The following is a 144,179-nucleotide window of genomic DNA, read 5'->3' as shown; positions in this document are numbered from 1 at the left end:
AACTAGTCTAGATGAGGCGATATGAAATGCCTCCTGTATATAAAGGCAGAGGAGTTGTATGAACACCAGAGAAGGCTAATTACAGCAAAGAGCTCAGACAAGTCCATCATGCTTAGCTAAAGTTACAGGGACTGAAATCCGATTTGTCGCCCCAAAATCTCTAACCTGCAGGATGACAGAACTTACCAAAACTCTGTCCAATAAACAAGCTACTTGTGAGTCATGTGACTTTTGTTTACAAGCATGTTTGCTTGTAATCAGGCAGTGTGAACCTAAATCAACCAAATGCAAAAGTGCAACAAGGTAAACTTTCCCACTGTGGTTTAGACCAAAGAAAAGGAACTAGAGGTGTGATCGCAGCCTTATCTCAGTGATTCTCAACCTTTTTCATATCATGGACCCATAATTTAGTGCACATTAGGGTCACATAACCCCATTTTGTCTCTCGGAGCCAAATCTGAGAATATTTTTATTGTTAGATATGATTTTATCCAGAACTCCATGACTATCTGTATTGTAGGTAGAGAGATAACAGCGAAGCTATGATCAGAACAGTCATTCTTCTACATTCTCCGATTGTGTTAACGTCTTGTAAATTAAATAATGGTGAAGTTTAACAATTCATTTATTTGCTGGGGACCCCCTGGAACCCCCTCAAGGACCCCTGGTGGTCCCCCGGACCCCACGTTGAGAACCACTGCCTGTTAGAGTGACACTTACTTCAAATAATAAGTTTCTCTCTGTTGTGTATTTTCTTAAATCAAAATTGAGTTAAACACATATTCATGATCTTCAAATGTTACTTTATGTTTGTGTGGTGGTGTTTTTTTTTTTTTAAAGAGCCTTTTGGGGGTTAAATATTAAACAAGACTAGGTCAAAACCTAGTATATGGCTGGACCATGTATGAGTGTGCCACGTGCCACGGCCGACCAATGGTGTAACTAACTCCGCTGTAGACTGCTAATACAGAATAATAGTCCATACATCCATACTGATCCATATTGTTTGTGTCTCTCTCTCCGCCGACAGAACAGAGGGCTTCAGGTGGACTGAACTCACGCACATGCATCGAAATAAACGGCGATATGATATAATTGTATAGATTCTACTTTAGCTTCAGCTTACATGCATGATATTGGTCAGCCTGCTTACTGTGTGGGAGAAACGGGCTCCTGATCTCAGCGGAGAAACAAGATGGCGGAGAAAACGAAACAAATATTTCTGGCTCTGTGATCCTATGATGTGCCACGTGCCACGGCCGACCAATGGTGTAACTTCATCACTCAGTCAGTCAGTCACTCAGTGAGTGACAGACATTCGCGTTTATAGGGCTGGCCCCGCTGTTGCGGTCCAGCCAAAAAAAAGATAGAAAGTACATAACGGTTTTGCCAGATGGTATGTCTTTGATGAAATCTTGGCTGCTCAGTATCCACCCAGATAGAACCTTATAATTCCAAGCTCACGATTTACAGCCCACTATCTACAGCATGTGTGGGAGCTCCAGCTGTCCTTGTGCCATGTGTGTGTTAAGTATATACTGTGATACTCTTCAAGGTATCACTATGTCTCCGCTCCAAAGTCAGCAACACAAGTACCTGTACACCTGATCATAAGAGGCGATTACAGAGATTCATGCTCTTGTTGAAGAAAGATAGGTCCATTGAAAGGCAGCTGCATTCAACATCCGTCATAGATGCCACTAGCTCTTTTATTGGACTCACTCCTTCTTGTCCTTAGTCGTCCCCTGCCCTACCAGGTGGCTATAGATTGATTGTATATATGTGTATGTATGTGGGACGGCTGGTAGGTGATGCATGGACACCATTTTGGAGATAAAAGAGGTATCTGTTGTCAAGGGCGTTAAAGTCAAGCATCTGTTATTCCTAAGGGCATCTTTGGGTTAGCTTGATGAATAATGAACGACAGAGAGCTCCCATAGCATGGATGGATGCTGGACCCTCACTCACACACACACACACACGCACACACACACACACACACACACACCAGCCGCACCTACTTGTTATCATTGCTGAAGCGACTTGTTAAAACCGCTTTACTGAACTGAACAGAAGCAGACAGTAACTTATGACTATTCTAGCTTCAGCACTCAAATCTAGTTTTATACTGACACTGTTTTTCAGCGTATTTTATAAACTCTGCGCTTTTATTTCCATTTTTTAACTCGTGCTTTTTTACTTGAGTAATTTAAATTTTTATTGAAATATAATACAGCAGCGGCGAGTAGATCTGGCTTCCACCGTAAAACTCTTGCAGAGGGTTTTAAGAAGTAAACAATTTATTCAGTTTGTAGATAAGGTGACAAGAATATGCACACTGTCTGTTTGGGTGAAAATTAGAATGTATCCAAATAGAGTCGTATCTCAGGAGAACTCCTCTGTGTATTTTAAAATGCTGAGAAAAGTGTTTGATCCTCTGACATGGGCAGGAAGCTAGCTGCAAACACTGATATATATATATAAAGTACAAAAGATTCAGCTTCTGTTGTTTGTTCCTACAGCAACGCCCGAAGCCAATTTTAGTTACCATTTCCCTGTTCCCGCTGCCATTTTGTTGGAGCTTTGCGGGTATGTGAATTCCAGAGAGCTTGTCGTCGGCTCCACCGCAATCAGAAGTAATGTGACACACCGGCATCAAGCTTTGTGGTCAGCTTTGGCAATCAGAGGGAATGCACCGAGGGTCAATCCCGGCTCAGCTGGCCGGGTCCAAGATGGCCGCACGCCAGCAAAAATCAGCGAATTATGGTCCACTGCTCCATTTTGAACCATTGCATTATTAAACTGAGACAATGAAACAAAACCCCAAACTGGGTCAAATCTATATAATACAGGCAAATTATTAGTGTGTATTAGAGGTGACCGATATATCGTATAATATCGATATCGTGATATGACACTAGATATCGTCTGGGATTTTGGTATTGTGAAATAAAATGTCACTTCTTCCTGGTCTTAAAAGCTGCGTTACAGTAAAGTGACACAATTTTCTGAACTTATTAGCATTTTTTTGGCTGTGTAAAATGATCAATGATTGGCTTTACCTGCTCATCATATCCACATTACTTATTACAGTCTACACATTACTGATTACTAATGATCATTACTAATTTTCTAAATGTTCTTGAGTGTAAATATCTTATAAAAGCATGAATACTCAACCCAAATACCCAAAACATCGACACATTATCGAGGTATTCGGTGTAAAATATTGTGATATTTGATTTTGTCACCACCTCCCAGCCCTAGTGTGTATGTCTGTTCGCTACTGCAACACTCCCCCGCTGTCTGGCTTTTTATTTTTATACTTTGCTTCAGAAACATGCCCTTGGTTGCAAAGTGGGGGAGGCTGCAAGAGAAGGCTCAGTCCCCAGCTGGTTCCTCATGAGTCCTACATGTTGTACTGCAGGTGGGTGCAGAGTGGCTGCCTGTCTCCTCTCTGCTCCCTGGCAGCTCTTACCTGTACTGAGCTGTCTCTCTGCCATAGGTTCACTCACGGGGCTCGGCCCGCTAATCACGGCCTCCACGTCTTTCACTCCCACACCAACAGAAACAGACAACCTGCAGAGCACAGGGTGACAGCACACTGTCAGGTCAGACACGCAGTAACGCACAAAAACAAACTCAGACACTGGAGCGTGCAGGAGCGTGAATACACCCAGTGTGTATTCAGCAGGGGGGGACAGTGAGCAGGGAGACACACTTGCAAACATACACCACACACACGCAGTGCATGAAGGGTGTAATGGCATATGTTAGGAAAAAAACAAACCATGGATTGGAGCAAATGTTTGTTGGCATTGTCACAATGACCGAAATTTCAATACTTGACTACTATTATCTACTAATAGTAGTTAATATTAGTCATACTTGACTACTAGTTTGGTTGGCAACTGTGTGGCTACAAAATGTGTACCTATCAAATGTCATGCTGTGTTGAATTGTCTGTATTTGTTATTGTTTTGTTAATGTTATATGTTTTTTATGTAATGCTGCTGGGTGACACCCAAATCCCACCCCCCCATGGAGATTAATAAAGTTAACAAACATATGTATCTGTATCTGTATCATGAAAGATTGAATTCAATATTTATTTTTTAGAAACGTTTAATATTTTATACCAAATGTGTTCTGAAAGCTGAAATTCCATTCCAGAGGCATATATGTGGAATACAGTTAAAATAAGAAGAAGAAGCTGGATTGTAATAGTCTGAGCCTCAGTCTGGCTCGTGACAGTAGACTGCAGCAGTCAGCACAAAATCAAACAGCAGAAAGCATGTGTCAAACCGTCCGCCACGTCTTGCACTGAATCCCAGTCCACATAAAACTGGAGCTAGGAGCCAAACAAGGAAGAATTTCACCTAACCAACAGCAAACCCCCGTGCAAAAGTTCAATTTTCTAAATATTAAACTTGGTATCAAAGGCAAAATTCTGGTATCCTGACAATACTAACATCTCCTTATTTTTTTAATTTTATTTAATGTAATTTGAAGAACTAAAACAATGTGTGGTTTGTGTGTTATTATGTCACAACAGGTGTTTAAATTTGCTATAACACACCTACAGTAGCTACTAACACACATTCACACTCATACACTCATGCACACAAGCAAGCACAGACACACACACACACACACACACACACACGCACTTGTACAAGAACACTGCACTGCAAAAAATCTACATCTTAACAAGTCATTTAGTCTATTATTGAGCCCTAAAATCTTAATTTTCATAAAATAAGTGAAAACATCTGCCAATAGGGTTAGATTATTTCACTTGTTTCCAATACAAATCAACTTGTTTCAAGAGTTTTGTAGAACCAAGGGACATTTTCTTGATAGTAGTGCAGTGATCTGCCTTATTCTGACTTGTTTCAACATACTGGCACTCATTTCTAGAAAATCCCTGGAAGTGGAAGTGAAACTGCATTGGAAAGAAGAGGAGTTATCTCACCTCACTGGCATTGTTCTCTTGTCAACCATATACTGTATATAGTTCACAGAATATATACTGTATATATATATATATATATTTTAAAGTTGAATTAGATGTTCGGTTCAAACAGGTTCCTGTCCAGTTGAGATTAATTGCGTAACGACCAACACCTCCAAGGCGAAATCCTCCTGAGATCAATTCCTGTAACACCAACATCACCATAACTAGTCTCCATGGAAGCTCTGGTAGGAAGGAGATGAATCGTAATGACCTTAGGCTCTCGCTGACATCTACAACTAATTTACACATTTTATATTCTAGCTATTTAGCTCACACTCTTGTCCACAGTGACTAACAATTAGTGCAACAGTAGAACAAGCTTTAGTTCCCAGATCGCAAGCAACCCATAGTAAGGAGTGTAAGCTGCCGATAACAGATGTAACAAATATTCCTTTAGTACTATAAGGTAAAGAAGCAAGAGACAAGGGAGAAATGTTTTTTTTTGCTGTTGTTGCTGTTGGTGGATTTTATGTCGAATCTGTGTTTCCAGCTGCCCGATCCCCCCTGCCCCACCTGCGGGTCACGGAATCTGGATCTGACCGCCGGATGCCCTCGGAGGGGATTTGCTACTCATCATTTTTCCCCTGGCACTGCTCTACCTCGGGAAAACGGATGGGAAGGGAGACACGGGGAGCGGCGCGGTGCGTCGGGGTGGATTTCTAACAGCTTTGAGTCGGTGAATTCACACAGTGCAGAACAGTACCTCAGGCAGACCTCATGTCAATATCTGCAAATCCCGTCTGGGAGAATAAGCCGATGAGATGCACTGACACGGCAGCCTGATCTCAGAATCATTTACAGAATGTAAATAGGATGCGGGCGTCTAGCGTCGGCCCGTCAAAACCGACATTATGACACCCGTACCTGCATATCCAGCCGGCTGGCAACAGCTGAGTGATCGTATCCCATCATACTGTGCGCAGAATTAGTTTTTGTCATTTCAAAAATAGATATATCAGAATCCCCGATCACATGCGAGTCCCCGGGATATAATGGAAAAATCTGGGCAGGGAAATCAACAACCTCCATTGACGTGGCTACGAGCAAAAAGGACATATTCAGAAAAGCCTTTAACTCAGTAACAGTAGAAAAAAACAGGAGCAGTCCATACTTAATTCAATGAACACTGCCATCAGGAAACAGTGTGTACGGGCCTAATGTTGGTATTACACAACCAAACCTGTGTTCCACATGCATGAGAGCAACTGAGCACAAAATGAGATCAAATCCTGTGTGGGATATGATCCAAGTCTAATGTGTGTCTAATATTGTCTACAGCAAGCTACTGCAGGCATGAACATAGTACACTTAAAGCTATAATCCTGCATTTATCTGACCAGATAACATATTGCCCTCGTCATGTGAAAACCTTGTAACTCCAGCCTTGTTGATTTTCATGTTTTAACTCCAGGATTTTATGCTCCTCTACGGGTTGAGAACATTTTCACCATCCTTCGTCTTATGAAACTCATCGAAAACCCGTTGGATAAACTCAAAAATGCATGATGGCCAAGCTAAAAACAAGGCTGTTTTTCTTAATTCCAATACAAGGTTTTCACCAGACAGTGGTGTTATGCTACTGAGGAATTTGACTTGATGGAAAACTTCTTATCCCACCGTAACTCACAATACTGGTCTGGTCTGGTTTGCCTTGATGTTTACGAAGGATGCCAACATACATGTTTTTCATGTCAAACGACATGTTTAGTTGTCACATACTGTCAGTCTTGGTACGAAAGCTCAGACAGAAAATTGCAGAATATAAAAAAAAAAGCCTATAATCCCACAAATCACTATGTAATGTCACAGCGCAGAGACGGTGTTTCGACAGAAGGGAAACATACTGCAGTAATGAACTTGGCCTTTAAAGCTATGCCGGTTCATCAAACACAGAAGCAAGGAGAACTGAAATTTCCGATATAGCAGAGTATGGTTAGAAAGCAAGACCCATGTGCTAATACATATGGCGCAGTGGGAGGCCACTGTGCGAGAGGGCTTCTCACAGAAATGAAGGTAATCCGTTCTGACAGAAAATCGCTGCTGCATGAAAATGTTTAATAACCTACTTTCAATAATTACACCGCGGTACACCTGCAAAGCTCATTAGCTTTAGGTTATCAAGATGAAGGATTCAGAGCCTTTTTATAAGTCAATTAAAAGAGATGAAAGATAATGAATTTGATAGAAAGGTTTAATAGCTTTTGTGTTACACGCCATGTTGAATAGAGAAAACCATTTTCAAAGGGTTCGGTTCCCCCTTAAAAAAAAAGAGGGGGGCAGTTGAATGTGCAGCTATTTTCTTCACCAGTATGCAAAGTCTGCAGGTGATAATAGCAGCAGTGACACCGACTTGTTAAACTCAGGCAGGACAATGTCAATCACCCTCTTTACTTTTGTCACCCCACTTTTCATCCCGCTCGCCTGGCTGTGAGGGAAAGAGACGAATGTTCTGCTCCGTCTAGAATAAAACCTTCCTCCGTGTCAGTCTTGCTCTCTGATGACCGAGCTCCCCACATTCGGTACTTAAATGCACCATATAAGAATGAAAAATTCAACAGTAGGTAAGAGGCTCTTGTTTTTCTCACCACTTGAATTATTGCCTGCTCTAATACACATTCCACATTCGCTGTCTCATATTTATACATTGTCTGGATATATATTCCCATTTCCCATCGCATAATATTTCAACTAATGGGAAACTAATGGAAGCATCCTTCTAGAGGGCATCTCTTAAAACAGGATCATGCTTCCCATTAAACGGGCGATGCCCCTCGTGTACCGCCGAGTCACATTCCTCCTGCGGTGGCCGGCATAAATAGGAGCAAACAAGACCTGACAAGCGCTTATTTTCTACATGATAATCATGCGGTCTTAATTTTTCTCAGTTCACCCTGTGCATAAATATTATGTCTCCATTTCACAGTGTGAGAGAGAGAGAGAGAGAGAGAGAGAGAGAGGGACTCATTTGGTCAACAACATACAAGGATAAAAACGTGTAGTCACCATTTTCTGTGGTTTTCATGTTTGTCTTTACTGACTTTTACTTATTTACTTGTAAGTTTCATGATCATAGGAATCTCATTCAAAACCCATCGTATAATTTCAAAAAGCAATGATCAACAGATTGACTTTTTGGGTTCCATCCAAGATATAATAGAGAGATAGAGTCGGGATGGGAGGAGGTGGGATCAAGATCTGTTCCAAACTCAGATAATTAAAGATAAATAAAAAGGAAAACCCTTCCCTATTCTCACTATTGATCTTATTCTTAATGCCACTAGCCTTGCCAACATGAATTCTGACATACACAACATGAAAAAAGATTTCAGAGATTTACACAACTCTGGCACCAGTGTGCTCTAGATGTCAGAAGCAGTTATTTGACACTATCCTTGAAACAAGCGGTTTCTCTTTGATTTTGTTGCTGTCCCAAGAGTGTCACCTTGGGCAGACAATTCCACACTGCAAACAATGTCTATCTTGACAAGATATTTAATATAGTAAGGGCGCCTTAAAAGAGTCGAGTCTTAAAAGACAGGTGAAGAATTGTCCTGCCGATAGATGTGAGAAAATTGCACTTGTTTCATTTCCTTGAAACAGGCGATAAAATCTTGAAATAAGACAGATGACACTGTGAGAATGAAGATAATGTCACTCCATTCAAGAAATTCTTGAAATCAGTTGGTTTGCATTGGGAGCAAGGGAAACTATCTCACTCCACTGGCAGAATGTTTCACTTGTTTTAAGAAAAATGACACGTTTATGACACAATACTACATTAAATGACTTGTTAAGATGGGCATTTTTGCAGTCTAGACATTATTGTTGCAGCAAGACATTCCTCCTTTGTTTTGTTACTGCTTGTCCCCAGCATGTCAGCTTGGGGAGACAATTCGAGGCTGACATTTTGGGGTCACTGTGCACACATCCCAAGAAAAGCGCCCTCACAAGTAGATTTTCAAGGGACATAGTGTGCCTGCTGCCCACCGCTGAAATATTAATCTCAAATAAAAGCCAATCCCTGGTGATTTGCTCTGAAGCAGCCAGATTATACAGACACCTCATGGAAAGCCATCTTAAATGGCGAGAATAGAAGCTAAATTAAAAAAAGGACATTACTCCCGGTGTCAACATCCAGAAGTGAGGATCCGTTCGTCGCAGGTGCTATTTATACCAGTCCCCCTGCTCTGTGTTGTCCCAGCTCTTACTAACCTTATCGGATAAGCTGTGCGCTTCATTATAACAACACTGCCAGCTATTCTCAGCCATGAGCCTCGAAAACATTGTAATTTGATTTAAAACAGTATAATCCGCTGCATATTAGGGACAGTGGTAGGTAGCCTACATGAAAGAAAAGCATGCTCGTGACTGGAAGATAATTGGTTCCTGTGAAATGCCTCCTGTGAAAATCTGTAATCTGGACAAGTAAAGTGGATAAGTAACCCTTCCTCTCCCTCAGCAACTACTGTCAAGCTTCAGTGTTCAACAGCAGAAGAAGACTGTGGTTGTACTGGGCAGCACTAGAGCTGAACAATGAAAACTGCAATATGAACTTCTACAATTTCCAAATCGCAGAGGCTGCAATTAATTGCTTAAGAGAGAGAGAAGCGTCCAAAATGGATTGCTAATCAAGGTGTTTTAGAGCTGCAGGCAATCTTTGGTCCATGAGTCAAGTACAATATTGGTGAAAACCTTTCATCATACTCAAACTCAGTAAATCCTGCACACTACTTTTTTTTTAACAGAATCACTTTTCTTTAAGCAAATTTGAAGTTCTAAAAAATGTATGACAAGAAAAACTTAAGATGATATCAATCGCAACCCTAGGCAGCACCTAGGATTATGAATGCGTCTTACTGTATGAATATGAAGGAAAGTGTTATGTTACATGTGTGCTCAGCAAACCTTCCCTGGATAAAGGTTAATGATGAGCAGGCATGGACATGGCCACACCTGAGAGTTATTTCAAGGCATTTCTCTAAGTTGACATTTCCAATAACATGAACTTTTTGGTCCAGAGGTATAATCTATATCTGCTATAGCGGCCGCTTGTTTTGAAATCATACCAGCCTGCCATAAGCTTTCACTTTGAACAGTGGCATTTGTGAATTTCTTCATGGCCCTCTGTGGTCTTTTCAATCGCATTGATGTCTTTGTGGCGACCACATAGACGGCTGGATGTAATACTCACAGTGAATTGGCAAGGATTATAAGGTGGAAGAGCCACCTGAGGTCAGGACTCCATCTTCACACCACTGCAAAGCCCTGGGCTCAGAACTCATCCTTACCATCACAACCTCCTGTGGGAAGGAAGAGAGAGAGCGAGAGAAAGAACACTTTAGCAATCAATCACTGTCTAGGCACTAGCCGGGCAGACCACATTGAAGCCGCGGCCGCATCGGTTTTCAGGGCATTCTATGAACTTCTGTCTGCGCACGACGAGGTGAAAAGTTCATGACACTGTTCATCGATCTAGGAGCAGATCTCTACGCTCTGCTTTCAGCAAGAGCCATCGGGCATCGACTGTTCCACTCCAGAGCATTCTAGCTACAAAATGCTTTTGAAATCACAAGCTATAAAAAGCATTCGAGGCAGACTGTGTAGCCTTGGAAAATTTCACGTTCGCTAATCTAGATACATCCGACTTGATCGGAGGTTTTGTTTATCTGCTGAAGGGCAAAACCTTCTACTTCTCCTGATTCCTAGACTTCTACAGATGGCAGTACTCACATCTGTCCTCCCCGATAATCTCCCTGATCATGAAATTTTCACTGCTAATACAGGCCAAATTTGCCAAATACCGCTGGCAAAAAGAGAAAAGCGAAGGGCTGTTGTCATCGCTGACTGTTGGACCTACACTACCGTAATGCCAATGATGTACTTGCTGCAGCTGATGCTACGCCAGCAGAATCTGTAATGTGCAAGTCAAATATATGTGTGGAATCAAATCTACTTCATCAGATTATTCACTTTTAATACCTGTGTGGGCTATGGCTGTGCAATAACTTATTCTGACTTCTAAATGAAAATGATTGCCTTGATTAATCCCTGGTGTGGACAGTTACTTCCCTAATAGGATCATTACAGCAACAAATTTACTTGGTAAAGTAGCTAGCATTGTAACTAAGCGAATGATGTAAACTTGTTCTACCCAGGCAGAAAAACAAAGCAGAAGTGTTGTTTTCGGATGCTTGTGGGAGAATCCTATTTAAAGCTACCATTTAAAAACTACTACCAGTGCTGCCTTTGGCTCAGCAAGGTCTTGTTATCCCATGTTTTTCACGACGGGAATTTCTCCAGACCTGCGTCGCTGGAGCGGAGGTGTGGCTGCGTGAGATTAACCTATTCTCCAATGGACCTCCATGATGACGGCAGCCGTGGTTGCAGATTTGTTAGACACAACTGCAAAGCCTTACTGTGTAATATGCTTTGCTCTTTATTGATATCTTAAATTTTAACTGCAATGCCCGTGGATTTCAGCCTAGCCTCAACTGCAGCATGGGTACAAATAAAACTAGAAGTTGAACTACTCCTTCTCAAGAGGCTGCGGCATGCTTGCTGTGCCAGCAGGCTCACACTGGGACTGTTAGCGGACAGTGGGTCTTAGCAGGAGGCAGTGCTATCTGTCAAAGGACAGGGAAGGCTGTGATTCACTGTGGCCACAGACAACAGCTCTACCAGCAGCAGCAAACTCTATGACAGGATTTACCAGCAGGAGAAACGCAGGCACAAGAATATTCCTCTCTAAAATGGCCATGCACAGCGGCAACCAGGAGGCCATCAGTCACACTGAAGTAAGCCCCACTCATTAGGTCCCACAAGCTACTTACTTCACAGTAGTTTATTGCCCACTGCACCCCTTGCTGAATATGGATTATGATTTCTGATCACATTACTCTCTCCTTTCCAGCAAGTCGTTGAGTCTCTAATTACTGCACTGAGCGCGGAGGTCATGTTCATCCTCACCCACAAAGATGGTACACTTTCAGACAAACTGAATACAATTAATTGGTTCCCGGGACATTCAGTCAGCTTTAATTTCACCCCACTTAATGCTGACAATCAGAATCAAGTCTCTCCCCAGAACTGTTAAACTGACTTGTTTTTTGGCAGGCGCCACGCCTCTGTCGCAGGACTGCAGAAAAACACTGTGCCTCTCCTGATGTCTAATGGGAGCTTTACTGATGGTTTTCCTTCTCTCTATATTTTTCTGTCTCTCGATTCCTCTCTCGCTCTATTTCTCTCTCTCATTTATTCTCTCTCTCTGTCACTTTCTTGTGCTATTTCTCTCTCTATTAATATTATATCTCTCTCCCTCTCTCCCTCAATTTCTTTCTCTCTCACGCCCAACCACACTCACACACACACACACACACACACCCAACCATCCACTCATACACACCTGACCACACACACACACCTACATGCACATACACACTTAGACCTATATGATACATACACAACCTGACACAAAGACATAGACACACTGTATAGCTGCAACACTCTGCCTTAGGGTCCACACATCAATCTCGTCCAAGTCCATCCACAAACGCTCACAATTACTGTGAGTGAGGATTCCGGGTTATCTGTAAATGGTGAACGACTGGGTTCCTAATCAAAGTGACATGGCCATCCTGTGAGACGCCAGCAGAAAGGCTACAACAGCTAGCAGCTGCTCCGCCAAGGAGCTGAGTGATTAAATCACCTGTGTGCCACGCTGCCAGCTCACCAATGAATCACTGGGCCAGACCAGTAGTTTTATTCGAGTTAAGTTGTCTGTCAATCACGCCAGCAACCTGTAATGTTCTATGCAGGCTTTGCAGGAGCACTCTCGAACCCTCTAGCGGCCATGTTGGGAGGCGTAACTTCCAGCCCAACTGCCTAGTCCGACTTGCTGGTGTCAACTCTGCAAACAACATGGTCAACTTTTGTTGTGCGGCTGCCTGGTCCAATAAGGCAGGAAAAAACAGTGGAGAAGAAATCATTTTATAGACTTCCAAACATTAAGAAGAAAAAATAAAACAATCAGAAAAAAGTAGACAACTATGGATAGCCTCAATCATTTGGAAAGACGTAAAGGCAGACAGAAATCAGTATAGGCTCTGACAAGATCATTTCATATCTGCTGAGTAATTATAACTAGCTTTCCACATACAAGGCTTACTATCCAAGTCTATCCAAGAGAATAGTCTAAATGATTGCTAGCATACACAACGTCATATACTGCTTTCATTGCTTAGCAATGCAAAAGAAGCATTACCAATTTGTTTACACAGCTGTTGATTTAGCTGGCGCATACCTGTCAACATTGGGCTTTGAAAATAAGGGAGATTTTCCGGGACCCCCACTCAACCATAATTTTTACATTATGAAAGGGGTTTCATCTCTCGGTTCCAGAGATCTAATGACCAGGTGCCTTTACTGCCTGCCCTGCTGTAATCTCAGAGCAAAAAGGAACAAATGGATGTTTCCCAACATACTTCTGGTCAGGAATGGGAAAATAGTCTCCCAAGTTAAATAGTCTATGGATCTAACCGAAACAACTTGATCGGGCCAATTAGGATTTTGTATAACTGTACAAATAAAGAAGGAAAATACAGGAGATTTACGGGGAAAACGAGTTGACAGGTCTGAGCTGGCGTTACCTAGCCTAGCTAGCTGACTAGCAAGCTTGGTAACTAAGTCAAAGACATTAGCATGATACAAATGTGAGAGCTCTAAACCTGGAATACAACACTTTATTATTTTAAAGAGCAAGCAAACTGAAATGTGTGTCATAAAATCCCTAATAGTGAGTCTTACAGAGTTATGTTTTGCATATGTTCATGTAGGTTATAACAACGTTCTTCAACTAACTAAGCGTATAGAGGCTTTGCAGTTGCGTCACAAATCTCCAGTCCTAGCAACATGGCCGACACGATTCTGAAGGTGTAAATGGAGAATTAGCGGTTCACAAATAATATATAATTATATACCAGTGAGAACCTGGTGTTACAACTTATTAAAACATACTTACCTGGCAGGTTTCCACATAATTCACAGATTAATTACCTGGTATTTTTTAAGAACTCGACAAAAATAATTGTTAGCAATTACTTTTTTCGCACCAGTGGTAAAAAGTGGTAAGACTAAGTTAATTAGGCTGCACATGCTAAAGGTTACATTTCTTCACTGTTTATTGCAATGAACTTTGTTGTGGGTTTAACCATATCTATTCAAAACGCCTGTCCTGGTAAAGTTCATGCAATTAATCGTTAGTGTTAAATTGTTTTGCATTTGTCATTGGGAATATAAATGGAAATTTTCTCAGGAACACAGCCAACAGTGCTACTAAATGTAATTTTCCCCCTACTGCTGCTGCCTTTTACATCATACATGTGCCACACTGCCATCTCACCCATGAATCATCGTGCTCCATGGGCAATTTTATTGATGAAGTTATCTGTCAGTCACCCCCAGCATAATGCAATTGTCTAATCTCCAATGCCACCCTTCATTTGGTTTAGAACCAATCAGTTTTGACATGTCTAGCATTTAGTATTGCTCTATTTTGCTAGGAGTAGCATATGGGTGGAATTTACTGCACAAAGGCATCAGATAGTGTCAGCGAAGTTGTCAGTCACAGAAAAGGATACTAAATGGACTTCCACATACCTTCTAGTTAAACTTTCTAGGGTTTAATATATTGTCTGCATGGCAAACCCCACCCTTCTGGCACAAAATAAGCCTTTAAATAAGTATTATATGGCACAGGTCTGCTAAGGACACCATGCTAAGGGAACGGTTGTGCACCCAGCAAACAATATATTCCTGTGTTATGTAATGATCCTTTGTGTTAAATATGAGAAAATCTGCTGGCACAGGCACTTGTGTACAAACAACACAGCATAGTAAACAATATCTGGGTTCCTTGCATCATGCATAACTGAGCGGTTTGCTGTTTTGTTATTTCTTTATTAAAAGAATGCCATTTCACCCCAAGCTTTTTCCGTTCATGACCCAGTTGAAAGCTGCAGTGATGGAGCTAGTCTCAGCTGGCTGCGTCGAGCTGACGGTGCACTCACACCCTGGTGACTATATTCGTTACAGTTACCACTTTAAAATAGGAAGGCACCCAGCGGTGGGGTGTGATGTACTCTGTAATTACATGCAAACATTGGCAGTGTGAGACAGAGTGATAGGGCCGCTGCTACAGCCAAAGTCTGAATTCAGAAATCTATTAGAAAGTGGTGCAGAGCAAGCAAAAAGCCAGAACACCTTCAGGAAAAGAATTTTTTGGGGGGGGAATTGGATCTCATTAGGCCCATGTTCCACAAATCTTACATCAAATCAGAAACACACCAAGTACGATAAATGTTCAAGGATTTGTCTTGATGACATTCTTGCAGGGAAACAGTGACACTTTCACAGTTTCACGGTAGATCCTGGTATGAATGGTACAAGGACAAGAGGATCTCAAGGGACAGTACAAGATAAGCTATGGACAGTGGACTATCCGTATCACTCTACAAATTTACATTCAACATCGTATAGCTGTGTACTCAGTGCTCAGAGTGCAATACATTAATCTCTCTGCGGACATGTCCTTGCTGCACATTTTTCTTCACCCAGATTAATCTGGAATTATTTAGGCAAGGCGCCGTGCTTCACAATGAGCAATGCTACAAACAGGAAGAGTGTGTTTCCCATTCAGTTTAGAGGAGACCTGGAGAACTTCACGCAGTCCACTTTGTCAACACTGTTCAATAAAACCTCATCCTATTAGCATTTGACCTTCTCTGTGAGGAGTCGGTTCAAGTCGGGTGCAGCTTGCAAATTAAGTGAAATGAGCCACATTTGAATTGGATGCACTGAATGAAATAAATGGTTTACAACTGCAGTCCTGCAGAACACAATTTGGGATCCTGCCTTCCAATAACAAACTCAAGGCTATTTTAGGACTGAAAGAAAATAGGATGTGGAGCAACTATTTCCGTGCGCAGACAAAAACCGTATCAGCTGACATTAATTAGCCGACAACATCCACTCATTAATTTGTTTGAAGCTCGTACTCGTATGTAAAAAGAACACAGTAACTTTGATGTAATCCAAGGCCTCTCTGGGCAACCGCATGAGTGAGAGAATGATCTGATTGAACCATGGGAGAAAATGGGATAACGTGTGAGGAGATCATGCAGACGATAATAAATAGGTTAAGCTGGGTGTTTGATATCAACACAGAGAGCAGGCTCTGACACCCGAACGAGCAAAGCTCCCACGGGTCTCTCTCATGCCTCCTATTGATTCACATCAGCCACAGGGGCCTGGCATCCGCGAGGCAATGTCAGCCACTCGGCTAATTGGGAGAAAAACACACAGGCAAAGAGGCACAGACCTCATTGTGTCTTTGATCCATAAAACATGACGAGTTCAATCCCCATCTCTCCTTTCATTAACTTAATAAACATGCCAGGAAATGAATAAAACATTCCGTGAGAAAATGCAGAGTAACAACAACAACAACAGAAATGACTTCCGGTGTAAGCATATATATGGCGGTGGGGGAGAAAGCCGCCTGACATTGATGGGGTCTTTCATTTTGGTTAACTACACCAGTGATTCTCAATGTTTTTCATATCAAGGACCCCGTAATTTAGTCCATATTAGGGCCACTGACCCCCCTTTAATGAGATTTTGTCTCTTGGACCCGAATCTGAGAATATTTTTATTGTTAGATATGATTATGTCCAGAATTCCTTGACTATCTGTATTGTAAGTAGAGAGATAGCAGTGATCAAAATAGTCACTCTCCTACATTCTCTAATTGTGTTAATTTCTTGTGAATGAAATAATGGCGAAGTTTAACAATTCATCAATTTGCTGGGGACCCCCTAGATCCCCCTCAAGGACCCCTGGCGGTCCCCGGACCCCACGTTGAGAACCGCTGACCTACACCACCTAGGCAGAAGGACTTTTTCAATTACTTTTTTTTTTTTTTTTTCTCTTCAACCCAGAGAGAAGGAAGCTGAGGTGGCAGCCCAAAGGGTCAGAGGTCGGCTAATAACTGGAAGGCTGCCGGTCTGGCTGGGGAAAGTGAACGAGTTACGCCCCCCCCCCCCCTTCCCTTCCCTCTTCCCTCTCCAACAACCATCAACATGCTCTTGAGCAATGCACTTAACCCCCAACTGCTCCAGTGGGAGATTGTGGTTGGGCAGTAACTGTATCAATATGAAGCATGGGGCTCCTGTAGAAGAGAATGGGTGCTTGGTAAACCATCACTAGACAAATACAGGTTAAAACAGGACAATGAAGCAGTGAAGGCAGGGACGGGCAACCATGTGCCATGTAGGTTTTCATTCCAATCAAACACTACAGCAGCTGATTCCACTAATTAGTTTCCCCCCTCTCTCGTTAATGATATGGTAATCAGTGGAATTAGTTTCTGTAGTGTCTGGCTGAAATGAAAACCTGCACACTCAAAACACAGAAGAGGAACAAGACACAGAGGCAGTCGTTTGTTGGGATGTAATCCTAAACCAGTAGGGGGGAGTGTGGTTACTGAGTCAGGGGGGGGATTTAACTTTTACATAATCTCCGAGCGCACAAAGTAACTCCTTGAATCCATACAGCTGCAGAATGTTAAAAGTATGTAGAATGATGGGTAAAGCTCTCTGTCCATAATATGTATAATATATACCTTTACACTGTGTGAGGTAATGCTGTCCTTGCACTGTACCTTGAGTCAGTATGTAGTGTGACACTCCACAAATTGCCAAGACAAATTTCTGTGTATTGAATAGTATAAATGTGATTCTGATTTTAGCAGAACTAACACTCCCAAAAAATAAAGATCTGAGTATACTGTCAACAAAGTCTAACAGTGTGCGGTTAGATAATTCCTTTATATGGACTATCTTATATTCCTGCGACCAACCAGCACCTTATTGTAAGTGGCTGTGCACAGGCGTCTCTACTACTTTCAAATAATCATGGTCTCCATATACATTTATGACCTGCTGGACTCCTTACTGCATTTCCTACACTCCAACTGTAAAACACCAACTAATTTGAAAGCACCGGCTCCTAATATTTACTCATATATTAACTTTTATGTGGCCATAAAACAGGCTGAGTAAGCAGAAGACAGGAAAGTTTTAGAGACTACGGCATCACACTACTTTCACCCCCATCTACCCACTGTACCTAGAGCAAAGCTCATTTATTAGAATGAGTCTCATTTCCCCAGATAAAAATGTAAAACACTATAAGTCCAGACTATGCTCTAAATTCCAGTGAACTTGAAGGACACGCCGAGCGATGCAACTCAAGTAGGCGCTGCATGCCTGTTCCATCAGCCTAACCGTTATTATTATAATAATAACAACACAAAACCGGATCCCTGTAGGGGAATTCTCTGTTTTGCTTTCCCTCCTCCACATGGAGGTCAGAGGTCAGGACAGGGGCGGACTTAGTGATTTGGGGGCCCTAGGCAAAGACAAGCACGGGGCCCCCTGAATCCCAGCCCTCTCCCTTTTCAATCCATCCTTTCTGTGTATTACCTTCAAGTTGGGGCTGAGAAAAGCAATGCATGCAAGGGCACTTTTGTTTTGTTTTTCTGCTCCACTTGTGAAGCTTTGCTTTTTTCTTTTCATGTTACTTCTCCCTCAGCTACTGATGCAGCGGCAAGGAAAATGAGTTTAAAGTCAAGTGGCAAAATCGCACTAGAAGCGGATTAGCTCACTATAGCCTGCTGACCATGACTCAAGATTGAAATAATTTATTGTAACAAAAAGAGGGGTGCTTTTCAATTAGTGCTGAAACAATTAGTGAATTAATTGATTAGTCGATCGACAGAAAATTGATTGATTGATTCATTGATTAATTGATTGAATCAATCGTTTTAGTTATTTATCAAGTAAAAATACCAAACATTTGCTGGTTACAGATTTTCTCTGTTTCATATCATTATAAAATGAATACTGGCTGCTGGTCAGACTAAGTAAGAAATTTTAAGAATCACTTTGGGCTCTGGTAACTTGTGATGTGTGACATTTTATAGACTAAGGATTCATCGATAAGTTTTCATTAGTTTTATTCTTATTCTACTCTTTCCTTTGCCTCATGGTAAGACCGCCCCTGGGTCACAGCAGGTTTTTTTGGTAGGGATTCAGTGTCTTGATCAGAGACACTACAGCAGGGCGGATGTTTGCTGACATGGGTTGCTTGAACCCAGGTCCTCCGATTGAAAACCAGCCTCCCTCCCCACGCCGCTGCCCCCGCTGACCTTCAGCAACGTTAAGAGGAACCCCGCTCCCATCCTGCATGCAAGACGACACACGAGGACAGGTTAAAATAGATAGAAAACAAACAATTAAGGCCTTGGCAGGAGAAGTGGGCATGCTCTGCTGCATGCAAAGCAGCTTATGGGATTTGGAAACAGATCGAGAATGTTTTATAGATAAATGAATGAGAGAAATACAATGAGACTGTGCTCCAGTGGAAAACGGTCACTCTAATCCTCACACAAATATGTGTGTGTCACGAAGCAGAACAGAGGAGAGGTCACTGCTTGCAGATCATGTGCATCATCGCTATTACTTTACAACATTAGGACGCTATAACATAACAACCAGGCAACCATCTGGAGCCCCGGACCTTTAGCCCTGAACCGCAGCAACACTCGAGTTCTCACTCAAGCATACACATCTGCATACACTGTACATTCCCCTAGCGTCAAATCCGTTACATAAGCCCCCCGCAACAAAGCTCCTATCACAGAGTAACAATGTCTTGCCCTTGCTAGTACAGCATGACACCTTGTTTCTCCTACATGTTGGAGGGAAAGCTCTGCTCTGCCAAGTGGGAATAGAGATAAAGCTTTAATTTAATTCAGCAATACTTTGACAACTACAGCATATGCAGCCTTCTTAGAACAAGAGCCATGTCAAGTCAAGTCAAATTTATTTATGAAGCACTTTTAAACCAAACAAGTTCATCATAAAGGGCTTTACAGAGCAATGAACAATGTGACAAAGACAATTACAGCGGAAGAGAGGAACAAACAAATGACAAGATAGGAGGCTTAATTTGTGTGTGTGTGTGTGTGTGTGTGTGTGCGCATGTGAGGACACGAGTTGCCATGTGTGTCGAAGAATCCCCCCCCCTGAGACTTGAGGAGCAATTACGTCTTCCTGTTCATGCCTCTGCTGCAAAATGTGTCACAGAGCAGGTGGGACATTTCAGCACTTTATTTAACGTGTTAATATTATGCACCGACCCGAAAAAGGGTGTGGTTTTTTTTCGTCTCCCAACAATGAAAAGGGATTTTAGTTTTGGAGCCTTTTCAAGTGAACGCCTCACAAAAAAAACGATACATCATTTACTAATCACAGATCCTGCACTAGGAGTTTGTGTATTGTTAGATATTTCCAGAATCCCAATATGTTATTGGCGAATTCCACTTATAAGGTGACATGTCTGTTCTGACACATTTGGCTGCTATGTGATATATAAAGCATGCAAAAATCTGTGTGTTTTCCCCCCTAACATTTGGCTCAGTACAACAGGATCCAAGCCAAGATATCATGTGCCGCTCGGTAATAACAATGCAGGTCTTGTGGCTGCTCAAACACCACCAACATACAGAGACAACACAGTGTGCAGTTGTGAGGGTCAAAGTCTGACAGAGTCTAAATCCCGAGCTTTGCGGGTTTCCAAGCTTTGGACCGGCTCCATATGCGGTGGCAGATGGCCGCACGCATTCAGCAGCAGAGCGATATCCACACCTAGGCACGCTGCAGGTTCTTGGCCAAAATGTGTCATGTTGTCTGTGGGCGGGTGACAGTCGCTTGGCCAGCCAATGACAGAGTGAATCAGCTGGGTCATCAGTGGATCAGACCAATGAACCACAGGCTTTGTGTAAAGCTACGATACCTTTAGTTATTTGCCTCCACTCTGTGTGTTTTGCAGGACTAAACGGAGCCTTTGTAGAGGCTTAAGTTGGTCTCAAATTCATCAACAGGACAGAGAACTGAGAGAATGTAATTTAACAAGTAATTTGTTCTATACCTTAGAAGATCTAGGGACCTTTGCACTGAGCTCCAAACTACTCCGAATGAGAGCAGATTAATTCCTACAGAAAAGAAAAACAACTATCTATCTAAAATGGCGATCTGCTACACAGTATGTAAACTCTACAGAATGAATGGCTTCGGCTTGGGCTGTTAACAGAGCAAATTAATGATTTGAAAAGATGGCCACATCTGGTGCTGTACAGTGGCTTCATAAAGGGAAAATCCACTCTGAAACACTTTAACACTTTTAAAACAACAGCTATTGGTGATGTACCTTACATTTCTGGGCCCATTTTGTCATTTGATAGTGTATTTTTCTTATTCCTGCGCGTAACTGGCCAAACATGACATCACATTGAGATATTTCCATCGCAGCCACAATGGATTTTAATTGTATAAAACATGAATCTATGTAAAACATTAACAGTAAACGTCAGGTTTTGGTGTCAGTCCCTCAGAATCAAAGAGGGAGGGCTTCTTTCTAGAGCTGCCATTTTCAGAGACTTTCAACAATCATACAGGGAGAAATCCATTGCAGAAGAGGAGAGAGACCAATTTCTCCACTGACAGAAGCCTCAACAGACCAGAATGCAATGCAGCAACAACACATTTTGAGTAAGGGATATAGACACACCGCAATGTTCACTAACTAGTTGGCTACTTAGCTATATTTATATGCCCATATGTCCACCTTTGATTGAAAGCAACAAGTGCACGCCTGTTCTCTGGTGGTTGTCGAAAGGCATTCTGGGAAATCCAGAAAATCACTATCTGAAGTAGAAGTAGACAAGGCAGGTTGAGGATACATGGGTACACCAGAAAACTAAATTACAACATAACTTCATAACAAAAATAACTCCAACAGAGAGAGTAAGAGTATCCAGGGGTGGATTTTTCCTTTTATCTTCCACCTTTAGTCTAGTTTGAGCAAGACAAAACAAAGCAGCCAGAGTATTGAGACTGCAGAAGCGCTGAGCAGGACAAATCACTTTTTCAAACACCAGCTATTGTGTGTCGGTGAGATGCAGTGCATTGTAGCCAGCGACAACAGCAACAACAGCCACAAATGGAGGGATAATGATTTTAAGAGTGATATCCTCTTTGATAAAGCGCAGTACAGACTATCAGCGGGCCTTAATTTCCCCAGCCACCAACTGCCTGTCTAGATTGTGGTCAAATTTGTAATTTACCCTGGTGTGGTCCTTCCTCCTTTATTTTCCAAATGGGAGAAGAAGACGGAGTCAAGGTTAAAAGCAGATAAGGCATTGGTCCATGGCAGGTCCCCAAGGGTTGAAGCCACAGGCAGCGGCGAGCCAGATTACTGGGGTATAGCTCCGGCACAGAGGTTTCTAAGTTTCAAGGGAGGATATCTTTGCTTTGTAAACATCCCCACCCCTCCGTCTCTGGGAGGCTGAGTACAGCCATAAAGCAGCTGCGGTCCGTACAGGAGCTAACCCCCCCCAGCACTATCTGACAAACACATTACCCAGCACTACCGCACAGACACATGGGTGGCGTGGAGCATCTGCAATCGACCATTTGTTATTCTGTGCAGATGGCAATAACAACACCTTAGCCGCTTTACTAAATAAATCTGCATGTCCTGCGAGACGGCAGATCAAACTACAGGGATTCATCAACCTTGGGAGAAGAAATAAAGCAGGGAGAGAGGCAACTAGCCAGTTTGCTTTTACGCTAACACAAACCAGTGGCTGGCTGGCTGGCTGGCTGGCTGGCCGCACCCAATCCGTATGGTGGACACGTCTTCCCGCCCGAAAAGCAATCAAGTTCACAGAGACTCTGTCCAATGATTAAAACAAAGATGAGACTATGTCTTTACCTGACCCCATCCACTTTCTGCCCCTGCTAATGGGATTCTCCCAGCCACGGGACAGGTGTCTAGCTGTAATGAGTGACACACTGCAGGGGAAGTATTTGGCCAACACTGTTCCCCTTTAATCCTCAGAACCTTGGGAACAGATGAGACTTTGCATGCGCCGTACCCTTCCCACTTCTTCCTGAGCTAATGGGTTTCTCTGAGGGGTTTGCTACATGGGATAACTTTCTGGACGACTCTAATGGGAAACACCTCTGCATTGTTGCATTAATCATATGGGAACACCTTGCTGCCGGGAAACGTGTGAGTTTCACTCTGTGCTTCACTTTGCTGTCTGTCACTAGGAGCATTTCCCATCTATACGTCCCTCCCAAAAATTCATATCACAAACCTTCCCTGCACGATGAGGTTTCTATCAGATTTTCAGCCAACACTGAATCCCTTTGTATTCTCAGAATTTCGGTTCAGTGTTACCAACTCTATTCAAAGGAAAATAGCTATTGGCTGCTTGAAAAAAAGTAAAGAAAAAGTTATTTTTTTGTACATGCAAAGCGTGAATTTGAGAAAGAGAAAACTAGCTGGAGACAAACAAAATGCATATTAAAGACTGACGAATTGTGACAAATTATACAATGGAATAATGCCTGTGTCTATATTTTTCCAAACATCAGTGTTGCTGTAGTTAGGCTCATTTGTTGGTACTGATGCTACACCGATCCAGAGGAAAGAGGCAGAGCTCGCTTCTCTTCTGCCTCCCATCGACACACCCCAGGCCCAGCTGAATGGACCGCAGCTGGAAGCCAATATGTTCGCTATAGAGAGACTGAGGATCCGCTGACAGGCCCCTCTGCTCTCAGCTGTGTGTGGGAAGTGCTGCGATCAGACCTTCTTGGATTAGAAAGCAAGAAGCGCAATTGTACATCCATCAGCATCATCCCTGCCGATTTGTCTCCAAATGCTTTTGGAGTCAACATATTAACATTTTTCCTGATGTTGTGGAAAAAGTAGCTGGATTTGTCACTAGTTGCTATTTGAGAAATAAAGTTGTGAGGGCGGGAGTCTGAAAAGTTGCTAAATCTACAGGCAAAGCCGGCAAGTTGGCAACAGTGTCTTGAGTACACAATTCTCAGTGAAGAGGATCTTTTATTGTTAAACTACATTGACTGTGTTTACATGGACTTGAGTATCCCTGTTATGAAGCTTATCCCGGTTTTGATCATATTCGGGATATGGCGTTTACATGGAACACAGAGAAATCTGGTTATTCATATCCCCGTATACATGATAAATACTAGTATCCCGGTTACTGATTACTGCAGGCTATTTGCGCAGGCGCTTGTGATGTTTACAACACAAACCGACAATTTTGAAATCGTTAATCTGATATTCCTCTGTGTCTGTTAAGCTTAAATGAATTTGACTGTTTGTTTTGATGTTTGGCCACGTAGTAATGTTTCTTTAGTATTTTCCACCGTGACCTGACCTCCACTGTACGTGTTGGGAAACCGGCGTCCTGTAGTCTGTATACTACAGACTTGAATAGGTCAGTATTTCGATGCTTTCTCCCATCTAAACTGCCAAGTATATTTAACTCTTTCATCACCGAAAGACAAAACTCTGGGATAAGGATAAGGTCTTATCCAGGTTTCTGAAATCGGGATATGATGTTTACATGCGCAAATACAAAAACGGGATACTTCAAGTCCATGTAAACGCAGTCATTGTCCATGAATTTCTGCAACATTGTTTCAACAATAAAGAGAAAACAGACTCCTTGACTATGCTTACCAATGAACTTGTTTTATATATTGAAGTATTTCCTTTTTGTTACTTTTACAGTGACATCTATCACTTCAAAATAATAGTATCAGTAAATTGGTGAGTAAGGTGATTCCTGGCTGTAGTACCTGTGGTCTTTGTAAAGACTTTTTAAAATGTAATGTTAAAAATAAATTCTGAATGTGTGTGTGTCAATTTCAAGTCAAACTCCTCCAATCCAACACCAAAATGTGTAAGGTTAGTGAAGGTGCTGTATATATCTAGTTGTAGGTTAATCCAGGGCAGCTGCAGGTCACACAGTGAGTGAGATTAACTTTATCCTCCTCAAACTGCTGTTACCTCTTGGTTTTGGCACCAGAAGGCATTCATATAAGCTACAAAAAAACACCTTGCAGATCTTGTGTGACAGTTTCCACTACACTGTTGGTAAAAGTAATATCCAAGGAAAGATAACTGAGCTCGTTTCCAGCAACACCCTGCTTCACATTACTTAATATTTTCCTTAAAAGTGACCAAGTACATTACTTATTACTCCCTGAGAAAAGTAATTACACTACTTGTTATATTACTTTTGCGCAGTGGTGGAAAGTAACTAAGTACATTTACTCAAGTACTGTACTTAAGTACAATTTTGAGGTACTTGTACTTTACTTTCCATATTTCCATTTTATGCTACTTTGTACTTCACCACATTTTAGAGGGAAATATTGTAGGGAAATATTGTATTTTTACTCCATTACATTTATTTCACAGCTATAGTTACTAGTTACTTTTCAGAGCAATATTTTATATTTACAACATTTGATCATCTATATAAAATAACTATAAAATAGCATTGTTATAGAAAAGTATAGCTAAATTGTTAAGATTAGCTTCACGTTGACAACTTTAAAATGCTGCTTACATGTATGTCAATAAATCAGTATTAATATTCCAATAATTTATGAAAAATATAACTCTCTAAATGGGGACAGTTTGCATAATGAGTACGTTTACTTTGATACTCTACGTACATATTGCTCCCAATACTTATGTACTTTTACTTAAGTAAGATTTTGAATGCAGGACTTTTACTTGTAATGGAGTATCTTTACATTGCTGTATTGTATTGTATTGTATTGTATCTCAGTACTTCTTAGACCACTGCTTTTGCGTTACACCCTAAAATAAGCTAAACCCACATTACCAGCAGAAGCTTCTAAACAGACACAAAATCTTTCTTTTAAGGTTTTAAATAAAGATAGAGCCTACAGCATTAATTTCAGACTTTCTGAGTCATATTTATATTATATTTTCGTTCATGTGCTGACATGACTTGAAGGCAGGATAAGAAGAGGGGAATCTTTTTATAGATATTACATTAATAAAGAGGTCAAAAAGGCTAAAGAATGTAACGCAAGTAACGACCAATCTGCTAGATCAGTAACTGTAATGTGAGTATTGACATTGGAACAGCCTTTCTTTACTCTGTTACAGGGAGAATTAATGCGATCATAGTAATGCATTACTTTGTGGCGTGTTACCCGCATTCCCAGTCCTGGGATTCCAACCTGCTTCCCTAACCTCTGAGTTACCTCTGCTACTGTTTTGTTCTATTTCTTATTCTGTATCTGTTTGGATTAGTTTTGTGGCATGGTGCTAACACTGCAAAGTTTATAGATTTGTTTCTCACCGGCGCCACCCCTGCTAAAACTGTATGCACTCATGGTACTATAAGGCACTTTGGTTAAAAGCCTCTACCAAATTGCAAATGTGTGTTCCATTGTGGGTTATGATAGTTATTACTTTAACCTCTTTGCTTGCTTTCTTTATTGTTCTCAATGTCGCTGTAAAGTGTACTGTGGTGTGTCTTTATAAAATGCGCTATTAAATTTGATTTGATTTGAAGAGCCCGCATTGACTGAGGGGTTTGTCACAGCTGTGTCTTGTCCTCAGAATGTGCTTTTACAGCAATTTGTTTTAATGTGTATGGACACCATGATGCCACACACTACAGAAACTTAACACACGAGTTCCTTGTACTTTAAAGGCCCATTCTACTGAAAAACGCAATTTTCCAGCTCCCTGCGCGGTTATGAGGCATTTGGGCTATAAACTGGCGTGAATGTATATTGAAAATCAGGGTGTGTGGTATTTTAAATTAACATTTTATGACCAAATCTCAATGTGCTCCTCCTGGTTTCAAAATCGGCTCAGAATTGGGTGAAATTCTTAATTGATTTTATCTCATGAAATACATTAAATATAATTGGATGCATTTTTTTGTCCCACCTTTCCAAGTCCTGGGAAACGCACCACCCTCTTTTTCACCATGGGAGTGTAATTGTATATTGTGACTGCAAGTTAGTTAGTTACTTTTGAGAAGCTAATTATTTTGCGTACTGCCAAAATTACTAATCAAACATAATTTATAGTGTTCTTGGCTATTTCATTGGCAAGAATCAGACAGCTCTGTTTAGATTCAGCTTCCCTGTGCAGTAGACTGCAATCTGAATTTGACTCAACACTTTTGCTAGGTTGAAACATGATGTCATTCCTTCCAACAACTCAACAACAACTCAACTCGAACCTAGCTTGTTGTATTTGGTTCGTTTAGGTTCACACTGCACAATTACAAAAGTCACGTGGACTCACAAGTAGCTTTTTTTATTGGACAGAGTTTTAGTAACCTGTCATGCTGCAAGGTGAGATTTTGGGGAGACAAAACAAATCTGATTCCAATCACTGTAACATTAGCTAAGCATGATGGACTTGTCTGTCTTTTCTTCTCTGGTGTTCATACCAGTTAACAACACATGATGAAATAGCTGAATGAATGAGCATCAGTCCAGACTGCGGTTTGCCCTCAGTTCATTTTGTTATGCTATAGGCTTTCCAACCATGAGTAACTTCTAACTGCTGCCTATCAGATGTCAATATCCGTCTCTTTATGCCAATAAAACCTTGGGGTCATTTCCTGTATTTGGTTTGGATTACATGCTCACTCCTAATGAACAGCAGCATCGCAGTTTGCTTGGAAGAGGAGACTCGCATTTTCAGGCGTCTCAGTGCGGTTAATTGATGCCACCTGAGTTCCAACGCCATTCTTCTTCTCACCTGCCCAAACAAACCGAAATAAAGGAGTAAACACTCCAGAGAGCGGAAAAAACACTCCAAAGATGCTTGGTGTGAATGTGCTCTAAATCACATAAATGGCTGAATATGTGAATCTCTTCAAAGATTGGAAACACGCTGGATTTAATGTACCTCTCCCTTGTGCTATTTGGGGTGAGCACCTATGCAGAAACCTGGCTGTTGTCGGGGTATAAGAGGGTTCGGTGAGATGAATCTGTCTCACCTTGGCAGCTGAGGTAGGTTCCTTGTTATCTTCTCCCAGCCTGGGTAAAACTTTGGAACTTTTCTTTCTTTTACATAAGGATATCATACTTCAGCGGGTCATGCTGTCCCCCTGTAAGGAAAACAAATAAAGACAATGAACAGATGTGACACTGGAATAACAGTTAAAGACAAAAAAAAAGTGGCCGGAAGGAGCCAGACTTCAAGAGCGTTCTGTTTTGGATCGGAGAACAGTGTGCATTTTTGTTTGCCGGGTTTTGAGATGAAGAACTTGAAATTAGCCATCCATCTGCCAATTAGCCAGTGCAAGTGCCTAAAGGAAACGCAATATATATCCATTATGGTGCGCTCACATGGGGCAGCAGACCCCCCGGGGTTGTCTGCCTTGCAATTCATTACTCCGATACGCAATCCTTCCCCTGGGCAAGAGCCAACACTATTACCCTGCACACACCATATCTTCTTTCGGCTGCTGATATCACAATCTGTGAAACTCAAGGAGAGCTCGCGGTCTTTCACACGCGCCCTCCTCCCTCACAGACAGATAAGGTCCCATTACACCAATGTCATGCTTGCACATCTCATCCTAACCCCCCTCCGTCCTACAGTACCTACATCTGTACATATGCCCTTCAACCAAATAACTCACACTGCGTAATCGTCACCGGAGTCCCTTTCAGGCTGGCTTAATTTCAGCTTAATTTCTGTTTTAGCTTATTTATTGCACTGTATTGTAAAGGTTTTTGTTTCTTTTTGCCAAAATACAGCTGTTGATTCATGCCAAAACAACCAATATCAAAGGGAAAAAGAGCAACCACATTTTTTGTCATCTGATTTTGTAATTAGGGTCATTTTGCATAAATCCATACTCAATAGCCACACAGGATATTGAGTACTGACCTGTGCATTAAGCTATGGAAGTATTATAATTACACAATAATAAAGCGTTAGTCCTTAGTAGAAATCTTGCCACTAGATAATGCCCTGTATTTAGAAGGGTTAGTGCTTATTTTAATGGACTGTTTTTTGTTTATGTAGTGTTTAAGGGATATTTTCATTAATAACTGACAGTATAATTGTGCATTTAAGTTAATAGGCTGGCATAAGGACATTGTAAAGCGTTACCGGAAACTGTAGCTATACAGTCGCAGAGCTGCTGCTGTGCTCCCAAGTACCATAGAAGAAGACATGCTGACATATACCCATCAGCCACCTTGTGAGACTCCACTTACTTCCTGATTATGTAATTTAATGGACAACATTGTAACTGTGATAATGGAGAGGCCAACATTGTACATGCTGTGTTCTTAGATGGCTGTGTTTGGATGTAGCTCTCTGGAGAAATAACAATTCCTCAGCTTTCAGGTGATGAAACACATCCTCTGGCGGCCATATTGGAGGTCCTCAGCTTTTGGGCAGACAGTGGCTCTGAACAGCTGATTGCGTTTTCGAAAATGTAGGCCTACAACTTGGCTGTCTCAACAAAATTCAAGACACAGTAAATTTTTGTGCTGTTTTGGTGGAAACTAATTTAACCACTGATCCATCTGATCAATTTTGTGTTTAGATCATGTCAGCTTAAACAAACACATCTTATTGGTGCACTAGCTAACATATTTAGTAGATGCTAGTCTTAGTAGTGGCTAGCATGTTAACATTGACATCAGTTGCTAAATTAGCCTGCTGGCTGACTCTTTTCAAGCTACAACTCATAGTGTTTGGGAGTACAACTAGGATCAAGTGGCCTAGGATTAAAGACAAGATAGTTTCTTCTGCAACCTAATCTATTCACTTTTAGAGCCACACCACAACAATCATTTTTCTCCTGCTTTTTCTAGCCCAGGTTTTATATATTTAGACATTATTTGCGCACACACAACTCATCAGTTGACCTCCATGATGGCGCCAGATGTGGTTGCTAGTAGATTTGTGCCGCAAATGCGAAGCCTCTGCAGGGCAGAAAAAGTCAGGCCACGGTCTGCGATGAATAACTCTTGGACAGCGTTGTTTATTCAGTTAAATTTGCAGCAGCACATGGAGATTGGAGGCCACAGTGCACTGATGCTTATGAAGATGTATGGGTAACTATCCCATGGGACACACCTGCCCAGGCAGCACAATCTCTTCTAAGCAATGACTCTTGCAATGGCATTTTTTTTTCTACATCTGCTGCTGAATCTTAATCACTGTCACTGAAATAGAGGCCAAGTGCTAAAACATTCTGATGGCCTTGCAAGAAAATAATGTACACCACATACATTTTGCATAGTGTATGTCTGTTTTTGATTACCTCGCACTGCATTGGGTACAGCATACCTTAAATAACAGATGGGGCCATGGGAGCTACTGCCGGGCAAGTTTTAATGTCTGTTGACCATCTGATTTAACTATTCTTTGCAGCCCGTTGAAATGTAAAACATACTCATTCATATTCATCACTGGACAATTTTGTGGCATCATTACGGATACATGATGTCATTATAAGAATATGGGCTGGCACACCCAGAGGGAGCGAGCATGGGATAAAATAAGTAAGAAGAAAGAAGTAAGAAGAAAGAAGAAGAAGAACAATGATAAATGTGAAGTAGATGAATGGAAATAAAATAGCAAGAATCAACTCAAGTCAGATATATATTTTTAAATGACACATACATTTTCCATATACTGAATACATCAACAAATATGTCTAAATTTAGAGCTGTAGAATGCCTTTACCTTTATTCAGTTTGTAACAATTCACATTAAGGCTGAAACAAAGCCAGAATTAAACTACAGACGCAACCACTGTAGAAGTTCCACATTTTAATTCATGGTTGCTGCATTACTGTTGCATTGCTGCTCCAACTCTGAGAGAAATTCAAATTATGCGATGTTTTCCACTATCAGAGGACAGAAGGAACAATGTGGCAACCAGTCAACAAACAGAGAGGGGAGACTTTTCTGTTCCCAGATACTCCCATTATTTTTTACATACATTCATGCAGGAATTGTCTACAGCAGCCACTTAAGCACTAATGCAGGATGGGGGTCTTCTACCATGCCGACTATTATTGAGTGCATGCAAATAACGTGTAAATTATTAATAAGTCCTTGTGTGGGGAAAGAGTGCCTTCGTAATCAGAAACGTCTGCGGTCAACAGGGAATAGGACTTGGGGTTTTCAAGTCCACCACAGTGCTTTGATCACAAACCTAGTGGAAAGGTGCTGACCTAGTACAGTGTTTATACTTTCCCCATTCTCTTTTATTTGAGAGCTGCGACTTGAGGCGCCTGGCAGATATGCAGCACAGGCAAACTTGGTCACGCATCAACACACAGCTGCACTCCGACGAGGAGACACTCCCATACCAGCCCGGAGAACCACGCTGTCTGCCTCAGAGGTCGTCAGATCTCTCTCTGCCATCATTAGGCTGGCCGCTTTGTGCCGCAGTAGCCGATAACAAGCCTGTATGTTCCCCGTTGCGTTCTTATGCTAAACGCATTACTTGCCCACTCTGGAATATGTATGGCAAACAAATGCATTAGTAGCCGTTGAATGAGTGCCCCCCTTTCACAGCCAGTGAACGCGAGGAACTGTAGCACTGCCAGTCCTAATCAGCGCGGTGCAGTCAGAATGTGAGTGCATTATCTGCATGGGAACAGAGACAAGAGAGAGAAGGGGGTTGTGTGCAGCACAAAGCTCCTCGCCTCGTTTTCCTGCTTCCACCTTCCAGCAGAGTTTGCTGTTGAACCTACCAAGATGGCTGTACTGCTGGAAAAATCCACTCTTTAATGCCTACATAAAAGAAACTGTTAGGGGGGGGCGTTAAAAGATAGGGTAGATGAAAGAATTTATCTCCTCCAATACAAGTCTTCCCTCACCTTTTCTGCCCCCTTGAATTATGGTGGCCTGTGATTGACAAAATAAAGTCACATTTTCACAATAGAGGCCAGTAAGCTAATTAGAGCAGAGATCCAACAGCCTCATCTAGTGAAGAGGTAATACATCACAATGCAAAGTGCTGTAAAAATAATAGTGCTTTGTCATTTTTTGCTTGACGATGAGGCTCGCTGTCTTGTCCGTTGTTGAGCAGTTGAATAGTAGATGATAGTAGATACGAGTAGATGCATGTCTTGAAACACCAGCTTTTGTTTCAGAACGGGCTGGAAAGTGAGTTCTGAAAGCCAGAAATCTCACCATTCTCATCTCATCGCTCGATCTCTAATCGCTGAGTCGTTAGTATCGATCAATACCCCCCCCCCCACCCCAACTGCAGACATATTATAGTCATTTTACGAGGCAGTAAAAATCTTACTCATTGCCCCTTTAATAGTGGGGGTGTTTTGGTGTTTTGCCTGTTTGTCTCTATGCACCACCCTGCACACCATGATTGGAAGCAGTCAGCATGGCACGCTCTGGGATAATGGGTTGGCTGCAATAGAGATTGATTCGGCTTAAAGACACAGTAGCCGGGTGTCAGTTCTCACACCATGAGGGATACTGGTCTACAGGGAACATCCTTATAATGAGGCCCTCCGTCAGCATGACACCAGTTCCTCTGCCACGGGCTGTAGGCACTAGTCATGGTACTAGTGGCTTGGTCTGAGTGTAACCGACCTTCAGCAGAGCAGCCGGAGACCCGGAGATGTCAGTGACAATCAGAGGAGGCGGACCGAGGAGGCACCGTAAAGTGCACATTAAATATTGACCAAAGTTGGATTCTGATCAGAGCGTAGCCTTTCTGTGTCTGATGCCTTTTCGTTCATCCTGTTAAAGTAATAATCTGCAACTTTTTCACATAAGTAAATGTCCGCTTTGCCTTTATTGCCGATTGATACCATACAATAGTGATTTGACCTATAGTCAGTTGTTGAGAGCTTTTATATTTGCTGTCCTAAACACCTATGAGGCGGCCCATCTTTCCCGGGAAAAATCCTCTTCTGCACAGTAAGTGATGTGTTTTATCTTTATGGATCCAACAGTTACTGTGGAATAAATACAAAAAGGTAGAAGAAACATAAGAAATGGCAGTCTACATTGACTGTTTTTATTATTACAGTATGTTGGGTGAGTGCCTACATTGAGTACAAAACACCAAAACAATGACTGGTTATCGCCAAATGTGTCGCCAACATAATCAAAGAAAACAAGAATCTTCCGGATTATCACTCTAAGATAGCTGCTTCCTACAGTTTTAATTGCTTGAAAGCAACTGCTAGCAGAGGTAGAAAGAGTACTGAATTATTTCACTTCATAAACAATGACTGCGTTTACATGGACTTGAGTATCCTGGTTATGATCGGGTTTTTGAAGTATCCCATTTTTGTGTTTGCGCATGTAAACATCATATCCCGATTTCAGAAACCTGGATAAGCCCTTATCCCAGTTTTGAGAAACCCGATTATGCTAGCTGGAGTACTCCGAAAGAAACCGGGATACTGTTGCATGTATACATCTTATCCCGGTTTCTGACCGCTGCCGACTACCTGCACAGGCGTGGCTTCAGCCAAGAGACGTAACAGAAAAACACAAACAATGGTGGCAACGAGAGCGTCTCACTTCCTGAGCGATGAGGAAATGGAGTTTTGTCGTTCGGTGATGAAAGAGTTAAATATGCTTGGCAGTTGGCAGAAAGCATGGAAATGCTGACCTATTCAAGTCTGTAGTATACAGACTACAGGACGCTGGTTTCCCAACATGTACAGTGGAGCAAGTCAGGTCATGGTGGAAAATACTAAAGAAACATTACTACCTGACCAAACATCAAAACAAACAGTCAAATTAATTTAAGGTTAACAGTTACAGAGGAATATCAGATTAACATTCAAAATTATTCAAAATTGCCGGTTTGTGTTATAAACATCACAGGCACCTGCGCAAACAGCATGCAGTAATCAGTAACCGGGATACTAGTATTTATCATGTATACGGGGATATGAATAACCAGATTTCTCTGTGTTCCATGTAAACGCCATATCCCGAATATGATCAAAACCGGGACAAGCCTCATAACCGGGATACTCAAGTCCATGTAAACGCAGTCAATGTGACTTTACAGAGATTTTAGAGATTTAAGAGTTCTCATCTATGAAACAACTCAAATAAATATACAGACCCAGTGCTCAAAAAAGTCATGTTACTCAAAAAATGTATTTAGAACAAGAAAAAGCTACTTCTGCACACCTGTAGAGTAGGAAGATTAGAGTAGGAAGATGGCAGGTGCGTAGGAGGAAAACATACAAACAAATATCTTCTAGACTCACAAAATCTATACATATAGCTGTCAGAATGAGTTAATTTCCACCTCTGCCTGCAAGACAGCCACTGTTGTATCACAAATCATTACTCCACTAGGCGGGGAGGAGCTGTACAGGGTCAAGGGGGGGGCAAGACCCCCCGGGACCGCATGCACCACTGGTTATGAAGCATCCCATCTCATTGCGCTCATGAATACAATCACCAAGCCATGACACATGGCGGAGAAAACCTTTTTGATGTTTCTAGAGGGTATAAATAATGGATTCATGACTTGTGGTGTGTCGCAGGATGAGTTCTTGGGAGCTCTGCAGCACACATGCAGTAATCTCACCAGAGCTGCCTCCTCTTGTCTCTGAAACCTGTCAGATGATCAGTGAGCCTGCACAGCGTGTCTCTGGCAGCAAAAAACAAAAACACAAAGCAGCTAAATGAGTCCTGATGGGCGCTTGGCTGTCAACCAAAACAGCAAATTCAATATCATGGTCGCAAATTCAAATGTCCTATTCCTCTTGTGCTATCTGCATTTGCAGTTCCTACATGGCATACAAACAATACTCACATAACCATAAAAGGCAAATCTATCTTTTCCATAAATATTGGGAACATCCTACAATGCTTTCAATTCATCACATCCCTTAAACAGGAATTAAGCTGAGAATGCAAAATCGAACCGCGACAAAATAAATGTTTCACCACATAAATATTCTCAGCGGATGCAACAAAGGCTGCAACTGTCAAGGGAGTATAAATAGCTGGCTTTTTCCTCTGTACTTCCACCCACAAGCATGACATAAACCAAAAAACGTCCAGTCACCGCAAGTCCAAAAAAGAGCCAAGCTGGCCGCATTAAGTTTTGTTGGCTCTGGATTGGCTGACGTGACCTCAATCCCCTGCCTTGCCGCTGGCTGCCTACTTAGATCATGGTCGTCTAGCGCTGTAAGACCTTCTCCTTCATCAGGTCCGGCTAAAACCTCACACACACTGCCCATCATCGGCGTGGATTAGCGGGCTATTGCTAGCGCACGTCTGAAGCTGTCTCCTTTAGTCATTAGAGGGTGCAGCCGCTCTGCCCATCCCCAAAAACATCACCTGAAAACCCTTTAAGCCAAGACTCTTGGATAGTTTTGGTAGAACTTATCCTCCTTTGAATATAAGCCCTAAAATCCAGCGCTGTGTTGAGCATTATTGAGTCAGGGTGTCGTGTTTAATTCCTAGATGAACAAACTTAAGTCTCACGGTGTTAACAGAATTATTAGCGAGATCCCAAGACTGCTTTGAGGTTCTGTATGAAGTGGTGCAACCCAAATCTCATTTTTGGTTGGGAATAATCCAGCATCCAGTGTTAAAAACCTGATAGCTCTTTTGGTCAGTGATAACAAGGTAACTGTTGAGAGAGGGCTTGTGCATTGTTCCAGTGACTGCAAATAATCTCCATTTTAACAAGTCATTTAGTCTATTATCGGGTCCTGAAATGGTAATTTTCTTAAAATAAGTGAAAAAATCTGCCAGTGGAGTTAGTTTCACTTGTTTCCAATGCAAATCAACTTTTGACAGAAATTTCCTGATATCTGCATTGGAAACAAGTGGAGGTATCTCACCCCACTGACAGATTGTTTCTCTTGTTTTAAGAAAAATAAGATTTGAAGGCTAAATATGAGAGTAAATGACTTGTTGAGATGGATGTTTTTTGCAGTGCAGTAGAAGTGTAAAGGTTAGAGAAGTGGGCTTGTGACAGGTCGGTGGTTCGAATCCCTGGACAGGCTGGGAAAATCCAGTGAAAGTGAACGAGGAATGAGGAGTAAGGGGTTAATGTTACTGTATGAATGTGAAGCAAAGCAGTACTGAGAAAAACTGTGCTCGTCAAATCTTTCCTAGAATGAATAAAGGTTCAAAAGCTCAAAAAATATCGTAATAATTTCTGCTCCTCTTCTTTCTCTTTTTATAAATTATCCTAAAACCTGAAGAGTCGAACGGTGCTGCACGTCTAAATCCTTGGCATTTTGTTGTAAAAAAAAAAAAAAAAAAAATTAAGTATGCACATCCACACAGCACAAAAGCAGCAGTGCACTCTTCCAACCAAGAGCATACAGACATCAAAATAGGAAAGGTACACAAGCGACAGCCGATCCTGAGAATGTTTTCCCTTTCGCCTTGAAATGCCATTGTGTCTCTGTCACATCTCTCCGTCAGGACCTATATATAGGCCTTTTCCCCGGGAAATGAATAAACATCAGTGTGAGCCGTGCGACTGGCTGTTGACGGGGCCGTCCTCAGTCACTCAGGTGGGCTGACACCGCTGCCACAGCGAAGACGCCTCAACTCCGCCTGTCACCCCCTCAAGCTGCTTCAAAGAGTCGCGAGTCTTGCTCAGCCGTGTTTATATGGGCAGAAATGAAAGTAAACATCTTTTTAAAATGTGTGTCACACTCAGAGAGGGAAAAAGGAGTTTTTTTGGGGGGGGGATTTTGCAGTTTACAGGCTAATTATTAGATACGTTTATATGCACATTAACAATTTAATCTTACTCTGATTAAGGCAATACTCCAGACTATAGCAGCTGCCATGTCTTCATAACTGTAAGGTCATAATTAGCGTATACATCTAGATTTATGCTGAATCTTTGTTTCTTTAGCCTTGTAAACACCTCAAATTTTATTCCATTTTTTTTAAAGCTGCACGAGGCAACTTCACATGTCGGCAGGCAAGAAGAGATAACTGAGAGAGAAATTTGAACTTCTTCTACCCATAAATCCTGCTGCAACGTGACGTCAGTGAACTGCACACAGCATGATCGTGTTTACCAACCCGGCCGGTCTGTGATGCTTTACCAAAAGGGATGAGACAAGAAAAGATCTAATGTCTAAACTCGCTTCTGTTTAGGAGAGTAGTTTGTATTTCACTTTTAAGTTTCCATGCGTCACTTTCTGTGGGCGGAGTCGTGGAGAAGTGTTCATACCCAACACCAGGTCCTGCCTGGGTTTGAGTCTGACCCGGGACCTTTGTCGCATGTGTTGCACCCTTGAAATAAACTTGACAATACTTTTTTTCTCTTTGGGCAACTTTATTCTCCCCAGGCACTATTCGTTTTTTGTCTTTCTTTCATGAAGCAACCGGACATGGACGCGCAAGGCAAGAACAGAAAACCGAAAACACAACAGAAAACTTCCCAGAGACTCCATTCTCACGTAGTAACGCGATTACACAATATCACGTTCCTCGTCTCTTAAAGCAACAGTGGACTTTCTCTACAGATCACCAAGAGTTCAATAAAATAATAAAATAATGCATCATGATGAAATAAATTAATTACTTCTACTCTTGTGGTCTGTTATTTCTTTCATACTGGTATTTACAATGTGCATATAAATTCTAGGCTGCAACACATGTCATCCTGCTCTCTCTCTCCCAATCTTTCCTGTCTATCTCTACTTTCAACTGGTGAATAAAGGTGAAAATGCCCAAAAATTTGTTTTTAAGAAAAAAAATATCTTGCCTAATTGCCTTAAATACGCTTGTGTCAAAAAAGGTCACAGAGAAAGTTGATCTGGATGCAGTATTAGTCTGATCGGTCCGAACCCACATCCAACATGTGAAAATATCTCTCCAATTATGATGGGAAAGGGATGCATGCTGCACTACACTGTTTTCTGCTTTCACTAACACTGAGAATAACACTGAGAATAACACCGCTTGCACCAAGGTGATCTGTAAGCACATGAACGCAAACAACAGAGTACAAAAGAAAAACAAAACAAAACAAAACATATGTAATGGAAATATGTTCTGTTTTCATCTGATCACATCCTTCTAGTAAACTACAAAATAAACTCATGTAAACTGACATTATAGGCATAAATTGCACTTTCATCTGATTATTCACAGTAAACAGTGTTTGTGTGTATGTACAGTAAATTAACCCACTGATTCATGAGTTAATAAACATAGAACAACTGGATATAATAGGCTAAAATCTTAAGCAAAAAAAAACAAGCATCTGTTGAGAATTTGCGTAACAAGCAGCAGAGCCCATTAAGAAAGATGATGAAGTAACCGCTCGACTTTCTCTGCGGAAATGTCACCAAGACAAATACCTGTATGTTTACTTTACTTGGCGATTCTACCTTTCTGAAAGTGACTGATAGAGTGTGTGGCTCACACTGGTGTATGATTAATGGATCCATTTACAAATAAGAATTAGATGTGAGGAAATCTGCATCTGAAAAGAACTTGTGCGGCAGGGAACAGAACCAGAACCCGTGAAGAAGAACGATGATTTGGTAACCAGTTAAAGTGCCTGATAGGTTGTTCACAGTATGATGTATTGCTGGCTACGTGCTAGGGCTGGGTGGTATATCATATAATATCGATATCGTAATATGAGACTAGATATCGTCTGGGATTTTGGTAATATTGTGAAATAACTTAAATGTCACTTCTTCCTGGTCTTAAAGGCTGCGTTACAGTAAAGTGACATAAGTTTCTGAATTTATTTGCCTGTTCTGGCTGAGTAAAATGAACAATGATTGGCTTTACCTGCTCATCATATCCACATTACTTACTACTGATTACACATTACTGATTACAAATGATCATTACTGATTTTCATAATTTTCTTTTGTGTAAATATCTTATGAAAGCATGAATACTCATCCCCAAAATATCGTCACAATATCGATATCGAGGTATTCGGTCTAAAATATTGCGATATTTGATTTTAGGGCTGCAACTAACGATTATTTTCATTGTCGATGAATCTGTCGATTATTTTCTCGATTAATCAATTAGTTGTTTGGTCTATAAAATATCGATCAGTGTTTCCCAAAGCCCAAGATGACGTCCTCAAATGTCTTGTTTTGTCCACAACCCAAAGATATTCAGTTTACTGTCATAGAGGAGTAAAGAAACCAGAAAATATTCACATTTAAGAAGCTGGAATCAGATAATTTTGACTTATTTTTCTTAAAAAATTACTCAAACCGATTAATCGATTATCAAAATAGTTGTCGATTAATTTAATAGTTGACAACTAATCGATTAATCGATTAATTGTTGCAGCTCTATTTGATTTTGTCAATATCGCCCAGCCTTAAGCAGAACACAAGATCCATTTTGGTTTCCACTGCTTTGCTTCCCATCGCTTCGGCTTTCCAGACGGCAAGCAGCCGGCCGGCAAAGGCGACATTAAGTTTTAATCTGGGCGTGAGGCGCGCTTATCATTCCTGACGGGCCGAAATGAACTCTTGTCATTGGCGGCCACAGAGTGAAACAAAGCAAAAGCAAAAGAGCAACGGTGCAGTTTGTGTGTGTGTGTGTGTGTGTGTCTGTGTGTGTGTGGGCTCTGCCACAACGTACAGCGTGATCTTACACGTCTTGGCTCTCATTTATATCCTCAGATCAGAGGACATGTACGGGGGAATGTAATGACTTGCTGGGCTGTGTGATTGGATATACACACTGAGAGGGAAATGGGAAGTGATTAACAACTTGTGCATGTGTGCCGAAGCTGTCAACTTCTATTGGCCATGGTGCGCCCGGATGAAGACCTAATGGGCATAATTACATTAGAATGGAGGGAAAGGAGGATTGCTCTCTGGCACATAAACAAAATCTAATGATCTCCCAACATAAAAGCATGTAAAATACCCAATTCTCCAGGGAATGACTCTCTGAAATAATAATGGTGAGGACAATCAAATGAAAATTACTGATTCGTATGGAATCAACATGCACTGTTGAACACTACAATTTAGCCATAAATGCATTGACAATGTGAAAACTGAGCAATTCATTTCAATGGCAAAAATCAGCAGTCATTACCGTTATTGAAGCTGTAAGGCCATGATGCTGTGTATGGGAAACAATGTGGATGTGTTGTTCCAGTTGCCAATTCTCATTACAAGTAATATTTGTTTTTTACCCAGCAAACATTTGCTGAGAGCTTTATCTTTTAAGATAAAATAAAATGAAGCTTGTCTCATCCCCATGTGGAAATCGGGTCATTGCAGCAGCAAATAGTGATAGGATACAGCAAATACATATACTGTGGAATATAAATAAGGATACAGCAAATAAGGGCTATTTAAACAGAACACATCTGACAGTTTCAACACTATAAAATGTGTTAAGTAGGAATGCATGAATGAGAATGAATGATAAATATAAAAGAATTAGTACGATAGTGTGGAAGAAAATTCAACATATGTATTAACAGCTGAACTGGGGTCACCCTCAGGGAATGTAAGGTTTCATGATGTATGGTCACCTCACTGTAACCCTTGTGCCATAACTTACTATGCCAGAGGTCTTGTTGTCAGAGTGGCTCCTGGATGTCTCTGACATGTCTATGGAAGCTCTAACTTAAGAGATAACATGTCTTGCTTAAACTCTACTTTGGTGACCTGTTCTAATGTCAGCACATTATGTACGTCCTTGGAAGATACATAAAGGACTGGTTCAATCTCTTTCTCTTCGAAGAAGTGTATGTAGCCTCCTGCTGTGTGCATCTCTTCCTCTCATGAGACTTCTTTTAATAAATATGTTCAAGTAAGACGAATCTCTGACTCCAGAACATTTCTTCAGCAGATAGTACGCTATGAAAATATACATGAAATATTCAATATGTGAAAAATTATAAAAAAAAATATAATATGCATTATAGAACATGAACATATGAGAATATGAATATAATAAATGTATATATTTTTTTGAATATTTTTTTACAGACGGCCTGATTCACACTGCCAAGAAACCACCGTCTTCTCCTTTGGGCGACTGAGCAGCTTCAGTGGAGCGGCTGGAGGTCAAGTGCCTTGCTCAAGGGCGGTTAGCAGCGGCTGCTGAAGGAGGGAGACCTTCGCCTTCTTGGCTTCACCAGTCAGAATCACCCAAGTCAGAGTTTCCACTGCGACCCTCTGGGCACAAGCTCCCTTCTCTCACCAGGAGGCAGCTGCTGCCTGTGCACACTGAATAACATGGTGCCGGTGTATCTCGACCTTTAGGGTAGAGCGACGCGGTCAGCGGAGCGTAACTGTAACGCTAATGATAATGTTTTGCATGAAAAAGGTTTGGAAAAAACGGATTTGAACTTCAATAAATGTAATAAACCCACATCTCAATGCCACTGCCTACGCATTTTAACTTTAACCAGGGCATTAAAGCTACAATATGCAACTATTCATCTTGAGGCAGCAAAGTGTACTGTTAGTCCCGTCCTCCTCCCACTCAGTTGGTCAAGTTCAAGCCCGAACACATGTCACTCATCTTGATGAGCTGTCTACTTTGAAACCTCATCTAGCCCGAGGCTGAGGTGAAGCCTCCACAGGCACTGAAGACGCAGACAACCTGAAATCAAAAACAGGAACGCCGATGTTCACCGTGTTTTTCAACGGGTCTCATCTGCTGAACGTTTAGCCTCTCTGTTCTTTTGTTTTTCACTGTTGTTGTTGTTGCTGTGACTTCCTGCTCTGTCACCACGAGCCTCACCTCGGTAGCCACAACCAGCTCACTGCTGGCCACGCCCACACGACACACACACACACACACACCGCAAAACCTCCTGAACATCACTGAAAAGTGGGAGGATTCAGACACATACACACAGGGTCCCCGACCTCACAGACACAGACTGACAATGCATAAAACATCCTGTTTATTTATTGTTATTTTAATGTAAACAAAAGTTGCTTATTGTGGTTTTAAGTTCAAGTTCACTTTAAGATTAAGATCATTTTTTGGCATTTTTGCCTTAATTAGACAGTTATAAGTGGAGAGAGACAGGAAAGACTGGGAGAGAGAGAGAGAGGAATGACATGTGACAAATGTTGTGGGCCGGATTCAAACCCAGACCTTAGACCACTGATCCACCAGGATGCCCCCAGAAAGACTAACTTTTAACTAGAAGATTCACACTTCCCAACATCCATCTCCACTACGGTTTCCCTGCAGAAGACACTGACTCCCGGTCCAGGTGGGCCACACCTATCTGCCCCTGCAGCCTGACCCTGCTCCTGCAGTGTTACTGTGAGGGAAACTAGGTGCAAAGAGGCAATTTCTTACTGTGCGATCCAACTATGCTGATGAAATGGAACTTTTGTGGTAACCAAGGAGCTAGTTGGCAATCTCACTTGCTTTCTCATGCATTTTATTCCCATGTATGCTCACTACTCTGAGGAACACACACATTTGTAACTGTTGTACGAAAGCCATAATGCTGTTGAGGGCGTTTGATTACAGGCACTTCAGTGATGCCAGTGGTACTTGGCAGCCACAATGCTGTCATAACCATAACAAGAGTGAAGAACTCCCTCTCTGGTATTAGTGCTGTAATGCCATGTGTGCTATGTGGCAAATGATGAATACTCTCAAAAAAAATCCTACAAAAAACAGAAAATAACAAGATGCAATGAAGTTTTATGGCTCATCATGGAGCGATAAGATCTCCACCCAAACGTGTGTTGTCACCAATTGAAGTAGTTTGGAGAGGAGTGATGTACCTGTTACCAATCTACCGTGTGTCCTAATAGCTTCCTATAGTGTGCACAGTTCCTTCACTAAGCAGTGACCTGTTAGAGTGAGAATGCTGCAATTAAGTAGGTTAAGCACAGTAATGCCTGAGGCCTATTTGTCTTTCATGCCAAGTTGATCTGATTAGCTGGGCTAAATCCAGGGACCTCCCTACACTCCCACTGCACCGCATCCTCACAGGCAGCCTGGGAGCGACACCCTGCTACAAAGAACTAAACGTGTTGTTCATATCCGCTGACAAGTCTATATGTAGGAGGCCCATGGGAAAATACAGCTGCATAATTTCATGCATTGCTACTTTAGTGATATCTGCACAGGCACAATGGGAGAAACACCCCTGCAACAAGGAGCTGAATATGTGGAGGGTTTGATTCCAAAATGCTGCATATCTACATTTACCTTACTTAAAAAAATACTTGAAATTCATCATTTTAGAGTCAAAAATCTATGTTAATGTTACTGGTTAGAATCCCTTTTCCAGTAAGGAAAGGCAATGGGGTTTTAATTCAAAAATGTGAGGTTTGTTTTACATATTTGGCTTTGGAAAGCTCGCTAACAAGGTGAAGAAGTTATTGTTAGGGCTTTAGGAAAATCAAACAAGCAAAGATTTGATTAACCTACTTTTCAACCAATCACCACCTGATTAATTGGCCCTGCACCTGGGTCGCACACGGTGGTGATTGGTTGAAAAGGAGGTCGATCAAATCTTTGCTCATTTGCTTTTCCTAAGTCCCCAGATGTGTGTCTCAGAGATTTGAAATTGAACTGTAAGAACTGAATTTTGAAGTGACGAACTTGTACCTCAAACTAGTTTGAAATAAAAGTTGACAGTTGCAAGCAACAATGACCAAATTTCAGACTATTACGTTCAGTTTAAAATTTGACAATACAAATTCAAATTCCGCAACTCTGTCTCAATTTTTGCCCACAATGATTAAATTCAAGATGTCAAATTCAGTTTCTGCTGGCACTAACAATAATAATAATAATAATAAACTTTATTTGTATAGCACCTTTCATACAAGAAATGCAGCTCAAAGTGCTTTACAACAAAGAAATTACATGCACCAAGTGCTTCACATAAAACTTGATAATAATAGTGAAAATAAGATAAAGATGAGAATAGAATACATAGAATGCATCTTCACATGAAAATAGACAGAATGAGCATAAAAACAGGGATAGAATGCCATAATTAATGTAAAATAAAATGGAGAACTAATCTCTGCCCATACGCACCAACTTCTGTGCAAACCATATCTCCAATGTCTCAAGGCTTAAAAATCCTTTTTTAACTTTAATGTCTTCCCCTTGTGAAGGATCTCATTTAATAGGTGAAAAAATAACGGCTCTTAGCTTTTACCAAGATTCACCTGGTCCTATTTCATGGGAAGAACAGGTACTATTTCTTTTTTTTCTGACAGTAGATAGTGGACAGTGACAGGAAAGAGAGACAGGGGATGACAAGGAACATGTCAGAAGAAGAGCCAGGCTAAAAACCTGCAAAATCAAAAGCGAGTCTTATGCGTTTTAGTCCCCTGAGTCACAGAGAACCCAAGCTGTGTATTTATTTTTTAATCGTTTCCGCCAGCTATGCGAATGAGTCATCAGTCTTCTTTCTTGCAAAAGCTGGATGGTTAACACATATGGGTTGAAGTTGAACTATGGGAAAGAGGCTGAACTATAGCTACATTGTACGGTGATGATGCATTTATGAGTTGCGCACACACTTAACAGACACAAACATACAGGGAACATGCATGTAAACAAGTGCACACTCGCAAACAGACGCACACACACACACACACACGCACACACTCCTAATTAGTGATTTTACAGCAGCCACCGAGTTCTTTCTCTCAGCATCTATCCTCTCTTGTCTCCCAAATCCACCAGGAGAAGCACTCAGTGATGGCACGTCTGTGCTTTCACACCAAATTGGGTTACATTCTCACCCGGCGCAGGTTGCTGCCACTCCAGAGTGCTCTCATTTTTCAGAGCAAGGCTTGTGTGGCCCTATTAAGGTGAAAAGTACATCAAAAAATGGGGGGGGGGATAAAACATATGTTGTCACATGTTTTTTAGATCATGCTGCAAGATGGAGGAAATTTTGCTTTCTGTTTGAAGGGCTTCATACCAAAAAACACTCTATATCCTTTCTGAAAAACTGCCAGAAATGCTTTTGTCAATATTTCCTAAATGAGAGTATTTTCATCTTCAAAAGTGTTAGTATTATGTATGCAATGGTGTTGGGCTGGTTGGCTAATAGTATTCATATAGATAGTATTCAATAGTATTCTATAAGCGCTTGCTCTTTTATAACAGCAATCACTTTCAGAAAAGGTGCCAGTTTTTTTCAAATGTTGGATATCATATTTTGCAATTCGTTTACAAGGTGAAACAAGTTCTTACACGCTGCTGTAAGTTTAAATTCTGCTCATAACCTTTATTACACCTCATCCCTTCTCTCTCTCTCATCTCTCCCGCTCTCTCCACTGTATCTAATGAAGCTCAAACGTTGCAACAATAATTCCCCTGCCAAAAAAATAATCTCACACACAATGTGGCATGTGCACTCCCATAGTTCATGCAGTACTGGGACTTCTCGGCTTTTCTGCAAACTCCACTCCCTCCAAAGTCTGCTCCGAGGCTGAAAAAATATAAGAAAAAAAAATCCCTTTGTTCTTGCGTCCGTCAAGTTTTCCAACGGCATGAATTAATGCTCAAAGACATGGAGCTTGTGTAAAGTTGAATTTGCATGTGAAGTCATCCATGTATGTGAAACTAGTTTGCATGTATACTTTTCTACGTGCAATGTCATGATGTTGATATATTTTTTTGATGACAGCAGCATGGACTAGATGAGTTCCCCCATCAGGACAAGTGAGGACAAGTATATCATATACACTACCAGTCAAAAGTTTAAACACACCACATTTTTCTTTATTTTTACCATTTTCCACATTTTAGAATAACAGTAAAGTCATCAAAACTATGAAATAACACAAATGGAATTATGCAGTGACCAAAAAAGTGTTAAACAAATCAAAACTATCTTATGTTTTAGATTCTTTAAAGTAGCCGCCCTTTGCCTTGATGGAAAGGCAAAGGCTTTGGATAGAAATTCATACATAGGATCAACTTCACTGTTTATATTTGTCTAAGAAACAAATTTCAAGCATTTAAGCAGAAAGCTTTAGATCAAAATGGCTTTAAGAGAATGAAAAGCAAAGAACATTCAATCAGGGGTGTCCAAACTTTTGACTGGTAGTGTAGATCAGATATATCTAAGGAAAAAATGTAAGTACTCTCTAGCAGTCTTTTCCTCTCTCTCTCTCTCTGTCTCTGTCTTGCCATGTGAGTGTAAAGCCATGTGCTTCTAATTGGCATACTTCAAGGCTTACTGCACTTGCTCTTAAGTCGCTCGTACACGGCAGGCCAGCGCTGCGGTGCTTTCTACGGTGCGATCCCACGCCACCTGGGACCGGCTCATCATCGCCTCCATCTTAGCCACTTCCACCGACCGTGCCTGCAAGCTCCAGAGCAGCGGTCAGGTTACCCGCCGACGACACGCTGAGCCCATGATGCTCAAAATGGAAGGTCAAGGTAAATAGGGAAACTCGCAATGAGACTGACACCGCAAACCGCCACCGAAAGGTCACAGGTTTGCTCCCAGAGACAGCCAGCAGTGTCCATTCCTGTTAGAGCGTCCAAGAGCTAGAAGCTAGACCTCTATGAAGCAATCTGGTGAAATGCAGGTATATATATACAGTATATATCTGTGTTTCAGGAGAATATACAGCGCAACAAATTTAATTTACCGCTAAAGTGCTTCCTAAACAAGCAAATAATAAGATTAATGTCCAACACAGAGATGGAAAATATCAGTTCTCTCCCTGTACACAATTTACTTCACTTACTAAGGCAGTGGAGGCAAAATCAGTCCATGTCAGGAAGAATTCTATTGCTTTCTGTTCATTAATTTCATAGTTGATGTGACCTCAATTTGTATAGCTTTCATATATGTGTGTGCATATTGGTACAGCATATCTACAGTCAAAGTAATCTCACAGAATGATGTAAACAATAGAAATAGGTATTTTTTGCTTATGTAGCCCTATGTGAGAATGAATGTAATTTTTGTTTTTTTTGTTTTAGATGTGAATGTTTTGATTTGTAGGTTCTGCCCCTAGTGTCAGGGGAGTCTATACAGGCCTAATCTAGTTAAAGGAAATCAACAACAGGTGTAATCAATGATCTGACGAAGCCCATGGGCGAAACTCTGTCTTTTCAGTTTGCCAAGCTGCATATTTTTTTATTTGAAACATGTAATATATCTTTTTGAGAGTGTGGATTTTTGAATTAAGCCTATTTGAAACCGACGCACCAGAGAAACCTTATTTCATGTCCATTTCCTTACCCAGCATGTGGACTTTCTCATGGATTTTCATTGTACAACAAGAGGGTGGTAGTATGAAATAGATGCTTTATCTCAGAAGTAAATTTATTAGAGGATGTTAGAAAGCTTTGTACACACAAATGCAATAGATACAAAGAGGTACAAACCAGAAAGAGGTACAAAACAAAGAAACACACACTAGCAACACACTCATCCCTTGGCATCTGAATCCCATATTTTTCTGCACCAAATCTGAGCCTCTGTTTTGTATTTTTGTTTGCGTGTCATGATGCTGTATAGCTATGTATAACTCCACATACTTGTCTCCTCTGTCAACAGGGTGTAAAGTGCTAACAAATTACTATCTATGTGATGCTAACAGGCGTTAAAGGATAATACCGCTGTTTTTTTCATGTTTGTGCCAATTGTCTAGGTTACATTCTTCCTGCTGGAGTCTGCACAGTCAGCACAGTTGGAGATATCAGGGCTTGTTTTCCTCCTTTCAGAAGAAGCCATTTTCTGCCATGCATTGTTGTATAGTATGAAAAACAACTTCCAACATACTTGAAAATTGCCCGAGATATATAATCCACCACAGTCAACATGAAGCCTTGATTTGGTTTGGTCAAAGTTTCTGTTCTTAGAGTTACTTCACTGTGCTTGTTGAGTTCAGACAGTGTTTTCATATCAGCACTGCATTAGGTTTGGCTCTGCTTACTGCCAATCACCTGACACCCACAGGAAGACGTGCAAGTCTCCTCCAGGAAATAATCCCTCACAAACATGTCGACTTACAAACTTTACTGTCACAGCCATGTCTTACTATTTACGTCATCTCTGTTAGCAGCAGTTCATTTCGGGCTAAGTTTGACACTGTGACATTAAATGTATTTAAAAAACAAGAAAAAATTGGTAAATGTTTGAAAAATCAAATTACGTGCGACTTGCATTGCAAAATGATTGGGGGGAATGTAAACTAGACATAGACAGTGGTATGGAAATGGACTATAACTCTAAATAACACCTGTATTCTCCTTTAAGAGAGGCTGTTGCCACCACTATCTAGTTAGAAAGTACCAATAATTCAATACAATCTTTTATCATGTGTCAACAGAATCATATCGTGATAAAACAATGATATCGAGTTATCAGGATACACAGTGCTGTCGTCTAAATTAATGATAAAAAGCAAACACTAATTCGAATCTTTCATGAAATGAGATCTGAAATGAATTGAATGAATATTATTTGAAAATTAGAGTCCCATCTTGCGTTTTTAATGATGTGGCTGGACTTTTTATTAATTTAAGCACTCATTTATTTATTTATACAAGCTTTTTATTTATGCACATTAGGCATCTACCAGGCCTGTTTTATATGGGCTCTAGAGCCATGGGGTCCTCAGTTTACTGTTCTGGGATCTATTTATTCATTTATTCTTTCTTACTGTATTAATTTCCGACTCTTTTATGTCATTTGCTGTATGTGTTCAGTCTGTTATAACTTGCTGCAAACATATTGCGTTATTGCATTGAATTGAATTGAATATACTGCAGTTAAATGCGATGAACATCAATCTAATAAGGTGATTTAGTTAGCAGATATCGCTCTATATATAGGGTTAGGGTCAATATTTAAATAATTTTTTAGGCATGTAATGCAATATTAATTTAGTCCGTGTCGCCCAGCTCTAGCTGGTGGGAAGGTATCGGTGGTTATCAGTGCTGATAAGCCGGCATGTCTGCACTTCCTGATGTTTTATCTCCTCCCTCCTGACCCTGAGAGGGAGTCTGCAGCAGATGAGGGTCTCATCTTAAAGCTCTAAATTTAGATTTAAAGGGGCTTAAAGGAGAGTGTTAAGGCAGTGATTAAATCTGTACTGAGCACTTTGTCAGTCCACTTCATTTACCTTGGTTAAGTGGAGCATTTCACTGAGTATTTTCAATATATCTTGACCCAACCAAACCTTCATGTCAAGTCATGAGTTTTTTTCCTTAACCCCTTTATTGTACTGATATAGCAGCTGAAAGTATCTGGGCAGATAAAATGTCCTCAGAGAGAAACTGGGTCATTTATAGTTCAACTGATATCAGAGTTTGTTTGAATAGATATTTATTGCAATTATTGCAATACTACACTGGTTGTCTATGGGAAGCCCTTAACCCTTAACATGAATTGATTCTAATCCAATATATTGATTAGATTCCACATAAGGGGTTTCAGAGGAGAGTTTTACTGTCATATGATGGTCTAGATGTTGCTTAAGGTCCAGACAAGAATACAATTCTGGGATCAACTCTGAATACTTTATTTGGTATTAAATAGTCAAATTTAAAGATATTGAATGGCGGCGCAAAATATTGCCCATCGGCAGCTTCAGTCCGAAAATACCAGTACCAACCCTGAAAAACCCAAATGAGTCGAACTACAAAGAAGCGTCTTCAAGGCTTGGTGCACATTACCTCAAATAGATTTACTTTTATTCATGACAACTTAAGATAAAAGAATTCTCTGTGAATAATTTTTCCTCCTTAAGTTACACAGTGCAGCTTTTTAAAACTATATATTTTTGATATTTTGTCAAGAAAGTTGGAAAAAACATAAACATCACCAGACTGTTCTATCTAATTGCAAGGTTTTCTTTAAATACTTTTTGCATTTCAGTGGATCTCTGTGTGGATTTATCTCTGACTGTGCTCCGCTTTAACAATCAGAAGATACAGGCTCTTATTGTGTTGATGGTCCTTGGATCCCCCGTTGAAGTACTGGCTGCCTCCCTTCCTCTCTCCCTCTCAAAAATCCTAAAATTGTCGCTGGTATTTTGGTGATTTTATAAATATTTTAATGTGCATTCCTATCTCGATATCATCAAGAGTTCAGTGCCACAAGAGGAGAGATTTGGCCATATTTTACCAATGGCTATCTACTGTTTTGGTAAGGAAAGTGCAAAACAAAATGTTATTGATTATGATTATTAATAGTAGTAGTAGTACTGTTCTGATTCTGATTCTTATCATTATTGTAAAACTGTTTCCCCCACTTCCCCCACTGTTCTGCAGTAAGATTCATCTCGGATCACCAGGATCACATATGAAAGCATGAAGAAATTGCTTTGCTGTTGAGCTCCTCGGTGCCTGTATTGTCGCAGGGTGTTCCTGCTGGCCGGTCGGACCAGGGCTTTGAAGGGAAACCTATTTATAAACTAATTCAATACAAATGGATTCGGCATGGAGCCACTGTGTACACACGCCCTGCTAATTTAAACCACATAGAAGTAGAGGATGGTATTAATCGCTATTTATAAAATGGCCTGATTTCCGCAGGCAGGAATTCCACGATAGAGGCGATACATTGATCTATTTAACAGATTTGTGTGAGTTGGTAGGAAGTCGGCTATAGGGGTGTTGGTGCATGAGCAGATGATTTAAGGCAGTGGTTCTCAACGTGGGGTCCGGGGACCACCAGGGGTCCTTGAGGGGGTTCCACGGGGTCCCCAGCAAATTGATGAATTGTTAAACTTCACCATTATTTCATTTACAAGAAGTTAACGCAATTAGAGAATGTAGAAGAATAACTGTTTTGATCATAGTTTCTCTGTTATCTCTCTGCCTACAACACAGATACTCATGGAATTCTGCACATAATCATATCTAACAATAAAAATATTCTCAGATTTGGGTTTGAGAGACAAAATCTTATCAAATGGGGGTCCGGGGCCCAAATGTGGACAAAATTAGGGGTCCTTGATATGAAAAAGGTTGAGAACCACTGATTTAAGGTACAGTGAAGAAGAATTCTAGGTATATAAATACATAGATTTATAGTAATAATCTGTGACAATTTCATATTTGTCTGTTTTTCTACTCTTTATCGCCGATTGATAGAGCACAACAGTGATTTGAACTATTATATCCAGTTCATGAAAGCGTTTCCATTGTCTGTTCCAAACACCCGGTGTCTGGGAAAAATCCTCTTGCGAACAGGAAGGTTTTTTACGTTTCTGGTTTGTTTGGAATAAACAGAAGAAGAAGAAGAACTGCGTAGTTAGCATGAGCAGCGATAGCCACCATGGCTGAACAGACAAAGAAAAGAGAAACTCAAACTGCATCAACAGAAAAACCCAAGCTCCGCCCACCCTGTTTGATTGACAGGTGATCTCTGGGAAGTGAAGTGCAGAAACACCACAGCAAAGAGCGCTTAGCAACAAAGATGTCACCAAAATAAAAAAATATACAAGAATCTTGCACATCACCACTTAAACCAATGCACTTTAGTTTTGGATAAGATTGAACTGGAAGACATGTAGTGAGAAAGCCATGCATGGGAATTCAGTTGTAATGGGAAATTAGAAATACATTGATCAATTTAAACAGTTGCCTAAGTTGGTAGTGTGTCTGCTAATGTGTTTTGGGTGATTTCTGCACTTGGGTCGATTCTTTAATGTACAATGTACCAAGTGACACAATGAGCTAGCAAGCAGATTAAATTGGTAATGAGGTTACACGCAAGTACATGCTGCTGCACTCCTGATCTAAATCACTGCAGCTCTGTATCCAAACTAAGAGACTGTAGAATACTTTGAGACCCCCCCCCCCCCCCCCCCAAAAAAAAACCCTGTTCTGTTTTGAAAAATATCATGACCACTGGCACTTCTGCAGCACCGAGAGCCTCGTAAGTAGGTATTAATGTTAATAAGACAAAAATAGCTGCACGGTGGGCAAAACGATCCAATGGGAATGCAGGCAGTTTTTCACCGAGAGGCAGGGAGGTGATTTGTATTCCCCTGACGTTCCCCTCCAGCCTTGGCGTTTTTGTCAAGTCTGAGTTCAATTCAGGAAAGCTCCACTTAATTTTTAAGCAAATAAAAGTCATAAATATTACATTGGAAGGGTATACGAACAGGCCCCGAAACTGCTTAGCTGATTTTTGTGCTCACGGGGCATCGTTCTTACAAATAAAAGTTATAAATATTTTATTGTAAAAGTATATAAACAGGCCTGAAATCGCTGAACTGATTTTTTTCCGCACATCATCAGTTCTCATGATTCACAATCGATTGGAAGGCCCAGTTAACTGGATTAATAGAGACTGATTTTCGTTTAGTCGTAGCTGTTAATAAAACACACGGGATGTCTTCAGGAGCACTTTAGTAATTTGGATTTAACATATCCAGGGGATATATGAAACAATTATTCATTAGGCTGTTTTTTTTTTTTTTTCCATGTTGGGATGACTTTAATGCATTGAGATTTAATCAGCGAAGACCAATTTAATCGCAGTGAGTTGGAAAATACCACAATCTGATATGTTCATCTGCCTCTAAAACCACCCACCGTACAGAATGGCTATTTATATTTCTATTAGGTTTCTCTTTTGTTCCAGATCCAGAGAATTCAAGATATAAATATAAAATATAAATATTAAACACGCAGTTAGTCAGTAATTATTGAAGCATACAATGGGCAGGAAAGCTGATACTTGATGTGACAGCAAGCACCTGAAACACAGTGATCCCTACCTGCAGTATAGCAGCAAAAATGACTTTTTTTTACAAGGTGTACTTTACAATAAGCTGCATGTAACACAATAAGGGATAAAGGGAGGAGACGGTGAAGTAAGTTAATAGATGAAATGACAGGCAGAGGCGACATCAAGGACACCTCTCTATTGAAAGCACAACCATGAGATTTAAGTGACAAAGCTGCTTTTGACATCTGGCTCTGTGCGGGCGATCAGAGCCATTCAAAAGTCGATGTATTCATCCATCACAGTCAGGCTGAAATCCAAGCTGGAACAATAGCAGAGTTACAAAGACAATTAAGAATTTTCTTATAATGTATTTTTGCAAGATAGGCCTATAATAGCAAAATAAATCTTGTCTGCGAGATATTGGCACTCAAAAACTGTCTCTTTCATGGTAACAGATGTGAGGAATATGTCTCCACCTGTCACTGATGTAACAATATGTGGCATCTGTTGAATTAAGCCAAGTTTCTCTCCTCCCTATCAAATGAATTTAGTCTGATTATACATACTTTAAGAATTAACCAATACAATACTTTATCAAAATTGTTCCCTCTAAAGATGATAAAATGCTGAATTTAGCAACTCATGTCTGTGATCTAAACAAGAATAATAGAAGCTTTGCGGTTTGTCACAAATCTCCTAGCAACCACAACTGGCGTCATCACGAAGGTTAACTGGAGAAGTGGCTATGTGCAAATAATGGTTAAAAACATAACCAGGCTAGAAAAAGAGAGATACTTGGAAAAGCTTGTTGTGATGTGGGTGTACGTCAGTTCAGTTTAATTATGAGTAAAAACGAATAGTCTGATATGGCGGATCTGTCAGCAAATTTAGGTCACTGTGACACAGAAAACTGTCCTGTCTTACTCGCTTCTACTCTAAAATACAAGTTGTAGCTTGAGAAGAGTCAGCAGTTGGTTTTTGGCTTTGTTAGCTAGCTAACTAGTCAGCAGGCTAATTTAGCAAAGCAACCAATATTAATGTTAACATGCGACAACTAGCCATTTATAGCTTTTGGTTATATTAGCTAGTGGGCAAATCAGACATGTTAACAACAAGACAGTGAAGATGCTATGGTTAGCTAGCCAACAAGCGGACATTACGTCTTTTCACTTTCGCTGAGGACCTCCATGGCCAGGGTGCATTACATCAGCTGAAAGCCCTCTATAATCACAAAAATGTAAATAAATAAACACAATCAGTTCTTGATGCAGATGCTGCTGTTGTTCTCATATTTGATGCGAGCATGCCTTACCGACATTTACTACAAGGAAAAGACGTTACAGATTACATTTTATCTTTAAAGCGCTGTAGTGTTCCCTCTTTCTCCGTTCCATTTATGTCTAGGTAGTGTCACCTTGGGGTGCTCCTGAGACTGTGTCACCCACCCACTGTCACCAGCTGCAGCCTGCACAGGCGGCACGGGACAGGAAGTGGCACAGGAACAGGGAGGACTGCCTCTTTCGCCTCACCAGTAGAGTCTCTGTGCCTCTAATGGAAGCCCGCTGGGCCATGTTTAATGCATTGGACTGCATTAGTGCTCTGGGTCCTTCTGACATCAGTTTACCTCCCTTGTCACCATGAGAGCCGGGCCCTTTACTGAGGTTACAAGACTCATTTTAACCAGAGGAGGAAAAATGCAATGCAGAGTGTTGCATTAAAAGGAAAAATTGCGGTACAAAAGCGACTCCGATGACGACAACGTTCTCTTGCTAAGATCTAAAAGCTGAACTGACGCTGCTGACTTACATCAGCAATGTGTTTCAGCCCCCAGCTTTTGTTTGACTTTCTATGTTTATTTTTCATAAACAAACACTAGCACACGTATGAACAAGCGTGCACACACACACACATGGACACACAGGCACATAATCTGCACACAGCAGTGCATTGGTGATGGATTTTTGATGTGTCTGTCTCCGTCCCTTCAAATAAACAACAACTAATCAAAGCTTATAAAGTAGGAATCATTCCCTGATACCTTGTGACATACTGAATGTCCAAACTGTCACTGAGCTGCATATCACTGTAAATGAAATATGTTCCACTTCTCTGTAAACCATCCTAAAGACTTACTGATGTATAAAATAGGACATATAGAGAAATAGAGAAGAGAAATTTGTAGCATTGCCAGCAAATTAGCTGTACCCCACGACTACTGGATGTCCTATGTGTATCTATAGGCATCCTGAGCTAAAATGCATCAGATATCAACATGAAAACTGTAATTTGCCCGCTCTGATCCTCCATTTACAGAACTAAACATACAGTACTGATCTGGGCCAATCCAACAGAGGCTGGCAGCCAAACTGGGGCTGGATGGCAGGCCACTGCGTGAGGGGAAAGGGGACTTAATCCCTGGGCCAGTCCTTAGTGATACGTCAGCGAAATGTTAAAATGTCAATGTGTCTGAAATGCTGGACATCTAATGTGGGGCAAGAGTACAAGGAGAGACAGAAGCAGGGGAAATACTCCGGTCTACTGTCCAGTAAAACACTGAAATGTGGAGCAAACCAAGGTAACCTCTCGCAGCGACCGTGGCCCTGAATACTTTAATTACAAAACGCACACAGGTCATCCCTGTGCTTTACATGGAGCTAAGGCTGCGTTCACACTGCGGCTGAAAGTGTCCCTGTTGTGATTTTTCCCCTCATATGTGACACAGATCTGATGTTTTCTGATCACTGTGAACTGCAAAAAGCTGCAGTTTTTCCAACTCTGACCTGGGCCACATGGACACTACCAGTCAAAAGTTTGGACACATTTTTACCATTTTCCACATTTTAGAACAATAGTAAAGAAATAACAAAAAATGTAATCATGCCCAATCATGACCAAAAAAGTGTTAAACACATCAAAACTATCTTACGTTTTAGATTCTTCAAAGTGCCTTGATGGAAAGGCAAAGGCTTTGGAAAGAAATTCATACATAGGATCAACTTCACTATTTATATTTGTCCAAGAAACACATTTCAAGCATTTAAGAATAAGCCTTTAGATCAAAATGGCTTTAAGAGAATGAAAACCTTTGTTCATTCAATCAGGTGTGTCCAAACTTTTGACTGGTAGTGTATATCAGATATATCTAAGGAAAAAATGTAAGTACTCTCTATCAGTCTTTTCCTCTCTCTCTCTCTCTCTCTCTGTCTATGTCTATGTCTTACAAAATAGAATCCTGAGGTATGCAACCTGCATGCGTTGCCATGACAATAACTAAATCTTACATCAGTCAACTGACACAACGGTCATAATTGTGGCACCCACAGCAGCTTGGTTAAGGCAGGAGGTTATGGAGGACAATGAGACAGAACAATGGGAAAAATCTTAAATAGAGGACTTGATACATGACGAAAATGCAAAAGCACATAATGTAACCAACATGTGTTCCAAACAATTTCAAGTGAATTGAATATTGAATATTTGACTCTTGTTCCATGTTAGCTAGAGCAGGAGAAATGTAGGTACAAAACAGATGTGATGTCTTTTGTTGCTGTAACCCTGTTAGGGTTGCAAAATTCTGGGAATTTTCAAAGTTGGAAACTTTCCATGGGAATTAACGGGAATTTATGGGAATTAACGGGAATTTATGGGAAAAAACGGGAATAAACCTGGAATTTATGAAATTGAAGGTATGCTCTTAATAGGGAACTTAAATATAGTTGGGGAAAATATATTTTAGCATAATCCTGACTAAAACAACCAGATATCATGCAAGTACAGTTGAATATCTATGCTATTCCTCAATCACATGCACACATAGCACACTGCTTACTGCAGGGCTATTGAGACCACGCCCCCTACATGCACTGTGCATTCCTGTGCATTTTTGTTAAATTTTGAATGGGTTGGGTCGGGGGGATGAGTAATATTTAACTCAACATTCATGTTTTTGTTCTTCAATGAAAGAATTGATTGTTCAATAAAATATTTAACACTTGATAAAGTTCTACTTACAAATAAATCTGTTTTAATTGTATTATTTTGGATGGATGTCTGCTTATAACAAAACAAATATTTATGCTTGGATATGATACCTTTCCATTAAATTACCCTCAATTCCCAGTTAATTCCCATAAATTCCCATTAATTCCCATAAATTCCCATAAATTCCCATAATTCCCATGGAAAGTTTCCAATTTGGAATATTTCCAAAATCCCCCAGCTTAACTTCCCATGGAAATTTACCGGAAACTTTCCGGAAATTTACCGAAAATTTTCCACCCCTTTGCAACGCTAAACCCTGTACACACGTCTTTTCAACATCGCTGTAAGTTCATACTGGTATCACATATGGGTTAGTAGAACAGATATGAATAGTCATCTAAAAAAAATCAGATATGAGCCACAATGTGGAATTGAGCATGCAGTGTGAATGTAGCCTAACTCGCTAGCGGTGCTACCAGTCTGTCTTTATGCCTGTTCATCACAAAGTTACTGGATATGAGGAAGACATAAAGACAGGTTAACAAAAACACAAAGTACATGTGTAGACTTGGTTCACCAACAACCTAAGAATATGTGGTTTGGATGAGAATCTATGAGCGAGTCTGTACCTTGCTAATACCTTCCTGTGTTTTCCCTGTTTAGCCCCACCTCTCCATGTGCATCTATGAACAAACAGTTGTCATTTTGAGTCCAACACACCACAGTATGATCTGCCTATCTCCCAGCTGGTCTCAGGATAACGTGCTCAGCTCGTACAGTCAGAATACTAGATGCAGAACACAGACCCACACACACACAAGTGAGTCACACGTGTTTCTGTTACTGTATGTAGGTTGATTTTTTCCTCCACCATTAGCTTTACTTCAAAGCCGTTTTTTTTGCTGCTCCAGTCCCCTGGGCTCCTCCGTCCTCTTTTCAGGGTTTGTCTCCCCCTTCAACAGCTATGCAGTGAAGGGATCAATTACACAATGCATCTGTCTGAGCAGAATTACTATAAACAAGCTATGGCTCCGAGTTAGCACTCCCACATAACACTTGGTCATTAGACTCACTTTATACCATAGACTTTCATCCTTAAAACAGTATGTAGCATTTCTGCAACTGCTGCACCATTACCACCAAGAAATATAACTCAATGCTGCGCTAAAGGGAGTCTGCAAATTCGTGCTTAAAAGTCATGAGCCTTTAAGCTAGACTTACACTACACATTTCAGGCTCCCTCTTCCAGAGCGCCTCATGTTTTTAATGTGCAATAAATTAAAAAAAGGAGATTGACTAAGCAGAACAACTACATCTAAACATGTAGGCTATTATCGATGATGTTCGCCATGTCAGCTTTCATATAAGATGCGTTTCATTCCGGAATGAGATTTGAAAAGAATTGACACAGACTCAACAAAACCATCACAAAACGCTTGCAGGAATTAAAGGAAAGCACATCATGGGTTACTATTACAGTTGTGAGTCATTTTAAGACCTATACTCACAAAATAGGTGCATTTTTCTGAATTTAATTATCTGCTTTTCAAATATTCACTGAATTTAAGGAAGCAAGGCTTTGCAAAAATGGATATATACAGCAACATTTTGGAATGACAGCCTTCCTATTTGGTTGACTGCTGCTAACAGACTGTAAAACACTAGGAATTAATAAGTTTAACACTAGCAGCACTGTAGTGTTATCTGCACCCTTCAAGTGCCTGAATGGGTGGTATGTATCCATGGAGAGGGAGGCATTAATTATGTCTAAACACAAAGGAGGCTGGACACTTTAAGAGTGTGACAGCATGTATTTGCCACAGATAAAAAAAACAAAATGTTAGAGGAGAAGGGGGGAGAGGGAGGGAGAGGCCGCCAGTGTTCAGAGAGACGTAACAACATTATTCCAGGGTGCGCTCCCTGGCAAGGCCCGCTATCCTAAGGGGCGGTGATATTCATTCACCGATTCTCCCGGGACACACTCCTTTTACAAAGTGCTCATTTTAAGAGACAGTTGATATAAATAGGGACTAAAAATACCAAGGAGCCCAAGTGCCAGTGTTTTTAAAATATGCCTGTGCAGGGTGTGTGTGTGTGTGTGTGCATAATGCAAGTGGGAGTAGGGAATCAGCTGGCTGATTGGGCAGTGGAGGGAGGGGGTGGGGGGGTGGGGGGGGGTGACAGAGCTCCATTCATTAGGGAGCAAGAACAATACAACAACAGAGACCCCACGAGGCACTCGAACTCTACTCCACCGAAGCAAACTGGATCTGCTTTTATTCAAACTACCTGTTTTCCATTAAGTTAATTAAGGTGTGTGGATCTCCAGAGACAAACAAACAAAAGTAAAAGCATCCCCTTTCAGGCCCAGTCACTCTGTCACTCAGCATGCAGGAGAGGGAGAGAGAGGAGAGGGAGAGGGAGAGGGAGAGGGAGAGGGAGAGGGAGAGGAGAGGGAGAAACGAGAAACGAGAGATGGGCCAGTGGAGGCTCTAATTGGCTGGAGGGCCATGGTGCAGCGTGTGGCGGCGGGTCAGCTGTGGCCCGCCGACGCTGACACAGTACCCCTCTGATAGGCCTGTTAATGAAGGGGGGGTGGGGGTGGGGGGTGTGCGGGGGGGGCGCCAAAATAACACTCCTCTCTTTCTTCTTCCTCCTCACTTCCTGCTCTCTGCATGCATCGACCTCTCCGACTCGTCTCGGGTTTTCACGCCTCGCCGTTTCATTCTCTCATCTTCACACAGGCGGATCATCATATAAGCCCGTACAGAGCCGACCTGTCTGTGAATTAGGCGCTCATTATCTCCTGCTCCTCTGAGGAGTGTCGAAGCTCTTGTGATTGTCAATGGCTGGCTCTCCAATAGAGATGGGACCGGAACTGATCGCTCTCTCTGTTTGTGTGATTTGCTGTTGGTTGGGCATCACAGACATTTACATATAACACAGGCCCTACAGATAATTCTCCTTTTCTGCAAGGACTCTGTCATCTTCTCATTAGCCGTCTCAATAAATCCACCCCCTTGGCTTTCTTACAGCATCACTTTTCTCTTTTTTTTTTTTTGCTTTTCCCATGTCATTTTCCCTCTTTTCCATCTTTTTTTTCCCCATCTCTGTCTATTGCTCCATCTCCAAGTTTCCCTTGAGGTTTGTGAGCGTTTGTCTCTGCATGGTTGAGGAGGGCCTCTGACTTGCTGGCCCCTGAATGCAAAATGAATCTAAAAAAATTATACAAAGACCAACTGGAGCAATCGTAAATCTCGTGGCTTAGAGTGTAACGTTTCATGGCCACAATGAGGAAGAGCTGACCCAGGGCTTCTATGGCTTAGATGCACAGCTCAGTTTCTCTATTTTCATATCTCTTTACCCTCTTGGCCACTTTAATGTCCCATAGGAACTAACAACAGAGACAAACACCCTAGGTTATTTACTAGATACTGGAAATTTAAGAAATGGCAATCGCAGCCAGGGAATAAGCTGCTTATGCTAAATGTTCACATCATCAAGCAAGCAGAGCCTCATGATCTATTTAGATTCACCACAGTGTAATATTTCCGATGAGAATAGCACATTCTGATTATAAAATGACGTCTCAAAAGCTTTTCTCATGACCGCTTTTCTTCTGCAGTCGTGTGACCTCATTTCAGGAAACAAAGAGGTTTTCTTGTCTTCCTGCCTGGATAATCTGATTTGAGAAGATCCTGATGTTACAGAAACACTGTGGTGAAGGGAAGAAGAAGTGGGGGGGGGGGGACTGCAGAGCAGAGGGGCGGAGAGGCTCATACGGTAAACGCCAGGGTGAATGTACTTTCAATTCAACCAAAGCTTGGTCCCTAAATAGATTTGTATGTCCTATCAGTTTACTATTGATTTTTTTGTAGTAGTAATTTTGGTTGTGAGACGCAGGGCCAACTCCAGGATCAGTTCTGGTAGTTTTGCAGTTTAAGAATAATTTAAGTGGATATCTTTATAGTGATATGGACTATTGTGCTGTAATTGGGATGAAAAGGGATGCTTATCTCACGATACGATTCGATACACGGTATGGTGTTCATGATTCGATACAACCACGATACAATGTAACAAATGAAAGTTATGTGCAGAATTATGTTTATTTCTGAGACACAAATCTTTCTACCAATGGCACCGGCTTGCTAGAATGTAAACTTTAAAAATGTCATTACAAAGTGCAAATAATATAATTTGGATGGAGATGAGCAAACTGATTTGTCTGATTTGTGATTACTAAAGTAGAATAAAATGCTAATATCATGATTAATTTTTCAGCACCACAATACGTATTGGCACATTTATGTATTGCTATTGATATTGATATATTAAATTTTGATATATTGTCCCATCCCTAGTAATTGCCATTCTTTTGGGGGCAGGCTGAGCAACAAGTCTATGATAAATTTTCATTATTGTACATTTTCATAACTGTGAAGACACCTGTCCATCTACACTGTGAATGAAACCCTGGTCCTACTGTATCTTGAATAAACAAATGCTGCATTAACCAATAAAAAGCAGCTAAACTTAACATTCTGAATTGATTGAATTGAAAGTGAACTGACCCCAGTGCTGGTAAACACAGGCCGGCACAGCTGTAACACACAACCACACAGTTCTGGCACAGAAGAGAAGGAAAGCCAAGGAGAGGGCAGGAAATGAGGCTCTGGCATCTTGTTTAGTACAATCCTTTGGGATTGGTGTCTGGCTCTCTAAGTGCTGACCTGTCAGAGCCAGGATTGGGTTGTCCATACGAGAAGGGATCAAAAATCATGAATAAATGAGCAGGGGCTTTGGCCTTGGGCCCACGGTGCTCAGAAAGACTCAAGACACCAGGAAGGATTAGGTTTTGTCCTCATACAACAGTGGACTGTACACATTATTTACCCATCAGTTTATCTTGTGTTTAATTTAAGCTACTCACAACTCGCCCCATGAATGCAGACACTTAAATGTGTTGATATCACCGGCCAGCCAATATCTCTGTTTCTACTTTTCATTGTGTGACTGCCTCTGGGCTGCAATCCCCGCAGGGCCGACCGCTCATTTAGGACCTCTGCTAGTAAATATCTTTGTTTGTGTGACGTTTGAATGAGTACTGTATAATCCTTTCTGTGCTATGGAGCATGAAACGCTAATCTCCCGCAGATGGTCATGTGTTAGTTCAGGCAGGTGGAGGGCATATGGACAACAGACCACTAACCCAAATGCTGCATCCGCCACGTAGGAGGCAACTCAGAAGGCCTGGCGCGCCACTTCCTCGCAGCCTGCCAAGCGCTACCCGCTGTCCAAGGCCCGATCACTCAGAAGTACGAACACTAGACTTTCATACATATCCACTTATACAGCTTTTCTTGGGGAAAATTGAGGTTGAAGAACTGGCAGGCATGACTATCTAATCCCAGCTTTAGGGATGTTCGCCCGGGGAACAGAATCGATGGCAAATGAGGGGACACTGCAGCCGCCCATAGCAACAGATGAGAGCGCTGTCTTGTCTGACATCAGGACTCATCCAGGGAGGAGGGGAATACGTGTTGGAGAGCCACGCTGCGCACAGCCCTTTATATCTTGAGCCTTTTATTCCTTTTAGCCCCGGCGCCTCGCTGCTGCGGCTGACTCAGTGGCTGGTCCTTTACTGACCATCACAACAGCGGGTCAGGCTGACTGTGACATGAAAGCCACGCCGGGCCCCAGGGCAGCGGAGGAGCGAGTGCTGCTCACATCACCAGCGAGGCCACCTCAGAGCAAAGGAAGGGTTTGTCTACAGCTTATGAATCTTCAGCCGTGAACAAAAGAAATGTCAGTGTTACACTACATGACGGCTATCCTTCTGTTTGTAACTATCTGTCGTTTTGTTATGGAACAGTTCACCTCAAAATCAGTCATTCTGTCATTATCTGCTCTAGAGCTGCAACGATTAATCGATTAGTTGTCTATTAAATTAATCGCCAACTATTTTGCTAATCGATTAATCAGTTTGAGTAATTTTTTAAGAAAAAGAAGTCAAAATTCTCTGATTCCAGCTTCTTAAATGTGAATATTTTCTGGTTTCTTTACTCCTCTATGACAGTAAACTGAATATCTTTGGGTTGTGGACAAAACAAGACATTTGAGGACGTCATCTTGAGCTTTGGGAAACACTGATCGACATTTTTCACCATTTTCTGACATTTTATAGACCAAACAACTAATCGATTAATCGAGAAAATAATCGACAGATTAATCGACAATGAAAATAATCGTTAGTTGCGGCCCTAATCTGCTCACCCTCATCTCAGTCAAAACTCCAGTGAAGATTGTAGGAAAACCAAATATGCTCCAAGTTAGCTATTGTAGCTCCATCTCAGCATTCTCCCAAAATATTGAAGTTAGCAGGACCATCTTTTTACATCTCCAAAATAAGCTTAAAATGTCCATCAAATTCCCCCAACAATAGGAACAATACAATTTACTGCAGTTTACCGATGTGACTGGGTGCTGAATCCCTCAATATATGAACTAATAAAGATTACAGGACAGCGCTCCTTTATGTATATTTATTTATCCGCATGGACATTTCAGGCCAGACGCTGTTCAATGACAAATTTCTCCAAACAGCTTGTGCAGCATAATCCAAGTGTTTTGCAGCCAAAGAATTGCACTGTGGGTCCAAAAGTCCAGTATTTGGCTAACTGTGTGTTTGGATGTCCTACGAACTTAAATGGAGTTTTGACTAACATGAGGATGAGAAGATAATGGCTCCTCAAAAATTTTGATTTTGGGGTGAACTATTCCTTTAACAGCCTGCTCCACCGTGTGATAGATCTCACTCTAACAGTGAATTTAGTAAAGATAATGGCCTTAATTGTAATGAAAATCTCTTTTGTTAACACTCCTGTCCCTTGTCAATCAGTGCATGTCATGTTCAATTTACAAAACGAAGGATTAACTCAGCAGCCTGGTAATGCAGGGTGCTTTTGTTGTAGAAAAATAGTTAAGATGCTGTCTGTTGTGATTTGGAATTTATTAGTCATGATATTATATCCTTGGAGAAATTTTTATGTTCACAGGCTGCAAATTCTCTCCATGCTGAATGTGGGGTCAGACGTACAAACCATGATTCTTGTACTGAGTGTGTACATGAGTGCCTCGCACTGTTGTTTAAACCACTGCTGCTGCCATTTTTGCGGTTTGATCGCTCAGCAGCCGGTCATGATTTGTCCCAGAGTGCCGCTACACTCCCGGCTGCCGACCGCATTTAGACTTCTTCCTGCAAATAAATCCTGCTAAACAAACAAGCTGTTACTAGTGTTCCTCCTAGATCTCAATTCTGCCACCAAGCCTCACAGGCTAAAGCAGGAGAGAGAGGGGTGTGGGGTGGGGGGGGGGGTGTGGAGGTGGAGGTGGGTTGTATTCAGTGAATGACCGGTCTGGAGAGAGAGAGATGATGAGCAGAGATGACAGAGCGACACAGCGGAGGTAGAGACAAAAAGAGGATGATGCTCGGTGGGATGTTGATGGAGCGCGAGGTGTGCTAGTGTTCAGCTCCGCTCTCTCTTGGCCTCAGTCAAGACGGCTCCCTGTTGGTCCCTATGGAGCTCAGGATGGGGCTTAGTGTACGTCAGCCAAGAGCACGGTGACATATGTGCCATTATTTATAGCCAGCAGATCCGCTGAGAGGCCCAGGGGCTGCTTAGAGAGGTATTATTTGAGAGCCCAAAGACCAACCTGGCCACCATCCAACCCGCAGGACATTTACCAGCGAAAAGACCAATAACACCAAACACATGCACAGGGGCAACAGATATCCTCTCCAGAGAGGCGGTAATGCAGCCATCTGAATACAATTACAGTTAAGATAATCGACCGAGCGCTGAGACCAGTATTTAGCAGATCCCGAGACACCAGTGCAGGGAGGAGACAACGGCAGGAATATCAGACAGCAGGAAACAAGTCTGTCATTCCTGGATCACAGTTTCTGCAATGTGGCGATACAAAAAAAAAAAAAATAAATAATAGAAAATCAGCCCTCTTATGTGGCCCTTACTGAGCACATTTCATGCTTTGCAGTCGAGAATTCACACTCACATCCCATTAAGTGCACCAATGAGGTAAAGCAAGTCATAGCACTGAGGAATTTAATCTATGATTACCAAGGGATTAGTAGTTTCACTGGCGTTGGTCTGGGATTGGTTTCATAGCCAACTCATAGTGATGGACAAAGAGGTGGATTAACGTCCCCTCCCCCAACAATGGTTCAATCCGGACATGGTGCTGTTCTGTTCCTCCACCCCATAGCTGATTGCCAGAGGCAGTGATCTCTAGCATGGGTGTCACTAAGACGCCAAAATATGTGTAATGTGCGGAATGGTTAATGGTAAGTCAATTAGGGGTATAACTCTAATCCCTGTGAGGCAAAGGTCATCCCTTAGTAGACAGTGGGATTAGGGCAGGAGGTTCCCCTGGCCTGGCTGGCGTGCCGCAAGACTGCAGAGCTTCACCTGACTCCACACACACACACACACACACACACACACACACACAGCTACCTGCCTATATATTACATCTGCTAAATCCTGCAGCACTATAAACAACTTAGACCCATCAGGCCCATCTGTGGCCGTCTCATCTGTGAGGGTCTGAGCGAGGCGGCAGCAGCAGCACCGAAGCAATTTATGATTCAAGCTTCATTCCCCCACTGGTTCCCTGATCAAGGAGCAGAGGGGGAAGTCAAGGTCATGAACTCTGAGGCTTCTTGTTGAGGCCACACACCTTCGTGACACTTCGGCTCCAAGGTGAAAACAAGACAAAAAGGTTAATCTAATTCCAATGCTCACACTGCTCAATAACCAAGATGCAAATATTATCAAGCAGGTGGCTAGCCTCAGGCTGATGCGCCTAGTGCCCAATATGCTGCAAGAGGTCTGCTGCAGTTTCAGGTTAGGCTGTCTCAGGCATTTAATCAATTGAATTTGTCATGAAATTGGCATACAACTCAAGTTTCATGCGCCTTTCCAGCCCTTTACGACTACCGGCGCCGAGGTGTATCCGTCTGCTGGTGCAGCTGAGAGCAAACACAATATGAAAGTGAAGTATATGCGGAGGTAAAGTGAATATTGACCTGCGATGGTGATTAAACACTCCAGCAGTACTCCATTTGTCAGGCAATAAGTTCAGCAGCATTAATGGGCCACTGAGAGCTGTTATGGAAGCGAAGTAGCTAAGAGGCGGTTCGCCTTTTTTTCATTTTTTTTTTTTTTTTTTTTTACTTGTGAATCTCTTCGCCTACATTAACATCAGCGGATCTTGGTGAAATAATTGAAATGCTCCGTGATGATATCTCCGTTCCGTTTGATGAGCTGCTGAATCCCAATTAATGTTCCGTTAGAGCTAAATAGGGCAGTGAGATAGGCGGAGCGGACCCGGGGAAAAGATAATGCAATGGATCGGAATCGAAATTAAAATATTGCCTACGCACAACAGTTTGGGCCAACTGACACTTAGAGAAAACTATCACATTGGCCGCCTACTGCTTGGAAATAAAAATGGTGCGTTAACTAGGTTGCATGCATAGACAATTAACAATCCAGCAGACAGTTTGAAAATGTGTATCGGGCAATAAATACTTATGTTATCACGTTAAGACCCGTTATTAAAAGGCACATTTCACACCCAAGGCTACAAAATGGCTCAATTCGACTTCTTACCTCCTACACCAGGTGTTTCCAAGTGGTTCGTCTATCCGGGAGATGCTGCTATTATCAAGGCATCATAGTTTTCACTTCAGCATTATTCCAATACCGTTTTTTAATTTCCATTTCCCCAGTTGGATTCCCGGCAAGTCCGTCGCCTGGTCACTCGGTTGGTTTGCGCGTAAAAACGACCGAGGCGCGCCACCGTTCCGCCGCTCACCGCCCGGTCTGGCAGCACTAGAGGCGAGCAGAGCAGCACACCGGCATCCTGCATCGATCAACTCAAAATGCGGGCTATTTTTAAGTTTAAAAACATAAATAAACTTTCACGGAGTCGGGCATTTCTATTCTAATACGCGCCGGCATAAAATCCACTAAAAAAAAAAACAACAACCAGGAATTTAACGCACTACGCTGATGGAAAACGTAATATCCCTTCAGAGCAGAATGAAAATGATTTTTTTTTTTCGAGGTTTGGGCTTCAGTCTGCGCTTTGATCTGACTGCAAATACCTGCAGCCTCCAGTTCCACACTGAGCACCATTGACTGCGCCGTAGTGTGGACGGCAGAGAGAGAAACAGCAGATGAACTGGAAATTCTTGAACATGTGACACATTTAAAATGCAAACACTGGGCGTTTCAACTCACACAAAGATGCCTCATTTGTAGTAGCAGCAGCAGTAGTAGTAGTAGTAGAAGTAATGATGGTGGTGGTGATGAAGAAGAAGATGATGATGATGATGATGATGATGATGATGATGATGATGATAACGACCCTAACACAAAAACACAAAAGTATTCCTATAGGGACTTACAGTGTTTTTATGGTAATGATTAGTGAGTTTATTGTGATCTTTTTGTACTTGTACTGTTTTTAATTTATCCCCTATGACTAATATTTCTAGAGTATCTTTCTAACATAGGATTGCTATAGCTCTTTTCCATAAGGGGATGATAATGACAGTGATGATGATGTTGATGATGATGATGATGATCAGACCAAATCCAATTTTATTTATATGGCACATTTCATCATTTCACAGCAATGTAACCCAAAGTGCTTAAACATAAAACATAAATAACAACAAAGAAATGTATTTCTTTATATGTCTTTATAGGCTATGTTACAGTATATTTCTTCATTTCTATTATTTTCTTTGGTGTTACTCACGTGTTATATATATATTTCTTAATGTTGTTTTAACACTATACATATGGCCTATATATACTGTGTATACACTTTTTAAACGTCTCCTTTTCTAGTGTCCCTTTATGACGTTGGTTATCTTGCATTGACTTGTACTGTATATATTGTACAAAGTATGGCTGTATAAAGTATTTGCACATCTTGACACACAGGCTACTGCAACTTCTTCCCTCCAGAAAAAAAAAAAAAAAAAAAAACTTGGGAATTAGAAGGAAGCAGGAAGGTTTTGAATTGTGCCAGAGTCTTGGCTGTGCTGTGGGAGAATGTATGGAGGTCCCAGCAGTACTGACTGAATGTGAAACCTAATCTTTAATGCACTTTTACTTTACAATAAACCGTGTAGGAAGAAAGAATCACTGAATTCCCAAGCTCTCCTGCATGGTGTGGTTTCAAAAGTCTTTGAATTTAGTCCTTTAGATGGAGTGCCACAAAAATTTGAAACCTCTTACACAAACAGAAACGGTCCAAGCACTCAGAAATCCTGGAGCAGCCTGAAGGGAATTTGCGAGAAGTCTCCATATCCACGCAGGCTTACTGCTCTTGCCTGAGCAGGGCTTGATTAGAGTGGAGTTGTCATAGTTCGTCACCATCAAACCTAATATCTTGGGTGAATGCTGGCAGTCCATATTCTCAGTGAATTCAGTGCAAAAAAACCTACCACATGGTGTAAAGTTATCTTTGCAACTGCAGAGTTTTATTCCAAAATGAGATATCTACCATTTGAAACCAGTGGCACCTAATTTCATAAAATGATTGATAATTAGAAACAGATATAGTCAGTGACTTAAGCCCTGGGTTGACGAAATGATAGATATCAAGATAACGAATGATGAATTTCAGGACTTTTTTAATGTTTATATATAGTGTTTCATAAAAAACTCCCTCCATTTGAAAATGTTTTGGTACTCCTGGTTACTGATTGTCATTAGAAGATGTGGATGATGGCTCCAGAACCGACAGTATTAATAAAACCCTTCAGACAATAAAATGAAAGTCACAATGATTTGACACGTTTGAAAGGTTTGAACCAATAATGTCCTTGCAATTGGACAGTTAATCAAGATCATAGGAGTTTGAATGTTGAATTAAAGTATAGAGCTTCACTTTTTATCTTTTAAACATTAATACTTAAAAACACAGCTATTGGCGATGTACCATGCATTCCTGGGTCCATTTTCCTTGTGTATTTTCCTTATTCCCGCAGATAAATAGGTAAACATAGACGCTGTGATGTCATGTTTAGATATTTCCAGCAGCTATAATGGAGTTTGATGGCAGGAAAATGTTTCAGCGATCTAAAACATAAACAGTAAACATCAGGGTTTGATGTCAGTCCCTCAAAATCAAAGAGAGAGAAATCCATCGTAGAAGAGGCAGAGAGACCAATTTCTTCACAAACAGTAGCCTCAATAGACCAGAATGCAATGCAGCCACAAGATATGTTGTGTTTTGAGAAAGGGGGGACAGTCTTGCTTTTTCTCGACCGGAAAAACTTGCTCTGTTGCTCTTAGTAAGCTATTGCTATCGCTCTCTGGCATTCTGGGAAATGTAACTGAAGTAGAAGTAGACAAGGCAGGTTGAGTGAAAGTGGGTTCACCAAAAAAGTAACACATTGCATTGATTGTTTTTTTCCTTATATAACTATAAATCTACATAATCTCTACTGCAGTGGTTCTCAAACTTTTTTACGTCAAGGACCCCTAAACTGACACAAATTAGACCATGGACCCCCATTTGATAAGATTTTGTCCCAGAGTCCCCCATCTGATAAGATTTTTGCTTTTAGATGTTTTATTACAGAAAGTGTATGAAACCCATGACCAAAATAGTCATACATTCTGTCATTGTGTTACTTATGGATGGAATTCTAGTGAAAATAAATTATTCCCCTTTTTGCTGGGGACCCCCTGGAACCCCCTCAAGGACCCCTGGGGGTCCCCAGACCCCACTTTGAGAACCACTGCTCTACTGTCTTTAGCTATGAATGCGCACAACCTTTAATTTCTCCAATTATGAAAACGCACAATCCTCCAACTTACAGTTCCTAGATAATGACACTTGACATCAATCATCTGAAAACCAAAAAGGCGATTATACGATTCTCCATGTGAGGCTGCCAACCTAGACTAACCTTTTTTTTCTCCACTCATTTGGATTCTGTGAGCGTTCTGGTTTTCTGTGTTTCTGGAAGTCTACATGAGCGATGAGTTGGCTCCACTGGCATTACTTCAAACTTTTCAGGGGGGTTGAAATCCTCTCAGACTCTAAGGTGTTTTCACTGCCATGAGTCAATGCAATTTCACAGATTACCGCGAACTCCAGACTCCAAAGACTTTGAAGTTCTTGAGATGCCCTCTCGATAAATCAACAGCGGGAAAGAGTTGCGGAGAGGCTATTCCTCTGCAGGGATCTGGGATGTCGGGTTTAGTCTCACAGACTCCCATTCTAGTTTTCAATGCCAATAATGTTCTTCAAGTTTCAAAAACAGCCTACATTAGATGGTTTTGAATGTTAAAGGAGCCGGGCCTCGTGTTTTTTTAAAGGCATACTGAGCAGGATTCCCCCTTGAAATAGCATAAACTCATCCAAAAATAATCCTACTCAATCATTACTTGGCCCATTGGTAGTGTGTAACAGTGTGTGTGTCTGCAGAGAGCCTGCCTTCTGCCTGCATTTTATTATTTCTGAACGTTCAGGATGTTTCTGGGTTTCAACCTCTTGGCTGTGGGTGTGTCTGCCTGCCACCAAACCCACTGCTGAATGGTTTTATATCTAAAAGCCACGCTGGCTGCGGTAGCGGTCCTGAACTCTAATTCAAAGTAACTGGAGTTCTGGTCAGAGCAAGTGTGTGTTGTGAACTGGCAGCTAGCTACCATTGTTAGTGTAGAAAAGCTGATAGCTAACCGGCAACAACAGAAAACGTCGCTCTTCATCCCCATCCTCTCCTTCAAGAAATTGCCAACGGGTGAAAGCCAACCCCAGATTCAACGTACGTTTCACCTCTTTTTTTTTTTTTTTTTTACAGTTTTTTACCGTTCTGGCCACCACAGGGAGGAGGGGTCAACTTTGAAAGTCACAAACAGCAAAATCCTACTCAGTATGCCTTTAAGTTTGAACATTATGTGTTTTTTGCTTTTGCCAATCCCCTGGACTGAACAGAATCTATGCGGGAATGGAAGTAGCAGAAGTACACAGCAAAAGTGTCAGTGTTAAAAATCAACACCATGCCAGTGTTTTTTATGTCAGTGTTTTGATGATGTCCCATCAGAGTTAATTTAACACTTTTCAGATCGTTTTAAATAGGCGCCCTGCAGCCATTTCAGTGGACAAACAGCTCAAACAACACTTGCCAACTCAAAATAATTGTGACTGAAAAATCAACACTGATGAACACTGGAAGATTTGCTGTTTACATGATTTTTAGGCTGATTACAGCCACGATTTGGCATTGTGATTCATTTTCAACATCACAAGTTAGCCAACCACATTGATGTACTGCCTTTTACTTCTAAAAAATCCAACAACTAATTGGTACTTTCTTCTATCAGTGCCTCGGTTATATGACAATAAGGTTCCAGCATCAAAACACTTTAACATAGGCTTTATTTTTGGAGCACAACAATGACAGTCTCATGGATAAACCATGTGCCATCTGGTGACAGCATAAACAGTCCGTCCCTTTCCTGGATTGTTTTGCTTTGTATTAGTTTGTATGCAGGGATCAAAATAATCTGACAATGGACATTTCACTCATTATTTTGTCCTGAAATACCTGAGCGCATACTTTATACCTGCGAGAAAATAATTAGCCCTTATTTTCAGCGAGGATTCCTTATTCCATAATTGTGTTGTTATGAGATACCTGTGGTAGCAGGGACGACATGCACCTTCCCCTGATGAAAACATCAATGTTCTCATCAACTGTTTGTTCTGCTTGGGGGAGATTGCATCCCACAGCATGTGCTGTCAGCTATTAACAAACACCTGCCTTCCAATCAAATTATTTAACGGATGTCTTCAACTCCTTTCGCCTCCAGGCAAGCCGTGATTTTCGAAAATCTTTCCGCAGTCTTCACAGCTTCGGCTTTAGTTGTTCATTAGCTGTCAGGTTTTATTGCTAAGCAGAGGAATTCCCTTTGCCTTAATGATTTCAGTTATCAAGCTTGAAATTTTCAGATTTAATAAAGTAATAAAATGTGTATGGTTTTCTCACTAAGATCACTCAAATGATCAATTGTACTGCCTGTTGGGATGGTGCTAACTGAGTTATTAACAATGTAATCAGCATGGTTTTCAATAAATCACTGCAATAAGATACTCATGGAGTTGCTGAGCTCATTTACTCTTGTGCTGTATACAAATGTTAATGTATATAGTGGGACGATTTAAGCTACTCTCTTTGGTTTAGAAACTACTTATTCGATCTACTGTGCACTATGAGCCGATACTGAGTTGTGCTTTAATAAAAACAAACCACAGAATATTGCGGCATTCATAAGCAAGATTACAGAGATGCATCAGCTCGAATGATGCCTTGCCAATGTTCATCGCTGCCCAAATCTGATTCCTCCACACAAGAGATGACGTGCTCACTGTATAGGTATCATGTACTCTTATGTGCGATTTCCCCCTTGTACTAATGGCATCTGTTTCATTTCATGTAAGCCAGAAGTTTGACCAGAGAATTGATCTTGGCCTCATTTCTGTGGTATTACACAAAGCAGATGGCGGATTTATCTGATTAAGACATGGTACAGTATAGTAGGAGCCGTGCATTGTTAAGACCATAGCAGCAGCTTATCTTCTAATGTACAGGGAAAGGAGATTGTGATCCAGACAGAGCATAAACTAGGCAAATGCACGGCTGTCTGGTGTCTTGACCTGACCTCCCGGCTGTACTGGGACCATGTATGCTGCCTGACATCGCTGCTCTGCCCTGACCTCCGTGTAATCCTCAACTCTACGTCGCGTCAGCACCGTTTTCGGACAAAATGCATTTACCCAGTGTCCTCCAGTCCTGCCTTCTATCACGGTTTCCATCGGTGGCGGGCTGCCAGGAAAAACAGCCTCCTGCAAACACCGCAGTCCCCCCGGTGTCACAGTAGCTCTGTTCCAAAAGCCGAGCCTCACTTTGATGCTGCTTGGCTCAATATGAGAGCGCTGCTGCCAGCCTGCTACCTGACTGCTTATGCAAACCGGGGAGGTAGCCGTCCCTCAGGCCATCTGCGGACACCTTGGTATTTTGCATATGGCTCCTCATAGAGGTCTTCGGAGGATAGGCAAAGAGATTTAAAATGCATCCAGCGTGTTGTTAATGGAGGAAATGAGATGGAAGTGCAATGCTACCTGCACTGAATTACATGCTGGCCCGGCACCCGCCGCGCTCTTGGCCGGCAGTAGCAGCGCACAGCAGAAAATATTCATATTTACAGGTGAGTTAATCCTGTATCCAGTCTTAATAGAATCCTGGATGTCTATATGTGGAGTGGTGTGTGCGGTCTGTGAAGCTTTTAGGATGAAAGTGGAATTTACAGGCACACATTCAGTTGTTACTCAGCAAAATGACAATACTAACTTCTCCTTTTTTACTGCATCTCTTAATTGCTTTTGTCCTTGTTGCTGTTTGCTCTCTCCAACTCATTATGTGTGTCCATCCAACTTATACCTGTGCTACTTTACTGTTTTTTCAGCATCACTGTTTGTATTGTGCTTTCTGTTGTTGTCTGCAAACTGCCAGTCTTCTTGTCTCATCTCACTGTTTTCTTCCCATTCCTCCAATTACCCATTAAAAGGCCTTTTGCCTCTTGCCGGGCTGTCATTGTGAATAAGAATTTCATCTTAATTGACTCACCTGGTTAAATAAAGGTAAATAACATATAATATTTTGTTAGTTGTCAATATGTCCTTACACTATTGCTACCAAGACAAATTCCTTCACTAGCAGTGCGCTGCAAGATATTCATCAGATATTCATTTTAACATATAATTTAATCTAGTATTCACTCTTCTCATGAACCAAGTGAGAAAATTATGTAAGTGGGATGAGATAGTGGAGCTGTGGGTAGGTAGAGCTGCTGTTGTTTCAAGAACGTTTCTGAAACATGTCACCAGATGTTGAAATAGGACAGATGGGCGCTCCTCTATTAAAATAATGCCCCTCGACTGAGGGAAATTCTTCAAAACAAAGAAAAGAGAAAGTGGAATCATCCGACTGCATTCACTCATACATGATACTATTACTACATACATGATACTACTGCTTTTCTGGTACCCAGTGCAGGACAAATGGAAAAATACCTTTGTACCAGAAGCAATAAAACTGAACCATCATAAGAATCGTGAGGTTTAACACTGGACAATTGCTGACTTTATTAGCAGAAATATGCAAATGACCAACTGTTAATCTGGTAATCTGTTCTCTTTTGTCACTTTTTGTTATGTGATACATGTATTTCTTGTTTTTAATGTCTGTTTGCACCTTTTAATTGCGTACTTTCAATTGCCCCATGCGGGATACATAAAGTTGTACTGAACTGAACTGAATTAAATTAAATTGAACAGAATCAAATTAGCTCCCGGCCTAGGCAGATTTCTTCACTTATTCTAATTAGATTTTTAGGAATGATACATGATTAAATGACATGTCAAGATGATTTTTTTTTTTTTGCCGTGTGTGGATTAGCAGAACAGCCTCATTAATAGGCGCAGCAGTGAAAACCTAGACGTATGCCTCGTCTCATTATGCAACAGCTGCACAGTGGCCAGTGTGTCAGGTCTGGAGTGACATGGAGGGTCAGGTTGGCTGACCAAGCACTGATAGAAAACATTAGCCCACTTTATGTCTTCTTCCCCTAAATCCCATTGGTGTAGCTGTTGCCAGAGCAGCCGCCATTCTTCAGCTGTAAGCCATGGACATAACTACTAGAGAACCGGCTCTCCATTGGGGCAAACAATGGGAATTTAACATGTAAGGAGAATTGTGTGTGTGGGGGGGGGGTATAGGGAGTCTACTCTAAGCCGTTTTAAGTAAGTAATAAATCTGTCGTGCCACTTGAAATGAGACTGCTTGTTTGTGAAAGAACAGCGGGGGGGACTCTTGAGATTTAGCGGGAAAGCCCCAAACCCAAACCGCCCACTGATTACAAAGCTCTGCAGGGAGGGTGGCAGTTCAAAAGCCCAGTAAAGCAGTACACAGCGCAGGGTATAGGCTCTTTCATCACAGCACAGAAGAAAAGGGGGGTGGGGGGGTGGGGGGGGTTGAATTCCGGGTGTGAAATACTAACGACATTATCTCTGCCAAATGCTTAACATGGAACGGTGGGAGTGCGTTTCAGTCGGCGCTGCCTCCTGTGTCGCTGTCCTTGGTGCTGAAGACCAAAGGCTGAGCGCTGCTGCAGCTCCACTGAGCCGCTATCCATGGTGCTGAAATCAACCGCCTCGCAAAAGGAACACACACTCACTCCCCTTCTTACTGTTCTTGTGCAACAAAAAACAATTTCCACACGCTTTTATTGGGGATTTTGTTCCATCAGAATGGTCTCTACCCTATCAAAGTGGAAAGGAAATTACAGAAATGTACAATAAAGTAATACTCCACAACATTTTCATATAAATGCATGTCCCACACAATAGTGATTCTATACCTACCTACCTAGTGAACCTATACCTAGTTAATGAAAGCTTTTACATTTGCTGCTCTAAACACCCGGTGTCTGGTAGCTCTTTCCTGGGAAAAATCCTCTGCCGCACAGAAAGCGATGCGTTTTACATTTCCGGTATAGCGCCAACAGCTTTTTTAGAATACATAGAAGAAGAACTGAGTAGTTAGCATGAGCAGCGATAGCCACCGTGGCTGAACAGACAGAGAAAAGAGAAACTCAGACTGCATCAACAGAAAATCCAAGCTCCGCCCACACTGTTTGATTGACAGGTGAAGTGCAGTGCAGAAACACCACAGCAATGAACGCTTAGCATTAAAGGCAAAACATTTTTAAAAATCAATGATCTTGCGGATTACCACTTAAATTATAATCTAATTACACTTATCACTACTTATCACTTTTTTTTACTATAAATTAATTAAGATAATCATCCATCTCTGGGCAGTATCCTGTAGGAAGCTCCTTATTTTGACTCACAATTGTATATTTTGGTTTCAAAGCGAATGGAAGTACCATCAGCGTTCATGAAACCTTTACGAAGGGATTCTTTAAGGAATCCCTATGGTCCAAGCTCCGCCCACACTGTTTTGATTGACAGGTGATCTCTGGGAAGTGCAGTGCAGAAACACCACAGCAATGAGCGCTGAGCACCAATGATGGAGACTAAATAAACAAAAAACAAACAAAAAACAACACAAGTATCTCACTTTTTACCACTGTAAAGTATAAAATTCAACTAATCAAATATCAAATTAACCCCTAATTCAGCGAGTGATGGAAACTGGGTCTTATCATTATGAAAGTATTATTATAGATACAATAATATACTGTAGAGGCAAAAAACCCATGAAAACAGTTGTATTGATAAATGACAGAAGGGCTCCTGCTGATTTCTTTTGGATATTCATCAGAGGTTGCTTGTGCAGAACCGGACTGGCTTTTTAATAAATGATTGAAATTGATTACTGAAGCTACACAACATTAGCTGCTGTAACAAGGTAAGCCTTTTAGCTGAGGATGTGGGGCGACCCGGGCTAATCTGTATCAAACCTCCAGGAGTATGTGTGTGTGCATGTGGGCTGATCTGGGATCACTAGTCATTTCATATGACAAGATAGACTAAACCATGACTGATGAGGCAAACTGGACTCAAACTCGGAAATTAAACATTACGACTGAAGGTTTTTTTTTCATAAACTATAAGTTGTAGGAACACTTACTTTGATAAAAATGATTGCTGGCATGAATATAAAACGATATGAAAACAGCATTTCACTCATGAAAGCAACATTTTTGACAGTGGAATAATTTAGACTCTTTAAGATTGAAACATGATTTTCAGGCAACAATCACTCTCAAAATAGACATAATTAAAGCTCTCACATGGGCTCTGACCTTTTGTGGCTTGAAACAACTTCCAAATCACAGACAATTACTTCTCAGCAGGTGGGGAGAGCTCTCTTTATCCGTCCCTTGAAGTTTCTCTCTGTGTTTCTCCGCGCTGCTCCCTCCTTTCCTTCCAGCAGATGGTTGTTGTTTCCATTGATGATTTTAATGAGTGTTGGAACAGATGTGGCAGGTGTCACTCATCTGCTGAAAGAGAGCCAGATGTGAAAAGAGCAGAGGACTTTTTTTTTTTTTAGAGGGATGTGCAGATGAATAATTATGGGATTAAATGTGTGTGTTTTTGTGTGTATAGTAATACACATTGACTGTCCTTTGGCACTGTATGTGAGGCCCTATTGCCTTTGTATTTTTAAAAGAGCTGACCAGACACCGGGTGTTTAGAAAAGCAAATGTGGATATATGTGGATATAGGTTGAATCATTGTTGTGATATATCATTCGGTGACAATAGCAAAACTGACATTTATTTACATGAAAATATTGCAGATTATTATTTTAAATTATTCTGATTCGGATGACTGTGGGTGTGTGCACATCCCCAAGTGTGTGGTTCAATACTTACTCACCTGTGCTTGTGCATTTGACAGTAAATCCATCCTCTGGCACAAACACACACAATCACTAGGAGGCCCAGGTTGACCCAAGGGGAGCACACCAATCACCCTGCCAGCCCCGCTTTGGATTGGGCTTTATCCTTGATAATTTGGCTCCCGGAGCCTTGCTCTCTCTCTCTCTCTCTCTCCCTCTCTCTCCCTCGGTTTACAGCCCCGGACTCAGGAGAAACCGCTGCAGTAAACAAGTCCGGTGACAGCAGAGGTGAGAGGAAACATGGTCCTTAGAGAGGGCGGCTTTTGGGATCTTCTTTATTGCTGTTTTCCTATGTTATGTTGCACAGGGGATTTCAAATCAGTGGAGAAGCAACATCGCCTGGCTGCCTCCTCTCCTCTGCCTGCTCCCACTGTCTAAACCTAACAAAGGTGATTAACTATCAAAAGATTTCCACCTCCTTTCCATAGTTTGACTGTATTTTAAAGAACCCAGTTTACAGAGCTAAATTGACTTAGCAGAGACTGTAAACAGGTTATCCTATTTATCTTTGACTCAGTCACTTAGGTTGGCCTATCAGACTTTGCAATTCTGGGAAGCGGCGGATCAATGACTGGAAGGATCTGACTCGGCTAAGTTCCTCCTTAAAGCGCAATAGAATGAGAAGCTAATGGGCTGGTCAAAGACAAATTCTTGCATCTGACACCGGCTTTGCACTTAGCTAATTTGTCCCAGCTGTAATTACAACCAAATCAGGTCATTAGCTGACCACAGCGGCTTGTCCAAGCTGTTGAAAATCCTTGCATGTTTAGTACACTGCAAAAACTGACAGACTTGTTAATTTATTTTATCTTGTGTCCAAACTTATCAAGCTTATTTTAGGATTTTGTTTGTGAAATCATCGTACTGCACTGGCAGATAATTGTACCGGTTTCAACAAATGTAACTTTTTTTTCAGGATAATGTAACATTTACGAGAAAGTGAAATTGTCTTGGAGAATGTTTTGTGTTTCAAGATTTCCTTCGTTGTTTTATGATGTTTTATGATTTTAAGTCATATTGGCATGTATCAAGTGAATTTTAATGAAAACAGCAAGATTATCTGCCAGTGCAGTGAGATAATTTGACTCAAAATATCATGAAATAAGCTCGATGGGTCTGGAAACAAGATAAAATCACTGGACAACTCATTTTTTGCAGTGTAGATACTCCAGCTCTACCAAATGATTAGCATAGCATTGCACTGTTATGTGAGAACAGAGAAAACATGCATCAATACATGAATTGCACGTTCTATGCTTAGGTGTAATCGCTGTTATAAATCCTTAGTTATTTCCATCCCTCGCTGTTGCCTGGATATGAAATCTATCAAAACACCCATAACACCTCCAGCCGGTTAAATAAATACCTTCCTCTGTTCGAATAAACATAATTTCCCAAGTGAAGCATACATGTAGTGTTTGTATATTCAGCACCCACGGTGTTAGTTTGTTTTCATGAAAAGTCATTTATGTACAGTATACTGGTTTAAGTTTAATAAGGCACTTTATATGGCGTTGCCTTTCAGGGATGATAAAACAACCTCTGTATGCTTTATGAGGAACAACGAAGCGAGGCCGATGATTTTTTTTCCCCCTCTGCAAATCGCTTATCAGCGTAACAACTGTGCACTTCCAAAACAAAGAGGGAAAAAAAAACAACATAATGAATATGTAATTTCTCCGCAATTGGATCGATTTGTAATAATCAAGTGAATTACAATGCAATCGTGCCCCGTGAGTTCTAGTGTTGCGCGGTGAAGTGGGAGGCTTAAGAAAAAGTGCTGTATCATTTTGGAGAGGCGTATTAGTATGCAGTGTAAATCTCTCCCGCGGTATTAAGTCGACAGGTTCATTAATTATGAGGCCTATCAGGAGCGTATAGCATCAGATGCACTGACCTGTGTGGTCAGGAGCAAGCTGACCCACTTTCCTGACAGAGCTTTTTATCACCTCGTTTTTCATGAGGTCCACTGCCAGCCCCGGCAAGCTGGACTTTGTCGACTGTCTGAGACTTGATAGATTGTTAGCAGGGTGGTGATATTGTACTCTCTCTCTCTCTCTCTCTCTCTCTCTCTCTCTCTCTCTCTCTCTCTCTCTCTCTCTCTGTGTGTGTGTGTGTGTGTGGCAGGGTGGTGGGGGCATGGGGCCAGAAAGCAGGACAGATAAAAAGCTACAGCTTGACTGATTGCGTGACATTGCTAAAGGACTGTTTTTGTAATCTCCTCCTCTGTATCATCTTCATCCTCCTCCTCTTCCTCCTCAACAACATCTTCGTCCTCCTCCTCTTCCTCTTCAACATCATCTTCATCCTCCTCCTCTTCCTTGTCTTCATCATCCTCCTCTTCCTCCTCAACATCATCTTCATCCTCCTCCTCTTCCTTGTCTTCATCATCCTCCTCTTCCTCCTCAACATCATCTTTGTCATCCTCTTCCTTGTTTTCATCCTCCTCCACTTCTTCCTCAACATCATCTTCATCCAACTCCTCTTCCTTGTCTTCATCATCCTCCTCTTCCTCAACATCATCCTCGTCCTCCTCCTCTTCCTCTTCAACGTCATCTTCATCCTCCTCCTCCCCCTTGTTTTCATCATCCTCCTCTTCTTCCTCAACATCATCTCCATCCTCCTCCACCTTGTTTTCATCCTCCTCCTCAACATCATCTCCATCCTCCTCCACCTTGTTTTCATCCTCCTCCTCAACATCATCTCCATCCTCCTCCTCTTTGTTTTCATCCTCCTCCTCAACATCATCTTCATTCTCCTCCTCCTCCTCCTCATCTTCATCATCATCCTCACTGTTATTGTCAACAACCAGTGCAGGTTAAAAGTTCACAGTCAGCAGGAACATCATTACACATCATTTTTCTCTTGATAGTACACAAGGTCTCTGTAAACGCCGCTGTGCTGCGACATTTAATAACAAAGAAGAAGTCGCTCGGTCTTACCTGCCCGTCTCTTGGAGCCGAAGCACGTTTCAGGCTCCGCTGAGCGCCAAGTCATGCAAAAACATGCTATTTGTGGGGAGAGGAGAGAAACCTAAAATAGCCCATGCATATGGAAATCCATTCATATTGATGTGCGTGCCAGCGTGAACTCCGGGGACTTGATTCTGATTAGTGATTCACGTGTGCGAGCGCCGTGCCATCTCCAACCACCTGTACGCCGTCCATTAGCATGTATGTCAAACCCAGATCGTATGCAGATATGAATTATCAGCATTTAATTTACATCTGCGTATCCACAAACAGTTGGATTGCTCTTTCCTCTCACAAAATGCAAATATGCATCGGCAGCCACTTGGGAGGTTGTAACCCTGCATTACTGTTACTTCAGTAATTACCATACCACAGGCTTCGTCTGGTCCTCTGCGCTCGCTATGTTGCTCGGATTGAAAAGCAAAATAGCAACAATGTGTGTATGTTATTGTTGTTCTTCTTTTATTGCAAAGAGGACAAATGCAAAAAATAATCAAGGAATACATACAACATCAAGTACATGGAGTACATGACAACAGAAACTACTTACTGTATGTGAGTGTTTAATCCCACTCAGGCATTTGTTGTATGTGAGTTGGAGACACTATTGCATTTACACACTAGCTGTCTGCAGTGTCTTTGGTACATATACACCTGGATTTTATAGTATATGGTCCAAGATGAAGCCAGATTATATTTGAATGTCCGAGATGCATGTTAATGTCAGGTGTCAAAGAGATATAATGTGTTCTGTGGATTGTAATTTAACATTGTAGAATTGGGCAGTTGTTCTCACACAGGATCTTCTGTGTATTCACAATTTTTTTTTTTTTTAATGTAAACTGCAGGAATATCAATACCTTTCATGCTGAGGAAAGCCTGACAGCCAAAACGTCCGTAACCAAAAAAGAAAGAAAGAAAAATAAAATGGGAAGAAACAGCTATCTATCAGCTGGCTATCTTTGTTTATTTCAAGATTGTCCATATAAACAATAGTATTCTGTTTTTTGACAAGGAATATCAATATGGAAAAAGGAATGCAACATTTTTGCACAGGATGCTTTGAGAATATGTTTCTGACACGGTGACTTTGCCCATGAACCAATCAATTAGAAATGGCACGCAGCAAGTGTTCAAACTGGAGTGAACAAAGGATCAAAGCAGCAAAGATTTTTAGGTAGAACCAGAATTTTTTTTTGACAACCTGAGATCCCTTCACCAAACACAAAGGTTCTTCAAGTTCAGAGTGCCACTCTCAGCCTTCAGAGCCCGCAACTATTCCTTGAAGCACCCTTTATACTTCGAGTGTTGGGATGAAGCACATACACACACAAAGCTTTGGGAATAAAGAGTAGATGCAAGTGAATTCACATTACTGTGAGATGAAAGTTTTTTTAAGTTACGGCTGGCTTCACTCTCTCCAATGAGCAGTTTCTGAATGATTAATAAATTCCCTAATAGCACTGTTGAGATCAGATAAGTGCTGATACAGTACATCCTACAGTATGTGCATATAAACACTGTATACTGCAAAAACAAGCGTACAGTGCTATACAGCTGTGTTTCTGCTCACAAACCTTCAGTTATTGATGATGTATAGGAAAGTTATGAGTGATATGACTATAGAAAACCAATATAAGCGCCTGATTTTTATCAACTAAATTTTTCAAACCTTGACATTTCCATTGCGGGTGCGGAAGATGTGCGCGGTCCCCACACTTGTTTAAAAATGAATTAGAGACATGAAGCTGGATGAATTATAGATACAGACTGGATAGATCATCCAAATAATGATGCAATCCACTCTTGATCATATCTTAGGAGATCATGCAAGGTCTCCATATGGACAAACTGTGAAGTCGGGGTTGGTAACATCAGATGTTTGCAGCTGCAGTCTGTTAATGTCTGTACTTTGATGCTGAACAAAATGTGGGTTTGTTCTGTCATGTACATACAATATGCCTCACTAGTGGCTCCATAATATACTTACCGCACTAGTGGCTCCATATTAAACAGGCAGTGATACAGAGGAGTGCCTTTTCTACAGCACTTTCCTGTAGCTTTAAATTGAAAGTGATAATTTTGACCAGTGAAAATAAACCAGGAGGCCAAACTGAACTGAACGGGTACCGACTGTACAGGAAAATCTTGACACCACACAGACTAAGACACCAGATAAAGTTGGACAAATTTGCAAATAACCTAGATCAAACATCTAGTATTCAATCAACTTTCAAATATATTGTTCAGCAATCCTTTTGAATCGAGTTATGTGAAAGGAACAGAAACAGAATTTGAGTTTCTAACCTGGAAAGAAGAAGCTGGTCCTAAATGGGGGTCAGGCAGGGTGAAAAAATACATTGTGCCTGGGAAAATATTTTTCAGTGCACTATTTCATGTTCCCAATCAAAAGAATGTGTGCAAGGTAAGCTGAACCAAACATTAGTGGACCAACAAGATTTCTTTTATTACTTCCTCATGTTCTTCCTATGAATTCCAATTTCTTCCAATTTCTACAGTTTAAGTTACCGGTGTGGTGGAAGCTGGGAATCAAAACAGGCACCAAACGTTGTTGATGGTATTGTAAAATCTGTTGTAACATTTCTAACAAACCTAAGCTGAAGTTAATCATCCAGCCAGAGTTGTTAGTTTGTTGAAAATCTAACATTGTGCTGTTAATTGATAACATTTTTACCCAGAGAAGTAATCCATCACCAAATCCATCCTCTGTCACCCATCCTTCATTTTGCCTATTATCACATAATAGCGTTCAAGCACACTCTTCAATATTTTTAAGTAGATTTTCCGTATTTAATATTCTAATCAATGCTATCACTGCCAAGAATCTGGATAAAATGTTTCTACAGTATATTAACAAAAGACAGTAACGCAATAATAGGCTGCTCAAAAGAGGGAACCTGTATTTAGAGAGAGAGCTTTGACACTATAATAACCTCCTGCTTTGAGGTTCGCTTATCAAAGGTAGCATACAGTTTGCGCTAGCTGCAGGAATAATTCCCTGTGCTGAGGTTATGCAATTAAAGGCAACGCCAGGATTTAAATATAGGCCTTATCTGCTATAATAACTAACTTAAAAACTATATTTTTCCCAGCAGTATCCCTCTGCCAGTCTGTAGACGATGCTATTTTTTCATTTTCCTCATTACACTGAGCTGTGTTTAACACTGTATGGAATAGATTGGGGATATGTGTGAGATTACATGCACGATAGATTAGCTGGGTTTTTGGTTTAAGTGGCTCTTTAAAATGCAGGCCCAGTCTCAAAGAGCCTAATGCTTATTCTTTAGGGTGGTGATTATGCCATGATTGTTGGCTGATTGTGTTGCCTTAGAACAACAGAGCTGATTATAATTTAGGAGTGTTGCCCGGTTGAGCGATTCACGCTTTCGGTGTTCACGCAGAAACCCAAGATTTGATCATTCCACATATCATAAGGTGAAGTGTTTTTACATAAACAAATTTGACATGAACTTTGCACAGTGCCAACTCTACAACAGAGTGATATCACATACAAATCTTGGATTTACTTATGAATGAAATCAGTTCAAATCTACATTATTTTTCTTCCACTTGCATTAATTTACTTGTCAGAATTGGCTGATGAAGTTGATGTTTCTATTCTCTCTCTATAATTAATTAAAATGTATATGATCCACTTATTATACAAGTGAATACCCAGGGGAATGCATCTTCTCTGAGAGTATGAATTAGGCTATAAAGTTTCCTCCGACTGGATTTCGGTGTTACACTTGTTCAAACTGAAAGGTTTAATAAACATAAAGAAAGCAATTCACTTAAACACAATCCAGCATCATCACTAGTTTTTTTATATATATATAATCTGCTTTGCGTTTGTTTATGTGCTAGAAGTGTGATTTTCAGACTGTCCCTCCATATAATGGCAGTGAATGGAGAGAGAAAAAAAACACAATTCTCCAATCTCCTCTACCAGAGCAACAGATAGCAGAGAATCACTGATTTTGGGGTTTTATCATGGAGGAACATACACAACCCGAGATACTACCAAAGTTCAACATCACTTTAACTTTTGATTCATCAGTTCCTGTGTGCTGAGAGGATTTCCCACCAGTGACCAAACCCAATACCTCAAATTAATTTGTGTAAATAGGATCTCAATTAGGGGGAATGGGAGGCTCTTTTCTGTTGCTGCAGCCCCATGTTGTGATTCAGGCTGATAAATGGGTGTATTTACATAAAAATCTTGTCTAGTGCAGCTTTAAGCAATTGGCCGGTGGTGAAGAGCGTACATGTTGTTTCAAGTTCAGTACAAGACTGTAGGAATATCTTGATCAATAAATTTGCTGTCATAAATTTCCTTTTGTGACTTTCAACCAACGCTAACTCTTAAATTACACCTTACTTATAGCCTTTTTTTCCCCCTACTAATTAACGTAGATATCCGCCTGTCTCTGAGCAGTTTGGTTTGAAAGTGTTTCATTATTTCTCATGTTCGGTCCAGCTGTTGGAAGGAAAGCCCGAGCGCCCTTTCAAACACAGTACAAAACCAATTATTTCAGAAGTTCATACGGTGACCCAGCCACCGTCTGCAGTGTTTCCCCCAATCCGCGTCTAGCTAACTCCCACTGAAGGCCTGTGTGCGCCTGCAGGCCCTCGCCCCAGCTGAGCACTCAATTCATTAGGCTTGATCAAACTGTCAACTGTGCAGCGGTCTGAAGCCGCGGCTCCCCGAACACACCCAGCTGAAGGTCAGGAATGACGAGAATATCGATTCGCAGGCAGAAACGGAGGCATACTGCAATCTCATCTCACTCCTGTATTCCCCGCTCATCATCTGTCACCGCAGGGAGTCATTGTTCAATCATTTGTTTTACCGTGATACAAGGCCAAAACTCACTGGCTGCTCCTCCCACGAACTTCCCAATGATGCTTCTTCATGATGTCTTACTGATTACACGCAGTTCGGTGTTTGACACATGAGGAAAGGTCTGCTTCAGAGGGGCACACGGGAGGAAAATCGGCAGAGAAATAATGCACTTACAACATAATAAATCCTTATATCTCCCCCAGTCTCCGCAGTGAAAAGCACAAGCACTCTTAAATCTATGGGTCCATTGGGGGTTCTTCTAAGATCCAAAGGGAGCCAATAAGCACCTTAGGGTTCTGTAAAGTCTTCCTTTAAGAACCCCCATATGTTAGCAGCTATCAAAGCTTTGTTGATCAATTTTGATTGATAGATTTTGATCAATACATTTCCTGTCTTTTGTGATTTTCAACCCATGCTAACTTTAAAGTAATAACCTGCGATATTTTCATGTAAATAAACGGCCATTTTTCTACTCTGTATCGCCGATTGAACAATAGTGCTTCAACCTATACTCAGTTGATGAAAGCTTTTACATTTACTGTTCTAAACAGCCGGTGTCTGGTAGCTCTTTACCAAGAAAAAAGGAAGTGATGCGTTTTATGTTTCCGGGTTGTTTGGAATAAACAGAAGAAGAAGAACTGGGTAGTTAGCATGAGCAGCGATAGCCACCATGGCTGAACAGACAAAGAAAAGAGAACCTCAAACTGCATCAGACAAAAAATCCAAGCACCGCCCACACTGTTTGATTGACAGGTGAAGTGCAGTGCAGAAACACCACAGCAATGAACGCTTAGCATTCAAGACAAAACATTTTTAAAAATCAATAATCTTGCGGATTACCACTTAAATTATAGTCTAATTACAGTCTACTTTCACCTTTTTTACTATAAATTAATTAAGATAATCATCCATCTCTGGGCAGTATCCTGTAGGAAGCTCCTTATTTTGACTCACAATTGTATATTTTGGTTTGAAGGCGAATGGAAGTACCATCAGCGTTCATGAAACCTTTACAAAGGGATTCTTTAAGGAATCCCTGTGGTTGCAACCAGAAAACCCCCTGTAGTTCCTCAGACATCTCTTCCACTTTGCAGTGTAGCTTGCACAGTAGCTTGTGCTACAATCTTGAACAAGTTCCAACTCAAAAGCAATAAAAAAAAAAAACCCTAAAAAAAAAAACGAACAAAAAAAAAAAACACAGGGTGTCTTGAAACAGGGGCAGGCAAACATTGGAGCCACTAGTGAGTAATAGGCGAGTTCAGGCTCTCCCTCATGTGGAAACACAAACCATCCCCCAGGCAGGATTTATGAGTGGGGTGTAGTGGATATATCGATGCAGCTATAGGATCCTGGAGCACTGCTGGTCGCATAAAAACCTTGTAACCTTTCGGCAATTCACAAAAAAGCAGCCTCATCTTCAAACTGACGACCACGCACCTTTTCTAAATTCACCCTGGGTTTTTTAAAGGGGCCCCATTTGCTCTCAGCTCACAAAACCTGCTCTACCTACAGTACAAACAGCCACGTTAACTTTCCAGGTCAAGTGAAAAGAGAGAATATCCCCCCCGAAACTGGAGTTACGAGGTTCTTCTGCCCTGCCACGTCGGCGATAGAATGAGGCCAGGTGGTCACCGTGCTGGCAGGCGGGATAGGGAGCTGTGCAGAAGAGACTAATAAGATGATGGATGCCTTCGCTTGCAGAAAGCCTCACTTCAGGTAAAGCAGAGAAGCTAAGGTATAGATTGGGGGGGGGGGGGGGGAACGGTTTTCACATTGTTCTTTGTTCTCCTTCACGGCAGGTGATTTACAATGGAAACTATGATAGCGAGGCTTAGTTTAATTGAAGTTCTGCGAGTATCTATCATCATCCTAACACACACTCAAGGAGTTTGGATGAGGAAAGATAGTCATGCAGGAGCTTAGAGTTTAAAAGAATATAGGAGGCCTGCCATTTTAATGACAGGAACACTTTGTTAAGCCGGCCCTCAGCTGCACAGTGTTTCACTCTCGAAACCTACAGAGAATGTATAACCTTATTAGGTATAGGGGAGTACTTGGAGGAGATAAGCACAGCACTATTCACAGAGATTAACTCACTTTAATCCCCAAGCAGCTCAACAGCTGGGAATTTTGTAGGTGTTATAAAGTTTTTCATGCCTATGTATATTTTTATGCACAATATGGATGCTTTAGAGGAAGGCACGTCGCTTACAGCAGGCTTTAAAGCTGTAAGTGTCCCCATGAAGTGAACTCCCATTGATTTTACTTTCTGGAAAACAGAGAATCTTTCATGGTGACCTCAGATTTTTGAACATTCCCGCCCCTCCGCACCCCTCCCATCAAATAAAACGACCTTTCTCTCCCAGACTCATATCCCATTGGTTTAGACTGTTGAATGATCTGTCACTGCCTTATGTCCCGCCCAACATCCTGTTTCAACAGGAAAAACATCAACTCAAGAAGGTAAAGATGCCATTTAATTTGTCTTAAAATCCTAATTAAGACTTAACACTCCTAATTACAATGATTGTTCAGTCAATATCTGATTACAGGAGCAAGAATAAAAGCTTACTTTTACCTTCAAATCATATTATGTTTCCTAGCTATTGTTAAAAAACTACTGGGTTTCCTGTGAAACCACTTAGGACTCCATGGATTTGAATGCTATTCATGGAATTCAGTCACTCCTCTTCTTCTGTCTTCACTGCAGCATGTACTGTATAAAAAATAAAATACTTAAGGGGGGCACATGGCGATAGTCTACGGTCTCATTGTGCTTGTGTGGAGTGGAATCTGGGTTTGGGCTCATTAGAAAAGAAAAAAAGATCTCTTATCTGGACCAGCAGATAAGAGATTTTGAAAATTGTACCAAAATAATCAAATGCCAAGGTGAATTTACGCAGCTGCCTGAATAGTGGATTGTATTGCTTGAAATCCCTCTGGGAGCCAAGCCAAGCCAATTGGCATTTATTCACTGGGAATGGAGGATATTGGAAGCACCGGCGCTGTGGCGAAATACCCCAGCAGGTCGGGGCCAAGCAAGAGCTGGGAGAGCGGAGAGAGACAGTGTCAAATAAAACATCTAGGGACTTTAGACTGGGGCACCGCAGAGACGAAGCTCCGTTTTTCTCCGTCACCCAATTATCAAGGCAGAGAGGAGGGGAGCGAGGCTCGGTAAAAATAGCAGACCCTTGCTTGTTCTTCTAGGCCAGCACAGCACCGTCTCAGATTACTGCTCAGCGACAGCGGGCTGATTAAGTGTTTCTGCATCTGTGCTTTGAAGAGAGAGACAGACAGAGAGAGGGAGAGAGAGAGACAGAGAGAGAGAGAAAAAAAAAGTTTTTGGGAGAGAGTAAGAGAGCATTTGAATTTAAAATGAGAGTGTTGGAGCCAAATTAGAGGAGTCGGAACAGGCATCATTCTGGGCATGAAAACAACCGCGGCTTTCAGAGCGAGAGGAAATGAGAAGCAAAATGAAACAAAGCAAAACAAGACAACAGCTTCCTGACGAGGCATACAGTATGTTTTCTGCTTGAAAAGGCTGTTATGAGTTGAGGGTTGAGCATGGAATAAATTAGTCTCCGACAAAGTACAGTGGCACAAATGAAATGGTCACAAAGAATAAAACTTGCTGCTGTCCAATTTGGGTCATTGGACTGAACCATAAACAAGACTCTGTGGGGACCAGGGAGCAGGGAACAGATGTTTTAGCAGGAAACACAGCAATAGAGGGTTTATGTCAACAAACAAATTCTAGTTTTTGTTTTATTTTGGGATGTTCTACCTCGCAGTTATTCACCTAAATATCCAGGGATATGAATTCAGATTAAAATTAGCTTGAAGATAACTTCAGCAAAACTGATCAAATTAATTTACAACAAAGTAATGACTGACAAGCACTGATAAAACCCTTCACTTCCTCAGTGAATTGAGTTAACAGCTGATACTACTGCTGCTGTTACTTTTTAATTTACCCTCCTTGGATCCCCCCCCCCCCCACTCTGAACCTAATGAATTATGTTTGATAAAGAACAACTCTTGTTCGCTCGGCTGATTTCTGAAGTAAATGTTTACCAACTTCAGTTGTCAAACACCGCTCCCGCACTCTGAGTTTAGAGAAGCAATTAGCTTTCTGATTAAAAGTCCATCAGAATTAATGAGCAGGCAAGTGCATCCAGGCAAGAGCCAACTGTCAACGCTTCAGTCCTGACGAGAGGTGCGGGAGCCGGCGAGGGGCGAGGAAGTCCAGGAGAGTTATTAAGATGTAGTGGCAAAGTGGGCCGTCCCAAAGTCCGATCTTCACATTAATATTATAGTAAACTTCATTAGTATAGCACCTTTCAAAACAAGGTTACAAAGTGCTTTACAATTCAAAAACTAGATGGCACTCAGTAGAGCGCATACCTCCACCAACGCGGTGCAATTATCAATTTATGCCAGTTCCACATGTTGGATTTTCACCAAAAGTTAATAATTTCTTCCGTGCCACAATACCAACTTTTCACATTAGGAAATGCCCACATTTTCATGACTGACATGAGATCTGCCTGTTCAAATTCTTGCCACTTTATGCAAGCATTTTAGACGATTATTCTAACAGCACATGTCCAATTAGGTGTATATCTGTTCAGTGGCCATTAGTGCTGCCCTTCAACCACTGGACAAAGTTTTGGAAAAATTTGTTGCTTATGTCTAAACTGGAAATGAGCTCTCCACTGCCTCCATGTTGTTTGATTGGTCCAATAATGAAGGGTTTGCCTCTTCTTCCGTCTGATTGGCCACAAAGTTTAGTTTGGAAGTTATATGCCTTTTTATGAGAAGTCACGCCCACCACCACACCCCCCCCCTTTGGCCAATCGGTGTGAAAAGTTACTCAGTTCTTCACTGGCCCATGACCAAACTTTCCACAAAATTTCATGCAAATCCATTCATAACTTTTGGAGTTATCCTGCTAACAGACAGAAACAAAACCCCCGTCCAACTCCTTTGTTGGAGGTTATAAGAAATACAGCACAAGGCAAGTTATAAAGTGCTTTACAATACAAGATAAGAGATACAGCATAGGCAAGGACCAAATAAAACATAAATAAAAGACAATAAAAAAAATAAAACAGTATCATAGACAAACAAAAGAAAAGAAAAGGGATAATAGAATAAAACACTATGAAAAGGCTTTGAGATAGAGGAATGTTTTGAACAATGATTCAAAAGGTCCGGACCACAAAAGCCCGGTCACCCTTGGCAGTGAGGCGTGTTTTAGGAACAAGAAGAAGTCGCCCTATCTGCTGACCTCAGACTGCACTCAGGCTAGAGAACTAACACAAATAAAATATAACAAGGAGCCTGACCCTGTAAGGCTTTAAACATCAACAGTAGAATCTTAAAATCAATTCTAAAACTCAACGGCAGCCAGTGCAAAGAAGCAAGAATAGGTGTAAAATGATCATAATATTAGCCTGGGTCCAGACTAGTCCAGTGATTCTCAACCTTTTTCATATCAAGGACCCCTAGTTTAGTCCACATTAGAGCCATGGACCCCTTTTTGATGAGATTTTGTCTCTCGGACCCAAATCTGAGAGTATTTTTACTGTCAGATATGATTTTGTCCAGAATTCCATGACTATCTGTATTGTAGGTAGAGAGATAACAGTGAAACTATGATCAAAATAGTCATTCTTCTACATTCTTCTACAACTTCTTGTAAATGAAATGCTGAAGTTTAACAATTCATCAATTTGCTGGGGATCCCCTGGAACTCCCTCAAGGACCCCTGGTGGTCCCCGGACCCCATGTTGAGAACCACTGCTCTAGTCAACGGCTTGTTCTCGCTGGGGAAAACAATCGGGCCAATCAGAGCCTTTGTGGGCGGGACTAAAAGTTGAACCGCTTCAGCAGAACAATATTTGTTGAAATTATACCCTTGACCAACATATTGTCTTTGCAAAGACATTTTTGTCAAAAAACGACCAACATTCTTGGTGAAGTTAGTAAATACGTCCAGCATCAGTGTGACTGAAAATAACGTCAGAACGGCCGGATACCTCAGTCACTAGTGATTGGTTTTTCCCTTTACACAGAAAACAGCTAACGAAGAAGAAATCTCAGGCTGAATAATGGAGTAATGAAAATGAAATGTAATGAAATGTAAATTCAGTCTGAATATCAGGCTATCATAATATCATATATAATATGATATTAATCAGGTTCAGAGGGGAAACTTTTGCAGTATAGTCAGTAGAGAACTATATAAAGTTGTACTGGCTGAAGTGGGCCGTTGTGCTGGCTCAGGAGTTGGGCCGGACGAGGCGGAGCCCCCTCAGGACAGCAACCACTGGAGCTCTCAGATGATACATTTGGAGAACAGTCCTGGTCCTGGTGAGTAATTATGCTGTGGTGGCTGAGTCTCTGTGGGAACAGGAGGATCAGCGATAGTATAAAGGATAACCTAGGAGCAAGGTAAAGACCAGACCGCTGCTTCTGGGACCTTGTAAAACACGGCTCAGTGACACCACGGCTGCTGTCCTCAAGGCTTCTCTTTGGTCCAAAGCACTGGTGCCTTTTTTTGCAGGTTTTTTAACACAAAGAAGGTCAATTGACTGCCATTTTGAATTTTAGCATTGAAATGTCTCAGCTTTCCCACTCAAATGTCCCTGCATGACTTTTCCTACACCAATTTTCTGTACAAACCAGCGTTGTTAGATTTTCCAAATCGTGCAAGCAGTGATGGAAAGAGTACTAGAATGTCTTACTCAAGTAAAAGTATTTTGTTATTTTGCTGATATTTGACTTCAGTAGAAGTAAAAGTAAAAATTAGAAGAGAACATTGTTAGCTGTGATCGTTTCCATGTGATTCTAAAGGGATGAGAGTTCAAACTGGATTCTTTTAATTGGAAAAATCAGAAATTAGAAAATAAAGTGCACAGAGTAAAGCCAGATTACTCTTCTCTTCTTTGCTGACTGACTGCTCACTGTGAATGGATCCACAATTTGTCAATTTACGGTGGTCGAATTTCTATTGTTGGTGGAGAGACACAAGATCTATTCTCTGTAATGGATGTGATTTAAAATGTAGTACAATGCTTCAGTTAAAATGTACGTAAGGAAAAGTACAATTATTGACTTGAAATACTCAAAAAAGTACACAAAAAAAGCTACTCAGTTACAGTGACGTGAGTAAATGTTATTAGTTACTTCCACCTTTGCCTACAAGGTAATAGTAGTTATTATTACATCAACCTCCTTCAATGGCGGCTTGTCGGCCTTTTCCTCGACAGCCAAAATCCACTGGCCTTTCTAGTGCAAATCTGGTAGAGAGTGGTTATATGCCTCTGTGCAAAAAAAAGCGGTGCACCCTGTGTCTTTTTCGCTCCGGCTTTTTTGTGCAGCCGCTCCAGGCACTTCGAGCTTGAAATATTTTGACTTTTCAGGAAAGGGCTGCACTTTCCTTGTTAGAATGATGCTGTCACAGATATAAAACCCACATGCAGCGTTCTCTTCACAGCATGAAGGCGCTTCATCCCCAGCAACCTGCCAGCGCTTTTCACTCAGAAAAAGAGGCCTGGTGGACACACACACACACACACACACACACACACCCTAAAGTCTCCCACGGCCTGAGAACAGCTGCAAACTACTGCAGCTCTGTTTCAAACATACCCAGAAAGGCCTGACTACAACAATGACAGGTGTGTGTGTGTGTGTGTGTGTGTGTGTGTGTGTGAAAGCAGCCTCGCCTCCCACAATCCCATGAAATGAGCACAGTGTCTCAAAATGCAAACATGTGCTCCATGCACAGAAAAGGAGAGGAATGTGTTTCTACACGATGAAAAACTGTGTGGAGGAGACTAGAGCGACTAGAAACAGGAAGTAGTGTGACACTGAAATAGCCTAATGGAAAGTACGAGTGTGGAGGTTGGCGTTTTTTCAAATTTAACCCCTTGTACCCTGATTTCCGGCTTAAATTTCCCCTTAGAAATATTTTTTTTTCCGTACTGAACGACAATATCACATCCATATTCTGTATGTGCTCATTCCAATGCTTCATTGAAGCTATAGCTGCTTATATTGAGTGAAATAAGACGCCATTTAATTTTTTATGGCTGCACCATTACAACAAATGGAAAAAATCTAGATGTCTTGTGCATCATTTTATACACATTTCTCTGTAATTCAGCATGACATATTTGGCACCTTTGGAAACCTTAGGATCTTGACTAGAATTTGAAATAAAGTTATGTGGGTTTGAACAAAGCATGGCCGTGCAACATGCGTTTGTAATGATGGAATGGAAGGGTGGAAGAGGTTAATCATGACCAAAACCTTACTCTAAACTTAGGCAAATTGTTTTAGTTGGTTGTTTTAAGTTGGTACAAGCCAGTATCACCAGCAGCCTCAGACAGACATTACTGACACCTCTAAGAGATGGTAATTACCCCAATGCAATAACTCAATCAGGACTTATGAGTTCAGACATCCAAAATCTGGCAAAACAATTCCCTGTCAAAAAGATTCATTACCTGTAATACATAAAATGTGGTCTATATTTTGAAGATTATGTTGGTAAAACAACTGGAAGTCTTAAACAGAGAATCAGCAAGCAGAAATATGAGGCAGAAGGATGAAAACTCTCCTGCAGTCACTTTAACGAACGCTCACACAACGCTCCGCTCTGCATTTTCAGCACACAGACATTGTTCACCTGTCTAGAGGGGATAATGTTGACAAAAAACGTTGCCAGAGAGAATTGTTCTGGATTTATACCCTTGATACTTTACAACCTGGGGCTCTGAATGATGAGCGTGATAGGGAAGTTATGGTATAATCCTTGCTGCTGCTTTACAACTATAAATTGTCTATTATATATTCTGCCGGTTCTGGATGGGCCTGTGATTTATGATCGCTTTTACCTGGTGCCTTTTTCAGTCTAGGCTCGTTCTGCGGCTTCTGTTGTTGTTTGTGTAGGGTGAGTATGCAGGATGTTTGTAAATATATATGTGAATATTGTATATTGCCAGTATTGGTAAATATTTAATGCATTATTGTATGTATTTTACATGGTTAAAAATGAAAACCTAGTGGAATAAACCCATTGATTGTCTCCACATAGGTGCAGTCACTTTCTGAAATGAATGTCCTCTCCTCTGTGGGAGATAAATCTGCTTTGTTCACTTGGTGTGGATTTATGATCTGACAAAGGTTAGCAACTTTGTCAATAAATGTGACATTTGCAATGGAGATAGTGTGCAGAACCTGTCTTCCATTTTGATCGAGCTGCCTTACATTTTAGTTGCCTAAACCTAACACTAACCTTAACCCTATCCTTTTCCAATGTTGTTTTACTTGCCTGAGCTTAACCATTAGCTTACCTTTTCACGTGCCAAACAGGTGAAGATAGTGTGTCCAACTCAATGTCACACATCAAGCTGTTGTGGTGAAAGAAAGTAATTTTGTAACCTCAACACATAATCTGCGTTTCAGCATTTGTGCTCATTTCACAAAAATGTCATGAGACTGTGTTGGTGTAACTGTGTGATTGTGAAGCAGAGAGCTCATTTCCCCGCATGAATAAAGGTTAAAAATATCATGGAGTCTAATGTGTTGCCTTAACCGCTGCAGACATTTCTATATCTGGTCCCAGTCAACCTCACACTCACAGGGCGTCAATATCCGAGCCAGGCAACCAGCCAAAGGCCAGTGTGAGAGTGCCTACCAAGTAAAAAACAAACAAATAACGCTGCACTGAAAGCACAATTACACCAGCACTCATGTAGAGCTGTTCAGAGAGATGCACTAATAACCAAATTATATGTACTTTGGCTGCTGGTCTCTTGACAGCCGCTGCTGGCCAACTGCGGGCCTTTCTGAGGTCTTCATGTGGGGCCTTGTCATCATAGACCCATAATGAAAACGGAGGAGGTCGGTTCAGCAGACTGAGTAATGATGTTGTGTGAGTGGGCTGGATACCCCCGTCTGTCTGAAGAGACTGATGGGAAGTGTGTGGCAGATCCTGGTAAAACTGCACAGAAATCTCACCGCCACACCAGCTGCTATTGAGCTTCTGATTGTCTTGGAAAAAAAAAAAAAAAACGAAATCAGCAGATGTTTACAAGTCTTATGTGGTAAAAACAGCATGGGAGCTCCCCGTCACACCGAAGTTAAGATATAAGTGGTAATTTGCGAGATCGTTGTGTTTTTATTTTGCCGACATCTTTGTAGCTAAGCGCTAACCCTAACCCTTCAGCACTGCACTTCCCAGAGATCACCTGTCAATCAAACAGTGTTGGAAGAGCTTGGATTTTCAGTTGATGAAGGTTGGGTTTCTGTAGGTGGCGCTCTTTTCTTTGTCTGTTCAGCCATGGTGGATATCACTGCTCAGGCTAACCACCCAGTTCTTCTTCTGTTTATTCCAAACCAGAAACATAGATCACATCACTTCCCAGGAAAGAGCTACCTGACAGTTTAGAACAGCAAATACTGTATAAAGGTTGAATCACTATTGTGTTGTATCATTCAGAGATATTAAGTACCAAAACAGACATTTATTTATTTGAAAATGTTGTGGATTATTACTTAAAAGGGAGGGTTAGGTTTATAATCACCTTTTTAGGTAAAAATTCTGATGAGTTCTGGCTCTGCAGCTTGGCAGCAACCATCTAACAGATAAAACATGAACAGTAGCCATGTTTAATTAGTGTGCCTCAGCCCCCACAGAGGCACGATAAGGATATTGGAGGAAACAAAAATCAACAAATGAAGAGTTGAATGCCAAAACACGATATATTATATTCCTGTAAGAAAAATAATGATCACTTGAAGTTCATCATTCAATATCTCTGAAATATAAAGGATCCAGGCAGTAAAAAAAATCATAATTTTGTCAGCCAGTGACCTAAATCACCTTCTGTAGCAGCATAATTTGTTTTTGTGGGTTTTTTTAATTTCTGCTATCAATCATTTTATCATCAAATGGTGGATAGTTCATTTTGGAACAAAACGCTCTATATGTATCACCAAACAACTAACAGCACAGAATATAAATATGCTACTTCTGCTTCTCAGCTGCAGGCTATTTTCTGTTTTAGGATGGTGATGCTCGCTCATAGTGGAACTCTGAGTGACGGAGACCAAAGGGAAAATGCCACTGCCATGAAACAGGACACGTTTCAAGACAAGACATCGTAGGTTCGAACCCAGCTGCAGACCTTTGTCACATGCAGGGTTTGGGGCCATTCATGAATTGAACTGAGAATGCATGGTAAAGTCCAATTCAGTTGCTGGAGTTAGAACTGGAATGTGACTGTCGCCCAGGAAACAGAATTGAATTCCAAGAAATTCCACTTCTAAGAGAGTTTGTCTCGCCTCGCTAAACGTTATAAATCAAACATTATGAGTCAAATAAAAGACAGTTCAACAAATCGAATACATTCAGTCATAATGTATGTATGACGATTACATGTTATGCATTAAATACTACCTGAAAGATTCCTTTAACATTTTATGATATTCAGTATTGATAATCTATAACGCTGTGTAATCTCAGATATGTGGTAAGAATAAAACAAAACAACATGGAATTTCACTGAATTTTATTGAACTAAATTAATATTCAATTCCAATTCTGTTTCCTGTGGGTTTTTTCAAATTCCAATCCCAATTCCTCAGTTTAATTGGAATTGTTGCGTTCATTCATGAGTTGACCTTGGTCACATGTCACTTCTCTTTCTCCTGTCTCTCCTGTCACTCTCCACTCCACCATGCTATCGAACCAAGCCTGAAATGCCTCGAAGGCTCTGTCTGCCGCCTGAAACAAAACACACATCATTTTAATCAGTCCCGATTTATTCATAACACAAAATCAAATATTGGATTTGCTCATCAGTTCTCCCCCTCTGTTCGCTTCAAAGAGTGAAACAAACACATCTACGACTCTTGTGTGTGACTTTTGCTAACATTGCATGCGAGGCGTATTACTGTGGATTATCATATTGTACCTACAGATTGACTGTCAAGTTTACTGTGAACCGGGCAAGGAGCCACTGACAGGCATGAGCTCAGATGACAGATTATATAATGTCATACCTTTAATCCCCTCAAATGATGCATTATCATATAAGCCTACTATGAGTCATGCTGATTGCTATCTAAGCTATAATAAACTACTGTGTCTGTTGTTGTTGTTGTGGGAAATGCGTGTGATGTCTGTGTCTGTTTGTAGTTGTGTGTGTGTGTGTGTGTGTGTGTGTGTGTGTGTGTGTGGTGTACATCCATCTGTGCACATGGGCGAACATAACATGCAGGTGCAAGTGTGTGTGTGTGTGTGTGTGTGTGTGTGTATATGTGTGAGTATGTGAATGCGCAGGTCTGTGCATGACATGCAGGTGCACACGCATGGGAACAACAGTTGAAAAAATAAACACTCTTTTATTCATGAAAGCTATTTTTAGTGGCGACAGAATGATGTCAGTGTTGTGTGCATGCATGCATACACAGTACAGTATGTATCTGTGTGTGTGTGTGTACATGTGTGTGTATGCATGTTTGTACATGATGTGCAGGCATTAAACTGCATGTGTACATATGATTGAAACTATTTCTATTAATCCCATGGAGGTCACTGAGATTAATGTCAGTATTGCATGCTTACTTAATGATGTGCTTACTTGATGCAATGATGTCAATTATGTCAACACTGTCAGTGATGTCATGGTTGCATGCCTTTTTTTTTTTTATCTTTGAAAAGAAACTTACTTCATGCAAGGATTAATATCTACACTGCAAGCAAATGTTTGGACACACCGCATTTTTCTAGATTTTTACTATTTTCCACATTTTAGAATAATAGTAAAGGGATCAAAAGTGACAAAAAAGTGAAAACAAATGAAAACTATCTTATATTTTAGATTCTTTTAAGTAGTCGCCCTTTGCCTTGATGGAAAGGCAAAGGCTATGGGAAGAAATTCATACATAGACATCAACTTCACTATTTATATTTGTCTCAGAAACAAATTCAAGCATTTGAGCATAAGCCTTTAGATCAAAATGGCTTTAAGACAATGAAAAACATAGTACATTCAATCAGGTGTGTCCAAACTTTTGACTGATCGTGCTCAACCAGCTCACTCCTCCAGACAGCATATCATTTTGTAATTTTGAAAATGCCAAAATGCAACGGTGAGATGCAAGACCAAATTTTGTCAAAATATGATAAGTGGTGTCTGAGATATCACACATGGCACATGGATAAACAAACAATCAATGTAGTGCCCACCTTGGGTCAGTCATTGTAATTTTAAAAACTACCACAACACAGTATTGACATGTGACATTTCCTCAGGTTTCATCAAAACCTGACAGTCGATGTCTAAGATATCGCACAAACAGAAGGAGACCAATCCATAGTCCTCACCCCGGATTTCATCGATGAGGATGAACGAGGATAATAATTGCTGCCGCCGTGAAATTATTCCTGCCAGTCCAGTCCAGTCGAGTTCAACTCTGGACACACACTCCTTTTTCACACTAACTCCATTATCGTAAGGTTCATCACTGCAGCCACCAATCCCATTAGTATGACTTTTAATCTAGATGGAATCGATCCACTCTCCGCGGTCAAATACTTTGCCCCTGAGGTGTTAAGACCAATGACTTCACCACGGATAATGTATTGCTCATTAATTACACTCAACTTTGACCGCGATGCATTGCCTCCAACACAAATTCCTGCATCTACTGGAAATTGCCACAAACATGCAATAGATGCTAACGACTTTTCATAGACTTGCTGTGACAGATTAAGTCTTCATTAGTTATCTTGATGCCTTTATCTCTGGCAAAGTGGAAAAGATAATACCTATACCTGCAAGAACTCCTATTTGTTATGTTTGTCTCTCCATTGGGTGGCAGGCATCCCAAGGTGCTTTGCTGCATGAGTGGAGTTTAATGAGTGCCTCATCCTTGGGATTGAGCGTGGCATTTGCTCTTCATCAGGTGTTTGTTTCTGGTCCAGAGGATACAGTGTAGGCCCTCTGCCCTTTGATGAGGTCTGCATGAAATACGACAGTGGGACATATACAGTATTGGTGCTCTAAGACAAGTATTTCATTAAATAATAGTAATAGTAATAATTTAAAAAGCTTCCAGGGGAAAACAAGTAGAAATATTTTGCTTCCTGAAGTTCATTAGTTAATGTTTCCAACACAGAGATGATTCTTAGGATTTAAAATCAGTCATAACTTAAATAGTAACCTTTAATGTGCTTCGGTATCATGATACCAGCAATCATTTTGTAAGACTAGGTGTCAATATCGTCAATATTTTCAAATAGCGGATGTCCTACTTTGTCATATTTCCAATGAAACAATAGATGCCTGGGCTTTTTTTTTCATCCAGTCATATTTTGATCATGAAAATGAAAATGTGTAACTTGTAGCTCAATTATACTCCCTGCATAAGTATCCGTAATTTAACAACTTCAGCTGCATTGACAGGGTTTGTTATTTCTCCACACTTAACAGGTGAGAGTAAAATCTCCCTGTGTGACACATACTATATGCCTAAGCCAATATGACTCAATTTTATGCTCTTGACAAGCACCTCCGCTGGAAAATACGTATGTACAAATTATAGTGTTTATGATGATTGATGTGATGGGAATGGACATGGCAGATTCAGACCCTGTCTGGGAGAAAAACAACACAAATGAAGCTACATACAAGAAGTTCTGATAAAATTTCAAACCACTCACTGGGGCTAATATGTAGTTACAGCTCTGCAGTGAAGGCTGAGATTGTTGTTATTACACTGGGGAAGACTTGGAAGAATGGAATTGATATTATAAAATGATATTTTCAGATGCACAGCAGCTCACCACTAGCTCATCTCATATCACACACACAAACACACACACACTGCATCCACATTGTGACTATAGGCATAATACACAGTGAGCATTAGCAGCACAAACACCTGTTAGTCATTGCTTGTCAATTATCTGCCATGATAGAAGCTGTCTTTTGACAGAAGCTGTGCTGAGCGTCCAGATAATGAGCTCATGGGTGAGATTTCAGCTGTGCAGCCTCCTCTTAGTCCGCCCCGAGATGGCCGCGGCTCCGCCCCTCTGGTTGACCTTGTCAACCTTCCCCATGTTAATCCTCCTTGCAGGTCGGAGTAGGTTAGAATAATCCTATGAAAGACACTGGCCCCGGGCTGAGGATTATATAAAGCCCCATCTTCAGCATTTTGTTTTAATCCCACACACATAGAATAGAATTGATAAAGGCCCAGCGTCATAGTGATCGCCTCCTTAAATCAACATGGTTAGACATGGACAGGCAGCTAGGCACACATGTGCTCACACACACACACACACACACACACACACACACACACGCACGCACACATGCACGCACGCACGCACACACACACAAACACACGCACGCACACACGCACGCATGCACACACACACACAGCGCACATGGAACACATGCATTGCAAAAACTGACAGACTTGTTAAGTTATTCTATCTTATATCCACACACACTTGTATCCATCAAGCTTATTTTAGGTTTTTATCATCTTACTGGCAGATAATTTTACCGTGTTTGTTTTTTGGATAATGTAAAGTGAGATTGAAAAGTGAAATTGTCTTGGAGAAAGTTTCTTGTTTCAACATTTTCTTCATTGTTTTATAATTTATTGGAAGAAGTCTTATTGGCTTATTGTGAAATTTATTGAAACCAGCAAGATTATCTGCTAGTGTAGTGAGATAATTTGACTAAAATATCACAAAATAAGCTTGACAGGTCTGGAGACAAAATAAAATCACTTGACAACTTGTCATTTTTTGCATTTGTGCATTTGTATGTGCAATGTGGCAGCATATGCAGACACAAACACTACTATATTGATAGGAAAAAAAGTGACAGCTCCTATCAGTTCTCCAGATGAATTCTGCTGTATTCAACATCATTTTTACACAACATGGACTTGTCATCAAACACATGGGCAGAACTGAACCGAGACACCGTACCTCACTCTGTGTGCTCTAACAGCTGAGTCACACCACATGAATTCAATCTCCACACATGACGATGACCAGTTTGAGTTTAACATTTCATTTTGTTTCCACTTTGGGTCACACACAGTGCTCAAAGTTGCTGAATATTTCAGAAAATGAGATTGCCAAATGAAAGTGCTCAAAGTTCCAGCACTGCTGCAGAAACAGTGACTCATCGCGTTTGCTGATCTCTGTCTTCATCTGTGAACACTAAAACACTAAAAATACACAAAATATTTGCACTTACACATGAGTCTGGCCAGTCTATATACGCGTCTATACTATATAGTACATACAAGTCCACACAAAAATTATACTTGCAATTTAGTCCATAAACTGTACTACCTGTTACTTCTATGACATGGATAATAGACTGGAATAAATGAGCATTTGAGGCACCAGGGTGGCCAAGTGGTTAGAGCAGCCTGATCTCCTGAAATTTCATGAAATGAGCACGATGTCTTCAAATGCAGATATGTGGTCCGTGTACGAAAAGTGAGAGAAATTTCCACCACAAAAGGATAACATGAAGGAGACACGACTAGAAACAATTAGTAGTCTGAGAATGAAATAGCGCGCTGGATGGGTGTATAAAATTGACCTCCAACTCTGACGACCTGGCTTCAATTCCCAACTCATACCAAAGAAAATTTCTACTGTGAGTGAAGTTTTAATTTTTAGATAAACTATTTCTTATTTAACCATGACCAAAGCCTTTCCCTAACCTTAACCAAATTGTTTTAGTTGCCTAAACCCAACATTAACCCTAGCTTTAAATAAAGTTGCTGCCTAAGTTTATCCATTAGCTAAACTTTTCACATGAGGTTACAGGTGAAAATGTCCAATTCGTGCTATTGTCACAGAATCCAATTTGTGGTGGAGGAACGTAATCTTCACAAAATTCGAAGTCTAATAAGTCTGCGTTTCACACTTTGTACTCATTTCACAAAATTTCACGAGATTGGATTAAGGTTGGATTTAGCTCGAAACATACTTCTGCGAAGGTGTCATTAGTCAGTATGTGCTGAGAAACATATTCCCATACTTTTGTTAGCAATTAAATGGATTTTGGTGTGCGCTGGCTGAGAACAGTATAATGTTTGATTTGTCTTGATTTTGTTTGATTGCATTTGCATGTCAGTCCTGGATCCGAGAACTCGTTTGAAGAAAAATGCAGAACATAAGAATAGGGCTTTAATGTCTAGGGAGTTATCAGTATTCTCCACAGCACACGCTGAAATAAAGATAGCCTGAAAAGGCCTCAATATCTCTAGAGTGTTAACAGTGTATTTTAAAGAGACCCACAGATGGTTCGAGTAGTTCAATATGTGTTTGGAGACAGAACGAGAACAAAGATAAATATAGATTTCTCAGTACTGGCCCTTTGGTGACTTTTATCTTTCAGTTTTCTGCTTCTGAAAGCTATTGGGTGGTAATGGATAAAATTCCAATATATTTCATATGGAAATATCAATAAACTTTCAAGTTGCTCACCAACAGTCATAATCCAGTCAGCACATAACTTGAGTCTTCCAAACACTTACAGTAGGAAACAAGCTTGTTAGCTTAATTGTTATCTTTGACAGTGTTTTTCTCAATCGATTAATCAATCCACTCATCGCCTAAATTAACAAGTGGTCGTACTGATTTCACTTTCCACAGCAAGTCTCTGAGGCTTCCTGGAATCTGAGCAGATAATGGAAAATCAAGGAGCCAACAAGCTCTCTCTTGCTGTTTCATTTGTTAATGGCTTTCCCTCTTCAGGAAGCTCATGATAACACTGCTAATGACAGCAGGCTTGTTATCTCCTCTGCACCTTTTAGCATAACTCCAGGAGCTCCTCTCCTGCTGGGCAGCTTCACTGAATGATGTGCAACAATCCTCTTTTCTTTCTCAAGGGATAACGTGTTACTATTATCACTTGAACCTTGTAGATTATCTTTAATGATGTCTGCAGGATTTGGCTGATGGGAAAATGTTGTTAGCGCTGGCAAAACCTGTCTTGCTGGACTACGTTTAACACAAAAGGTGGTTCAAAGGGGAGTTGAAAAAGCACAGCTAAAAATATCACATCCAGTAAAGATTGAAGTTACTGCAGGCTGCTTTCTTTCCTATTTCTACACACACTTAAGTTTATTCATTTCACAGGAGAGGGAAAGGTATCGCAGGTTTGAATCCCACTTAAAGCAATAGCCTCTTTATCATTCTGACCAAAGACCCAGATTCACATCAAGCAAAGAAAGCCAATAGGCTAGGTGTGTGGAGTTCATAAATGAATAAGCTAACACATCCCTCTCTGCAGGACTGATGGGTTGTGACAAAACATGGCCCAAAAATATCTCCCCCACCAATGGCATGTTAGATTCTGCCAAAAACAGACTGTTCACTAATCCTCCTCTACACTGAATAAACCTTTTTAATGAACTCATTGCATTAGTGCCATAATGCCATGCAGATGGTCCGGTCGGGTTATGGGCCCAGTTTGTTGCCAATCAGAGCAAACTCTTAAGTGGCGTCCCAGCTTGGTGACTAACACACACTTTATAGACAAAAAGACAACGCTTTGCTGAAAAGAAAGTGACCTCTCTATTTGCAGATTGGAGTTTTAGTTATGCAAACATTTATCAGAGGCAGAGCTACTCTAGATGCAAAAATAATCTCATTGGTTGAGTTAAACCTCAATGGGTGGAGCCAAAGAACCACATTATTTGGAGCACAAGTTAGGCAACTGAAAACCAGCTAGAGAACATCGGTAAGCACGTTTACGTGGACTGCAATATTCCGATATTAACCTGATTAAGACAATACTCTGAATAAGACACTGCCATGTAAACAGCATTTTCTGATTACCGTAACCCGAATAAGGTAAAAAGAAGTCCCAACATTTTGTCCCTATCACGGTAGCAACATGACAGAAAGGGTTTTAGGTTAAACTCTGGAGGGAAACTCCGACGTAGGACATAGGGACATAATGTGGGCGTGCATCTTCAGTCATTAATCGGACTATGCTCTGTGGCATGTAAACGGGAATATGAATGTAATATTCTATAAGCAACTCATGTAAACACCTTAATCAAAATATTGTCTTATTTATAGTCGGATTATTGCAGTCCATGTAAACGTAGTCATTGTCTTATTTACTGGTAAACTTAGCTGGCTAAGTAGCCTGACGTTCTTGTCTTCTCTTTCTTGTTTTTAAGCTGTGCAAAGTGAATAAAGAAAGATAAAGAAACAAAAAATGCATGAGGCATGCCATGACATGCATGCCTCACCAACCTCAAAGTTCAAACTAGCCATACTAGCCTGTCACTATCTGGGTAAACTAGTTAGCTATAGCTAGACTCCTGATCTTCCAAGATCATGAATGGCTTGGTCATGAAAGAAATGACAAGAAGTTATTGCCATTTATTTATTTATTTATTTAGCCACATTGACAAGATGTCAGCATTTGAAACAACTTTCGGGCTAAATATCTGTGTAGGCTAATACAATGAACAAAATCAGCCATTTAGCTTCACTAGCTACAACAACGTCAGTGACGTGAACTCCAATCTGCTGTCTTCTTGCAGAGAGTCCTATTTGTCCCTCTACCATGTAAGTAAATCCAGAGAGATTGCCAACAAGAAACCAGAAAATGTATTCTTACAACAAAGCCACATTTTATTTACATTAGAAGTGCAATATCGGCAGTCTCTCTGTCCAGCCTGTGCCTCGCCAGCGCAGGAGGTTTGAGGAGAGTCTCAGCAATTTTGTCATGAGCTTGACTTTCAGGGGTGTTTACAACAAAATTGCAATTTTGGGTGATTATTTTTTTTGTATGTCCACAGAGGAAGGCACTGTGCCAGAATCAGATTTTGAGCCAGCCGCTTTCTGCCACCGTCATCTCATCTCATCATTTGCTAAATGGGAAAACAGCAGACTGCGGTTGGACTCAAGATATACATGTAAGTTAATGCTATTCCTTTCATTTTTTTTTATTTTTTTTTATCACAAACCCCCACCTCTCCATGTGTATCAGTGGTGCGGCTATTCTTTTCCGTGCTCAATTTATCTTCCACAATCTCCTGGCTTAAGTATTTCTCTGTGACGGAAACCAATTCATGTTATCAAGTGTTGTTTTGATTACCATCTTGACTATTATGGTGGTTCATCGTCATATGAAATCCCCACTTCAGCAGTATGACATTAGAGAAATAATTCACCACCCACACCATTTATACCCCATCTACTAACAGAATATATGAAGGGCGGAACAGCCCTTGGCAAGGAATGTCATCACGCTGACAAGAGTATAATAAATTGTTTTAAAAGACAGGCTCTTTCTTTCACCAAACATTTTGTGTTGAAAGTTGCTGCAGTGTGTGAACTTGGTTGACATCGTTTGGTTCTCCATTAAGTCTTATCTAACAGAAGACTTATCACTCTGAATGACTTTTTTATGATGTGGCACCCAAAAAATGACTTTGTAGAGAATTTTTTGTTACTGCAGATAAGGAAATAGTACAAAAATATAGATTTTTACTGTCTTTTCAAACAATTTGAGCTGCAGTGCTGTACTTATTCTATGATTACATAAATTGTGTGACACTTAAATTGATGTTTCTGGGCCTATCATTTACGCCAAACAGAGAGCTAAGCCTGCCTATCCAAGGCCATTGTTATAGATACCTAGGTACACCATTGCCTAATTACACATATTATCTGTTTCAATAATAGGCGAGTCGAAAACACAATAGCCATCGCACACCTCAGCCCTCCTGGTGATCTGCTGTCAAATCGATGTCACCCCAGCAACTCATTCACAGAGCGACCAGTGATCAGTCTTTATTACAAACACTATCACATCTTGTTGTTTTGGCAGATATTCTGGTTCCACTTGTTGCTTTCTACCGACTCCAAGAAAAACTGTAACCGACTCTGATTTTTAGAACTTCTCTAACTAGGGTGCTTATTTTTTCTTGTATGAATGTGAATTGATTAAACAATCCGAGCAAACATTTTGATGTTGACTAGACATTGATATATTGCAATGTTGAAAACTTGTGTTAATATAATGCCAAAATGAAAGTTGAGACGATGTCTATAGTCATCCATGGTGTTACCTGCATTGTTTTGTGAAATCGGGACCTAAATATCTTTCTGATGTCAGCTCAAAATAGTTTTAAACAATGATGATATGATATTATAATATGAATGTTTACCCTTTCATAATATCATATTGGGAAACTTTTGTGTTTGTCTGGGCTGATACAGAACTTCATCCCTCGCATCCCTCAAATGCATGCTGGGATATTAGTGTTCCAGTACATTATTTCATATTCTGCACCATTATGCAAATTTGTACTGACATTTTTCTGATAGTCATTTCAGGTGATTATGGTACTGCGCATTCAAACTCAAATTTAATCCTGAAATAGCCACAAGACACGTTGTTCCACTGATGTGCTTGTCTGCACTTCACTGAAAATCCTTGTAATTGCAACTTTGACTTCATGCTTTTATGTGGACTGAAGTTTTAGTTGGTTGTTCATAGGTACAGCATGACCTAAGACCCATGAAACACATTCAAAAGCCATGGTAAAATTGGTCACTAATTTAAAAAATAATGCTGCATTTCTTAAGTGCTAAAAAGTAGACTTTTTTTTAAATTGCAAGGTTTTCATCTGACTGCATGTGATGTGTTGTTTCTTTTCATTTGATTACATTTGGCTTGGGTCACTTCACAGAGACAGATCGAATTCAAGAGTGGCTCTTTGCTGTTCTGGCTTTAATGCACTGGGATGATTGCCAACTGCTGTGGGAAAACTGTAAAACTGAACAAAAACTGGCGTCTAACACTGCCTGAACTCTGCCTCGCCCCGGGATCAACTGAACATTCAGCTCTGCATCAACGGGCCTTGAAATGTGATTACAAGCCCACCGTGGTGATCTGACAGATCGCTGCGACTCTAGACTAGCGTTATCTATCTCGTTCACTGCGCTGATCTATCTGGGCGTGGGAACGCATGGCCGCGTCAGCTGCATCGTACCAGCCCACAGGAAACCGAGGGCAGAGACGAGATATTTATCAACTTACAGTATGAGAAACCTGAAGGCAGAATCAAAGGGGTAATGGAGATTACTCATGCGAAAATCTTAAGGGTTCCAAGAGGCACTTTGACATCTGCAAACCACTGACAGTTTTGCAGCAGCATGTAGGCTCTCCAAAACTCACACTTTACATCATATATCTCATTCTAGTCAATGCAGTTTTCTGATGGTACACTGCACCAGTGTTGTCAGTTGCTACTCTTCCTATTATGGCTGCAACCATAATGCCATGCTGCTCAAGCGTACACAGCTATGTAGTGTTGAATGTGTATATGCAGAGTGTATGTATACTGTCTACATGTATGTAGTATGACGTATAGCCCCCCTTTACACCTGACATTAACACACTGTAGGTCCTGGGTCCTCAAAAATGCATACATTTCAGGTGTTAATGCACCCAAAATGCACTGAAAATCAAGAGGTGGTCAGAGACGCATTTGCAACATTGTGTCAATGCAATGTGTCACCAATCCGCATGCAGCAACTACATAAACAGAAATAAAATTCCACGTAAGGATCAAATCAGAAACCGAACGCAAATCCAACTGAAAATCCCATTTCTGTCTCTGTAGCTTGTTTGCGCTCTTTGCCGCAATTGACCTTCTCTTTCATACCAGTTAAGAACACATGAAGAGATATGAGCATCAGTCCAGACTGCAGTTTGCCCTCGCTTCATTTTGTTATGCTAGGCTTTCCAAGCATGAGGAACTGCTGGCTATCAGATGTCAACATCCATCTCCTTATACCCGTAAACCATTGTGTTTTGGGGTCATTTCATGTCGTCGGTTTGGATGACGTTCTCACTCCTGACGAAAAAGCTCTTCAGCTCACTCACTATTTGGTGCCAGCTGAGTTCGCATGGCATTGTTCTCACCAAAAGAAACAGAACTAAAGGTGTAAATGGTCCTCAGTTTGAAAAATCTGCTCCAAACATGCTTGGTGTGAACTTGGCTATTTAAGGGTTTCAAGACTCACCTCAGTGCTGACCAAGGAGAGAGAGAGAAAGATTCACTCTGTTCGGAGCAGAAACACAATTTCCACGTCAGCCATGTGAAACAGCACTCCCCTGTGTCCAAACATCACCACATTAATTATTCCATTTTAGAGCTGTCACTCCACAACCACCACTGTGATGGTGTGCTTAAATGAAAACATTCAAGCTGTAATTACACCCCCCACTAGTACGTATTCCACCTCAGAGGAAAAAACATCATAATGTAACGTTAGCTGTCACATACTGTTGATGTGTGTGTGTCTTCCTCTTAAAACTCCTCTAATGTGCGGCTGTGATGACTAATGAATCTGAGCAGGCTGGGGTGAATTAACCAGCGTTTCACGCTTCGTCTGCAGACAGCATCACATGAATTTATTGCGTCGCTCGTTGTTGATTAGAATGGAAATAGTGCACTGGAAACCAAAAAGATATGAAGAGTCAATTTCCAAAGCATTATAGTAGGTCCATTTTGGGGGGAAAAAACCCTGAAAGTCATCATTCTATATCTCCAAAATATAGATAGTCTATATTATCCTTTTATCAACCTAGGATGGAAGTTACCCACTATCCTTCAAAAAGTAGCGTAAATTGTTTTCATTTTTCGCTGTCAATCATTTTGCGAGAGTAGGTGTCACTTCTTTCAAATTGTGGATTTCTCATTTCCAAACGAAACTCTTCATATGCAGCAACAACAGCCGAATGTTTCCCCCTTTCCATTGTTGGCCACAGATGTGTGTCAGCCCGTAGTGTGAAAATCACTTCAGATTCACCACCACAGTCCTCTATTGTCCCTGTGTCTGCGAGGCTGAATACAAATGTGATTGGTCTTGTCATTTCAAGTGAGTCTGGATATGGGAATGTGTTTTCCTCCCCCCCCCCCCTCCCCCTCCAGTACCCGAGCAGACAAATTATTTTCAGCTGCAGTGTGCAAGGTGATGCCAAATATAATGGCAAAATAAGTTTTGTGTGGCAAAGTTAACAAGGACACAAATGCTTTGATGTAATCAAGAGAGCATGTGCCTTTGGTGAATCTTCAAAACATGGATAAGCAGACTCCAATGTCATAACCTTGATGGAAAAGTACCAGTATCATGCAAATGCCTTACCTGTTTATAAAATGTCATGTACCACCTTTATAATAAATTCAAATGAGAGACAGAAGACAGTGTTGTAATTATACACTCACATTTCACACTCATAATTTAGTTACTGTATTATCTTATATAGATACAATTCAATTCACATTCTATATTTCATTTGAATGCCACTCTCAGCATGCCATATCATAGAGGTTATCAGTAGAGGGCATTCAGGTGACGTAACCAACATGATCTCACACATAATACGTGAAATGAACACAAACTCTGAAACGGCAATTTACGTGCTCAGGACACACATTATGGGAAAATAACGTTCACCACAAACTGAATTACGTCCCAAAGATTGGTTAACGGTTAAGTTTAGGCAAGTAAAACGACTTTGGTTAAGTTAAGGCAAGTAAAATAAGTTTGGTTAAGGTTAGGGTTAAGGTTATGGTTACCTTTAGGCAATAAAAAAACTTGGTTAAGGTTAGGGAAAAGGTTTGGTCATGGTTAATAAGAAAAGTGTTCGTTAAAAATTTAAATGTGACATACAGTTGAAATGTCCTTTGCAAACGCTGGGAATCAAACCCCTGTCTCCAGCATTGAAGGCAAACGCATACGCCCGTCCATCACCTCGACCTTCACACCCATGGCTACTGTGCTACTTCAATGTGTCACGACTTTCTGTTTATAGTCGTGTTTCCTTCACGTAACCTTTTTGTGCTGGGAAAATGTAAATTTGACACTTTACGTTCCACCATCACATGTAATTTGCTGTTAACAAGTCGTGGTCATTTGATGTTTTTCTGTGAGATCAGTCAGGACGAAACACACCCTCTGGCGGCCATATTGGAGGTCCGCAGCTCTTAGGCAAAAGCTGATTGTGTTTCTAAATGTACGGCTCGGTTGCCTCGAGAGCTGAAAATACTTAATTTTAATTCATTCACTAACTAGGGTGCTTATTTTTTCCACTGATACATCTGATGGATTTTGTATTTAGATAACGTTAGCAGGTTAGCAAGCAGCTACCTCTGTCTTTCTGTAAACACATCTGAGTTGCAGAATAGCTAACGTATCTAGTAAAAGTAAATGTTAGTAGTTAGTAGTGTTTTGTAGTTGCATGTTAATACACCAGTTGCTTTGCTGAATTAGCCTGCTAGCTAATGAGCTAGCTAACAATCCAAAAAACAACCATCCGTGTAGATTAACTTGGAGTAGAAACTATAGACAAGAGAGTTTATGCCACCGTAACCTAAATTTGGGAACAAATCTACCTTATCTGACCATTCGGTTTTACTTATAACTTAATCGATCTCCAGCCACAACACAACAGAAGTCTCTATAGAACTCTTTCTGTTTGGCCCCTACATTTTCAGTTTCAAGCTATATCTACATACAGTATGTATATTTCTAGATCTCAAACACAAACCACATTGAAAAATAGCCAGGGCTCCTAATTTGTTCCTACCCAAAATCATCTTATTATGGTAAACATCAGCATTATGATAATAATCTGATCCATATCTGTCTGGCTCTAAAGTAGCTCTGCTCCACTAAAAGCTCATAGGAAATGGTCATAGCTAGACAGATCATGGCTTAGCGTTAAGTGCAAGTGGTTATGGAAAATGATAAGAGCGTTGCACTGTAAATAACCTGTAATCCTCCAAAATATATGACAGCATTCATATAGCCAGACTGGCCGTCTGCTGTGCTTTTACTAAGTCCCAGTGGGGAAGCCTATGTGTGAGTTAAAATACTATCAGGGTTGGGTTCATACACATATGCCTTCATGCATCTGGTTGTTTGGATGCCTGATCATATATGCAAGGATGTAACCCATATTTGATACCAATATGAACTGACAGCGATGTTGAAAAGACACATGTGCAGAGTAGCAATGAAAAATACATCGCACCCATTTTTGTTGAACACATTCCTGTTACGGTGTGTGCCTTCGAGTTTTGACTGATTTGAAGCGTCTCAATACCAATCAAGTCAGCTATTTTGCTTTCCTTCCATTGTTGTGTCTCCATGTTAAAGCTGGCTCAGCCAAGCTGCCAAAATTATAGCAATTGTCTCAGGCGAATGATGGAAGATGATTTGCCTATTATCATGACGCTGTTTAGTGTTCAAAGACAAGTTGCATGTAGGTCGCATACCTTGGGATCTGATTTTGTACCACATATACATGTGGTCCAGATGGCAACTGAAAAAATGGGACTCCATGCAGCTTTTTGCTGTTCACACTGAGTAGAAAAACATCAGATCTGTGTCACATTTGAATGAAAAAATCATAATTGGGACACTTTCAGCTCAGATGCTAAAATTCACATTGAAAATAATGCCTTCCAATCCAATAAATCATTATGTAAATAAAGCCAGTGATGGCGTAATGGTGTTTCAATAGAGGGATTGGGACTTTAAGCTTGATTGGAGAGGCTAACTGATGGCCCGTCATGACTTATTCCTCTCTAGTAGGAGTAGACGCCCTAGTTGTTCTACTGAAACACTGTAGAATTTCCACTAATTGGCTGTGAATTCAATAATAATTACAAAGTTGCAGCAACGGTCTCTCGACGAGATGCTAAAAGACTATTTCATTATGCATATAAACTGCATTCAATCCCAGTACACAATGTGAGCCGACGTGTTAATGCTACAACCCCGGCATCAGGCAGAAACTTTGCAACTAATTAAATCAATTCACAGTGATGTTTCCATTCGATGATAATAACACTTCTAAAGACACTGAAGCACAATAAGTCGTTTTCATGTGAGCAATTCATTATTCGGCCGTGAAGTTTTGTGGCCTTCTGTCTTTTTGCGCACTCTAATTTGATTGTTTACCTCCTCTGATGTTTTGAGGCAGTTCACTCAAATTAGATTTAATGTTGCTTCCTCCTGCCTTTGAAAGCAGGATATTGAACAGTGGTTCCTTGAGGTGTAAAACACAAATTTAAAACTCATGGATAACCAAACATTTTGTGACAAAATCCATTGGACAGCAGGGTCTGGCCAACACCACTGGAATGGAATCTGGTTAAATCTGGATTTGACATCATCTCATTACTGTCAAAACCATCTACGTCTTCTTATCACTGACAAATTCATACGCTTTGTGGGCCAACAAAAACATGCAAATTATGATGCCTTGTCCTGAGATTACACAGTAGGTTTGGAAATCACATCCTGGACGAAATTCGCAAAATAATCAGCAAATGGATTTGATACGGATGCGCCACATGACAGTCAAAAGCAGTTTTCGCTTCACTGTGAAACCTTTGCCAAGCATCACAAGTGCAATGATATCATTTACTGTACCTTGTGGGCTGGGGAAAACTCATACACATCATCACTCGCGGCTCTGAGATTATAAAGTGCACTCTAGCCAAAATGTGGAAATAATCAGCAAATGGCTGAAATATTGATGTTTACTCTATTCTGTCCAGATCCGCACAGCAGTGTACTAGCCCGCGGAGGAGGGGAGGGGAGGTTGGGTGAGGGGGTGGGGGTGGGGGTGGTGTGGGGGGGGGGTTGGGCACACAACACAATCACCACACCATCTGTCGCTGCAGAGGAAACCTGGGCCAGCTCTGCTCTGCTGTACTGTACGCTGCTCTACAAATGTGTCCGCGTGGGGCCTCGCAGATGTGAGCGCCGCAGACAGATGTTTACCCTTTCTATACCCACATCAGTGGAGAGCAGATAAAAGGGCCAAAAAAATGCAGATTAACCCAGCCATCCTTTTCCCTAGAATTCATTAGATGCAATTTGCTCTACCGGGAAACATCCGGAGGGTTATGTCTATGATCGGCGCAGAGATCGACATCATATAATTATCCATCATATAGGTTTCCTGCCTTTTAGGCTCATTGGCTTTGTGTGAGATTACAGACAAGGTTACATTAAAGGCATTTTAAACTGTGATTCAGTGGGATGATTGAACAACTGTCTGTAGGGGATTCAGCTCAGTATTAGCTCATGTATGTGGCATGAAAGAAAACATGTCTGAATACTCTGACATTATCTATCTATCTATCTATCTATCTGTCTGTCTGTCTGTCTGTCTGTCTGTCTGTCTGTCTGTCTGTCTGACTAAAGCTGCAAAGTTTTGGAGGAAACACTGAAAACTTGTAATTCTTTGGCATGAAAAAGGACACATTTATACATATAGAATATAAAGATATTATATATTGGTACAAAATGTCAGCTGGCGGCGACTTCAGTATCAGTATCGACCTTTGAAAACCCATATGTAGCATCCCCAGAAAGATGATGGTCAAACTCCATGACTGATGTTTCTTGAATTTATTCAAACCCATTTCACACCGTAAGAGCTGAGTAAAGAAACAGTGAAATATCCTTTTACAATCATGCCATTGTCAGAGAAAACAACAAAACTATCCTTAAAACCCGTTCATCACTTTTTTGTGTCCCCTGGAAACAGATCCGTTGTCGTCTGTGTTACTTGCAGCGCATTTCTGTATTTGGTTGTGTTGTGTGTATTTGCAGCACATGTGTTGTCAAATTGATGAAGATGTTTTCTGAATTTGCTTGTGTTTTGTCTATTTGCATGTGTTTTCTCAAGTTGCAGTGCGTTGAGCTCTCTCGGCCACCGTACATATCGATCAAAAGAAAATGTCCCACATTTGTCCTGTAATTTTGCTTAAAACTTGTGAAAACTCCCTCAGTGAAACTAGTTGGCATCACTGCTAAACCATTTTGGGGAAGTTATTGAAGGACAAATGTAGAAACTTTATTTTCCCCCAAATGTGACAAGCGTCTGATGATGAAACACTTTCAAGTACAAGTCCAAATGTCAAGGTGTCCCTTTTAGGTATAAACCAAGAATATAGCAGAAGAAAAAAAAAAAAGTGTACAATGAAAGATTCATAACACTGTCTGTTCACTGGCTTCTTGGATGATGCTATGGCTTGAACGCTTGACTCGGTAGTGTTCAATGGCCTGAGGTGAGCCATGGATCCACCGGCAGTGCTATAGTGATGTGTTATTGATGCTGGATGAGAGCTTCACCACAGGCAGAGCACAAATTGTACAGTGTGAGTTCAGACAGGTAGAAAACTGACAAAAGTGCAGAGACAGTGAAATACAGAGAGAGAGAGAGAGATATTTTACATTTAATTTTATGCATTCAGCCGACGCTCTTATCCCGGCTGACTTACAATGAGCGGAGCAGTAGAATAAACTTACTTCTTCAACTTACAACTTATTACAAGCAGCCTATATATTGTTGACAGAGCTATAATGTGACATAAAAATGTATCAGCTCACATCTCGAGGTGATCATAAGTTTCCGAACTCATGCATACGATAGATACGGCGATTCACAGTCAGTTTAGCCGTATCTCCTACTTTTCATGTAGGTCTGACACGTTGCGTTCAAGCGTATCGTCTTGAAAATGGTGTTGCATATGAAATGGCTTCAGACTGAAGTTTCAGGGCAACAGATCATCGGGGCTTTATAGTCATAAGTAGAAAGTCAAGTGGGAGAGACTCTGATGGGTGCTGCTTTGGTGCTACTCTTGGTGCATTTATAGCTGTTTCACCCTCGCCACACTCCCTCGGCTTATACATAAGCAAAATCTAAACATCACAACAACAGGATTTGTCTTCACACGAATCTCCCGAGATAGCGAGACACCTCTGCAGCGTATTCACATACAAATCAAGGTTTGAGACAACAAAAGAGGGTCTGTCAGCCCTTCAAACATGGCAACACACAACGCCTAGTGCATCGCAAGCAAGCCCGGGTCCCAGCATCAGAATGGAGCCGCTGGAGGTGGAAGTGACATTTCTTTGACGCACTGCAAGCCGTCTCCTCCTTATACTATGAATAGCAGATGACAAACCGGGCCCGATTGTCTCTGGGAAACCAGCAAACAGCAGCATCCGTCTGTCTGATTCATCCCCGCGCTGATTTATCGCTCCTTTAATCCTCTCACATCTGGAGTCCCGGCAACAATCTGCAATGGAACAACATAGTGCAGTCGATCAGGTCTGCTCACACTGTTCCTTAGGCCATGATCAGATAGGACGCTATTTGTTTTTCTTCTCCTGCTGAAAAACAAAGCGCAGCTGTGAGCGTCGCTAGTAACAGACAGAGAAAGAGCTTAAAGGGCACGAGGAGCGGTACGTCATTCTCCCTGACATGCAGCACAAAGTTTGACAACAACTTGCTGACCAGAGGTAGCAAAGGGGATAACCTTGCTGACAACAAAAACAGACAAGAGAAAGTTAGCGATAGCTCTGCTCGCCTTTGAAGTAGAGGATTAGGAGCCTATAAACAGAATGGCTTGTGGTTAAAGTTAATGTTACTCACCAGGAAACTGCAGGAAACTTGAATTAGCTGTTTAAAAGACGTCTACATGGTGATAGATGTCTTGGCTAAAATAAAGGTTTAAAAGTTAAGGTTTATCTTATATCTTATATATCTATATGTCTTACATGACATGACAAAAATACTTGGACTTCTTTGGTGCATATCTTTGATATTCCCAGCTGTTAATGCATTGTTTAAATATGTAATAATGTATTTACTGCTTGGTCTAAGATCTATACAGATCCAGAAAAAAGATCCTGGGCTATATGAGAGCTAAAGCATAGATGCAACATTGAAATGACATCTAGTGCTCAGTGGGTTTCAGGCACGGCTAATATTTTCTGTCATGGCAATATTTATTTGTTTGATCATACAAAACAAGGGTGCTAAGATGACTAAAATCAGCTGCTCCTCCATTTTCTCCATTTTGACTTCTGTTATTTGTCTTCTCCTCCTCAGATTTAGTCCCTGTTCTTGGGCGATTTGATTGGTCAATCGGCCAGAGAGTGACATTAACGCAACGCACAGCACAGCTAATGTTGAGGCACGTCCAGTATGGACGTGCCTCAACATGGTGCCCAAAACACCCAACGTCCAAACTGTGAGGCACATGGAGATGTGCGCCTGCTATGACCAAACCATTGAAAATAACTGAAAAAAAGGCTCAGACCTTGCTGAGCTGCATATTAAGCACTGATGTTTGGACGATTATTTTGACAAGCACAGACATATTGGGTTGTTCGTTTGAATCCCCAGACAAAATGGGGAAATTTAGGTGGGGAGAGTGAATGAGCAGCGCACTCCCCTCCCTCACCAGCTTCTGTTGAGGGAGCAAGCAAGACTCCCCCCAAAATGTTCAGGTGCCAACAGTAGAAGATGACGGTGCTACCAGGCAGCGTTCAGGTGTGAATGCATGTAACTGTATTAGTGAGAGACAGGACTTTGTTAAGAAAGAACATGAATTCTCAGCAAACCTACTCTGGATAAAAAAAAAATACAGATGACGTCTCTGACAGTGATGGCAAAATGACTGGGGATTATTAATAATGAACTGGGAGTGCTTCTGATTTTGAATGATAGAGCGATAAAAAGCCAACCACTCTCAGCGGTTCAAACAAGTGGCAGTCTTTTTGTGTCTTCAATTTTTTTTTTTTTTTTTCACATAAAGTTTCCGCTGAGGCACAGAAGCCATCTCTACTTATTTTTCAGTGGTATTAGCTCTCCTTAAGGCACCTCGCACTCAGCTACTCGCCTGGACACTGTCAGTGTCTTCATCGAGGATGTGTGTGTGTGTGTGTTGCAGTGAATGAATACTTAATCTCAGCCATTTCATGGATCCTTTTATCCAAAGCACCTTAACGCACCATGAGTGCACACATTTTTAGCAGAGACAGTCCAAATGGGAATCAACCCCGAACCCTGGCAGTGTTAGTGTCATGCTTTACCCACTGAGCCATACAGTGCCGCTGCTTTCCATGAAAATGCAATTAATTACAACAATCCATATTCATTGTTACTAACACGGGATAAAAGACTTAAGGGAAAAGATATCAATGCAATGTTGTCAGCCAGCCAAATACTATAACTCATCTAATGAATATAGATGATGCTCATTCATGCATTTATGCAGTAGGTTTTTAGGAAGTAATGAATTCAGCTCGGCTCTGCGGTGCAGCCCCCTCTTCACATTTATCAATGATATTGGACCTTATCAAGATAAACTTTTCAAGTCTTATTTAACTAGGCAAAATTGACTTGGAACACATTCTTATTTACAGCAAAGGCCTGGGGGGGATTAGTCGCAGAGGGATGGAACAGGACTGCAGTCAAGACCACCTTAATCGAGTCCGAGTCAATTCCTAGACAAGGTTCAGTTGGGTTTGAGTTAAGACCGGGTCCAAAGAGAGACCAAGTCAAGACTGAGACCAGAGCAAATAGAGTCCTATTCAAGACCAAAATAGCCATTAGACACTGTATATGTTATTCCAAATGTAAATATAATGCTTAAGGAGTTTTTAAAGAATGAACAGAGATGTAGATATGTGCAGGAGCTCTGAACTAAACCTTTCAACCTTTCCAATTAATTAATGCATGCAGGATTTCGACTAATCTATGAATAGACATTTGAGGACAGACAATCCCTTAAACTGTTTGTAGTGCTGGGGAGAAAATAAACAAAAGTGGACCAGTTGGAGAAGAATGGATCTTTGAAATTTTTTAGATAGGCAGGAAAAAGTTGAATTGTCATCCAACAGTGGCTGAGACAAACACGAGTCAGATTCAAAATAGACATGAGACATCCAAGATGGCAGAAAATTGATCTTGAGACCGAACTCAAGCACCATAGCCCCAGGATGGAGGGCTACATATACTGCCCAGTACTACTGCAGCCTTCACTGCAAAAACTGACAGACTGGTATGTTATTTAATTTTTTGGGGGGAATTCATCTCACTGCACTGGCAGATAATTTTACTGGTTTCAACAAATTTGACATTTTTTCAGGAGAATGTAACTTTCAGGACATTTACTTGGTAAAAGTGAAAATGTCTTGGAGAAAGTTGCTTGTTTCAAGATTTTCTTCATTGTTTTATGATGATTTCTTGAAAGGAGTCATATTGGCAAGTGAAATTTATTGAAACCAGCAAGATTATCTACTAGTGCAGTGAGATAATTTGACTAAAAATGTCACAAAATAAGCTTGATCGGTCTGGAAACAAGAGGAATTCACGTGACAGCCTGTCATTTTTTGCACTGTTGGACATGAAGAAATCCTACTTGGAACAGTTAGAGGGCTCCAGTGACTTGGATTGTAGACTTTGAAGGAAGGAAGGTCCTCATCCACTTTCCCCAACCTGATTTCCTAGGCCAGCACAGGGATTTCAGCCAGCTATCTTCAGGTCTTCTAGGTCTCTTCTCTAACCTGCACTCTCCCGCCGCCCCTTGTCTGATTTGCATAGTAATCAGATGTGCAAACCAGCCTGCGTGCTAATACATTATTTTCAGTGGCTGAGTGGGAGATAATTGGAATGAGCAATTTGTTGGTAATAACTGATATACACTGAATGAAGAAAATACACTTACTCTTTTCATGAAGTACACCGAATCCAGGTAAAAATTCATTATCCCTTTATGATTTCCCTTATTAAATCTACCAGTCACAAGGGAGGAGATGCAGATACAGAGAAGCAGACGAGTTAGAGAAGGATTTTTAAGCTTTGACACAATTTAGGTGTGGATTGTGCAAAAGGGGCTGCAACTCAATATCAGGAGGAATAATTTGTACATTCAGTGTATGAATCATATAGCTCATTACAGTAGTAGTTCATTCATTTTACTGCAAACACTTTTAAATTCCCTGTCCCTGCAACAACAAATAATGTGAACTTGCTTATTCTGCTTTTCTATTTTCAAGATTGTTTAAGAAGATAGTTGTCCCACTTTCGCTTTACATGATGTAGTACACTGTGCACTCTCCAGTACAGCGCACTGTTTCACTTTATACAATGTGGCCAATGGTTATACATATGATGCTCAGTATTAAACTCAGGAAACTCAGCTGCTATTGCCACATCACTGTAAGATGAAACCATCTTCATTATCCTGCAATAAAAGGCTGCTTTGGGTTACAAGGGGTTTATCCCAGTGTGTTAACATGAGAAAGGCCAAGCTGCAGTCAACTGACAGCTGTTTTGAATCTTATAATTGAAATATATCAGCTTTCATAATGTCTTGTCAATCACACATTTCCTCTATGAAAGAGTGTGGTTAGACTTTCAAAATCACTTCAAAATCAGTTCTAATGATATTCACTACCTTCAATTTATGGCTCTTAAACCCTTAAAATCCACTGGCCTTTCTAGTGTTAACTTGTGTATTAACACATGGAAAAGCATTGTAAGTACATAATGAAAATTACATAGACAATATTGTTGCATATGCATTGCAATTCATGTACACTAAAAATTATTATTCAACAGTATTACTATGTTCTAACAACCTGTTAACCTTTCCACAGGTTAAGACACCAAAATAAGAAATTGAAAAGAAAAACAAGAACATACAAAAAACATTGGTCAGTTTCTGAATTTAAAAAAAAAATCTGCATTTAATTCAAGGATAATCTGAAAGTTGAAGGAGACGCTTAAAAAGAAGAAGAGTGAGCCTCTTAAAAAACCATCACCAAACTTTAGAGGATAATAAAGATCTTTTCAATTACCAAAAGTCTCTAGGTCAGCTGCTTTTCGTGCTCCTGCTGTATCTCAACCTGCAAAAACCAATAACCCTTATCCTATCTGTTTAACTGATGTTGTCAGCACAGAACAAAATTATCCAATAAAATGCATGTTTATGAAAGAGCAAAGATCAAATCTATGAAATGATGAGTTGTGTGCTTTAAACAGAAAAAGTGGAAGGTATTCCATTTTGAAAGTTGCCTCTAAACTCTAAACTATTGAGAATTCCCTGGCCTATAAATGATAAAACCTTTAATATCACTGACTATGCAATTGTCTGTTTGGCATGTTTAGGGAGCTGTTAGGGACATGTCCTGTCAGCTGCTCACCTTAGTACGTGTTTGGAGGAACTTTATTAAATAGCATTTCTTCATCTTTATATAGTACAGCATTATGGTGAATAAATGTTAACACGTCAAGGTACAAACTGCTGCATGACTGTGTAAGCCTATATGCATTCACACCAAGCACGTTTGGAGCGTTTTATTCTAACTCTGGAGTGTTTACTCCTTTAGTTCAGTTCATTTTGGCAGGTGAGAACAATGCCATTCAGACTCAAGTGGCACCAAATAACAGACGCCTGAAGATAGAAGTCTCAGTAACTCTCCCAGGCAAACTGTGGTGCGACTTGTGAGTGAGAAAGAAATACCACCTAACTAAAATGACCCCAAAATGCAAGGTTTTATGGGTATAAGGAGACAGATGCTGGCATGCTTAGAAAGGACTGGACTGAAGCTCATATTTCTTCATGTGTTCTTAACTGATATGAACACCAGAGGAAGTAAATTACAGCAGAAAGCGCAGCTGGACTGGAATCAGATTTGTTTTGACTCCTCCCCCCACCGCCCAAAATCTCTAACCTGCAGGATGACAGCTTATCAAAACTCTGTCCAATAAACAAGCTACTTGTAAGTGCTTGTCACTTTTGTTTACAGGCCCTGGTTTGCTTGTAATTTGGCAGCTTGAAGGTAAACAAACCAACAAAGTCAATTTTTCCACTATGGTTTAGACCAAAGAAAACAAACTGCGCTGTAGGTGTTGAGCCTTCTGGATGTGTGGTGAGCTTAATTTAATGAAACAAATCTGTGATGGGAGGAGCGTCTGACTAACCCCTCTAACATCCAAGCCAGGTCTCTCCGTAGGTCCTCACCCTAAATAACTCAACAAACACATCAGATCCTGGTGCTGTAAATTGGGAAACATTCAACTCAAAATGGCTCTGCTGATGAGCTCAGGCTTGCAACTTCACTTGAGGCCTGGCATGCTGTTGTAAACTGTCGGTGTCCTTGTTTAGGCTTGGAGCTCTGATAGAGTTCCCTCTATTATTCTGGAAATCAGCACCTTTACTGCCGGAGCCCTACAGCCTGTCAGCCTGCTTCACCTGGGTTCACTTTCAATTGAATGAACTTTTAACAGCCCAATTCTCAAACCTCTCACCCCTCCAACTGTGAAGATAAAGAGGCAATCACTGCTGGGGTGACAAGAGGAGGCTTCATAAACCCAAAGAAATGTGGGGTGATCAAATGTAACCTTTCGTATGCTGCAACAGACAGGAGCGTCGTTGTCTCTGTTTTCTGCTGAATCACTCCAAGTCAAACTGCCACCTGGTGAGACGGCTATTTCTGTCCCTTCATCGCTTCTGGATAAAATAATGGCCACAGAGCAGGAAATCGCTGTCATTGCAGAAAAAAAAACATATAAACACGTAAAAACACATACCCATAGTGCATAGTGGTTAGAGAGACCGACCTTCAACCAAATAACCCGGGTTCAAGCTCTGCTGAAGTGTCCCTGAGCAAGAAACTGAACCCCTACCAGCTCCAGGGTTGCTGCTCTGTAGCTGAGCCTGACCTATGACCTCTGACCTCCCTGGAGGGGGGCAAGCTAAAACAGAATTTCCCTACTAGAATAAAGTATCACATTGTTATTGTGACCCTCGGGCCATTGAAATATGTTAAAATGTTCTTTTTGGCAGGTATGTCGATTTTCTCCAACAACAGCAAATGTCCACTGTTGATGATCCAGGGGGATAATATCATGGGTGTAATTGGGCGGGATGTTTTGTGGACATTTAAATGAATAGCTTCAATAATGTAGGATAGTCATTACTGTTGCTACCTAGCACTCTTTAAAGGATGTGTCAATTTTGACATATCTGTGTATCTAGTTCGGGACAACACACGTTTGTGTTCTTTTTCAACACATAACACCTTTGCTGTGTCACATCCTGTGCTGTTTCTGCCATACTTTTGAGTTGAAAAGTAACATGCATGTGGCTGATTGGAGTTTCAGTTATACAAATACATTTCTCAGAGGTAGAGTGGCTCTAGAGGCAGAAATAATCTCATTGGTTGAGTTAAATCTCAGTGGGCGGAGCCAAAGAACCACAGCTGGCTAATTAACATTACTTACTAAGTGTTTCTGGTAATGCCCAGCAAAAAAGGCAAGAGGTAGGAGCTCTTACCTCTTGCCTTTTTTGCTGGGTAGTTAACATCATGAAGCGTAGCGTTCTTGCTAATAACCTAGCTGACCTTCCAAGATCATGAATACCATGATCATGAATGAATGCAAAAAAGAAGTCATTGCCAGTCATATTTTTTATTTATATTTTGACCAGAGTTCCTTCTTTGCCATTCAATTTTGGCAGTTAGCCAGCTTGCACTCTAAAAAACTGTTATTCTTTGGATATTTCTGCCTTCAGCAGCTGCCTCTAAGAAATGTTTGTGTAACAAAAAACAAAAAAACTCCAATCTGCACAAAGCAGCATCATCCCAAACCAGACACACATACATTGAAAATGACACATTGTTTTAAAGAGTGTCAAGACCCAACCTGGAGAGAAGAGGTAAAATACAGTGTTTAGAAAGATAAAACCTACCAAACAGACACAAGAGACAGAGACACAAGCAGAACTGAATCCACTGAGCTTTATTTTAGACAGTAGATCTCTCAATCGATGTTAACAAAAGCTGTCAGACTATCTGGCATATACCTGGCATCTCAAAATAAGCTCTGTGGATGGCTAGAAACAAACTTGAAAACAAAGATTGGTTTTGAAAAATGTTAGCTCCGCTGCTCCAATATGTTTTGATTTCTGAATGTTATGCATGCCCACCAATTCCCCCCCCTCCCCCCCCCTCCCCTGTACAATAACTTCTCTCAAGGCAATCACACACTCAGGCATAGACACGTTGTCTGCACCAACCTAATTGTTGCATTACAATTCATGTATAACACATGAAATCCTCACAGGCAATCACAGACTCCAATCTGAGCCCCCTGACTCCCACAGGCTAAACCATGCAAACCGCCGCTCCCATCACACTTGGTCAAGGGTTCCTGGCTCTTCTCATCAGCCATGACCCCCCCCCCCCCAGCGAGCCAAAAGGGATCAATTGTTTTTCCTGTCAATTCTCTCTGCGCGCTCACGCCGCGAACGGAGCCGGTGGGGCCCCCCCTCACCTCGGCACTGTCTCTGTTTATTGATTCAGATCTAGTATGTCAACACTGGGAGAGCAGATAAGACCTGGGTCGGCTCATAAACACTACTTGGCGGTTCCAATCAGGTGAAGAGATAAGGCCGCAGAGGACAGTAACTAAGCCAGAGGTTTGTAAACCGCCGCCTGACTCTCCACTCTCCCTCCATCTGGACCGATAAGCCCGAACGGACCTGTCTGATTGGTGGATAACGTTATGAGTTATTCTAGTCTATCATATTGAACCTTTATTGACTCCTTTATTGGCATGTTGATATACAGAGGTGTGACTCTAATATCAGTCAGAGCTGTGGACACTGTGCAACAAAGGTAATAGGACGTTCTTCTCCTGTTAACATCTCCATTATGTAGTGTATAGGCATTGTGAAACAATGTTGTTACGAGCTTAAAGGGATAGTTCACCCAAAATTTAAATTCGTCATTATCTACTCCTCATGACAGCACAAAATGGGTGTGACTTGTGCAACTTCCGTGGCCGCGTGATCTCACAAGATTTGGAAACTGTTTGGAAGCTGAATGCAGTGGAGGAAGACACGATTTGCATTAAATAATTGATAAAATTTTGTGTTTTTCCCGCTCACAGAGCGATCACATGGCGTCAGAAGACTTGCATTATGCTGCAGCTGCATGGAGAACATTTATGGACATTTTTTCCCCTTTTTGAAGCCTAAAGGACTGGCCTCCATTTACTGCAGGTGTTTAGAAGAAAGCTGGAGAACTCCTGGTAAGCGGATGAGTATGAGTAGATAATGACCGAATTTTAATTTTTGGATGAACTACCCCCTTTAAACAAGGTTAAACAAACGTGACAGCAAGGATTTCTTTGATAACACTTTACTTTACAATGACCATATTCCAGTGTATTAACCTGTGTATTTACCTATTGAAAAGTATACAATATTACTGCACAGGTACTTGTTTTTAAGTTTAAGTTTATCAAGTACTCACATGGCAGCTGACAAGTCAACTGAAATACTTGAGCATCACAATAATATTTAGTTTGAAAGGTACACATCATGAGATAAAAATGAAAAAAGAAAAATAATAGTCACATAATAAATTAGCAAAACATTGTGGGATAAAAATACAAATTAGCACATAGCCAGGTAAAAAACATCACCACAATATGAGCATATATGTGTATATATGTGTAATAATACTACATAATAATGAAAAAAAGGGACATGGTAAAAGAGTAAAAGATTAGGCCACAGAAAAAAAAATATTACTAGCTGTTACTACTTCATGATAATCTCCCTAATCTCTCTAATACATAATGTACGTACAACGGTGTAACATTGAAATCGCTTCATTAAAATAGCTGAGAGACACTAGAGTATAGTTTTACAATATATTTGCCTCTACTATGTAACATTCAGGAAAGAACTGTTTGCAGTACTAATGCATTGATTGATTTAATAGAAGTTGATCGCAGTGTAAAGGCCTGTGTTATCCCGCTTTTGCACCCGCCGACCTCTGTTCCCCGCCCTGTAGACCTTTTTTCCACGATGCTTATCCTTCACTAGACCTCTGCGGCACTTGTGTTATTCCTGCCGCAGATTACAATCAAGACCCCAAAGACATTTACGGCTGCCGCTCACAACAATGTCAGCCGCTTTGACCTTCCAAGGCCATCTACTGATCCGCCTCCACACATTATGCAGCGTCAGTCAAGAGTTCACATTTGCAATACAGGCCTTTTTGCTGACAGTTTATCCAGAGCAATTTACAATGAGTACAATAGTAGAAAAGGCATAATTCCTAGATTGACAACATTATAAGCGATATAACAAAATATTCCTGTTATACTAGAATGATCATATATGATAGAAAAGTGCTAGGTAAGGACCGGGGCTGGCAAGTAACTAACTGCATTTACTCAAGTACTGTACTTAAGTACAGTTTTGTGGTACTGGCACTTTAATTCAGTATTTCCATTTTTTTAGACTATGACTCCAATTCAGAAGGAAATATTGTACTTTTTACTCCACTACATTTATCTGACAGCTAGTTACTTTGCAGAATATGGTTTTACCTGCAAAACATGATGCATTGTTAGAGTTTAAACTCCTCAACGGTATATGGAGCAGTTGGACCTACAACATTAAAATACTTCTTTCAGGTTAATGCATCAATAATTTAACACTCTGAAAGGGACCATTCTTTTGGCCCCTTTGACTTTTACTTTTGATACTAAAGTACATTTTACTGCTAATACTCCTATACTTTTACTGAAGTAAACTTTTGAATGCAGAACTTTTACTTTTAATGAAGTATTTTTCCATTGTGGGTTAGGGTTAGGCTAACCCTAACCCTAACCCTTAAAGGATAATGCTGGTGTTTTTTAATACATTTCTTACTGTCAACAAATCCTATGAAAATAACGAAATCAACAATGCGTTTGCTCAACTCCCGTTACTTTCTGACTTCCCACGTTCCGTTTTTAGCCGTCAACCCAGAAGTCATTGGCTCCAATTGTAAGCTAAAAACCTTTAAATACAGCTCACAAAGACATTAGTTTAAATTTTAAAAATCGCTAACTGTTACCATGAAAAGTCAGGCTGTTGTAGTTATTACCAAATCAAATTCAAATGGGAACAAATTCTTCATTACGCCGGGGACTATTTTCGGTGCTACGGAACTACTTTCCTGAGATGAAAAACGTGTTTACAGCCGGCTTATTAAGTTGAGGAAAAAGTCGGCTGGCCCGGTGCATCGTGATGATGAAATATGTTGCCCAGAGCAACAGCATGGCACTTTGATGTGTTTTTAATAATTTTTTAATACAATGGAGTTCTATGGCTGCTGGGACATGGCTGCATTGGGCACCGGCTACATGGACGAGACTTGTTGGCAAAACAAAATCATTGTTGATTTTGTTATTTTCATAGGATTTGTTGACGGTAAGCAATGCATTAAAAAACACCAGCCTTATCCTCCTTTTTCCACCACTGGTGAGGATGTAGGAGCTGAGGAGAGAAGGAATAATGTTTGTTTTCACACTCATACTCACATTTTATCCATTTAGCTGATGTGAGTGGAACAGAAGAATAAGCACGTATCCAAAAATCATCTACAGAATGCAAGGATGAAAGCTACAGCACGGAGACAATAGATAAACACAAATACTTCTCTGTCCATGTGTCCAGATTGTTCATGTACAGTAAGAGTCTCTCTCACCTCAACATCTCTCTTCTCCACAGACAGCTCAGCAGATTCATTCACAGTGGATCGAAAACACCTTTGACAACTGCAATTTCATGAAGACAGTTTTCAAAAAGAATGTTTATGAAACGCAGGCATGAAATCATATTTAGCGGTCGCAATACAGCCAGGCAGGAGGCGGGTCCTTCCTGTCCCCTTACTGCCACAAATTCCCCCTGCGTCAGAAAAGCTCACATTAAACCCATTCACTGAGGAAGATAGCGCACCACTGTCAAACATCCAACTACACCAGCAATTTAGCAGCGTTGACGTGACATTTGGAAATGCTGTCAAGTGGAGAATCACTTCCTCTGCCCACCAAACACAAATGCCAATTTCAAAGGTCTGACGACACATTCAAGTGTCAGGCGAGTCTCTCTCTTTTTTTTCATTTTTCCATTAAGCAGATTGGATGATGCAGATGTTAGCATGATGCTGTTTTCTCCAGTAAATCATCTCGACATGCTGATGGTATTGCACCAGACTCATTCGTTGTGATTTGTGATTCAAAAGCTTGTTCAGCGCAAATCACTATAGCACGCTATTACTGCCTGATATATCAATAACCTAAAGAAGTTTAATTTCAAAGTTAATTACATTGGACAGCTAGAACTATTTATGCTGATATTACTCTCTAAAGATATTCTTGTAATAAGGGTATTTTGTTTTCAGATCTGTGTGTCTACATAATGTATGTGTCAACATAATTATGTCAGTATGTGTTATTGTGCTATTTACATACATTGAAAAGTAACACAAATGTGTGTTGTCCCAAACTAGACCTTTGGATGAAGAGTGTAAACTGAAATCACAGCCTTTAGAGCCCATTGGAATAAGTCACGGTCCATTTTCTTGTCAAAATAAAGGCCTCCTCAACCCCAAAAGATGAGGCATCAAGGCATCAAAACCTTATTTTAAGAAATCTTCCCTTGCCCACCAATATAAATGTATTGTACAGCTTCAATATTTCATGCAGGTTTGATAGTAAACTCTAAATAAGAGATCAGTGCTTTAAATAATCATGCTTTTCGTGGTCTCCTCCTTGCTATTCTGAGGTCTACAGGAGAATCACAGTCTCATAAGCCTGTCTGGTACACGCTGCTCACAGAATCTTTGTGGGTGAAAACTTCAAGAAAATACTGATATCTTTCATTTAAGTGGAAAATGCAGATTTTATCCTCTTTAACTGCACTTTCATCAGCTACAGTGAACCCAGATATTCTTTTGATCATAGCTGCTCCTCCAATCAGTGTGAGCGAAGTCTCTCCTCTAAATGAAGCACTCTGATTAGAGTATTCTGTTGCCAACTGCCTTCAGTTTTTTATTACAATACCCAGACAGAGACAACTATTGAATTTGAATGTTTACGAACTAATATACCTTCCTGAGGTTGCAGTCTCTCCTTTTGTTTTCTCTCTTCCAACATGGCGGCGTGTCCCTGGTGAATATCAGAATAACACCATTCTGTGACAGAAATGCACAGAGAAAGAGACAAAAATAGACACATAGCTGTTAGTAACATGAGTTAAAGGGGCAATAAGTATGATGTTTACAGCCCCATAGCACAAAATGACTATAATATATCTGCAGGGGGCTTGATAGGGTTGTTGATCGATACCAATGACTCACTATTACTTCTGCTGAAATTTATGGCTTTCGAAACCCACTTACAAGCCCATACTGTGTTTTAAATTCCAAGATACCCACCCGACCCAACACACTCACACACACACACACACCTCTTCAAATCAGAATAAGAATTTTACAAGAAACAGTTTACTGCTCTACAAATATACTTGTAGCAATCAATCATTATGTGAATTCAAGCACTATAGCATAAAGTATGGCTGCCAAAATGCAATAGTAAGTATACTATACAATGTGTCTGACACCACTGTTGATGTGAAAATCCTTCAGCTCCTTTAAACTACATTGTTGGCTTGCAACCTAAGTGCATGATTCTGTCAGTATTATGGATTCAGGATATTGAGCAGGTTTGTGGGAAAAGGGAAGCAGCGGAGTGAATCACATATACAACTATCATGATTACCTGCTTCAAAGTGTAATCAGTGATGTAACCGATTGGATTACAAACACTCAGTAATGAGTCCGATTATTCTGAGCCACTTCTGCTTCCAAACATGAAAATAAACATGAAAACATGAAACATGAAATTAAATGGATGATTTATTCCATCATATACACAGATGATCAACTGATATTTCAAGTTGTGTAAAATGATTTTGATGTCTACAATCACATGGAATCACATATGGAAATAGCATATTACTTTTCAAATGTGTTTGTTTGTAATCACCCATGTTAGACCTGCAAACGTAATAACGTCCCACAAACCTAACAACCCACAAACGTAATACAAATCTGCACCTTTTAATGTAATAATCCCACCAACGTAATAAATTTCCCACAAACGTAATAGCAGTTGCCTACCGCAAACGTAATACGTCATTTCCCGCAAACGTAATAACTATTACGTTTGCAGGGATTTGTTACGTTTGCGGGAAGGTGAAAATCTTCAGCTTTCAAAATTGTAATAACTTCCCACAAATGTAATAAATCACTAATATAATCAAAATCTGCAGCTTATACAAGTTGCTAACTCTAAATATCTTCAAAAGCCAATGACATTTTCTTCCCACATATTGTTGTCCTTTAGGTTCTTGCCTGTTTAGACTGATCAAGTGTTGTGTATACAAATGAGCAATAAATCCCAAACATATTTATTCCAGATTTCTTCAAGGTTTTACTACAAAGACAAGTGCAAAAAACACAGGATTGGCAAAAACATTGTAAAGGTTTATAACCAATCATAGTAACCCTATACAAAAGCTTCAGTATGAATTTGCTCAGTAATTAAAATATTTAATATATGTAAACAACAACATGTAAACAACAACATGTAAACAACGCAAAGTATTGTTTTAGTAACAAGAGGTCAGTAACAAGTGGATATTACTTATCCTCACTAAACACAGTAGTAGCCTATGTTTGAACCATGTAAATAAAAGATGTCGGCATATTGTAAGCCAACGTATTTTGAACATACATATGCAAAATATTGTTTTAGTAACAAGAGTAACAAGAGGTCAGTAACAACTGGATATTATTTATCCTCACTAAACACAATAGTAGCCTATGTTTGAACCATGTAAATAAAAGATGTCGGCATATCGTAAGCCAACATATGTATTTTGAACATACATACATACATACATACATACATACATACATGAAACTGCATTTCATGACAATCCACACCTAACATGCAAAATTCAAGTGGATAGCAATTTGCTAAATCACAAATACTATATTGAAATATATTCAAAATCCTAATAATAATAATAATAATAATAATAATAATAATAATAATAATAATAATAATAATAATTAATAATAATAAATAATCAACAAAGTAATATGTATATTGAATTGAAGTGAATTGAGTTTTATTTTGAAGAGAAAAACAGATGGAGGTAGGTATGATTCTACGATGTTAATCTCCACTGTAGGTGTTATCATCCTCTTCTTGTTCGATGCCTGTTTAATCCCTCTGGCTGTGGGCTTGAACAGTGACCTCAGCATAGTGGTCTACTGTTCAGGGTCAGGCATGAAGGACAGAAATGTCCAGAAAAATGTCCTGACACCCTTATTCTTCTTGCCGTGGGTCTGATCATTGAAGGCAGAAGCATCGTCCTCTCCATGTTCGATGGACGTCTTTGTTTAATTCCTCCGGCCGGGGGCTTGAATAGTGACGTTCCAAGCGAAGTCTGCAGCAAAGTAAACTTCAGCGTGGTCGTCCTCCTGTTTGATATTAGTTTTGCAGGTCAGAGTTTTCCAGAGGCCTCTGAAAAATCTTCTGATACCTTTCATCTTCTTTGAGAAGCTGTGGGTTTCATCATTGGAGTCTGAATCATCATTCTCCTGTTCAATGCAAGTCTTCGCCCTCTTGCTGTGGGTTTTCCAGAGTCCTCCAGAAACTCCTCTGTTACCCTTCCTCTTTTTTGCCCACTTGCTGCGGGTTTGATCACAGAAGGCAGAAGCAGCGTCCTCATCCTGTTTGATGGACATCTTTGGTTTGGCCCTCTGGCTGGGGGCTTGAACTGTGACGTTCCAAGCAGCATGGTCGTCTTCCTGTTCAATGTCAGTGGTGCAGGTCAGAGTTTTCCAGAGGCCTCTGAAAAATCTCCTGACACCTTTCTTCTTCTTTGAGAAGCTGTGGGTTTCATCACTGGAGTCTGAATCATCGTCCTCCTGTTCGATGCAAGTCTTCGTCCTCTTGCAGTGGGTTTTCCAGAGTCCTCCAGAAAATCCTCTGCCACCCTCCTCTTTTTTTGCCCTCTTGCAGTGGGTTTTCCAGAGTCCTCTGGAAGATCTTCTGCTACCCATCTCTTTTTCAGCCCTTGGCTTAATCACTTGGCTGTCATCCGACTGAACTGCCTTGGCTTTACCAAGGCAGTTTGTGGCCAAGTTGGTGGCATCTGCCGCCTCATCATTTGGGGCAAAGTTGTCTGAGGCCATGACTGTCTCCATCAAAGCCATGGCGGCCTCAGCTCTTTCAATGGTAATCCTGAGTGTGTTTGCCAACTCAGTGAGGGATGGATCTTCATCTGCAACCACAACAATGTCAGCTGAACATTCAGTTGTTGGATCAGCTGGAGCCGGCACACAACAGGATTTCCCACTGAGCTCCATAACAGCAGCCTCCAGTGCCACAGCCGTGGCACTCATGTTCCTTTGGACAGAGGCTGTGTGGGAGGGCTGGGAGGTACCGGAGGCCTGAGAGGTCCCGGAGGCCTGGGAGGTACCGGAGGCCTGGGAGGTCCCGGAGGCCTGAGAGGTCCCGGAGGCCTGGGAGGTACCGGAGGCCTGAGAGGTCCCGGAGGCCTGAGAGGTCCCGGAGGCCTGGGAGGTACCGGAGGCCTGGGAGGTACCGGAGGCCTGGGAGGTCCCGGAGGCCTGAGAGGTCCCGGAGGCCTGAGAGGTCCCGGAGGCCTGGGGGGTACCGGAGGCCTGAGAGGTCCCGGAGGCCTGGGAGGTCCCGGAGGCCTGGGGGGTACCGGAGGCCTGGGAGGTCCCGGAGGCCTGGGTTGGATCAGCTGGAGCCGGCACACAACAGGATTTCCCACTGAGCTCCATAACAGCAGCCTCCAGTGCCACAGCCGTGGCACTCATGTTCCTTTGGACAGAGGCTGTGTGGGAGGGCTGGGAGGTACCGGAGGCCTGAGAGTTCCCGGAGGCCTGGGAGGTCCCGGAGGCCTGGGAGGTACCGGAGGCCTGAGAGGTCCCGGAGGCCTGGGAGGTCCCGGAGGCCTGGGGGGTACCGGAGGCCTGGGAGGTCCCGGAGGCCTGAGAGGTCCCGGAGGCCTGGGGGGTACCGGAGGCCTGAGAGGTCCCGGAGGCCTGGGAGGTCCCGGAGGCCTGGGGGGTACCGGAGGCCTGGGAGGTACCGGAGGCCTGGGAGGTACCGGAGCACTGAGAGGTCCCGGAGGCCTGGGGGGTACCGGAGGCCTGGGAGGCCCCGGAGGCCTGAGAGGTCCCGGAGGCCTGGGAGGCCTGAGAGATCCCGGAGGCCCGGGGGACACGGGTGGCCCGGGAGGTACCGGAGGTCTGGGGGGCACGGGAGGCCCGGGAGGTACGGGATTGCTGGGGGACACGGGAAGGCACAGCAACAAACAAGCGACTCCAAAGTGCCGACCTGGAGTTGGATGGTTTCGCGTATTCCAGCATATCCATTATGGTCATATAGTCAGTCGACAACATCCAGAGTGCGTTATCAACATTCAGATGCAGTGTGGCCTCTTTTGTGTTGTCAGTGAAGCACAACTCTGGGTTGATGACCTTGACCTTGCTGATCAAACTGAGCAGCTGACTCCAGACTAGCCGGCGTTCTTCTCGGCAGCTGTATCGGCGCTCATCGTCCTGAGAGAGGGCCCCTTTCAGGACCCTCCTGAGGGATTCTTTGCTCAGTATGAGCGTCTGGAAGAAGAGAACAAGAGAAGAAGAGTAATGTCATTTCATTTAATCTCCATGTCTCACAAATGTATCTATAGAATAGAAAACTTTAATGTCCTCATTGAGGCAATTTATTTTGCAGCTTAAACAGCAGACAGCACTTATTTCAACATTCAGCACATACTCATATCACACGGAAAAAGTGGAATCGCCTTTTTTACAATAAAAAGCATACTGTGCAGTACTAATAATACTAATACAGTTTCAGAGTTTCAGTGCTTTGTTGTCAACAACCCTCAGGTGACATGCACATAGCAAGAAGACAACTCACTTTTATAACCCGTTATATCCCATTAATGATGCAATTATTTTGAAAATCGGCATACACATATTAGAAGATGTGTAGAAAATTAGCTACTGAGACCATCGAAAAAATGTATTGACTTTATATTTTGAGTGAGAAATTGAGCTGTGGTCCCATTGACATGAATGGAGTTGGGCGGGATTTGGAGTCTTTTTGGAGCCGGCCTCTAGCGGACGTTAGAGGAACTGCAGCTTTCAGCCACTTCCTTACTGGCTTCAAAATTCACCTGTGGTTTTGGCCGCTTGTTCCAGACCAACTTGTCTATCACAGACTAAGGCAATGGGTTTCTACACTGTCATATAGGGGAGGAACACAATGTGGAAGAAAGCACAGCCAAAGTAGCTTGCAGCTAACACTGAGTCTGTCTGGCTTTTTTTGGCCTCAACAACCACTTTTCCAGAAAGAATACATTCATCTAAAATATATTTCATCAGTGTTGGAAGCTACTTGGAAAATGTAGTGAGCTAAGCTACCAGTTACTCTACATTAAGTGAAGCTCCACTACATTGAAGCTAAGTGTTGTATGTTAATCTATGTTTGTTTGGATGTGTGTGTGTGTGTGTGTAGCCTATATATACCTGTTTGCATGTGTATGCTCAATCTAGGCACATTAGCAGGATAAAGCTGTGGAGCTGTGGAGACTTACTTTAACAAACTCTTTTAACTCAACCCACAATAGCAAAGGAATAAAGACCTGACGCGTGTTCACTGTGTTCCCTGCACCAGAGATGTCGCAGGCATCAGCCCAAGGATCGGTCTGTGATGTCACCGTCATACAGAAGTGCTTCCGTCAGCTACACAGACACAATTCCTCCGTGTGTGCCGCTGGCATCACGTACCGATCCTGAGCAGTATTATTCCAGACTGCAGCAGAAAGCTCCGCTGCGCTTGAGCTTTAGAAATGCCTGGGAGATGTAGCTTTTGTGGACGTTACCGCACTACTTGATCAATAAAACAGCTTTGCTACTGAAAACGCTATTTGATTCAAAAAATGCGCCGCTACCACCACGCTACTGAGAAATGTAGTTAAACTAGTAGTGCCGCTACTTATAGCAACGTTACTGCCCAACACTTCACTAAATATTGATGTAATCTGTTGATGCATATTATTAAATTAGTTAAATATCATGAATTAGTAACTTCTGGCACACCGGCGTTACCGCTAGGTGGCGCTTGGGGGTACGACTACATTATATCTACTCAAGTTCTGTGTTAACAAAGCTATGACTGACATGCAGCATGGGACATGTAGTACAGTTAAACCTGAGAATCAAGGTGGCTTAAAGATTGGATAACCAATACTGGGCCAACACGTACTTAAAATGGGTACCAAGCATGCACTTGTGCACTAAATCATCCCGAACAGTCTGGGTTACTTTGGACTAATTATACTCATTTCCATTTTCCATTCCATTTTCTCCAATTAAATTCAATTATTAGAGAGCTAGAGAACAGGTGCACTTCCCCACATTTCTGCACATTTCTCCACATTTCTAATATTTTACATTGATAATATTTCCTAATATTAATTTGAGAAAGTTAAAGTCTTTACTTACCGTCATCAAGACGGTCAGATTCCTTGAGGTTCTGTAGAAAAAGTATTGAAGATTCGATTTCCGCTGTGTTGAGGTTCTCTGTGAGTCTCAGTAGCCATATGACCGACCGAAGCCTCAACGCTGGTATTTACTGGCAAATCCATGGAATGTTCAGCTTTATGTGTCATTGTGAATTCATAAGGCTCACCTGAGTCTGCCTGTATAGATGAGCCTGTGTATTCCTGTGCAGAGCAGCTCATTGTGATGTCATTCTGACAGTAAGCATCAAGTGGAATCAACAATTAAAGTCCTCAATTTCATTCATAAGTATTTTTTAATAGGTTTAAAGGGCATGTTTCGGCAGAAAAAAGTGCCCAAGGCACTCTTTCCATACTGTGCAAAAGTCTTAGGCACCCTAGATTTTTTATATAAATTTCTTAGAAGTCTTAGATGTTTATTTGTTTTCTGCATTAGTGCATCAGTAGACTGTTGTTTATTGTAAATTTTTGATATTCAGAAACTTTTTATTTCATTAGTTTTGAAAGCATCTTCGCTTTATGGATATCTTTGACATATGCCTAAGACTTTTGCACAGTACTGTACATGTTTAAAAAAGGGCATATTTAATTCAGTGAATTAATACTCAGCTTGAATATAGAGATCAAATCCATTTTTCTCGCTCCTCAATCTGTCTTCTCTTTTCTTTTACACATGGCTCTCTGCAAATGACTAACACCATACTGCTGCCATACTGCTAGTACCAAATCAAGACAAGTAAGAGAGATTATTCCACATCAGCGCAATTGGCAGGTTGCTAACTAACAAACCAAAAACTCACACAACCAACAATTAAAGTCCTTGTTAGACCCGCAAACGTAATAACGTCCCACAAACGTAATAACCCACAAACGTAATACAAATATGCACCTTTTAATGTAATAATCCCACCAACGTAATAAGTTTCCCACAAACGTAATAGCAGTTGCCTACCGCAAATGTAATACGTCATTTCCCGCAAACGTAATAACTATTACGTTTGCAGGGATTTGTTACGTTTGCGGGAAGGTGAAAATCTTCAGCTTTCAAAATTGTAATAACTTCCCACAAATGTAATAAATCACTAATATAATCAAAATCTGCAGCTTATACAAGTTGCTAACTCTAAATATCTTCAAAAGCCAATGACATTTTCTTCCCACATATTGTTGTCCTTTAGGTTCTTGCCTGTTTAGACTGATCAAGTGTTGTGTATACAAATGAGCAATAAATCCCAAACATATTTATTCCAGATTTCTTCAAGGTTTTACTACAAAGACAAGTGCAAAAAAACACAGGATTGGCAAAAACATTGTAAAGGTTTATAACCAATCATAGTAACCCTATACAAAAGCTTCAGTATGAATTTGCTCAGCAATTAAAATATTTAATATATGTAAACAACAACATGTAAACAACAACATGTAAACAACGCAAAGTATTGTTTTAGTAACAAGAGGTCAGTAACAACTGGATATTATTTATCCTCACTAAACACAGTAGTAGCCTATGTTTGAACCATGTAAATAAAAGATGTCGGCATATCGTAAGCCAACATATGTATTTTGAACATACATATGCAAAATATTGTTTTAGTAACAAGAGTAACAAGATGTCAGTAACAACTGGATATTATTTATCCTCACTAAACACAATAGTAGCCTATGTTTGAACCATGTAAATAAAAGATGTCGGCATATCGTAAGCCAACATATGTATTTTGAACATACATACATACATACATACATAAGTCTTTCAATCTTTGAAATAACGAAAACAAAACATTTCTCAAAACTTCTGAAAATTAAAGGCTTGCAAACAATTAATGACTAAATTAATCTAAATTCCCCCGTATGTAACAGAAAATTTCCAAGATAAAATAAAAGGATAAATAACATGTTACATTCAGGTACAGGGGAATTCAGATTCTTTCCTGCATTCACTGACATTAATTTAAGGTCACCTGATGACTTAAATCTTGAGAAATGTTTCCTTTTCATTATTTCAAAGAATGAAAGACTGTTCAAAATACATATTCAAGTTTTTGGCTTTTGATATGCAGACATATTTTATTTAAATGGTTCAAACATAGGCTACTATTGTGTTTAAAGGGATACTCCACCCAAAACATGATTCTACCTCATTTTCACTCTCTTTTGGATCCAATAAACTCATCCAGACAGTTTTTAGAATTGTTAATTCTTTCTAAAGATTTAAGATTAAATATTCTATTCATTGTTAGCAAAAAGTAAGCATGTAGAAGTTAAACATATCTTTATAACGACAAATGATTCTAAAAAAATGAGTTTACTGGCTCCAAACAGGAATTAAAATTAGGTAATAGGGATAAATAATATCCAGCTGTTACTGTCAATCAATACTTTATATTCTTTACTTGTGCATAGTTTAATTGTATAGCAGGTGAGTTTGTACTGAAACTTTTGTGTAGGGTTAACTATGATTGGTTGTAAATCTTTCATTGCTAGAGTGACATCATACTGTTTTTGCCTCTCCTGAGGTTTTTTACACTTGGCTTTGTAATAGCACCTGGAATAAATCTGGAATTAATATGATGGGGTTTAATTGCAACAACACTTGATCAGTCTAAACAGGCAAGAACCTAAAGGACAAGAATATGTGGGAAGAAAATGTCATTGGCTGTTAGACATTTATAGAGACATAGACATTTAGAGTTAGCAACTTGTATAAGCTGCAGATTTTGATTATATTAGTGATTTATTACATTTGTGGGAAGTTATTACAATTTTGAAAGCTGAAGATTTTCACCTTCCCGCAAACGTAACAAATCCCTGCAAACGTAATAGTTATTAAGTTTGCGGGAAATGACGTATTACGTTTGCGGTAGGCAACTGCTATTACGTTTGTGGGAAACTTATTACGTTGGTGGGATTATTACATTAAAAGGTGCAGATTTGTATTACGTTCGTGGGTTATTACGTTTGTGGGACGTTATTACGTTTGCGGGTCTGACACACCCATTTTTCAAAAGTAATCTGACTGATGTTTTTTGTGTCATTTATCACATTTCTGTAATCTGATTCATGTAAATCAGTTTCATGTAATCCATTACTCCATTACTCATTCATCTCACTCATTCGTCTCATTCATCCCTCTTTGACCTAGACTGCAGTCAGCTAAAAAAAACAAAAAGAGTCTGTGGCTGCAGAGCAGAGAGGCTAGCAAATAATTGAACTATTAGAGAATGACTTCATGTTGTCCTCAAATTGCCATTTGGAGAGGAACACTTTGCAATTTGCAGTGAACTACAGTCAGTTGAATAACAGTAACCCCACCGGCATCAAGGCATTTCTTTTTCAGTGCAGTCTTAATAGGCTGGTGTGGAGGACAGTGAGGGCGTCCACAGTCAAAACTATTAGCTCTGTGCTGTTTGACACCAGAGAACACTGTCTCTTTTGCAGACAGCCTTAGTTTGATCTCTGCTCCACGGAAACAATGTCTACACACTAATGCCTTGAAGCAGAACTCCGGCCATTTTCAACCCGGACCCTATTTTCACATCATTTTTCATCATGCCGATCGATTCTGACCAAAATCCCTTTAGAGCTATTTACTTGCTATTGTGTGTCTTGTTCTTTGTTTTGCCTCCTTGTGTTTGTCTTCTATCATTCTGTTCTATGATTGATTGTTGTGTGTTAGGCTCATTCTCTGTAAAGTCATTTGAGACATGCTTGTGATAAAGGGCTATATAAATAGATGAACTTGAACATGAACTTATGTTCATGCCTGCCTGATTGCGGCTCTCCAATATCAGCCACAAAAATCAGCCACAAAAGCACCTATGTATACAGTATATATGATTTTCAGTTTATCCATGGACTGGCAACTTTCACTATCTATTTTGCACAACTTTTTACAGCAGAGCATGTAGACAGGCAGCCTGCTGGCAAAAAGTAAACAGGGAAGTGCTAAAGCAATGGCTAAGGTAGCATCAAAATTAAATGAGAAAGGCCTGACTTTAGATCATTTTCATTTACATCTTTTTACCAACATGTCTCATTACAGAGTGAGCAATCAATACCTTGAAAAAGACATGCTTTGTGCTTTTCGGGTCAACTTCTGAAGTGTCCATTGGCCCTAAAGGACTGTAGTCTAGAGGCAAGCAAGACATAAGTAGATCTATAATGAAGCAATCTCTCAGAATCTATCAGTATAATGGAAAAAATAGAGGGTCCAGGGTGAAAATGGCTGGAATTATATTATATACACAGACATGCACACACACACATTGAGTACAAATGTACTGTATCACAGGCTTCCAATTGGCCAATGTTCATTGCTCTAACATCTTATATTTAATTTAAACATAATGTAGTATGCTAAAAAAAAAATCATTACAACACGTCAAATGTTCATGAAGCATTCGGCTAACATGGGCAACATTTCTCTTATAGGGCTTAGTGTTTAAAATTCAGTTGACGTGACAGGAAAAGTTGAGGTAATTTGCAAGTTCTCGTCCACTTTCTGGGCTGTGTCATGGCTTTGAACGAAACAGAAAAAAAAGATGGTAGGTGTGTGATATGGTCAGGCAAAGTGCAAATTAATTAGCTCAGAAAAGAATGGATTATCTGGTTGCTTCCAATGGAACACAAAAGCTCAGTAGTTAATTGATCTCAAAGCATATTCTCATTAGAACAACCAACGCCCCCTCGGTCTTTCCTTTCAGCCGGTGAAGCAGAACTGTAGTTCCTTTGTCTGTCAGAGATTAGAGCTGAGCAATACGGGCGGGAAAAGACTCTGCGTGATTAAGATGGCTGAATAGACCTTTTCTTATCTCGTTGGAAATCTGCAGTGGACCAGCGGTATGAGTGGTGACGACCAGGCGGAGCCGGGTGGCGAGCTGAGCGCTGCAGCAGCATCGTCATCAACTAAGGACTCATGACTCATTATGACAGCAGTGAGGCCGGGCCAGCATTTATCCTCTTTAGCGTTTGTCAGGGTCCATCTCGCCCCGGCCCCCGCCGCGGGTCGACAGGAAGCCTCTCCACTCGGCGGGCCACCAGGTCGCAGCGTGACCACCTGACCACCTGACCAAGAGGGCAGGGCAAGAGGGGCTGCTGCAGGGTGCTGTGACACTATGACCTCTGACCCACATTGACATCTCAGCTATATTTACAGTACAAACTTATGGCATTTTCATATAAATGGATGTCCATTTTGCTACTCTTTATCGCCAAATAATATAGCACAAAAATGATTCAATATAACTATATACCTTCATGAAAGCTTTTCCATTTGCTGTTCTCAACACCTGGTGTCTGGTAGGATTTTCCCGGGAAAAATCCTCTCCCGCACAGGAAGTGATGCGTTTTACATTTCTGGCAACAGCAACATCGATTTGCTTGGTATAAACAGAAGAAGAAGAACTGGGTAGTTAGCATGAGCAGCGATAGCCACCATGGCTGAACAGACAAAGAAAAGAGAAACTCAAACTGCATCAACAGAAAATCCAAGCTCCGCCCACACTGTTTGATTGACAGGTGATCTGTGGGAAGTGCAGTGCAGAAACACCACAGTGATGAGCGCTGAGCAACAAAGATGCAGCCAAAATCCCAAAAAACGAGGGTCTCGTTGTTATAGTGTGTTTGGAGAGAGTTTAGCACAAGTGGGTACTAACAATGTCTGTGTACTACACATGTTGTTTGTCATCTCGTTTCTACTGAGGCACCTTTACCAAAAAAGTAGGGTAACCATAGCGATAAAGGCTTTGCACACAAAAGACTGCCTTTGCTGCCTTATCCTTCTTTTTCTTAAAAATGGGTACTGTTATTGTCCGTGTAAATGTCTGTCAGTGTTCTGTGAGGCCTGGGTACTATCCGAGATTGTTTGTGTTTTCGGCATGACTGCATTAGCTCAAAGATATTATCACACCTAGCTGTAATTGAGCATGCCTTAGGATAAGAAGAGGTGAGGACATTGGAATGCAATCATGTCTGCGGTCCAACAGGAACCTAAATGCCTTTTTTTCTCAGAACCATTTTGAAATCCACAGGAAAATAAGGTTGGGGAATGAGCTAAAGAGCGCAGTCAATCTCGACTGGCATATACACCACATTTATATACACATCCATATTTATGTACAGTGGCAGGTGATGGACATAAATCTCGGAAGGGCAAAAAGCTAATAAATTCAGTTCCATGCTCCTGCACATTCGGCTAACCCCGAGCCATGGCTGCTGAGGAGCGGCGCGGTGCCAGCGCTGCTTCCCGTCTCCGCCAAATGAGCACCGACACTTCATCCAGAAAGAAGGACGGAGCGAGCGCTTCCACCTCACGTTGGGGATAACAAGAAAAATGCAACACAAACATGTTCACGCTGGTTATACTTTATTTACTGGTCCAGTAGAGAGAGTTTCCTCTCCCTCTTCACGCTGCACTCTTCAGTCTAACTGGAACAAACACGGCCTGAGAGAGACGACTCGCGGAGAATACATTATTGTCTTCCTGGTAGGGGTCCGCTTCCTGTTTCTTGTTTTCTGTGATGTGCTGTGCTTCAAATAGATGATATTGACTGTCCTTGGTCTCCAGAGAGCTGACAGCGCCTGCATACTGGAACATTTAGTGAGTCTTAGTGCTTTTCCATCAGGTAGTGTAAAATCTCATTATGAACATAATGAATGTTGAATGGATATATACAGCATGTGCAGTCTAGTGCACATAGTAGGCCTATATCTTGCATTATCCCCTTGCATTATATGTGAGGTTATGTTGTCCTTGAATGTGTGTCAGTGGTTGTCAACATGTCAACACTCTGCACCAAATCACCAAGACAAACTCCTGTACATGTATTGCACTCGGTGATTAAATTGATTCTAGTCTAAATAAATCAGTGAAATTATATGTATTTAATATTTCCAGATGTAATCATTTGTTGCAGAATAGGGGTTAAGTGCTACAAAACAAGCTCTTCTTTGCCACCTCACTGTTCCTTCTGATTGTGTTTGTAGAGTACAGAGGGCTAGAGTATTAAAGTAGAAATCCTCAACATTGTCAAATAAATAAATGTCTATTTTGCTGCTCTCTTCCACCAATTAATATAATACAATAGTGGTTCAAACTCAGTTCATGAAAGCTTTTACATTTGCTATATTTTCTGTTCAAAACCCAATGTGTCCAGCAGCAGCAACAGCGGTTTGTTTGGAATAAACAGAAGAAGAAGAACTGGGTAGTTAGCATGAGCAGCGATAGCCACCATGGCTGAACAGACAAAGAAAAGAGAAACTCAAACTGCATCAACAGAAAATCCAAGCTCCGCCCACACTGTTTGATTGACAGGTGATCTCTGTGAAGTGCAGTTCAGAAACACCACAGCAAAGAGCGCTTATAGCAACAAATGTATTTTGGTATGTTTTTTTTAAATTAAAAAAACATACCAAAACAAAACATGGATCTCACAGATTGCCACTTTAACCTGCTGTGTTCAGGTCTGGGAACAGCTGGCGATTAAAACTAGTCGGACAAATGCCACTTCATCCAGGTCCTTTATATATATAAAACATTTACCAGCGCACTAGGACTAACAATACATTAGGCTTATGTTATTCCGAATGGTCACATAAATATTTTAAAATGATATTTATATCTCTAGGAAGCCATTTAAGAAAACTGTGTCTCTCTGTACCACGGGGTACAGTGTCTGCAGGGCTGAGTTTCCGTTTTCCACATATTCGACGCCCCGCCGCACACCTGGAGCGGCCGCCACGCCTCGCGTGGTCAAAGTAGCGTAAGGAGCGTGTGTAAAAAAAGTTAACCACTCACATCTGCCAGATCTAATTTCAAATGAATTCCTTATCCAATTTCATCCCGGTCTGTCATCTTGTTCAGAATGTAGATGAAAACCGATCATGCTTCCACATCCATATGAGCGGTTTGGTTGAGCAGAGCGGGTTCAGTTTGCATTTTCAAGTCCATCTGACTTGTGGAGCATTAACATAGCATATGTCATTTGTGGACATTTGTATCCGAAGTGTCTTGCAGTACCGTGAGAGTACTGACACTGCACTCTTCCCACAAAGAAGAGTGCAATGGAAACAGAAAAAAAAAGTACAGAGTTTTACCTTTTGTTGCTGGGACTGGTTTCTGAGAGTGTATGTACAAGACCATTCTGTGCAAGATATAAATCAGTCTTTAGATCAGTCTAAAGATTACCACAACAAACCTGGATGAAATAGTAGATCCCAATAATTCAGTTTTTTTTTTTTTTTTTTTAGCTGGTTTGGATCATAAAATAGGTGGGTTCGAGACATCAGGATAATTCAGACAGTGTCAGGTTGTCAATCATGGATTATCTGATCAAACTGACATTCAAATACTAATACATGTATTTAAACTTTCTTACTCAGTACTCAAAAGTTTCTACTGTATAAAAGCTAGAAGGTGACTTGAAAGCAGCTGCAGACAGATCTGCTTATAGATTTATGTTGATCTTTTTGGATTAAAACCTTCTAACGAAGCTCCTCTAACAAAGTGCACAGATCAAAAGGCTCAATAAGCAAGACCTTCCATTTTAAAGCAGCCATGCTTCTGTGGCCAGGGTGCTAAATAGCGGTCATTCACGGGGCATTTAGCGGACTATCTAGATCCAAAATATCCAGACAATCAACAGCAGATTACACAGCAGTAGAATAAATTTAAATTCTTCGATCATCGTTACTAGCAACCAATAGTCAGGAGTGCAAGCGCACAAAACAACAATGCCTCAACCACACTTGGAAAGCAAATAATAACCACTGCTTTTAACTTTTTAATTAGAAAGTCTACTTTTTCATATTTTTTTTTCCATTGTTTCCGCTAACTATGTGATTCAAATGTTTTGGTAGAACTGCCAAGATAAAGCTTTCCTTTCTGTTCTGTTGACTGGGCCTTAATAAAGCAGCCGCAGTGCAAGTCGTGTTATTATAGCTTGTTCCTTTTATTTTATGGCACTTTGTACCTTTCTGGAAAAGTGCTTTACGAGTTAGAGTTATCAGCAACAAAAATGTATCCATTAGCTTGGATTTTAAGGTGGAACCAATGAAATAGAATATAGGTAACTGACTGAGAAGCATTGGAATTTCTGTGACACCTTAACTAAATGTTGGTGTAGATTGGTGAAAGATACTACTTGGAAGTATCCAGAGGTGGAAACTAACATTTACTCAAGTACTGTACTTACTGTAAGTACAATTTTGAGGTACTGGCACTTTACTTGAGTATTTCCATTTTGTGAGACTTTATACTTATCCTCCACTACATTTCAGAGGGAAATGTTGTACTTTTTCCTCCACTACATTTATCTGACGGCTGGAGTTACTAGTTAATTTGCAGAATAAGGTTTTATATGCAAAACCTACAACAAGCTCATAATATATGTTGCATTGTTAGAGTTTAAACTCCCCAACAGTATATGGAGCAGTTAGACCGACAACATTAAGATGCTTCTTACAGCTTAATGCATCAATAATTTAACACTAGGAAAGGAACCGTTCTTCCGAATGAGCACTTTTGATACTAAACTGCATTTTACTGCTAATACTTCTATACTTTTACTTTTGAATGCAGAGCTATTACTTTTTTTTTTCCACCACTGGAAGTATCTTGATGTGATGTCATGCTGTCCTATGTTTGGCCAGTTATCCACAGGAATAAGAAAAATGGTGGATTTTTCCTTTAACAAAGTACTTATAGCCATATCCTATCTTATCTACATGTACACTTTAAAGTTTGGGTTATGAAATAAACATGCTGG

Source organism: Centroberyx affinis, unplaced genomic scaffold (assembly GCF_046629955.1).
Source record: "Centroberyx affinis isolate AG114_WGS23_722 - 3 ecotype Tasmania unplaced genomic scaffold, CSIRO-AGI_Caff_v1 ptg003686l_1, whole genome shotgun sequence".
Taxonomy (NCBI): Eukaryota; Metazoa; Chordata; class Actinopteri; order Beryciformes; family Berycidae; genus Centroberyx; species Centroberyx affinis.
This window is presented reverse-complemented; position numbering follows the sequence as displayed.